This window comes from Rutidosis leptorrhynchoides, chromosome 1, assembly GCF_046630445.1.
Source record: "Rutidosis leptorrhynchoides isolate AG116_Rl617_1_P2 chromosome 1, CSIRO_AGI_Rlap_v1, whole genome shotgun sequence".
Taxonomy (NCBI): Eukaryota; Viridiplantae; Streptophyta; class Magnoliopsida; order Asterales; family Asteraceae; genus Rutidosis; species Rutidosis leptorrhynchoides.
In genome coordinates, this window is record NC_092333.1 from 517,428,752 (window position 1) to 517,572,930 (window position 144,179).

At 33.0% G+C, this 144,179-nt stretch overlaps 1 protein-coding gene across 1 annotated transcript; it reads left to right on the forward strand.

The window, feature by feature from the left end:
* Positions 1 to 112,698: 112,698 nt before the first annotated feature.
* Positions 112,699 to 115,231, forward strand: LOC139876755 (protein cornichon homolog 1-like). The gene is made up of 4 exons (XM_071864131.1): positions 112,699 to 112,896; positions 113,123 to 113,304; positions 113,851 to 113,973; positions 114,938 to 115,231. Exons 1-4 carry the CDS (start codon positions 112,822 to 112,824, stop codon positions 115,005 to 115,007), a joined length of 450 nt encoding a protein of 149 aa, XP_071720232.1. The 5' UTR covers positions 112,699 to 112,821; the 3' UTR covers positions 115,008 to 115,231.
* Positions 115,232 to 144,179: the final 28,948 nt, after the last annotated feature.

Sequence of the window (144,179 nt, forward strand, 5' to 3'; positions counted from 1 at the left end):
ATTAGATTTTAAAAGTGGGACTATAACTCACTTTCACAGATTTTTACTTCGTCGGGAAGTAAGACTTGGCCACTGTTGATTCACGAACCTATAACAATATATACATATATATTAAAGTATGTTCAAAATATATTTACAAGACTTTTAATATATTTTGATGTTTTAAGTTTATTAAGTCAGCTGTCCTCGTTAGTAACCTATAACTAGTTGTCCACAGTTAGATGTACAGAAATAAATCGATAAATATTATCTTGAATCAATCCACGACCCAGTGTATACGTATCTCAGTATTGATCACAACTCAAACTATATATATTTTGGAATCAACCTCAACCCTGTATAGCTAACTCCAACATTCACATATAGAGTGTCTATGGTTGTTCCGAAATATATATAGATGTGTCGACATGATAGGTCGAAACATTGTATACGTGTCTATGGTATCTCAAGATTACATAATATACAATACAAGTTGATTAAGTTATGGTTGGAATAGATTTGTTACCAATTTTCACGTAGCTAAAATGAGAAAAATTATCCAATTTTGTTTTACCCATAATTTCTTCATTTTAAATCCGTTTTGAGTGAATCAAATTGCTATGGTTTCATATTGAACTCTATTTTATGAATCTAAACAGAAAAAGTATAGGTTTATAGTCGGAAAAATAAGTTACAAGTCGTTTTTGTAAAGGTAGTCATTTCAGTCGAAAGAACGACGTCTAGATGACTATTTTAGAAAACATACTTCCACTTTGAGTTTAACCATAATTTTTGGATATAGTTTCATGTTCATAATAAAAATCATTTTCTCAGAATAACAACTTTTAAATCAAAGTTTATCATAGTTTTTAATTAACTAACCCAAAACAGCCCGCGGTGTTACTACGACGGCGTAAATCCGGTTTTACGGTGTTTTTCGTGTTTCCAGGTTTTAAATCATTAAGTTAGCATATCATATAGATATAGAACATGTGTTTAGTTGATTTTAAAAGTCAAGTTAGAAGGATTAACTTTTGTTTGCGAACAAGTTTAGAATTAACTAAACTATGTTCTAGTGATTACAAGTTTAAACCTTCGAATAAGATAGCTTTATATGTATGAATCGAATGATGTTATGAACATCATTACTACCTTAATTTCCTTGGATAAACCTACTGGAAAAGAGAAAAATGGATCTAGCTTCAATGGATCCTTGGATGGCTCGAAGTTCTTGAAGCAGAATCATGACACAAAAACAAGTTCAAGTAAGATCATCACTTGAAATAAGATTGTTATAGTTATAGAAATTGAACCAAAGTTTGAATATGATTATTACCTTGTATTAGAATGATAACCTACTGTAAGAAACAAAGATTTCTTGAGGTTGGATGATCACCTTACAAGATTGGAAGTGAGCTAGCAAACTTGAAAGTATTCTTGATTTTATGAAACTAGAACTTTTGGAATTTATTAAGAACACTTAGAACTTGAAGATAGAACTTGAGAGAGATCAATTAGATGAAGAAAATTGAAGAATGAAAGTGTTTGTAGGTGTTTTTGGTCGTTGGTGTATGGATTAGATATAAAGGATATGTAATTTTGTTTTCATGTAAATAAGTCATGAATGATTACTCATATTTTTGTAATTTTATGAGATATTTCATGCTAGTTGCCAAATGATGGTTCCCACATGTGTTAGGTGACTCACATGGGCTGCTAAGAGCTGATCATTGGAGTGTATATACCAATAGTACATACATCTAAAAGCTGTGTATTGTACGAGTACGAATACGGGTGCATACGAGTAGAATTGTTGATGAAACTGAACGAGGATGTAATTGTAAGCATTTTTGTTAAGTAGAAGTATTTTGATAAGTGTATTGAAGTCTTTCAAAAGTGTATAAATACATATTAAAACACTACATGTATATACATTTTAACTGAGTCGTTAAGTCATCGTTAGTCGTTACATGTAAGTGTTGTTTTGAAACCTTTAGGTTAACGATCTTGTTAAATGTTGTTAACCCAATGTTTATAATATCAAATGAGATTTTAAATTATTATATTATCATGATATTATCATGTATGAATATCTCTTAATATGATATATATACATTAAATGTCTTTACAACGATAATCGTTACATATATGTCTCGTTTAAAAATCATTAAGTTAGTAGTCTTGTTTTTACATATGTAGTTCATTGTTAATATACTTTATGATATGTTTTCTTATCATAGTATCATGTTAACTATATATATATATATCCATATATATGTCATCATATAGTTTTTACAAGTTTTAACGTTCGTGAATCACCGATCAACTTGGGTGGTCAATTGTCTATATGAAACATATTTCAATTAATCAAGTCTTAACAAGTTTGATTGCTTAACATGTTGGAAACATTTAATCATGTAAATATCAATCTCAATTAATATATATAAACATGGAAAAGTTCGGGTCACTACAGTAATCATATCACAATGTATCTGATAAATCAATCATTTGATATTATCTTCTAATTCCATCGATAAACATATTGAAACAAATACGTTCGTGTAAAGTATTATACGTTTAATACTTTATTAATATTCTCAAGTTATAATATATACATATATATACATATCTATTTATATATAACGGTTCGTGAATCGTCAGAATTTGGTCGAGGTTATAATGAATGTAAGAACACAGTTTAAAATTTTTGAGATTTAACTTAACAAAATTTGCTTATCGTGTCGGAATAATATAAAGATAAAGTTTAAATTTTGTTGGAAATTTCTGGGTTGTCACAGTACCTACCCGTTAAAGAAATTTCGTCCCGAAATTTGAATGGGATGGTCATGGCTGACAATAAGTATGTTTTCATGACGTATACGAGTTGAAAATTAGAGTTTTATTATCATCAAGTAATATAGATAAAACAATTTGATTTTTGTGAAGAGTACGAGTGAAGTTATCACAAAAGAGTGAAACGAGTAAGCGTAGATTCGTCATATCTTTTGACGTAGATGGGTTGATTTCCGAAGTTCAAGAGATTTGGAGAAAATCTTCGTAATAAGATTTGATTCTTCGGTAATTAAGGAAATTTAGGACCCGCTTTAAATGCGATCATCTGTTTTTATTGCTCTGTCGGATATTTTACTATAAATCCACCCTTTCCGTTTTCTTATTCTCACAGCTCACACCTTCTATTCTTCATTCCTCAATTCATATTTTAAAACATTCGTTAATATGCTCCATCCCGTTCTGATCCTTGATATACTCCTAATTTTCATATCTGTCATTCTTCTCTTTCATCTACCACCGGAGGATTTTATTTATTTTTACTGTTACCTTGGGGTTATAGTAATTTTAATTCTCCCGTGTCTTTACGTGGCGATACGTATTGATATGCACGGTTTGTAATTTTTGTGTTGTTGTCGAGCTATATATTTTCTTTTATATTCAAGAGTTCTATACTTTTGTCTCCTCTTCCCGACTTCAAGTCAAGCGAATAATGGTCCAGAATTTGTAGGTATGGATTTTAAAATGAACATAGTTAATGTTCTAAGAAGGGAATTGTAATGGCACGATCTTGATTTGTCAAATTACTAGAATACCTCGAAAAAGGCCGAATCATCAAGGAAAATATTTTCTTGATATATTTAGAGTTTAAGTAGAATACAAGAGTCATGTAACATGGCACATGATGATGTTATGATCTGTGAATCATCACGTTTCATTTAGAAACTCAGCATGACTTACTGTAATATAATCACGTTGATCAAGTGTCATTATATTATACTAACTCATGCTTCAGTTCCCAACACTACTTCAAAAACATTCATAATTTAAACTTGAAGGTTTACAGAATATAGAAACTAAACAGTTTCCTTTTTGATGTAATACAGATAGCGCAAAGAGATAAATGATTTCAGATAAGAATAGTTATGGAAATATCTTCAGAAATATGGAGGATATTTATAATGAAAGATTAGAATATCTAAGATCAGAGGATGATGAAGAATATTGTCCGCAAGAGTTTTAAAGTAAGGAGTAAGATATTCGCTAAAGACTTCAGTAGACGCTTAATCATTTGGATTCTTTGAAGGCAGGTTTAGTCTTTCTGATTTGTCCACAGCCTCCTTCATAGTTTGCTCAATCCGTTTTCCAGTTTCAAACCTTCTCTTTTTCTGAGCTTTTGCCAACACACTACTCTTTATCATCAACTTTTTACTGTTAAGGTCGTTTATAGTTTTTGCTGCTTCATCAGCATTTCGAGAACTAGTTCGCAGTTCAGGGTGTTTTTCAGAAACTTCACATTCGCAGTATGTAAGTCCAGGAGATAGACGTTATATGTATAACTGTTGGCGTCGGCATGCTGCGAGATTTTAAAATACTGATTGCTATTTCCCAATGATTCGTATGGCAATTCTCATTACAAGATGCAGATAGGTAAATGATGAGGTTTTGATAATTATAATGATTTTTCAGAAAATCAAAAATCATTGAAGTTGTTGGTAAGTTTATTGCTAATGTGATGGGACATAAATGGTTCCCCGGTAACGATGGCGAAAGGGCAACGTATATATCAAGGTTATAATAAGGTTGTTTCGACTAAAAAGTCGAAGTTGACTTGCTGGAGCTGTGACAAAACTGACTGCTTTGGAAAGGAATTGAAAAGTCATTTTAGCTAATAAATGCCAAAGGGTCTGACACGGATACGTGTTAAACTATGACTTTGGTTTTATTAGTTTTTCAGGTACATAACTGTGGGTAACATGTGGTTGAATCATCATCTCGATTGTTCATTATTTGAAGTGTCTTCAGGAATTTTGGAGGGTTTGAACACAGATTGTAATCGTTAATATACATATGATGTTGTAGCACAGTTTTGAAGTCAAAGTATAACTTGGAAAGATATAGGAATCTAAGAGTGATGATACTGGTTATATTTCGAATTGAATTCTGCGATTTCAAGATCAGCATATGTAATTGAATTTGAATGAGTATGGTTGTTTTGATTTTTATAAAAGAATGTGTATTGTTGAGAAAATAGTGTGTATAGTTATTGATTGCTGAATCAGATTTGAAGAATGTACCATATTAATTGTGAATTTATATATCTCTCGGGTATTACCTACCCGTTAAAAAAAATTTCACGATAAATATTTTGTACAAAAGAATTTTATTACAGTCTTTACGAAAATATATATGTGTATATTTTCTTTAGATGTAACATAGATTTAATGAGTTAATATTAAATTAAACTCATCTGATTTATGGTTGAAACTAGAATTGAGTAATCCCTAAAACTTTAGAAATTACATAAGTATTTCTTCAATAATATTATGAATCAATACTTCGTTATTTGTTGATACATGATGCTGGTTTTTGTGATATTCTTGTGAACTTCGCCAGGTACGAATGATGTAATTTGGAAAGTTTCGAGTACATCGATGATGAAAGTGTAAAATTAAACATATATTTAAATAATACACTTGGTTTATTATGAGTTGGAATTTATTGAATTGAGACAGAAATTGTAGCTAACGATGGTTAAGTTGCGGACGAAGGACGTACCTCATTGCATATTAGTAATATGAATTAACTGAGTAGTTAAGATTCACACATAATAGCTTAGTATGGAAAGATTTATTTTGATCTCAAAATTTATATATATATATATATAATATACATATAATTTCTTCAGAGGGAGTGAGTTAATACTTCATAACTCGTTGATACAATATACGCGTTATTGATTCGTAATGATGTCCACAGTGATTCTTGAACTGACGGAGTTTGTGATGTTATAGGTGCTGCTGATTCTGATGATACTGATGGCACTGACTGTAATGGTGATGCTACAGTACTGTTGATGATGTTGGTAAAACAAGTCTAGCTTATAAATCACACATCATTCTTGTTAGGGTTTCTACTCTTCCTTCTATCATTTCGATTCACTCGTCTGATTTATGGTTAGGGTTAGAATAGATAATCTCTAAGACTTTAGAGATTACATAATCGCCGCGGAGTGTTTCTCCAATGAAGTTATGAATCAACACTTCATCGTTTGTTATTGTTGGTATTCCTTGGTATCTACAGGGCTTATGACATTGGTGCTCGTAGGACAGATTGTAAATTTGAGGTTTACGACATGGTTGTGGTTGGGGATGGTAATGGTACTATTGGCGTTGATGATGGTAGTACTGGTTATGCTGCTGGTGCTGCTGGTGTTTGTAACATTTGCACCATATTCTCCAAAGCCACTACCCGAGCGCGAAACTCGTTGACTTCTTCTATTACACCGGGGTGATTATCGGTTCGGACGAGCGGATAAATAAAATCTAGAATTTGATGTAGTATATAATCGTGACGAGATACTCTGGAAATGAGAGAGAAAATGGTGTTTCGGACAGGTTCGCCGATAAGTGCTTCAGGTTCTTCGCCAAGAGGGCAATGTGGTGGATGGAAAGGATCGTCTTCTTCTTGTCTCCAATGATTGAGGAGGCTATGAACCCATCCCCAATTCATCCAAAATAGATGATGGCTGATTGGTTGATCCATTCCAGTCACACTGCTTTCAGAGCTTGAGTGGGATTCCATATCGGAATTCGAGGGACTTGAACTAATGACGAATTCCATTTCGTACAATTGAATAAAGGAATGTTCGATATGAAATGATTTCCGGCTATTGGGTGGTATTCTAATTATATAGAATATCTATATATATAGAACAAAAGATTTCGTAGATTACGGAGGAATCAAGGAATATATCAGGCAAAGCTTACAGTAACAGATACGCTAAGATATAAATTAGCAGATACGCGAAGATATGAATTTTGTCTATACACTATTCATGCAATCAATGCAGTAAGATGTGTCTAGACTAAGAATGATAAGCATATAATTTCCTAAGGATGATAAGCAGATGATTTCTGACTAGAAATGATAAGCAAAACTTTTGACATGCAGACACGGTCGAAGTCCAGACCCACTAATGCATCTAAACAACTATCAGTTAAACACACTAATGCAAGACCTGGTTCGCTAAGACCACCGCTCTGATACCAACTGAAAGGATGTGACGACCCGGAAATTTTTGACCAAATTTAAACCTAACCTTTATATGTTTCCAACACGATAAGCAGAATTTGTAATGTTGAATCTCAAAAAGTTTGGAACTACATTCATGTAATCAATTACTCTTTGACCGTGTTTGACGATTCACGAACAATTATGTGTATATAGATATGTATATATAATATATAATAACTGATAACATTAACAAAGTATTTGATATATATGATACTTTACATGAACGTATTTGTTTCGATATATTTATCGACAGAATTAAGAGATAATATCAAATGATTGAATTATCAGATATATTATAATATGATTACGGGCCAATGTTATGAGGTCCACTGTGATTTAAGAAATCTATTCTTTTTGACAATATTCGGAAAATGGTAAAGTGATCTATAAGTAAGAACGTGGAGTGTAAATAACTAAGATGTTGGATATCGACAAGTTAAGTAACTCGACATTTTTCATTAAGATGATTTCATACGTTTATTAAACCTTTGGACTTTATCCCATGCTTCACCAACAGACTGTAATTTAAAAACTTGAAACCTATTATGAATATATATAATTCTAGTTTTCTAAAATGTTTTATGATATAACGATTTAAATTAATATTAAATATATTTTTACGCGTATTATACGTACATAGTTTTATACTTTTACTATACTTTAACTTTACCTTTACTTTACTTTTACTTTACTTTTACTTTACTTTAACTTTAATAATTCACTTTAATAATTCACTTTAATAATTCACTTTAATAATTCACTTTAATAATTCATACTTTAATAATTCATACTTTAATAATTCACTTTAATAATTCAAAAATCTATTATAAATAGAATTCAATAGGTTTCATTATTTTATAGAAACTTGAAAATATATTTCTCTAAACTCTCTCAATCGAATTACATATATATATATTTACTTAGTATTATTTCAAGATATTATTAGTATATATAAAATACTACGATGGAGTTATATTCAGACGATTTCAAAATAAGTTTTCAAACGGGATAGAGCTAAGGAAATTATGGGTTATAGCTATGGAGGTTATGGGTATTGTTCGAGGGTATTGCTCGTGAGGTCAACCTAACGTCTATCATTTTCGTTGCGTCTACGTACTTTCCTGCAATATTGAATCACATTATTGATACGTGAGCATTCATACCTTATCTTTTATATATTAATAGTGTATCCCTGACTAGTGCTCGAGTATATATGATTATGCATGTTTGTATGCTTAGTTTCATCGTTAAATAGTTTATGATAAATCACGAATTTGATACATATGCTACTGAGATAAGGTATATGATATGCATGTCATTGAAAAGCTAAAGAAAAATTAATAACTTTTCATTTAGAAATCGTATGGGTTCAATGAACGGATTAAAATATATGGTCAACTGAATTATTATTAATTTTAATATTATTATTAAAATGATTATTATAATTGTTATCAGTTGATGTTATTACTAAAATTATCTTTATTACTAAAAATTAATATTTTTTATTGAAACTATCATTTTATTATTTTTATCATTATTATTATTATCAATATCATTTAATCAAATAAATATGCGTACAAAGATATTTTTACCACATGTAATATAATTACATTAATAATACATACTGATGATGTAGCGTGAGGGTACGAAATAGTATTATTTTTACTAGGAAATACTACAAAATATGACACAAGTTTTATTAATTTACGGATGGGATATACCTAAACCTTGCTACAACACTATAGGCAGTGTACCTAATCGTAGAGTAGTGTAGTTTTTAGTAAGTCCGGTTCGTTCCACAGGGAGCTGGTGATACTTACTATATTTTTAATAACTATATTTATACAAAATATATATAATTATATAAGTAGTAATATTATTATAAAAGGGGGGTTTTACCGTTTAATGACCGGTTTGTCGATTCTATATTTTAAGCGCAAAGATAAATGACGATAATTAAAGTGCGTAAAATAATGACAATAAATAAAATGACAGTAAATAAAATTGCGAGTAATAAAATGACAGTAAATAAAGATACGATGAGAAATACAATAAAAGAATTATGCTTATTTAAACTTCCGTAATCATGATGTTTGACGTGTTGATTTTAGTTTTATTCCCATGGGTTAATTGTCCTTTGTCCTGGATTATTTAATATGTCCGTCTGGTTTTTGTTCATAACAGTCCATCAGTCATAAATATAAAATGCGAGTGCCCTCGTCAAATTATTATTATACCCGAAGTTAAATATTCCAACTAATTGGGGATTCGAATTGTAACAAGGTTTTAATACTTTGTTTAATGAATACACCAGGTTATCGACTGCGTGTAAACCAAGGTTTTACTACTTTGTTAACAATTACACCAATTACCCTTGAATGTAATTTCACCCCTGTTTTAATTATTCTAGTGGCTATTAATCCATTCCCGTGTCCGGTTAAATGAACGATTATTCGTACATATAAATACCCCGCCCATCGTGTCCGATCGAGTGTATATGGTAATTTATAGGGACGCCCAATTGTAAATCTTTATATTAACATTAACAAACTATCATTTAGTTAAACAAATATAAAGCCCATTAATAGCTCATAGTATAATTTCCACAAGTGTCGTTCTTTTGTCCAAACCCCAATTATGATACAAAGCCCAATTACCCAATTTTAATATTTTTAGCCCAACATCATGATTACTTCGTCTTAAATAAGCATAATAATAACTTAAGTACGAGACATTAATTTAAAAAGAAGAACATAGCTTACATTGATTATTTATCGCGTAGTGTTACACGGACAGAGCTCCGACTTTAAAACCCGTAAAAATAACTTTTACATTACCCAATCTAATCTAATATACATCTAATCTATGCTATATATATATATATATATATATTTATTTATTTATTACAACGGAGTATTATATGTATATGTTTATTTTTGTGTGTTTAAAACTCGTCCAAAACACTGGCTTTTATAGAGACCTGACCACCTTTTTCTCTCCATGCAAGTTGCATGAGTTTTAGTGCATTTGCCATGCAACTTGCATGGCCTTGGATTCCAGCTCAAATTTTGGAAGTTTACATGTCGACATAGATATATAATATAAATATAAAATATAAAATATAAATAATTAATATAATTATTTATATATTATATTATATTCTTGTGCATAGCAGACTCGTAATTTTTGGTCCATTGCGTCGGGCGTTTCTTCTTGGCTCAGGTCCCGGTTCCGGATTTTCGATCGTCTTTTCGTACAATTTAATATCGTGTACTTTGCGTTCCGCAACTTGTACTCTTGTCATTTTTAGACGTTCTTCATCAATAAATTGAACCTTTTTAATTGTATCTTGTACATTTGAGCATTTTGGACCTTTCCGTCTTCAATTCGTCGTTTTCGCCTTTTGTCTTCGCACTTATTTAATATAAACGAATATTACTTGAAAATGGAACAATTGCAACTGAAAACTTGTCATATCGGAAGGATATTGATACTAAATATATGTTCATTTATAGCACTATCAAATATCCCCACACTTGAACGTTGCTTGTCCTCAAGCAATACAGTCTTGAAATAAAAACATACGAATCACTTCTTTATTCTTCACATTTTATACATCAGTGATTTTGATATGGCGGTATAAACAATGATAGTAACGATAGAACCATGGTTAAAGGTGGGTGTGTCATCCACAGTTGCCTCGGGTTTAGGTCAACGACACTTGCAATCAAATAGCCGATTTACTTTCGGTTTCTAAAGCAAAGTGCACATTTAAAAGGCGGTTTACAGTCCCACATGACTATAAAAATGTAGATCCTTAAGGAAATTGGATCTTTATGAAAACATTTGATCTATTGAAAATTCAAGCTAGATTTTATCCTAGACAAGTTTTCTGATTTAATCCATTCTTTGGTGTTGCAAAATATATTTGTGGATCAATATTTTGGCTTAAAACTTTTAGGTTCGTGTAATCCACTGCTATCCTGGTATCGGAAAGCACACATCCAGTTTACTTGTTCCGTATATTACCTTTCGGTAAACTACCGTCCGGTTGTAAAGGAAAGCGATGAACAAGAAACTGTTAAGGCAATGTCTAATGACATGCATTTGTTCATGGTCTAAAAACGTGTCGGATGCTAGAACTATCCTTGGTAGGAGCAATAGTAAAGATCATCCTATGATTTTTCGGTCTGGCACAAGGTCCTGTCTCTGACCATGCTATGCAACCACCGTTCTTACGGTTGACACCCGATTTGGTTCAGGTGACCTAATGAATTCCAGGTGAATTCCTAGGATTTTACGTTCAATGGTAATGAACGCATTGAAAATGGGTTTTTTAGAAAACAAATCGGTTTATAATTTTGATCAAAATATTTTCTCGTTCAAGCTCGAGTTTAGATATCATTGAATTCCATGAGTTTGAATTCTCAATCTTTAAGGTCAATCTCAAGGATTGAGTAATATCAGTCTTAAAAGCTGATTTTTAATCTTTAAGGAGATTATCCTTTCTGGGGATCTGATTCATTAGTCTTATCAAGCTAATTTGCACGGTGCCCCCCCATTGTACGAGATAAATCCTTCTCGTGGTTAGGATAAATCTGACCACTTGGCGACCCTGTTTGATGCTGAGGTCCGTGGATTTCATTCTGATTTTAGTGATGACTTTTCTAGATTTTTCGTCAACCTACAGCTGGTCTGGACGACAACTTCTTGACCTAAATCAAGAAGCGCGTGTCTTTTTCGGAAGACTTTACTTCCTTTTAATGATGGAATTGATTCATCGTGTAGATCCATCTTTCTTTAATAAATCGGGTAAAACAGTTAATTTAGTCCAAAACAAAAACACCTGCAATAACTTTACAGAAACATATGATAGATAGTTTTTAATAACTTGGTATATTCTCCCCACACTTAGTTTCTTTCTTTGCCTTGTTATTTTCCTTTATTCCATTTTAAATGAATTCAAGCGTTTTGGGTTGTTTCTCAATTTATGTCCTTTTCTAGGTAACGATAATTTCGGTATTAACACCTAGTTTTCATCGTTCATAAATATGTATAAACATGATTTTAAATTTATTTAGTTGAAAATTTTTCAAATTTTCACAAAATTTGGCAAATAAACCAAGTGTAAACCCGAGAGAATTTATAACCCTTCCCCACACTTGAGATCATGCAATGCCCTCATTTGCATGAAATTGGACTCTAATTATAAATTCATGAGGGTGATTAGTGTAGAAAAGTGATTAAGAATACCTAGTTTGTACTTACAAAGCTCGATGAATGATAGATGGCGCGCCTCATCGTTCATTCCTTCTTGTATTATCACACATGTTTTTCTTCAAAAATGGTTGCTTTTCTGAACTGTTTGCTAATTTTTTTTTTTTTTTTTGAAAATACATATTTTACCCTAACTTATCATGCATGGTTATTAACGAGTTATGCACTAACCCGAACCCCTATTTTAACGTTAAGTGGGGTTAGACTTCCCCACACTTAGCTGACGACATGTGAAATCGGTGGAATAAGTTCCACGAATTAAAATAGTGAGCCAGTTATTTACATCTCGAGTGGTATATAATATATCAACGGTTTTAAAGTTTAGAACCACCCAATCGCCACTACTTAATTCTTTTTTAATTGTAGCTTTTAGTAAATGGATATGTCTCTTTTCTGGTTCTTGGTCAAATGGATCGATATACACCGTCATACTTATATCTATAGGGTGGTCAATTCCAAAAGTGTCCTTCCGTTTATTCTCGGGATTAAAGTTTTCACCTCTATTACCCAATTGGGTGAAATCCGAGGTGTCATTATCTATTACAGCTCGTAGTTCATCTTCAGTAGATGACTCGTCTATTGAGAATATTGGGTTGGAAAGTTGTGGGATGGTAAAGTTCGGTTTGGCCTCGGGGGTAAAATTTTCAACGTTATCGTTTTCCCAAGAGTACCAATTTGTCACCCTTTCTTCTTCTTCATCCTCCATTGATGGATTGATTATTTCGTCGATAGAGGCTAATGTGTCGATATGTTGTGAATTTGGTAAGACTGAATAAAAAGTATCATCGGGATAGTTGGTGATTTCGGAGCTCCCGAATTCATCAAAATTCGATGATTTGAGATTTTCTTGCACACGACTCCTCAGATCAACAGGTGTGTAATCTGATAGAGTTTCAGCTTGCCGGTTTACAAACTCTCTCATTTGTTCCTTTTGAGCATCAAGTTCTTCGAGTTTGATTTTCATATTGTCTAAAGAATTTTCGGACACGTAATTTTCCTCGTCTTCTAGTTGTTGAGTTTGGATATATTCTTGGGAATAATCCCAGTTTGAATTGCGTTCTTCATAATCGTTCCATTCAGGTTCCGTGGGTGCGTAATTTTCCATAGGAACGTAATAGTAACATTCCCATGTTGAGTGATAATCTCCACAGATTTTACAACCAGTTATTGTTTCGTCGTTCGCGATCCAAGATTGACCGAATGAATTGTTATCAACACTCGTTTGAGGGTATTGATTTAATTGATTTTGGAGTTCAAAAAGAGTTTCCAAGGCCCTGTTTTCAAAATTTTCCATTTTATTGCGATGGCCAAATTTTAGCTACAATGTGGTGCATTCACGAATTATCCTATTAGTTATAAAAAAATAGAAAAACTTATCTAAGTTGTCCAATTAATAGACTTTTCTGATTTTTGCCCACGTTTCGAATAGCCAAAAGATGCAGCAGGTAGCCAGGACCCTTTAAATCGGAAGCCCACAACTAGCCACTAACAAATCCAACTATTACTACGAACCAGAAAAATGTCAACGTCCATTAATTTAACCACTTAAATAATTTTTCTTTCCGTTTGAGAATTAGATAAGAAGTAGAGAAAATTTCTAAGTCCTAGAAAACTAAAGCGTCGAGAAATAAGAAAGAAATAGATTGCGCGTCGAAAAGTGTCGAAAAAATAAAAAGGTAGAAAAATAGGCGTCGAAAAATAAAAATAAGAAAATAGCACGAAAAATGGCGTCGCAAAATTCTAAAGCACCTAATACTTAGTCTAAGGAATAAGCACTTAAGGGATTTTACGGCAAAGCCTAAAAATCTAAAAATAAAAATAACTACGGCAAAAATAAACTTAATACTAAAAGTTGCGACTATAGTCTAAAAAAAACTAAAGGTAATAAAACTTAAAATAATTTTTTTATAGACAAAATCTTAAAAATAAATAATTTTTTTTTTTTTTTTTTTTTTTTTTTTTTTTTTTTTAAAAAACGAATTTTTTTTTCTTAAAAAAACGTTTTTTTTTTTTTACAGAATTTTTTTTTTTTTTTACGTTTTTTTTTTTTTTTTTTTTTACAGATTTTTTTTTTTTTTTTTTTTTTTTTTTTTTTTTTTAAAAACGAATTTTTTTTTCCTTAAAAAAAACGTTTTTTTTTTTTAAAGAATTTTTTTTTTTTTTTTTTTTTTTTTTTTTTTTTTTTTTAAATATAAATTAAAAATATAGTGTTTCGCCGAGTCCCCGGCAGCGGCGCCAAAAACTTGATGATGTAGCGTGAGGGTACGAAATAGTATTATTTTTACTAGGAAATACTACAAAATATGACACAAGTTTTATTAATTTACGGATGGGATATACCTAAACCTTGCTACAACACTATAGGCAGTGTACCTAATCGTAGAGTAGTGTAGTTTTTAGTAAGTCCGGTTCGTTCCACAGGGAGCTGGTGATACTTACTATATTTTTAATAACTATATTTATACAAAATATATATAATTATATAAGTAGTAATATTATTATAAAAGGGGGGTTTTACCGTTTAATGACCGGTTTGTCGATTCTATATTTTAAGCGCAAAGATAAATGACGATAATTAAAGTGCGTAAAATAATGACAATAAATAAAATGACAGTAAATAAAATTGCGAGTAATAAAATGACAGTAAATAAAGATACGATGAGAAATACAATAAAAGAATTATGCTTATTTAAACTTCCGTAATCATGATGTTTGACGTGTTGATTTTAGTTTTATTCCCATGGGTTAATTGTCCTTTGTCCTGGATTATTTAATATGTCCGTCTGGTTTTTGTTCATAACAGTCCATCAGTCATAAATATAAAATGCGAGTGCCCTCGTCAAATTATTATTATACCCGAAGTTAAATATTCCAACTAATTGGGGATTCGAATTGTAACAAGGTTTTAATACTTTGTTTAATGAATACACCAGGTTATCGACTGCGTGTAAACCAAGGTTTTACTACTTTGTTAACAATTACACCAATTACCCTTGAATGTAATTTCACCCCTGTTTTAATTATTCTAGTGGCTATTAATCCATTCCCGTGTCCGGTTAAATGAACGATTATTCGTACATATAAATACCCCGCCCATCGTGTCCGATCGAGTGTATATGGTAATTTATAGGGACGCCCAATTGTAAATCTTTATATTAACATTAACAAACTATCATTTAGTTAAACAAATATAAAGCCCATTAATAGCTCATAGTATAATTTCCACAAGTGTCGTTCTTTTGTCCAAACCCCAATTATGATACAAAGCCCAATTACCCAATTTTAATATTTTTAGCCCAACATCATGATTACTTCGTCTTAAATAAGCATAATAATAACTTAAGTACGAGACATTAATTTAAAAAGAAGAACATAGCTTACATTGATTATTTATCGCGTAGTGTTACACGGACAGAGCTCCGACTTTAAAACCCGTAAAAATAACTTTTACATTACCCAATCTAATCTAATATACATCTAATCTATGCTATATATATATATATATATATATATTTATTTATTTATTACAACGGAGTATTATATGTATATGTTTATTTTTGTGTGTTTAAAACTCGTCCAAAACACTGGCTTTTATAGAGACCTGACCACCTTTTTCTCTCCATGCAAGTTGCATGAGTTTTAGTGCATTTGCCATGCAACTTGCATGGCCTTGGATTCCAGCTCAAATTTTGGAAGTTTACATGTCGACATAGATATATAATATAAATATAAAATATAAAATATAAATAATTAATATAATTATTTATATATTATATTATATTCTTGTGCATAGCAGACTCGTAATTTTTGGTCCATTGCGTCGGGCGTTTCTTCTTGGCTCAGGTCCCGGTTCCGGATTTTCGATCGTCTTTTCGTACAATTTAATATCGTGTACTTTGCGTTCCGCAACTTGTACTCTTGTCATTTTTAGACGTTCTTCATCAATAAATTGAACCTTTTTAATTGTATCTTGTACATTTGAGCATTTTGGACCTTTCCGTCTTCAATTCGTCGTTTTCGCCTTTTGTCTTCGCACTTATTTAATATAAACGAATATTACTTGAAAATGGAACAATTGCAACTGAAAACTTGTCATATCGGAAGGATATTGATACTAAATATATGTTCATTTATAGCACTATCACATACCACTATATTTTTATGATATTAAGTGAATTTTATAAATTTTATTACTTGAGATATATAAAAGTATATTTTTATCATATATAAATTTAAATATAAATTTTTATTTATTAATAAATGACTTGTATTATTTAGTATAATAAGATTTGACAAATATATTTAAATATATAAAACGACTATATATAAGTTATATAATAAACATGTATAGATTATGGAAGTCATTTTGGGTCAAGTTGACTTTTGTTGACTTTTGCATGTCGGTCTCGAGCATTAGGATTGTGATACACTACGACTTGACCTAAATTGTTAGACAGATATTGACAAACATATAAATATATATACTTAATATAGGTTCGTGAATCCGAGACAAACCCTGCACTTGTTCAGTTCCGTCATATACATAATTGCTACGAAATACAATATTGTGAGTTTCATTTGCTCCCTTTTTAATTGCTTTTGCAATATATATTTTTGGGCTGAGAATACATGCGTTGTTTTATAAATGTTTTACGAAATAGACACAAGTACTAAAACTAATTCTACGTGAGTTTAAACCAGAAATATACCCTTAGCTTGGTAACATTAAACTACTTGTCTATGTACGGTAGGCGCGAATCCTAAAGATAGATCTATTGGGCCTGACAAACCCCATCCTGACTATGGGATGCTTTAGTACTTTGAGGTTATATTAAACACACCTGATCTGGTGTACTTCAGAGATAAAACATGAACGTTAAGGCTTGTTACTGGGTGCCTACAACTTATAGAATACTTTTATACACTAGCGAGTGTACATATATTTATAAACAGAAATCTTGTGGTCTATTACTATTACGGAAATGATTGATTATGATAAACTAATGAACTCACCAACCTTTTGGTTGACACTTTAAAGCATGTTTATTCTCAGGTATTAAAGAAATCTTCCGCTGTGCATTAGCTCATTTTAAGGATATTACTTGGAGTCATTCATGACATACTTTGAAAGACGTTGCATTCGAGTCATTGAGTTCATCAAGATTAATATTAAGTCAATTATAGTTGGATGTAATATGAAATGGTACGCATGCCATCAATTTTAGATGTAAAGAAAGTTTGTCTTTTAAAAATGAATGCATTGTTTGTAAAACGTATCATATAGAGGTCAAATACCTCGTGATGTAATCAACTATTGTGAATCGTTTATAATGTATATGAACGGGTCCTTTCAGTTGGTATTAGAGCGGTGGTCTTAGCGAACCAGGTCTTGCATTAGTGTGTCTAACTGATAGTTATTAAGATGCATTAGTGAGTCTGGACTTCGACCGTGTCTGCATGTCAAAAGTTTTGCTTATCATTTTTAGTCGGAAATTATCTACTTACCATCCTTAGGAAATTACCTGCTTATCATTCTTAAGTCTAGACGCGTTTTCCTACATTTATTGCATAATAATGTATAGACGAAATCTTATCTTAGCATATCTGTTACTGTGAACTTTGATTGACATCTTTCAAAGATTCCTCTGTAATTTATGGGATTTTGGTATTATATATACATATGTAAATTATGTATTGAAGAATACCAAATCTAAATTCTACAATCTATTTCATACCAAAAATTCTTTCCCTGATCATACAAGATGGATCCCTCAACCAGTTCGAGTTCCTCGGATTCCGACAGCTATGCCGATATGGATTTCCACATGAGCTCCGAAAGCAGCGTGATCGGAATGGATCAACCAATTAGCCATCATCTATTTTGGATGAATTGGGGATGAGTTCATAATCTACTTAACCATTGGAGACAAGAAGAAGGTGATCCCTTTCATCCACCACATTGCCCTCTTGGCAATGAACCTGAAGCACTTACCGGCGAACCTGTCCGAAACACCATTTTCTCTCTCATTTCCAGAGTATCTCGTCATGATTATATACTACACCAAATTCTAGATCTTATCTATCCGCTCGTCCGAACCGACAATCACCCCGGTGTAATAGAAGAAGTCAACGAGCTTCGCGCTCGGGTAGTGGCTTTGAAGAATATGGTGCAAAGGTTACAAACACTAGCAGCAGCACCAGCAGCATAACTAGTACCACCATCAACAACATTAACAGTACCATTACCACCACCAACAACAACCTCATCGCAAACCTCAACTTCACAATCTGTCACATGAGCATCGACGTCATACGCCATGTAGATACCAAGGAATACCACAACGATGAAGTATTGATTCATAACTTCATTGGGGAAACATTCTACGACGATTATGTAATTTCTAAAGTTTAGAAATTATCTATCCTAGCCTTAACCATAAATCAAATTAGTTTAATTTAATATTAACTCATCAAATCTATATTACATCCGAAGAAATATACACATATATATTTCCATAAAGACTGTAATAAAATTCTTTTGTACAAAATATTAATTGTGAAATTTTTTTTAACGGGTAGGTAATACCCGAGAGATATATAAATTCACAATTAATATATTACATTCTTCGAATCTAATTCAGCAAATCATCCATTATACTCCCTACTTTCACAACAATATACATTTTTTTTTATAGAAATCAAAACAACTATACTCATTCAAAATCTAATTACATATTCTGATTTTGAAATCTCAGAATTCGATTCAAGATATAACCAAAATCATCACTCTTAGATTTCTACATCTTTCAAAACTATACTTTGACTTCAAAACTGTCATAGAACCTCATTTCTATTCATGGAATTCACAAAAATATTTGTATCATTCAAAATCTTAGAACATCATATGTATATTAACAATTACAATATGTGTTCAAACACTTCAAAATTCTTAAAGACTTTCGAGATGATGATCCAACCACACATTACCCACTGTCATGCACCTGAAAAGCTCTCGAAACCAAAGTTATAGTTTAACACGTATCCGTGTCAGATCCTTTGATATTTATTACCAAATATAATTTTTCAATCTCTTTCCAAAATAGACAGTTTTGTCATAGCTTCAACAAATCACCTTCATTTGTTTATACGAATAAACCTTATTATAACAATTACCCCTTCATCATTGTTACCGGAGAACCTTTCATATCTCGCCACATTAGCAGTAAACTTATCAACAACTTCATTAACCTTCGACTTAAGCCTCTCCGAAAAGCCACTATACTTATTCATTAAAACCCCATCATGTACTCACCTACATCCTGTAACAATAATTGTCACACCAACTACTGGGAATTAGCAATCAGTATTTTGAATTTCGCGACAATTTTACGTCAAAAGTTATATGTATACATGTAACGTCTATCTCCTAGACTTACATACTTCGAATGTGAATTTTCTGAAAAACATCCCAAACTATGAACTAGTTCTCCGAAATTGGAAAAATGCTGATGAAGCAGCAAAATCTGTAAACGACTTTAACAGTCAAAAGTTTGATGATAAAGAATAGTATGGTGGTAAAGCTGAGAAAAAGAGAAGGTTTGAAACTGGAAAACGGATTGAGCAAACCATGAAAGAGGCTGTGGACAAATCACAAAGACTAAACCTGCCTTCAAAGAATCCAAATGATTCAGTGTCTACTGAAATCGTTAGCAAATACCTTACTTCTTATTCTAAACCTTCACAGACAAATCTTCTTCATCATCCATCTATGTTAAGAATTCTAAGATATCATCGTATCTTTTATTATAAATATCTTCGATATTCCTGAAGATATTTTCACAACTATTCTTATCCGAAATCTTCTATCTATTCGCAATATCTGCGTTACAACATAAAAAGAAACTGTGTTAGTTTATAAATTCTGAAGAAAAAAAAATTCGAATTTAAAATAGGAATGTTTTTGAAGTAGTGTTGGGAACTGAAGCATGAGTTAGTATAATATAATGACACTTGATCAATGTGATTATATTACAGTAAGTCATACTGAGTTTCTAATGGAACGTGATGATTCACAGAACATACCGTCATCATGTACTATTTACACGACTCTTACATTCTACCCAATTTCCAAACATATTAAGAACATATCATCTTGATAGCTATATATTTTCGGATATTCTGGTAATTTGCCAAATCAAGATCGTGCCATTACGATTTTCTACTTGAAACATTAACTATGTTCATCCAAAAATTCATATCTACAAATTCTGGACCATTATCCGCTTGACTTAAGGTCGGGAAGAGAAAACGAAAGCATGAAGCTCCGAAATATAATGGAGAATATAAAGCCCGATAACAACCCCGAAATTACAAACCTTGTATATCAATGCGTATAGCAATATAAATATACGGGAGAATGAAAAACACAATAACCCCAAGGTAATGGTAGAAGAAAATAACTTCCTCCGGTGGTAGATGAAAAAGAAGAATGACAGATATGAAAGTTAAGAGTATATCAAGAATCAATACTGGATGAAGCATATTAACGAATGCTTTAAAGTATGAATTGGGGAGAAAGACTAGAAGGTGTGAGCTGTAGAAATAAAGAAACGAAGGGGGTGGATTTATAGTAAAATATCAGACAGAGAAATCGAGACAGATTATCGCATTTAATCAAATAAGATCCTGATTTCCTTAATCACCAAAGAACCAAATCTTATTGCAAAGATTTTCTTTAAATTCCATGAATTCCGGAAATCAATCATAACTACATCATCGATTAAAACGAATATACGTTTACTCATTTCACTCTCTTGCGATAGCTTCACTTATACTCTTCGCGTAGTCAAATTGTTTTATCTATATTACTCAATGATGATAAAACTCTATTTATCAACTCATATTCGTCATGAAAACATTTTTAAAGTTAGCCATGACGACCTCGATCAAATTTCGGAACGAAATTTCTTTAACGGGTAGGTACTGTGACGACCCGGAAATTTCCGACCAAATTTAAACCTAACCTTTATACGTTTCCGACACGATAAGCAGAATTTGTAATGTTGAATCTCAAAAAGTTTGGAACTACATTCATGTAATCAATTACCCTTTGACCGTGTTTGACGATTCACGAACAATTATGTGTATATAGATATGTATATATAATATATAATAACTGAAAACATTAACAAAGTATTTGATATATATGATACTTTACATGAACGTATTTGTTTCGATATATTTATCGACAGAATTAAGAGATAATATCAAATGATTGAATTATCAGATATATTATGATATGATTACGGGCCAATGTTATGAGGTCCACTGTGATTTAAGAAATCTATTCTTTTTGACAATATTCGGAAAATGGTAAAGTGATCTATAAGTAAGAACGTGGAGTGTAAATAACTTAGATGTTGGATATCGACAAGTTAAGTAACTCGACATTTTTCATTAAGATGATTTCATACGTTTATTAAACCTTTGGACTTTATCCCATGCTTCACCAACAGACTGTAATTTAAAAACTTGAAACCTATTATGAATATATATAATTCTACTTTTCTAAAATGTTTTATGATATAACGATTTAAATTAATATTAAAAATATATATATACGCGTATTATACGTACATATTTTTATACTTTTACTATACTTTAACTTTACCTTTACTTTACTTTTACTTTACTTTTACTTTACTTTAACTTTAATAATTCACTTTAATAATTCACTTTAATAATTCATACTTTAATAATTCACTTTAATAATTCATACTTTAATAATTCACTTTAATAATTCAAAAATCTATTATAAATAGAATTCAATAGGTTTCATTATTTTATAGAAACTTTAAAATATATTTCTCTAAACTCTCTCAATCGAATTAAATATATATATTTACTTAGTATTATTTCAAGATATTATTAGTATACATAAAATACTACGACGGAGTTATATTCAGACGATTTCAAAATAAGTTTTCAAATGGGATAGAGCTAAGGAAATTATGGGTTATAGCTATGGAGGTTATGGGTATTGTTCGAGGGTATTGCTCGTGAGGTCAACCTAACGTTTATCATTTTCCTTGCGTCTACGTACTTTCCTGCAATATTGAATCACAATATTGATACGTGAGCATTCATACCTTATCTTTTATATATTAATAGTGTATCCCTGACTAGTGCTCGAGTATATATGATTATGCATGTTTGTATGCTTAGTTTCGTCGTTAAATAGTTTATGATAAATCACGAATTTGATACATATGCTACTGAGATAAGGTATATGATATGCATGTCATTGAAAAGCTAAAGAAAAATTAATAACTTTTCATTTAGAAATCGTGTGGGTTCAATAAACGGATTAAAAGATATGGTCAACTGAATTATTATTAATTTTAATATTATTATTAAAACGATTATTATAATTGTTATCAGTTGATGTTATTACTAAAATTATCTTTATTACTAAAAATTAATATTTTTATTGAAACTATCATTTTATTATTTTTATCATTATTATTATTATCAATATATTTAATCAAATAAATATGCGTACAAAGATATTTTTACCACACGTAATATAATTACATTAATAATACATACCACTATATTTTTATGATATTAAGTGAATTTTATAAATTTTATTACTTGAGATATATAAAAGTATATTTTTATCATATATGAATTTAAATATAAATTTTTATTTATTAATAAATGACTTGTATTATTTAGTATAATAAGATCTGACAAATATATTTAAATATATAAAACGACTATATATAAGTTATATAATGAACATGTATAGATTATGGAAGTCATTTTGGGTCAAGTTGACTTTTGTTGACTTTTGCATGTCGGTCTCGAGCATTAGGATTGTGATACACTACGACTTGACCTAAATTGTTAGACAGATATTGACCAACATATAAATATATATACTTAATATAGGTTCGTGAATCCGAGACAAACCCTGCACTTGTTCAGTTCCGTCATATACATAATTGCTACGAAATACAGTATTGTGAGTTTCATTTGCTCCCTTTTTAATTGCTTTTGCAATATATATTTTTGGGCTGAGAATACATGCGTTGTTTTATAAATGTTTTACGAAATAGACCAAAGTACTAAAACTAATTCTACGTGGGTTTAAACCAGAAATATACCCTTAGCTTGGTAACATTAAACTACTTGTCTATGTACGGTAGGCGCGAATCCTAAAGATAGATCTATTGGGCCTGACAAACCCCATCCTGACTATGGGATGCTTTAGTACTTCGAGGTTATATTAAACACACCTGATCTGGTGTACTTCAGAGGGTAAAACATGAACGTTAAGGCTTGTTACCGGGTGCCTACAACTTATAGAATACTTTTATACACTTGCGAGTGTACATATATATTTATAAACAGAAATCTTGTGGTCTATTACTATTACGGAAATGATTGATTATGATAAACTAATGAACTCACCAACCTTTTGGTTGACACTTTAAAGCATGTTTATTCTCAGGTATTAAAGAAATCTTCCGCTGTGCATTAGCTCATTTTAAGGATATTACTTGGAGTCATTCATGACATACTTTGAAAGACGTTGCATTCGAGTCATTGAGTTCATCAAGATTAATATTAAGTTAATTATAGTTGAATGTAATATGAAATGGTATGCATGCTATCAATTTTAGATGTAAAGAAAGTTTGTCTTTTAAAAACGAATGCAATGTTTGTAAAACGTATCATATAGAGGTCAAATACCTCGCGATGTAATCAACTATTGTGAATCGTTTATAATGTATATGAACAGGTCCTTTCAAAGGACCCGTTCATATACATTATAAACAATTCACAATAGTTGATTACATCACGAGGTATTTGACCTCTATATGATACATTTTACAAACATTGCATTCGTTTTTAAAAGACAAACTCTCTTTACATCTAAAGTTGACGGCATGCATACCATTTCATAATACATCCAACTATAATTGGCTTAATAATAATCTTAATGAACTCAATGACTCGAATGCAACGTCTTTCGAAATATGCCATGAATGACTCCAAGTAATATCCTTAAAATGAGCTAATGCACAGCGGAAGATTTCTTTAATACCTGAGAACAAAGATGCTTTAAAGTGTCAACCAAAAGGTTGGTGAGTTCATTAGTTTATCATAATCCATCAATTCCATAATTTTAATAGACCACAAGATTTCATCTTTCATAAAAAATCTTACAATCGCAAGTGTATAAAAATCATTCCTATGATGAACACCTGGTAACCGAAATTAACATAATGCATATAGAATATTCCCCGCATACTCACAAGTATGCCATATATCGGCAATTGCAATCACCATTTAATCGAAGTACTAAAGCATTCCAAATTCCATAATGGGGTTTGTTAGACCCATAGATCTATCTTTAGGATTTGCGTCAATTAGGGTTCATTTCCTTAATTCTTAGGTTACCAGACTTGAAGGGGCAATATTCGGTATAGTAATCCAACCATAGAATGTAATTTTGATTACTTGTGTCTATTTCGTAAAACATTTATAAAAGCAGCGCATGTATTCTCAGTCCCAAAAATATATATAGCAAAAGCATTTAAAAAGGGAGCAAATGAAACTCACAATACTGTATTTTGTAGTAAAAATACATATGACGTCATTGAACAAGTGCAATGTTGGTCTTGCATTCACGAACCTATATTAATTATATATATTTATATGTTTGATCAATATCTGTCTAACAATTTAGGTCAAGTCGTAGTGTATCACAATCCTAATGCTCGAGACTAAATATGCAAAAGTCAACAAAAGTCATATTGACCAAAATGTCTTCCAAAATTTATACATGATTATTATATAGTTTAAATATAGTCATTTTATATATTTAAATATTTTTAACAGATTTTATTAAAGTAAATAATATAGTTCTTTTATTAATAAATAAAATTTTATATTAAAATTTATATAATAAACAAAATACTTTTATATATCTTAAGTAATAACATTTATAAAGTTCATTTAATATCATAAAAATAATATGATAGGTATTATTAATGTAATTATATTATTCGTAGTAAAATATCTTTGTATCACATATTTATTTGATAAAATAATATTGATAATAATAATAATAATAATAATAATAATAATAATAATAATAATAATAATAATAATAATAATAATAATAATAATAATAATAATAATAATAATAAGTAAAAGTTGTATTATTTTGTAATAATTATTATTATTCTACTAATAAAAATAACAATAATTATATTTTCTAAAAATGATAAAATGATAATTTTTATTAATAATAGTACTAAAATGATAATAATAATGATGTTTCATATTAGCAATGATATTTTTATTAAAAATAATAATTTTAGTAAAAATGATAGTTTTAATATTAATAATACTTTTAATAATAATAATAGTAAAATAATGAAAACGATATATTTCCTTTAAATCAATATCTTACAATATCTTAATTTCATCATAATACTCATACTCATTATTTCCTAATCGCTTCGTTTAATAGCTTTTAGTCGTCTTTTATATCGCGTTCATATTAATAATAATAATAATAGTAATCATAATAATTAGATGTTACTAATATTAGTTTTAATTATAATAATACTAATAATAATATATTAATGATAATACTAATAACTATTTGAATGATAATAATAATAATAATAATAATAATAATAATAATAATAATAATAATAATAATAATAATAATAATAATAATAATAATAATAATAATAATAATAATAATAATAATAATAATAATAATAATCTTAACGATAATAACGATAATAATAATAATAAAAATAACAATAATATCTTTTAATAATAATAATAATAATAATAATAATAATAATAATAATAATAATAATTAGATTATAACGACGATAATAACGACGATAATAATAATCATTTTTACAAAAATTCAATTGACTATAACTTCTAAACCGTTCATCGAAACCATTCGATATCTAAATGAAAAGTTCTCAATTTTTCGCAAGCTTTCCAACGACATGCATATCATATACCTTATCTTAATAGCATATGTATTTATTTCAAGATTCGACATAACCTATCTAACAACAATAACGAATGTATAAGCATGCATAATCCTATATACTCGAGCACTAGTCAGGGATACACTAATAATATATAAAAGTTAAGTTATGAGGGCTCACGTATCAATATTGAGATTCAATATTGAAGTAAAAGTACGTAGATGCAATGGGGATGATAAACACTAGTTTGATTCACGAACAATACTCCTGAACCATACCCATAACCTCCATAGCTATAACCCGTAATTTCCTTAGCTCTATCCAGCTCAAAAAACAATTTCGAAATCACTCGGACAGCACTCCGTCGTAATATTTTATGTATACTAATAATATCTTGAAATAATACGGAGTAAATATATATATGTAAATCGATTGAGAGAGTTTAGAGAAAAAATATTTTCAAGTTTCTATGAAATAATGAAACCTGTTGAATTATTAAGGTAAATTATTAAAGTATGAATTATTAAAGTGAATTGTTAAAGTATGAATTATTAAAGTGAATTATTAAAGTATGAATTATTAAAGTGAATTATTAAAGTTAAAGTAAAGTAAAAATAAAGTAAAGGTAAAGTTTAAGTATAGTAAAAGTATAAAACTATGTACGTATAATACGCGTATAAATATATATAATATTTATTTAAATCGTTATATATATTTAATAAAATAAAATATAAATATCGTTATCTTTATCATACTGGTTAAGTAATGAGTTGTCAAAAGTGGTTCTAGATATTTATAAAAGTTATATACGTTTTAATAATAAAGTTTTTTTTAAACTGAAAATGTTTTTGTACGTTTGATACTAAATCAAATAAATATGATAATTTTGTTTTCCAAAACTAAATATATTTAAGAATCATTTTGTTTAAAGGTTAAAATAATGGAAATCGTTATATCATAAAACGTTTTAGAAAAGTAGAATCATATATATTCATAATAGGTTTCAAGTTTTTAAATTACAGTCTGTTGGTGAAGCATGGGATAAAGTCCAAAGGTTAAATAAACGTATGAAATCATCTTAATGAAAAATGGCGAGTTACATAACTTGTCGATATCCAACATCTAAGTTATTTACACTCCACGTTCTTACTTATAAATCACTTTACCATTTTCCGAATGTTGTCAAAAAGAATAGATTTCTTAAATCACAGTGGACCCGTAATCATATCACAATGTATCTGATAAATCAATCATTTGATATTATCTTCTAATTCCATCGATAAACATATTGAAACAAATATGTTTGTGTAAAGTATTATACGTTTAATACTTTATTAATATTCTCAAGTTATAATATATATATACATATATACACATATCTATTTATATATAACGGTTCGTGAATCGTCAAAATTTGGTCGAGGTTATAATGAATGTAAGAACACAGTTTAAAATTCTTGAGATTTAACTTAACAAGCTTTGCTTATCGTGTCGGAATAATATAAAGATAAAGTTTAAATTTGGTTGGAAATTTCCGGGTTATCACAAGCGTTACCAGAATGAATCAACCAAATCAGCCATCCCCAATTCATCTGATGGGTTCGTAGCCTACTTAATCATTGGAGACAAGAAGAAGGTGATCCCTTCCATCCACCATATTGTCCTCTTGACGGTGAACCTGAAGCACTTACCGGCGAACCTATTCATAATACCATTTTCACTCTCATTTCCAGAGTATCTCGTCATGATTATATACTATCTGAAATTTTAAATCTTATTCATCCGCTCATCCGAACCGACGATCATCCCGGTATAATAGAATAAGTTAATGAGCTTCGTACTCAGGTAGTAGCATTGGAGAATATGGTGCAAAGGTTACAAGCATCAGCAGCACCAGCAGCATAACCAGTACCACTATCCACAACAACCACATCCGCATCGCAAACCTTGACATCACAATCTGTACCTCGAACATCAACGTCGTACGCACCATAGATACCAAGGAGTACCAACAACAATGAACGATGAAGTATTGATCCATAACTTCATTGAGAAATATTCTGCGAAGAATATGTGGTTTCTAAAAGTTTTAGAGATTACTTATTCTAGCTCAAACTGAAACGCAAATGTGATTAATATCATATTAACTCATTAAATCCATGATTTACATCTGAAGAAAATATATATGTATATATATTTTCATAAAGATTGTAATTAAAAGTTCTTTTGTACAAACTGTTAATGATGAAAATATTTAATATTTAAGATTTCACATTAATAAGTTACACTGTACATTCTTCGAATCTGATTTAACGGTCATTTACTATCCTACTTACATCCACAGATATACGTATCCGTTCACCACAGAATAACCATTTCCATTCAATTTCATATTTGGATTTTGATCTATCAGAATCCAACAAGTGGCATAATGAAGAAAACGTTGGACAAAATAAAATTTGTTAGAAATAAACAAATTAACTATGAGAAATTTTATCAAGAATCCACGCTAACGAAATCCTAGCTAACTGTTCTTAGCTAACTGATTACATTTTATTTATCGCAATTTATTTTATCACAATTTAATTCTCGCAATTTTATTTATTGTCATTTAATTTCTGTTATTTATTTTACGCACTTTAGTTATCGTCATTTAATTACTGTTATTTTACGCACTTCAAATATCGGGACACGTATATAAGGTTTTGACATATTATATCGATGCATCTATATATATTATTTGGAATAACCATAGACACTCTATATGCAGTAATGCTTAAGTTAGCTATACAGGGTTGAGGTTGATTATACAATAATGTATATACTTTGAGTTGTGATCGAGTCTGAGACATGTACACGGGTCATGATATGTATTAATTAATTCGAATATTTTATATTAAACTATATATGAATTATTGGACTGTTAACTGTGGACTATCGACTGTGGACTAATAACATTGGACAATTAAAATGAATTAAAATATTGATTATAACAAATGAAACTAAACAATTCTTCAAGTTTGCCACTTGATTTCATCTTAAACCTCATTTGTATCTTGACGATTACAATCTGCATTTAAACATTTCACGAATCTTGAAAACATCTCAATCGAGAGGATGATACAACCACACGTTATCTACGAAAGGGAGAACTTATGCATATAGTTATGCACTTGAAAACTCTCGGAACCTGAGTAAACGTTTAACACATATCTGTGCTAATCCCTTTAGTGTTATTATTACCCAAAATAACTTGGTAATTCCTTTCAAAGTAGCAAATTTTGTCACAGCTCCAGCAAGACAACTTCGACTTTTCATTCGAAACAACCTTATTATAACCTTGATGTATATGTGTACTCTTTTATTGTTACCGGGGAACCTTTTATATTCCACGACATTATCAGTAGATGTACCAGCAACTCCGTTGATCTTTGATTTTTCGAAAATCATTATATTCATTGAAACCCTATCATATACTCATCCGCATCTTGTAATGAGTATTGCCATACCAATTACCGGGAATCAGCAATCAGTATTTTGAATCTCGCTGCAATTCTACAACAACAGTTATATGTATATATATATAACATGTATCTCTTAAAATCATGATCTTCAACAACAGTTATACGAATTCTGGACTATTACTCGCGTTACTAGAGGTCGAGAGGAGAATAAAAAGGCAAAAAGCTCCAAAATATAAGAGAAAATATAAAGCCCAATAACAACACAAAGGTTACAAACCGTGGATATTAATACGAATAGCAATATAAAGACACGGTAGAATTAAGAATAGTATCACCCCAAGGTAATAGTAAAAGTAAACAGATTCTTCTGGTGGAAGATTGAAAGGAAGGATGACAGAAATGATAATTAGGAAAAACATCAAGGATTAGAACGAGATTAAGCATTTTCACAATGTTTTGGATGTATGAACTAAGAAAGAAAGTATAAGAATGGTGAGAATAATGGAACGGAAGAGTTTAATTTATAATGGGAATATCAGACAGAGTAATCGAGGTAGATCACCGTATTTAATTATAGAGATCTTAATTTCCTTACTCGCCGAAGAATCAAATCTTTTAGATTTCGAAGATTTTCTTTATATCCCTTGAATTCTAGAATTCAACCAAGACAACGTCAAAAGCTAATACGAATATCTATTTCTTCATTTCACTCTTTTGTGATAGCTCCATTTGTACTCTTCGAATAATCGAATTGTTTTATCCATATTACTCAGTGATGATAAAACTCCAATTATCATCTCGTATGTGTCATGAAAATATTTTTATTGTTAGCCATGACCACCTCACTCAAATTTCGAGACGAAATTTCTTTAACGGGTAGGTACTGTGACGACCCGAAAATTTTCGATCAAATTTAAACTTAATCTTATTTGATTTCGGCACGATAAGCAAAGTCTGTAATGTTGGGTCTCAAAAATTTTGAACTGTTTCATATATTCAATTGACCATCGACCAATCTCGACGATTCACGAACAACTATTTGTAAATAGGTACATATATATTTAAAATATATATATATAATAAATATTATATTATTTAGTTATTAGAATTAATTTTGTAAAGTAAAATAATATAAGATATAATAAAATTTATTGTTAAAATAAATATATGTATATATATGTAAAGTATATCGAATATTCATATATTGTTTCGAATTTATAATAACACACATCCATTATTTTGATTGGTATTGAATAAGTTGCGAGCTTGTGAGTGTAATAAAATAAATAATAGACGAGCCTACTCGATCATGTTTCGCACATTTTATGACTAAAATAATTACATGAACTTAATTTGAGATTTTTTTTCAAAATACTTTTATCCGCCACCGACTAACAACGAAGCATGAAACACTTCACATTTAAAAATTGTCGGTACTTAATTCCACTTGAATGATTGGTTACTATTCCTTTAACACGTTTTCATCTTTTCAATTATTATTATATCATTGAATTATTATTATTATTAATCATTTATTCATTTATATATATGTATGGTTATAATCGCCTAGACACCTATCACTTTTAGTCCCATGATTTATTCCACTATCTCATCTAAATCTCAATTCACATTTTTATATTTCTTGCGCTGATTGAGTGAAGAATTTTATTACTAAACGTTCTTTAAAATTTTAAGTTTATTAATTTATTATTGATTATTTTTACTATTAATTATTATTAATATTATAATTATAAGTAATATTTAAAAAAAAACCTGTCGATAATAAAATGCCAAATTCATGGCTGCTATGTTATTCATTATACTATTCGCTTTTTGATTTTTAATTCAGTAACCGAATCCATCTATTGATTCTTATCAACCTACATATATTATATTATATATATATTGATAGTTATGGATACGGCAATACACAAAAATCTATATTTTTCTTCTTCATACCACTTCTTTCATCATCACCAAACCATTTCTTTCGATCTCACCCATTTGAAGCCGGCCGATGAATCCATTTTGTTTTACTATTCCTTCATCTAGTTGTTTGAACACCCTTGCTCTCACAACCCATCATTGATCATCAACTTATTTATGATTTCTGACTATATCCTATTGAACCATAAGACCACCTCATAACCTCCACCACCGACGGACATTACAATCACAACCGTCACCCTTGACTTCTATTACCATCATTAAACACCAATTACCATCCCCCACTCCATCCACCCATCAAATATCAAAGCAACCACCACGTTTTTATTTATTTTATTCTGTTGGGATCATGAATCTTAACTAACCACCACCCGTCACCTTACAATCTCCCATCACTACCCTGGCCACCACCATCAAGTAAACCTATCTCACTGAAACTACGCCTCCAATATCGAACTAAACCTACTGCTACTCGCTGCTAGTTACTACTGCTACTTACCGTTTATATTTTCTTCAATCACCAACACCAAACTATGACCATCGAAATGTTTTGCTTCAGTTCAACCAAAAACCACCACAAAACTGGCATACCTGCTGCTCGATTTATCCTATTTCTGTTTATACTGTAGCTATTACTATATTCCGTTTAAATTCGAGGAAACTGCTACTACACCCGTCTTCTGTTGTGTTCAAAAAAGCTGCTATTATGCAAGCTTCTGCTTCAGTATTTGCTGTATCCATTGGGGTTTAAAATGCGAAGAATGAGAAGGTTATGTTTATGATTTGTGATTTTATGTGATAATGATGAAGATATAGTGATGTCGTGATTATAGAATGAGAATTAGGAAACATTAGAGTAATGATACATGAAATAATGGAGATTGATGATGATGATTAGATGAGCTGTAAAGATAAACGTATTAGGCCTATTAATTAGGATCATGACTTACAATCGGGACTACCAAACTAACAACTTTTGTGCTACAACAAATTTTTTTATTTCATCAAGCATCTCAATCAATTATCCCACTTGTCAATTATTCATTAGTAGGATTAGATGAGGTTAAGACAATAATGGAAAGTGCTAAAAACTTAAACAAATGCTAAAGTAAATGGGTCTAAATGCTTGACATCATTACCATACGCGTTATATATTTTTCTACGGTATTGAAAGTGATGATTGATGTAAGGTTATGACGTTATTAGTAATGTACCATGATGATGAGATGAGAGATTATACCGAATGATATTTCAATGATAATGAAGAAGATGATACTGATTAGTACGACGCGAGAACCGTAATGTTAGTAATGATGATGAGAAATAGCGATTCTGATAAGATGAAAAGATTAATTTTAGGAAGAAGAAGAAGAATGAAACAGAAACATATGAGTTATATAATTCGCAATATAAAACAGAAATAATAAGGCAGCGGAATGGTTTGTGGTGTTACTGGGATAGCGGGAGGTTACGGGTTCGAGCCCGGACTGGGGCATTTCTTTTTGGGAACTTGTTACTTTGAGGTAGTTATTACTAATACTCTTGAGATTATTATTAGTAAATCATTATTTTCAAAACTATCATTTTAACAAATAAATATTTTGCATATAAAAATATACTTATTACATATACTATAACTATATTAATATTACATATACATTATATGTTAAACCTAACAAACATTGTTTACATAAATATTTACATATAACAAATTTTTGATTTAACAATATAATACTAATTATATAGATATATATGTATTAGTATAACTATATGTATAAATATTAAAATACAAAGCAAAAATATATATATATATATATATATATATATATATATATATATATATATATATATATATATATATATATATATATATATATATATATATATATATATATATATATATATATATATATATATATAAAATCTTTGAAACGACAAATATATTACTAAATTAAATAAGTAATATACATAAACTAGTTTGATTATTACATGTTAGTTATATGTGTTAATATATATACTTGATATATGTTCGTGAATCCGAGTCAAACCCTGCATTGTTTAGCTGTTCAATGTCGTTATATGTATTTTTACTACAAAATACAGTATGGTGAATTTCATTTGCCTTTTTACCCTTTATATTTTTAGAATGAGAATACATGCGCAATTTTTATAAATGTTTTATGAAATAGACACAAGTAATTGAAACTACATTATATGGGTGAATGATCGAAGCCGAATATTCCCATTCTGTTTGGTAACCTAAGAATTAGTAAACCGATCTATTAATTGACGTGAATCCTAAAGATAGATCTATTGGGCCTAACGAACCCCATCCACGGTTGCGGATGCTTTAGTACTTCGATATTGTTTTATCATGTCCGAAGGATTTCCCGGAATGATGGGGGATATTCTTATATGCATCTTGTTAATGTCGATTACCAGGTGTTCACCATATGAATGATTTTTGTCTCTATGCATGGGACGTATATTTTTATGAGAACTGGAAATGAAATTCTTGTGGTCTATTAAAATGATGGAAATGATTATTTATGTTAAACTAATGAACTCACCAACCTTTTGGTTGACACTTTAAAGCATGTTTATTCTCAGGTATGAAAGAAAACTTCCGCTGTGCATTTGCTCATTTTAGAGATATTACTTGGAGTCATTCATGAAATATTTCGAAAGACGTTGCATTCGAGTCGTTGAGTTCATCAAGATTATTATTAAGTCAATTATAGTTGGATATATTATGAAATGGTATGCATGCCGTCAACATTCGATGTAATGAAAGTTTGTCTTTACAAAAAAAAACGAATGCAATGTTTGTAAAATGTATCATATAGAGGTCAAGATGTAACCAAATGTTATTGTATTCGTTCTTATGGATTAGGACGGGTCTTTACAAACAAACTCAAGCCCTCGATCAACCATCACCCTACCCCGGCCACCTTCCATGACTGCCATAATCCGCTAACATCAATCACCACCACAACTAAAACTTTCCACCATCTTCATCACCCTAGTGGAAACCACCTTTGATTCTTTACTAACCTACTCAATCACCATCTCAAACTCACTTGTGGCTACTGTGGACGTACGAAACCATCATCATTGTTTCATCACCTTTGAACACCTGCAAACCACCATGTGACTTTCTGTTTTCTGTTCCCATTTAAATCAAAAACCACCGGTTAACCCACCACTACGATCACCATAAATTACCATTTAAACTATCAGATTATTACTGCGTTCAATTTCTGTTTAAACATATAAACCGCCACCAAAACCATCGAAATTATCTTCTACTGCAAATCTGTTTCTATTACGAGATGATCACACCACCAACGATCACTCCTGTGCTGCTATTATCGCAGTAAAACATAACTAGAAACCACCACCATCCACTTGTTACAATCTTTGTTTTATTTATTTATTTTTTTCTCTTTCTTTTTCTATGATCTCCACACTCTACTGTTCGAGCAACAGTTGTTGCTGCTTACTATTCTGTTCGAAAATCATCACCCATGATCAATCTTGCTAGCTGCTGTTAACAGTGAACCATATGAGGAGGAAAGAAAAGAAAAAGTAACAAGGAAGATGATGGAGAAGATGATGAACAGTGAGATCTAACTCAATAATAATTATGGATAAAAGACAATGCTGATGGACGTGATTATATGTTGATAATGCAACGATGATGAAGATAAACCATGGTGATGATATTGTTAATTAATAGAGAAGATGATCGAATTGAAGAAGATGAATAGTAATGGGTTTTGGCTATATGTGACGACCCGGAGATTTCCGACCAAATTTAAACTTATTTCTTATTTAATGTTGACACGATAAGCAGAGTCTGTAATGTTGAGTCTCAAAAATTTTGAACTGTTTCATATATGCAATTGAATTTTGACTATTCCCGACGATTCAGGAACATTTAATTGTAAATAGAAATGTATATATAAATAGCAATACATGTAAATAATTATATATATTAATGAACTATTATGTGAATATGAGTGAAACTTAAACTTGTTATCTAAGACTGTTTATGTAGATATAGTGAGTGGATTGAATATACATAATTTGTCAATGTTAACAATATATTAAATATACTCTGAGATTATTTATTTCAGTATAGATAGTATATTTATCTACTTGATAATGAAAACATAATTATATATAGTAGTTTGAATATATATCATTTTGATACATAACTATTACTATATGTACATTGTTAAAATGTATAAATATTAAAAATATATAATGTATGTTATATAAATATGAAATATTACATAATTAAAATCTATATAATTACAAGTTAAAAATATAGTTTTTATATTATTATTATTATTATTATTATTATTATTATTATTATTATTAGTATTATTATTAATTATTATTAATAGAATTATAATTAAATAGATTTATATTTTCTTATTTATTAATATTAATTATATATATAACTTATAAAAATCAACTAATCATGTAAATTTGTGTAACATCAAAATCACACTGTGTTAAATTTTTGTTCATATCTGTTATTGTTATCTATCAACTTCATGGAGTATTATAGACAAACATTAATCACTCAATCTCACTATATAATTCACTGCTTCCTGCAAATTGTAAAACAAAATATATATATATATATATATATATATATATATATATATATATATATATATATATATATATATATATATATATATATATATATATATATATATATATATATATATATAAGGAAGTTAAAAATCGTCCCCTGTTCTTGATACATATATACCATAACTCAAATTCGAACGAATCCTCAAAATCCATTAATGTAGCAATGTTAGGAATCGTCCATTTAAACTATCTGTAAGTTTTAAATCCTCAATTCTTTCTATTAATCTCTAATTTGAGAGTCAAAGTTTTGGGTTTTAAAAGTCAACTAAGTTTTCTTGAATCAAATTCGAGGTTGTCTTGATGTTTCCAGTTAATTTGATGATCCATAAAGATTATAGGAATGATTTGTAACACAATTCATGTTGTAATCATAACCTATAACATTCTTAATCTCAAAACCAAATTTTGAACTCATGTGTTCTTGACAGTGAGATACACAAACTTGAATTCGAAACAAATTTCAAAAACTAAAAATGTAGAGTTGTTAGGAATCATTTACTTAAACTTTCTGTAAAATCTCAAGTTCTAATTCTTAATAACGAATTCGAATTTGCGAGTCAAAGTTATTTTGTCAAAAGTCAACTAATTTGTTCATCTAGAAATTAGAGCTTGTTTTGATGTTTTAAGTTCAATTGACGATTCCAATAGTTTTTAGGAATGATTTGAAACATATTTCATGTTGTAAAGATTGTCCAAAACGAACTCAAAATTGAAAACAATTTTTTTTTTAAGGAAGCTACGCGCTTCAGCAGTAGGTTGTTTTTCAATTTTTTTTGAATTTTCTTAATTACAAGAACACTTTTATTTTTTTGTTTCATGTTTGTTTAAAAGTCCTAAAACCATTTTGATGATTGACTATTAAGAATGAAGTTGTATGATCGTTTGAATTTTGGTGAAGAAGATGAAGTGGGTTGAAACATGTACTAGATAAATACTTTAGGTTGTATTATAAATCAGATAAACAAGACAGAGGGAATGTTTAAGGGTGTTTGCGGGTAAGCGAGAGGTCTCGGGTTCGAGCCCTGTTCGGGACATGTTTTTTTAGAAAAGCTTTGGAAGGTAGATTTCATTACCAAAATTATTATTATTATTATTATTATTATTGTTATTGTTACTAAAATTATAATTTTTATCATTATTATTATTACTAATATGTGTATTATTACTATTATTATGATTAGGATTATTATTATTATCAAAATAACACAAACTGTTATTATTATTATTCATATTAGTATTAGTATTAGTATCATTATGTACTTATTAGTATTATTAGAATTATTATTAACATATGTATATATTTTTAAATGGAATTTAATATAAATTATATAAACTACAAACACATAAATAATATATAATTAATAAAGGAAATTATGTGATTTCCATTATATGTTTTAATAGATATACAATTGATATAGGTTCGTGAATCTGAGGCCAACCCTGCATTGTTCAGTTTCGTCATATGTATTTTTACTACAAAATACAGTATTGTGAGTTTCATTTGCTCCCTTTTTAATTGCTTTTGCAATATATATTTTTGAGCTGAGAATACATGCACTACTTTTATAAATGCTTTACGAAATAGAGACAAGTGATTAAAAATGATATTCTGCGGATTGATGTGCTAGGTAATTTAGTTATATGTTATAAGAGCATATAAGCGCGAATTCTAAAGATAGATCTATCGAGCTTAACACCCCCATCCTGTAGGCTGCACTAGACATAAGAGCTAGTGGGCGGATGTTTAGTACTTCGAGGATTATTTATACACTTGCGAGTGTACATATCCATCTTTGCGAAGATGACTTATTATATTATTGTTAAAGTTGGTTACTGAGGCCTCAACATAAGCAGAACGGTTTTATACACTTACGAGTGTACATATATTTATAAACGGAAATCTGGTGGCCTATTAATATATTAAAATGATTGTTATGATAAACCTATAAACTCACCAACCTTTTGGTTGACACTTTTAAGCATGTTTATTCTCAGGTACGAATTAAGTCTTCCGCTGTGCATTTGCTTATTTTAAAGATATTACATGGAGTCGTTCAAGACATATAGAGGTATGTACCTCGCAATGGAACCAGTTGTTGAAGACTTCGTCCAGGTGGGTTAGGACAGGTCATCATAGGTGGTATCAGAGCGGTGGTCTTAGCGAACCAGGTCTTGCATTAGTGTGTCTAACTGATAGATGTTTAGATGCATTAGTGGGTCTGGACTTCGACCGTGTCTGCATGTCAAAAGTTTTGCTTATCATTTCGTGTCAAAAATTATTTGCTTATCATCCTTAAAGTCTAGACACATCTTACTGCATTGATTGCATGAATAGTGTATAGACAAAATTCATATCTTAGCGTATCTGTTATTGTTACCTTTGCCTGACAGCTTCCGTAGATTCCTCCGTAACTTATGAGATTTTAGTATTATATATGCATATGTAAATTATGTATTGCAGGGAACTAATCTACATCCCATAATCTATTTCTTATCGAAAATCCTTCATCTGATCGTACGAGATGAATCCCTCAACCAGTTCGAATTCCTCGAATTTCGACAGCTATTCCGATATGGAGTTTCACCTAAGCTCAGAAAGTAGTGTCACCAGAATGAATCAACCAATCATCCATCCCAATTCATCTGATGAGTTCGTAGTCGACTTAATCAATGGAGACGCGAAGAAGGCGATCCTTTCCACCAACTGAATTCACCTCTTGACGGAGAATCTGAAGCACTTACCGGTGAACCAGTCTGAAATATGTAACACCCCGTTTTCCCTTGCACGTCTAAAGGTACGTACTTAATTAATAGTATACTTATAACTTACTCGTTATGTGATTAAATGAACTAAAGTGTTAGTTAGGTGTAAGTGCATATATGTATATGTGTGTGTATATATATATGGGTATATGCAAATGCGTGCGTATACGTGTTTGTGTATGTGTCGCGAAGGTGTTGAGTCGTGTGAGACTTAAGGGCGAAGCTTAGACGTGGATAGGAATAGTGAACGAGGTGTGCTAGTTGTATGAACCTTCGTTTTATGATTTGTTGTCAAAGGGACCAGGAACAGGCCAATGCCACGCCGCGAGGATTGGGGCCGCGACGTGACAAACAAAGCAAATCCATATCAGAACTTGAGTTAAGAAGGTTCATTTTTCCTTCTTTATGTCGCGCCGCGACAAAGGAGCTGCGCCGCGACACCTCTGCAATTCTGACTCCGAATTCTATTCAAAATTAAATAGGGTTTAGGGGCAATTTGGTCTTTTTGCATATAGATCTGGTTGGAGCCTTTAATATCAACCACTTATCTTATTTTTCTTATTTCTTTTCCATTTTCTTTCACATTTTCCTCTCAAATCCTAAAACCCACTTAGATTAAACTCAAGATTTGAAGGTGAAGTTTTGTGAATCAATCGTAGAAGCAAGAATTAAAGTTGCTCTCCTTGTTATTAGCTACAAGTGGATAGTTTTGGTAAGTCTCAACTCTAAGTTTTGAGTTTTAATTAGTTTAAGCTAGGGTTGGTTCATATGTGAAAGGACCCGTCCTAATCTATCTGGACGAAGTCTATATCGATTATAAACGATTCACAACAGTTGATTACATCGCGAGGTTCTTGACCTCTATATGATACAGTTTACAAACATTGCATTCATTTTTGAAAAGACAATCTTTCGTTACATCGAAAGTTGACAACATGTATACCATTTCGTAATATATCTTACTATAATCGACTTAATAATAATCTTGATGAACTCAACGACTTGAATACAACGTTTTTTGAAATATGTCATGAATGATTCCAAGTAATATCTCTAAGATGAGAAAATGCATAGCGGAAGATTTCTTGCATACCTGAGAATAAACATGCTTTCAAGTGTCAACCAAAAGGTTGGTGAGTTCATTAGTTTAACATAAATAATCATTTCATAATTTTAATAGATTACAAGATTTCATAATTTCCATTTCTCATAAACATACGTCCCATGCATAGAGACAAAAATATCATTCGTATGGATTGAACACCTGGTAACCGACATTCACAATATGCATATAAGAATATCCCCATCATTCCGGGATCCTCCTTCGGACATGATATAAATTTCGAAGTACTAAAGCATCCGGTATTTTGGATGGGGCTTGTTGGGCCCGATAGATCTATCTTTAGTGTTCGCGTCAATTAGGGTTTCTGTTCCCTAATTCTTAGATTACCAGACTTAATAAAAAGGGGCATATTCGATTTTGATAATTCAACCATATAATGTAGTTTCAATTACTTGTGTCAATTTTTTAAAACAGTTATAAAAACAGCGCATGTATTCTCAGTCCCAAAAATATATATTGCGAAAGCATTTAAAAAGGGAATAATGAAACTCACGCATATAAATATTGTAAAACAGTTAATAAAGCATTTGCATGTATTCGCAGTTAAAATATATTTCAAAAGCATTTAAATAAGCAGTTGTAAGAACAGTGCATGTATTCTCAGTCCCAAAAATGTAAAGAGTAAAAGGGAATCAAATGAACTCACCTAATGTATTTTGTAGTAAAAATACATATGATGATATTGAACAACGTAGGGTTGACCTTGGATTCACGAACCTATATAATTTGTATGTATATATATTAAAACGTATAATCGTAATCGAACAATTTATTATATCTTAATTTATATATTATTTATTTAATTTGTGTTTATATCCAAAATGGTTAATATTTATATAATTATATTAATATATCCATACTTGTTTAAGGTTATATTTAAAAAATCGATCGCTTTTTATTTGTAAGTATTTATATAAATAATATTAGTAAGTTTGATATATATAGTTATGTGAAATTTTAATATAATTATAGTATACGTAATAAGTATATTTTATGTGCAAAATATTTATCTGCTTAAAAAGGTAGATTTTGAGATTAATAAAGATAATATTAATAATCATATTATTTAATAATAATACTTATTTAAAAAAAATATTAGTAATAACAATAATAATAATAATAATCATAATGGTAACTAGGGTTATGGTAATAATATTAATTGGTAGTTATACTTACATTAGTATTAATAACAGCAATAACTAATATTCGTAATACTTAATAATAATAATAATTCTTATACTTAATGATAATAATAATAATATCCTAATCATAATAATGCTTATATCAATGTTACTAATAATAATAATAATAATAATAATAATAATAATAATAATAATAATAATAATAATAATAATAATAATAATAATAATAATAATAATAATAATAATATTGAAAACTACCTTTAAAGCGTTTTCTAAAAAAATAAATGCATGTGCCCTGGCTCGAACCCGCGACCTCTCAATTAACACCAACACACCCAAACCATCTGAGCTATCATGTTTTTCTAGTATAATTTCGATTTCAATTCCTTTTATCACGTATCATTCCTGTTATTAAATCACCCGGCCCAAATAGAAGCCCAACTCCATGTTAAATTTTACGGCCCAACAGCCCGTGTTTTTAAGGCATCTTCTATTTAAGAAATAAAAAAATTGCAGTTGCCTAGTTTCAAACCCCAGACCTCTCGTTTAACAAACATCCCTCCAAACCACTTCTCCACTTATTACTTTATGATAATAATCATGTTTCTAATTATTTAATACATACGAAAACTTTATCATTCTCCTCATATTTTCATTCATCTTTTTCATCGTTGAAGTATCATTGCCAACATCTTCTTTATTACTTTCATCATCATTTATGGTTTCGTACAAAAAAAAAATATAAGCTCGGTGGGGTATTTGAGAACCGAAAACGGAAACAAGTAGGAGTAAAATCTAACACAATCCCGTCTCTCATAGACTTTTTTTTTTGAAGCAGTAGTATACATGATGTTGTTGATGATAGTTAAAACAAAAAAAAATAAGGGAACAAGATAGATAGTGAAGTGGTGGCCGTGGGTTTTGATGAAGGTGGTGAATGATTGGGACTCGATGGAAACAAAATTAAAGAAGTGGGTTTGTTAAAAATGGTGGTGGTGATGGTTTAAGGTAGTGTTCGGTTTTAATTGTGGTGATCAAATGGGTGGCGGTTTGATGGGTTCACGATGGTGGAGGTGATCTGTTCATGTTCATAACAAAAACGGAAGTTAGAAATACAAGGTGGTGTTAGATGAAAGTGGTGATTATGGTGCTTCGGTTGCAAGTATTAAGAGAAGGAGAGAGAATAAGATGGCGGTTTAAAGTGTAGTTCAAGGTGGTTCGAGGTGGTGCGATGGTGAAAGATGGTGCTCCGATGGTGGTGGTAAGCGTGTTCGTTGGATGAAGTTCAAATGTGATGGGTTTTAAATCTTAAAAATAATTATCATATGAGGATATGCATTGCGTATAAATGTATATATATTTATATATTTATATTCAGATAGTGGGAGACAAAACAAAAACATGTACAGTAATAAATAGTAATAATATACAATAATAATAAGTATAATTTAATATATTAATCAAACGTGCCATAAACTTAGCAGCCTGATTAATTGTATCTTTGTGCCGACGATTTTCCCACGCAGTGCTATATCATGTCCATTGCTAAACAGTTGTCGTATAAAAGTGTTCCTAAAAATCCCAAACTTTTAAATTAAATATGATTAATTATTTCACTCATTAACTGTTTGAAACCTGATCAAAAAGGTTTGATAATTATTTATTTTCTGTTCCAATTTATATGTACGGAGTACTAAAATTTAAACTAAAAAGATAAAAATATTTTTGACAAATCTACAATCTTCGTAATCGATTTACAGTTCAATTTTTATTTTAATCCCTCATAAACTCATGTTAAATCTTTATGAATACTAACGAAATGTCAACCAAGTATTACTGATGGTTACTATTTAAGCTCGAAATCATTTATTCCCTTTCTATATATAAATAGCAAGTTTAATTACTAAAACAAATATATTATATATTTTTGAACAAGTAGTTTTAATATAACTTTATATGTTTACAAGTAATATTTATATACATGTTTATTTATATCTATATATTCTTAAATATAGTTTTCATCACATCGCATTTTATTTTATTTATTTTACAATATAAATTCTAATAATTAAATTATATAATATTCAAAATTATATTTCAAATTATAAATACCTATTTAAATATATATGTTATCTATTTACAAATAGTTGTTCGTGAATCGTCGAGAACAGTCAAAGGGTAATTGATTACATAAACATAGTTCCAAAATTTACGAGACTCAACATTACAGACTTTGCTTATCGTGTCAAAGATATTAAATCGTATCGAGAGTTTGGTTTAAAATTAGTCGAAATTTTCCGGGTCATGACAATATGGAACTAGTGTGACCCATTTGAGGGTTAAATGGGTGGGTTTTTGGGTTGGATTGTTGAAAGGAAACCCTAAGTAGCTATTATCTAGGGTTTGATCTTGTGATTTGAGGTTGTAAGTGCTAAATGATGTTGTTAGTCATTAATGCACTTTTAAAAGGATGAAAGTGTTGTTATTGTGTAAGTTTGACTTGAATTGTGAGTCAAAGAGTCAAAAGAGCACTAGTTGACCTAATCGGGTGAAATGGTTATGAAATACACCAAGTTTATGCTAGTTGATATTATTAAACCCTAATCACTAGCTTTTAATGATTTATGACGAGGCATGGCCATTAATGGGCGGTTTTGGTGTAGTTGAGTCATTTAATGCAAACGGGTCATTAAATGCTCAAGGGTTAGTGTTTGGCATTTAATTCAACTAGATTGTATGTTAATAAATGCATAATGTAATAGGTACGTTACATTGAAGGGTTGCAAGCTCGGTTAGCTTTCACAAGGGACTTGAGGCGAGTGGAAAAATCTATATATGTATGTATATGATTTACGTGCCGTATTAATGGTATCACATAGCCATTTTGTGACCATAGTTGTGAGACATAGCCGTTTTGTCCACGTTTTATATTTATGCACATAGCCGTGTTTGTGCATATAGTGGCGAGTAATAGCCGTGTTTTACTCCCACGTTATTATCCGTGTTATTGTGCACATAGCCGTGTTTGTGAACATGATTGTGAGTAATAGCCGTATTTTACTCACATGTTGATCAAGTGATGCCATAGCCATTTTTGGAACACCTCGGGGGTTAGTATACCATAGCCGTGTTTGGGAGCTAACGGTTGTTATGAACATCGATGACTTGTTTCGCAAAGTCATTCCCCTTGCGAAGGATTTTGGTTAACCATGGTTTATAGTTGGTGATGCTAGCATTTGATTTATGTTCATGATATTTATGTTATCAATGTGGTTAGTTGTACGGTTTGACGATACTAGCTTATTTATCGAGATGTTTTACGATTGTGTGCGTTATATGATATCGTGGATGCGTATGGGTAAGTCTTATATGCATGTATATATTTATTCTACTCACTAAGCTTTGGTTACCCCTCTCGTTGTTTATCTTTTTAGATGCAGGCGCGGACAAGGGCAAGGGGGTCGTTGGGCACTAGGTGTCCCTTGTTGTTGTTATGTTGGAGCTTTTGGAAGTTGGCCTAGTTTTGGGTAGTTTAGTCCCAAACCATGCTCGGAACGTCGTTTGGTTTATAAACTATCATTTGTAAAGGGTCAAACTTGTACTAAGCTTTATTCGTGGCCCTCGTGCCTATTGTAAACAATTAATTGTTGTGCGTTTTAAATAGAACTCGTGAAATGGGTTACATATTTAATTGGCGTGTAATTGTGTTGTATAAAAAAAAAATTTATCGTAAGGATTACGAGTTGGGATGTTACAAGTGGTATCAGAGTATGGTCTAAGGGATTTAGGTGACTTGAGATAGGCGCCTAGACTTAGACTGTTGTGTTGTGGAATCATATGCGGGACTTGTAGGATTACGGGTCAGTGCGGGGTCTGATTAGTTTCTTTGATGCATAAGTGGACAACTATGCTATGTTATGATGTTACTAATCATGTGGTGTTGTTTTAAACATCGAGCAAGATGGTTGTGACACGTTTGAGCATGGCACGGCATGTGAGCGTAATAGTGAGTCGCGACCACTATTACGGTTGCAAGTCAAGTCAAGCAAGGATGTGCGACAAGTATCGAGCTAGATGTGGTGTGTGTGCGGTCATATGAATAGGTATATATATGTATTAAATTGTTGGTGATGTCTAATCCATTTTTAATCTTTAAAATGAAGACGAGAAAACTATGTTTCGGTTTTCTCACGAAGGGTTAAACAAAAATTCGAAGAGTCAGTTTCAGAACAAATTGCCGATATGATTCAAGAACGGATGACTAATGCCGTTAAAGAAGAAGTTTAAAGGAGGTTTCCTAGACCTCAAAATGTGGGCGAGTTGGAGTTTAGCTATAAGAACTTCTTGGCGACTAAGCCTCCTCACTTTCACGGGGATCTCGACCCCATGAAGAGTGCGGCTTGGATCTCCGATGTTGAAGGTTGTTTTTGCACGACCGAGTGCCCACCCGAGAAGAAACGAGGCTTGCTACTAGTTTGTTAAGGGGCCATGCTAAAGATTGGCTTGATGGCAAGATTGATATGGTGGGTGATGCAGCTTTTGTGTGGTTATCTTGGGCGGATTTCAAGAAGGAGTTTTTCCTTGAATATCGTACGCAAGCGGATCTTTCTAAATTGCGAAATGAGTTAAGGAACATGCGTCAAGGGTCTTTAGACCTAAACACTCTTAAAACCAACTTTCTCGCCAAGGCACGTTTTTGTCCCGAGTATGCGAAAAATGATCAAATGCTAATGGAAGACTTTCATGCAACACTTAGAGATGATTTAAAGGGTAAAATTAGTATCGGTCATGTTGAAACTTTCGCTAAGCTTTTGGCGGTGGCAAAAGGGTTTGAAGCACAAGCTCCGAGTCCGGTTCCGGTTATATATGGGTCGAGCAAAAGAAAATTTGGAGCGCCTAGTTACTCCAACAAGAAGAGCAAGGGTGTGTCCGAAAGCGTCGGAAGTATGAAGAAGGGTGGTTCGAATACTTTTACTCCCACTTGTTATAGTTGTGGGAAGCCGGGTCATTACGCTGGTGATTGTTTGATCAAGACGGTCACGTGCTTTAATTGTCAAAAGACGGGGCACCGGAAGGCGGAATGTCCCGAATTATCAAACGACCAAGTAAAGAGGCTAGAGAAGTCGGCGGGGTCGGCTAGGGGGCGTAACTACTTGATGACGAATGATGAAGCCAAACAATCCAACGAAGTCGTGTCAGGTACTTTCATGGTTAACTCTAATCCGGCAAGGATTCTATTTGATAGCGGTGCAAATTTATCGTTCGTGTCTCCAAAATTTGTGCTAAACTTAATAAACCGTTAGCTAAGTTAAGTCGTCCGGTAGAAGTCGAAATAGCGGATGGCAAGACGGTGCTAGTGGTTGATGTGTGTAAAAATTGTAACGTTGTGTTTGGTTCCGAGAACTTTAATATTGATCTCATTCCGATGACGTTGGGTGATTTTGATATCGTGGTTGGTATGGATTGGCTCGATCATAATAGAGCCGATATTGCATGCCATAAAAAATCTATTCGTGTGAAGACCCCAAGTGGGGGAGAGTTAATTATTCATGGTGATAAACGAAGGAGACCGGTGCCGATATGCACTTTTGCACGGGCACGTCGTCTCGTTGTTACTGGTGGCATGGCTTTCCTTGCTCACGTTGTTGATACTTGTAATGAGCCTCCACCCATTCGTGAAATTCCGGTGGTAAGTGAGTTTGATGATGTTTTTCCGGATGAGTTACCGGGTGTTCCGGCGGAAAGACAAGTCGAGTTTCGCATTGAGTTGGTTCCGGGAGCTACTCCCATTGCTAAAACTCCTTATCGTTTAGCACTGATGAAAATGCAAGAGTTGTTAAATCAAACCCAAGAGTTGCTTGAGAAGGGTTTTATTCGACCGAGTGCTTCGCCATGGGGCGCTTCGGTTTTATTCGTGAAAAAGAAGGATGGTAGTATGCGGATGTGCATCGATTATCGGGAGTTAAATAAGGTGACAATCAAAAATCGTTATCCATTGCCTCGGATTGATGATTTGTTTGACCAACTCCAAGGTGCGACATATTTCTGTAAGATTGACCTACGGTCCGGCTATCACCAAATGCGGGTCCGTGAGGAAGATATTGAGAAAACGGCCTTTCGAACGCGTTACGGGCATTTTGAATTTGTGGTTATGCCTTTTGGTCTTACGAATGCACCGACGGCATTCATGGATCTTATGAACTGAGTGTTCCAACCTATGTTGGACAATTCGGTAATTGTGTTCATTGACGATATTCTTGTCTATTCTAAGAGCATGACGGAACATGAACACCACTTGCGCGAAGTATTGAAGACATTGAGAAAATAGAAGTTGTATGCTAAATTCTCAAAATGTGAATTTTGGCTAAGGGAGGTTCAATTCCTTGGCCATATTGTGAACAAGGATGGTATTCAAGTAGATCCAGGGAAGATAGAAACGGTGAAGAGTTGGGGACAACCGACTACGCCTACGGAAATCCGAAGTTTTCTTGGATTGGCCGGTTACTATCGTCGGTTTATCCAAGACTTTTGTAAGATTGCTTCGCCATTAACTAAGTTGACAAGGAAGAATACGAGATTCAATTGGGAGAACGAGCAAGAAATCGCTTTTCAATTGTTGAAAGAGAAATTGTGCAAAGCTCCGGTCTTAGTATTGCCGGAAGGTGTAGTTGATATGACGGTCTATTGTGATGCTTTTTTAAATGGGCTCAGGTGTGTTCTAATGCAACGAGGTAAAGTCATCGCTTACGCCTCTCGCCAATTAAAGGAACATGAAAAGAGATACCTGACTCATGATCTCGAATTAGCGGCGGTGGTCCATGCTTTGAAAATTTGGCGCCATTACTTGTATGGTGTCAAGTGTACGATTTATTCGGATCACAAGAGTTTGAAACATCTTTTTGATCAACGGGATTTGAATTATCGTCAACGTAGATGGATGGATGTGGTGAAGGATTATGATTGTGAGATACTTTATCATCCGGGCAAGGCGAATGTGGTCGCGGATGCGTTAAGCCGAAAGAGTCACCACCTGGCGTTACGATTGGGATTGTTACGTATGATTATTACTAACGATTTTCTTGAAAAACTTGGTGTGATTCAAATAGAGGCTTACGTTCACAACAAGCATGCGGAACGAATTGTGGGGCAATCGGAATTCATTACGATGGGTTCGCGTGGTTTATTGTCTTTTCAAGAAAGAGTGTGGGTGCCTAAGATGGGTGATTTCTGAAAGGTGCTTCTTGATGAGGCGCACAAGTCTAGGTATTCCATACATCTGGGTGCGACAAATATGTACCATGATTTGAAGAAATATTATTGGTGGCCGGGCAGGAAACGCGACGTTGTTAAGTATGTTGAGCAATGCATCACGTGTTTGCAAGTTAAAGCCGAACACCAAAAGCTGTATGGTAAGCTGCAACCGCTAGAAATTCCGATGTGGAAGTGGGAGCATATTACCATGGATTTTATTACCAAGTTGCCGAAAATGGCAAGAACCCAATTTGACACTATTTGGGTGATTGTCGATAGATTGACGAAGAGTGCGTTGTTTCTTCCTATTAAAGAAGCAATTTCGTCAGAGGCACTCGCGAAGATGTTCATTAAAGAGGTGATATCGAGACATGGCGTTCCCGCGTCTATTGTTTCGGATCGGGACACGCGTTTTACTTCTCGATTTTGGAAGAAGTTTCATGAAGATATGGGTACGAGGGTAAATATGAGTACGTCGTACCATCCTCAAACGGACGGTCAAACCGAACGTACGAATCAAACATTGGAGGATATGTTACGTGCGTGTATCATTGACTTCGGTGGTAGTTGGGATGAACATTTACCTTTGGTGGAATTCTCGTACAATAATAGTTTTCACTCTAGTATTGGAATACCACCGTATGAGATGTTGTATGGTAGAAGGTGTGGAACCCCGATTTTTTGGGGCGAAGTGGGACAAAAGGAAGTCGGGAGCTCCGACTTGGTATTGGAGACAAATGATAAAATCAATATGATTCAGGATCATTTGAAAAAGGCGCAAGATAGGCAAAAGTCTTACGCCGATAAGCGTAGCCGCTTGATCGAATTCCAAGAAGGTGATATGGTGATGCTCAAGGTTTCACCATGGAAGGGTATCATTCGGTTTCGAAAACGGGGAAAGTTAGCTCCTCGGTTTATTGGGCCATTTAAGATTTTGGCTCGTGTTGGTGAAGTTGCTTATCGTTTGGAATTACCCGAAGAGCTTGCGGGTATCCATAATACATTTCATGTTTCCCATCTCCGTAAGTGTCTTGCGGATGATTCGTCGTGGATGCCACTAAATGATATCGAGTTAAACAACAAGTTGGAGTATGTCGAAGAGCCGATTGCTATACTTGATGAGAAAGTTAAAATGTTGCGTAACAAGGAGGTGAGGACCTTTAAGGTCCAATGGCGTCGTAGTAAACGTTCCGAGTTTACTTGGGAGCCCAAAGAATTTGTGTTGGTTTATCTTCCCTCATGTCATGTGGCTTGGATTGCGAGGACGCGCTCCGATTTAAGTGGGGGAGAGTTGTAACACCCCGTTTTCCCGTGCACATCTAAAGGTACGTACTTAATCAATAGTACGCTTATAACTTACTCGTTATGTGATTAAATGAACTAAAGTGTTAGTTAGGTGTAAGTGCATATATGTATATGTGTGTGTGTATATATATGGGTATATGCGAATGCGTGCGTATACGTGTTTGTGTATGTGTCGCGAAGGTGTTGAGTCATGTGAGACTTAAGGGCGAATCTTAGACGTGGATAGGAATAGTGAACGAGGTGTGCTAGTTGTATGAACCTTCTTTTTATGATTTGTTGTCAAAGGGACCAGGAACAGGCCAATAACGCGCCGCGAGGATTGGGGCCGCAAAGCGACAAACAAAGCAAATCCAGATCAGAACTTGAGTTAAGAAGGGTCATTTTTCCTTCTTTATGTCGCGCCGCAAAAAAGGAGCCGCGCCGCAACACCTCTGCAATTCTGACTCCGAATTCTATTCAAAATTAAATAGGGTTTAGGGGCAATTTGGTCTTTTTGAGTATAGATCTGGTTGGAGCCTTTAATATCAACCACTTATCTTATTTTTCTTATTTCTTTTCCATTTTCTTTCACATTTTCCTCTCAAATCCTAAAACCCACTTAGATTAAACTCAAGATTTGAAGGTGAAGTTTTGTGAATCAATCCTAGAAGCAAGAATTAAAGTTGATCTCCTTGTTATTAGCTACAAGCGGATAGTTTTGGTGAGTCTCAACTCTAAGTTTTGAGTTTTAATTAGTTTAAGCTAGGGTTAGTTCATATGGAACTAGTGTAACCCATTTGAGGGTTAAATGGGTGGGTTTTTGGGTTGGATTGTTGAAAGGAAACCCTAAGTAGCTATTATCTAGGGTTTGATCTTGTGATTTGAGGTTGTAAGTGCTAAATGATGTTGTTAGTCATTAATGCACTTTTAAAAGGATGAAAGTGTTGTTATTGTGTAAGTTTGACTTGAATTGTGAGCCAAAGAGTCAAAAGAGCACTAGTTGACCTAATCGGGTGAAATGGTTATGAAATACACCAAGTTTATGCTAGTTGATGTTATTAAACCCTAGTCACTAGCTTTTAGTGATTTATGACGAGGCATGGCCATTAATGGGCGGTTTTGGTGTAGTTGAGTCATTTGATGCAAACGGGTCATTAAATGCTCAAGGGTTAGTGTTTGGCATTTAATTCAACTAGATTGTATGTTAATAAATGCATAATGTAATAGGTACGTTACATTGAAGGGTTGCAAGCTCGGTTAGCTTTCACAAGGGACTTGAGGTGAGTGGAAAATCTATATATGTATGTATATGATTTACGTGCCGTATTAATGGTGTCACATAGCCGTTTTGTGACCATAGTTGTGAGACATAGCCGTTTTTTCCACGTTTTATATTTATGTACATAGCCGTGTTTGTGCATATAGTGGCGAGTAATAGCCGTGTTTTACTCCCATGTTATTATCCGTGTTATTGTGCACATAGCCGTGTTTGTGTACATGATTGTGAGTAATAGCCGTGTTTTACTCACATGTTGATCAAGTGATGCCATAGCCATTTTTGGGAACACTTGGGGGTGATGCCCTAGCCGTTTTTAGAACACCTCGGGGGTTAGTATACCATAGCCGTGTTTTGGGAGCTAACGGTTGTTATGAACATCGATGACTTATTTCGCAAAGTCATTCCCCTTGCGAAGGATTTTGGTTAACCATGGTTTATAGTTGGTGATGCTAGCATTTGATTTATGATTATGATATTTATGTTATCAATGTGGTTAGTTGTACGGTTTGACGATACTAGCTTATTTATCGAGATGTTATGCGATTGTGTGCGTTATATTGATATCGTGGATGCGTGTGGGTAAGTCTTATATGCATGTATATATTTATTCTACTCACTAAGCTTTGCTTACCCCTCTCGTTGTTTATCTTTTTAGATGCAGGCGCGGACAAGGGCAAGGGGGTCGTTGGGCACTAGGTGTCCCTTGTTGTTGTTATGTTGGAGCTTTTGGAAGTTGGCCTAGTTTTGGGTAGTTTAGTCCCAAACCATGCTCGGAACGTCGTTTGGTTTATAAACTATCATTTGTAAAGGGTCAAACTTGTACTAAACTTTATTCGTGGCCCTCGTGCCATTTGTAAACAATTAATTGTTGTGTTTTTTAAATAGAACTCGTGAAATGGGTTACATATTTAATTGACGTGTAATTGTGTTGTATAAAAAAATTATCGTAAGGATTACGAGTTGGGATGTTACAAAACACCATTTTCACCCTCATTTCCCGAATACCACGCCACGATTATATTCTATCTAAAATTCTAAACCTTATTCATTCGCTCGTTCTTACCGACAATCATCCCGGAGTAATCGAAGAAGTCATCGAGCTTCGCGCTCGAGTAATCAATTTAGAGAATATGGTGCAAAATTTACCAGCTTCAACAACATCAATGGCACCAACAGTACCATCAGTAACATCACCAGTACCATCAACAATCCATGTCTCAACATCTCATTCTGTACCTCGAGCATAATCATCGTTCTACATGACGTTCTACATTATTTATCTTCGTTCGGCATGGGAATTATGTAATCTCTAATATTTTAGAGATTATATATTCTTGTTCTAACGGTAAATCAAATGAGTTTAATATCATATTAACTCATTAAATCCATGATTATATCTGAAGAAAATATATATGTAAGTATATTTTCATAAAGATTGTAATTAAAAATTCTTTTGTACAAACTGTTAATGGTGAAAATATTTTAACGGGTAGGTAATACCCGAGGAAATATTTAACTTTCATATTAACGTGTTATACTGTACATTCTTCGAATCTGATTCAACAGTCATTTTGTGACGACCCGGAAATTTCCGACCAAATTTAAACATAACCTTTATATGTTTCCGACACGATAAGAAGAATTTGTAATGTTGAATCTCAAAAAGTTTGGAACTACATTCATGTAATCAATTACCCTTTGACCGTGTTCGATGATTCACGAACAATTATGAGTATATAGATATGTATATATAATATATAATATTAACTGAAAACATTAACAAAGTATTAGATATATGATACTTTACATGAACGTATTTGTTTCGATATATTTATCAACAGAATTAAGAGATAATATCAAATGATTGAATTATCAGATACATTATGATATGATTACGGGCCTATGTTATGAGGTCCACTGTGATTTAAGAAATCTATTCTTTTTGACAACATTCGGAAAATGGTAAATTGATTTATAAATAAGAACAAATATGTCAATTAACGAGAACTAGACAAGGGTTAGTGGAAATTCCTGTTTAATTTTCGAGGCATGTTTTATAATATTTTCCTCGTGACCTTGATAAGATAACTATGTTAACTTTCATTTTATTTAATATGAAAATAAGAACGTGGAGTGTAAATAACTTAGATGTTGGATATCGACAAGTTAAGTAACTCGACATTTTTCATTAAGATGATTTCATACGTTTATTTAACCTTTGGACTTTATCCCATGCTTCACCAACAGACTGTAATTTAAAAACTTGAAACTTATTATGAATATATATAATTCTACTTTTCTAAAATGTTTTATGATATAACGATTTCCATTATTTTAACCTTTTAACAAAATGATTCTTAAATATATTTAGTTTTGAAAAACAAAATTATCATATTTATTTGATTTAGTTTCAAAAGTACAAAAAAAAACGTTTTCAGTTTAAAAAGAACTTTATTATTAAAACGTATATATCTTTTATAAATATCTAGAACCACTTTTGACAACTCATTACTTAACCAGTATGATAAAGATAACGATATTTATATTTTATTTTATTATATATATATAACGATTTAAATTAATATTATATATATTTATACGCGTATTATACGTATACAGTTTTATACTTTTACTATACTTTAACTTTACCTTTACTTTACTTTTACTTTACTTTACTTTTACTTTACTTTAACTTTAATAATTCACTTTAATAATTCATACTTTAATAATTCACTTTAATAATTCACTTTAATAATTTATACTTTAATAATTCACTTTAATAATTCATACTTTAATAATTCACTTTAATAATTCATACTTTAATAATTCACTTTAATAATTCATACTTTAATAATTCACTTTAATAATTCAAAAATCTATTATAAATAGAATTCAATAGATTTCATTATTTCATAGAAACTTGAAAATATTTTTCTCTAAACTCTCTCAATCGATTTACATATATATATTTACTCCGTATTGTTTCAAGATATTATTAGTATACATAAAATATTGCGACGGAGTGATGTCCGAGTGATTTCAAAATTGTTTTTCGAGCGGGATAGAGCTAAGGAAATTATGGGTTATAGCTATGAAGGTTATGGGTATGGTTCGGGAGTATTGCTCGTGAGTCAAACTAGTGTTTATCATCTCCGTTGCATCTACAATATTGAATCTCAATATTGATACGTTCGTGAATCCGAGGCCAACCTTGCACTTGTTAAATGACGTTATATGTATTTTTACTACGAAATACAGTATGGTGAGTTTCATTCGCTCCCTTTTATATATATTTTTGGGACTGAGAATACATGCGCTGTTTTTATAAATGTTTTACGAAATAGGCACAAGTACTAAAACTAATTCTAGGTGGGTTTAAACCAGAAATATACCCTTAGCTTGGTAACATTAAACTACTTGTCTATGTACGCTAGGCGCGAATCCTAAAGATAGATCTATTGGGCCTGACAAACCCCATCCTGACTATGGGATGCTTTAGTACTTCGAGGTTATTTTAAACACACCTGATCTGGTGTACTTCATAGGGTAAAACATGAACGTTAAGGCTTGTTACCGGGTGCCTACAACTTATAGAATACTTTTAAACACTTGCGAGTGTACGGATATTTATGGAAACTGAAATCTTGTGGTCTATTACTATTACGGAAATGATTAATTATGATAAACTAATGAACTCACTAACCTTTTGGTTGACACTTTAAAGCATGTTTATTCTCAGGTATTAAAGAAATCTTCTGCTGTGCATTAGCTCATTTTAAGGATATTACCTGGAGTCATTCATGACATACTTTGAAAGACGTTGCATTCGAGTCGTTGAGTTCATCAAGATTAATATTAAGTCAATTATAGTTGGATGTAATATGAAATGGTATGCATGCCATCAATTTTTGATGTAAAGAAAGTTTGTCTTTTAAAAACGAATGCAATGTTTGTAAAACGTATCATATAGAGGTCAAATACCTCGCGATGTAATCAACTATTATGAATCGTTTATAATGTATATGAACGGGTCCTTTCAGTTGGTATCAGAGCGGTGGTCTTAGCGAACCAGGTCTGCATTAGTGTGTCTAACTGATAGTCGTTAGGATGCATTAGTGAGTCTGGACTTCGACCGTGTCTGCATGTCAAAAGTTTTGCTCATCATTTTTGTCGGAAATTACCTGCTTATCATTCTTAGTCTAGATACATCTTGCTACATTGATTGCATGAATAGTGTATAGACAAAATTCATATCTTAGCGTATCTGCTAAATCATATCTTATCGTATCTATTACCGTAAACTTTGCCTAACATATTTCGTAAATTCCTCCGTAATCTATGAAATCTTTTGATCTATATATAGATAATCTATGTAGTTAGAATACCACCCGATAGCCAGAAAATCATTTCGTATCGAAAAATCCTTTATCAAATTGTACGAAATGGAATTCGTCATCAGTTCAAGTTCCTCGGATTCCGAAATGGAATCCCACTCAAGCTCCGAAAGTAGTGTGACTGGAATGGATCAACCAATCAGCCATCATCTATTCTGGATGAATTGGAGATGGGTTCGTAGCCTCCTTAATCATTGGAGACAAGAAGAAGGCGATCCTTTCCATCCACCACATTGCCCTCTTGGCAATGAACCTGAAGCACTTACCGGCGAACCTGTCCGGAACACCATTTTCTCTCTCATTTCCAGAGTATCTCGTCATGATTATATACTACACCAAATTCTAGATCTTACTTATCCGCTCGTCCGAACTGACAATCACCCCGGTGTAATAGAAGAAGTCAACGAGCTTCGCGCTCGGGTAGTGGCTTTGGAGAATATGGTGCAAAGGTTACAAACACCAGCAGCAGCACCAGCAACATAACCAGTACCACCATCAACAACATCAACAGTACCATTACCACCACCAACAACAACCGCATCACAAACCTTAACTTCACAATCTGTCCCATGAGCATCGACGTCATACGCCCTGTAGATACTAAGGAATACTACAATGATGAAGTATTGATTCATAACTTCATTGGGAAAACATTCTACGACGATTATGTAATTTCTAAAGTTTAGAAATTATCTATCCTAGCCTTAACCATAAATCAAGTGAGTTTAATTTAATATTAACTCATTAAATCTATATTACATCTGAAGAAATATACACATATATTTCCATAAAGACTGTAATAAAATTCTTTTGTACAAAATATTAATTGTGACATTTTTTTAACGGGTAGGTAATACCCGAGAGATATATAAATTCACAATTAATATGTTACATTCTTCGAATCTGATTCAGCAAATTATCCATTATACTCCCTACTTTTACAACAATATACATTCTTTTATAGAAATCAAAACAACCATACTCATTCAAAAATCTAATTACATATTCTGATTTTGAAATCGCCGAATTCAATTCAAGTTATAACCGGTATCATCACTCTTAGATTCTTACATCTTTCAAAGCTATACTTTAACTTCAAAACTGTGTTAGAACATCGTATGCATATTAACGATTATAATCTGTGTTCAAGCCCTTCGAAATACCTGAAGACACTTCAAATAATGAACAATCGAGATAATGATCCAACCACATGTTATCCACAGTTACGTACCTGAAAAACTCTTGAAACCAAAGTCATAATTTAACATGTATCCATGTCAGACCTTTTGGCATTTATTAGCTAAAATAACTTTTCAATCCCTTCTAAAAATAGACGGTTTTGTTACAGCTCCAGCAAACCAACTTCAATTGTTCATTTGAAATAAGCCTTATTATAATGATTACCCCTTCATCATTATTACCGGGGAACCTTTCATATCTCGCCACATTAGCAGTAAACTTATTAACAACTTCATTGATCTTTTGACTTTCCGAAAAATCTTTATATTTATCAAAACCCCATCATTTACTCATCTGCATCTTGTAACGAGAATTGCCATACGAATCATCGGAAATTAGCAATCAGTATTTTGAAATCTCGCAGCATGTTTACGCCAACAATTATATGTGTCTATCTTCTGGACTTATATACTTTGAATGTGAAGTTTCTGAAAAACACCCTAAACTGCGAACTAGTTCTCGAAATACTGATGAAGCAGCAAAAACTATAAACGACCTTAACAGTAAAAAGTTTGATGATAAAGAGTAGTGTGTTGGCAAAGCTCAGAAAAAGAGAAGATTTGGTACTGAAAAATACGGATTGAGCAAACCATGAAGAAGGCTGTGGATAAATCACAAGGATGAAATCTACCTTCAAAGAATCCAAATGATTCCGTGTCTGCTGAAGTCATTATCGAATACCTTGCTCCTGACTCTAAACCCTTACGGACAATAGTCTTCATCATCCTCTGATATTAGAAATTTTAAGATATCATCGTATCTTTCATTATAAATATCCTCCATATTTCTGAAGATATTTTCATAATTATTCTTATCTGAAATCATTTACCTCTTCGTGCTGTCTGTATTACATCATAAAAGAAACTATTTTAGTTTCTAAATTCTGAAACTTTCGAATTAAAATAGGAATATTTTTGAAGTAGTGTTGGGAACTGAAGCATGAACTAGTATAATATAATGACACTTGATCAACGTGATTATATTACAGTAAGTCATGCTGAGTTTCTAAATGGAACGTGATGATTCACAGATCATAACGTCATCATGTGCTATGTTACACGACTCTTGTATTCTCTTTAACCTCTAAAATATCAAGAAAATATTTCTTGATGATTTGGCCTTTTTTGAGGTATTCTAGTAATTTGACAAGTCAAGATCGTGCCATTACAATTTCCTTCTTAGAACATTAACATTGTTCATTCCGAAATTCATATATTTGAATTCTGGACCATTACAAGCGGTGCTTAATCGCAAGAAGAAGAAACTAAAGGACAAAACTCCGAAATAGAAATTGGGGTATAAATCGCAGTAAATAAAAGAGAGCATTAATTGGAGATGACAATGATTATAGAAGACATAAGCAGGGACATCGAAATATAAGGGAAGATATAAAACCTAACAATAACTTGATTAATTGAAATATGTTTATATATATTAATTGAGATTGATATTTACATGATTAAATGTTTCCAACATGTTAAGCAATCAAACTTGTTAAGACTTGATTAATTGAAATATGTTTCATATAGACAATTGACCACCCAAGTTGACCGGTGATTCACGAACGTTAAAACTTGTAAAAACTATATGATTACATATATATGGATATATATATAGTTAACATGATACTATGATAAGTAAACATATCATTAAGTATATTAACAATGAACTACATATGTAAAAACAAGACTACTAACTTACTGATTTTTAAACGAGACATATATGTAACGATTATCGTTGTAAAGACATTTAATGTATATATATCATATTAAGAGATATTCATACATGATAATATCATGATAATATAATAATTTAAAATCTCATTTGATATTATAAACATTGGGTTAACAACATTTAACAAGATCGTTAACCTAAAGGTTTCAAAACAACACTTACATGTAACGACTAACGATGACTTAACGACTCAGTTAAAATGTATATACATGTAGTGTTTTAATATGTATTTATACACTTTTGAAAGACTTCAATACAATTATCAAAATACTTCTACTTAATAAAAATGCTTACAATTACATCCTCGTTCAGTTTCATCAACAATTCTACTCGTATGCACCCGTATTCGTACTCGTACAATACACAACTTTTAGATGTATGTACTATTGGTATATACACTCCAATTATCAGCTCTTAGCAGCCCATTTGAGTCACCTAACACATGTGGGAACCATCATTTGGCAACTAGCATGAAATATCTCATAAAATTACAAAAATATGAGTAATCATTCATGACTTATTTACATGAAAACAAAATTACATATCCTTTATATCTAATCCATACACCAACGACCAAAAACACCTACAAACACTTTAATTCTTCAATTTTCTTCATCTAATTGATCTCTCTCAAGTTCTATCTTCAAGTTCTAAGTGTTCTTCATAAATTCTACAGGTTCTAGTTACATAAAATCAAGAATACTTTCAAGTTTGCTAGCTCACTTCCAATCTTGTAAGGTGATCATCCAACCTCAAGAAATCTTTGTTTCTTACAGTAGGTTATCATTCTAATACAAGGTAATAATCATATTCAAATTTGGTTCAATTTCTATAACTATAACAATCTTATTTCAAGTGATGATCTTACTTGAACTTGTTTTCGTGTCATGATTCTGCTTCAAGAACTTCGAGCCATCCAAGGATCCGTTGAAGCTAGATCCATTTTTCTCTTTTCCAGTAGGTTTATCCAAGGAACTTAAGGTAGTAATGATGTTCATAACATCATTCGATTCATACATATAAAGCTATCTTATTCGAAGGTTTAAACTTGTAATCACTAGAACATAGTTTAGTTAATTCTAAACTTGTTCGCAAACAAAAGTTAATCCTTCTAACTTGACTTTTAAAATCAACTAAACACATGTTCTATATCTATATGATATGCTAACTTAATGATTTAAAACCTGGAAACACGAAAAACACCGTAAAACCGGATTTACGACGTCGTAGTAACACCGCGGGCTGTTTTGGGTTAGTTAATTAAAAACTATGATAAACTTTGATTTAAAAGTTGTTATTCTGAGAAAATGATTTTTATTATGAACATGAAACTATATCCAAAAATTATGGTTAAACTCAAAGTGGAAGTATGTTTTCTAAAATGGTCATCTAGACGTCGTTCTTTCGACTGAAATTACTACCTTTACAAAAATGACTTGTAACTTATTTTTCTGACTATAAACCTATACTTTTTCTATTTAGATTCATAAAATAGAGTTCAATATGAAACCATAGCAATTTGATTCACTCAAAACGGATTTAAAATGAAGAAGTTATGGGTAAAACAAGATTGGATAATTTTTCTCATTTTAGCTACGTGAAAATTGGTAACAAATTTATTCCAACCATAACTTAATCAACTTGTATTGTATATTATGTAATCTTGAGATACCATAGACACGTATACAATGTTTAGACCTATCATGTCGACACATCTATATATATTTTGGAACAACCATAGACACTCTATATGTGAATGTTGGAGTTAGCTATACAGGGTTGAGGTTGATTTCAAAATATATATAGTTTGAGTTGTGATCAATACTGAGATACGTATACACTGGGTTGTGGATTGATTCAAGATAATATTTATCGATTTATTTCTGTACATCTAACTGTGGACAACTAGTTGCAGGTTACTAACGAGGACAGCTGACTTAATAAACTTAAAACATCAAAATATATTAAAAGTGTTGTAAATATATTTTGAACATACTTTGATATATATGTATATATTGTTATAGGTTCGTGAATCAACCAGTGGCCAAGTCTTACTTCCCGACGAAGTAAAAATCTGTGAAAGTGAGTTATAGTCCCACTTTTAAAATCTAATATTTTTGGGATGAGAATACATGCAGGCTTTATAAATGATTTACAAAATAGACACAAGTACGTGAAACTACATTCTATGGTTGAATTATCGAAATCGAATATGCCCCTTTTTATTAAGTCTGGTAATCTAAGAATTAGGGAACAGACACCCTAATTGACGCGAATCCTAAAGATAGATCTATTGGGCCTAACAAACCCCATCCAAAGTACTGGATGCTTTAGTACTTCGAAATTTATATCATATCCGAAGGGTGTCCCGGAATGATGGGGATATTCTTATATATGCATCTTGTTAATGTCGGTTACCAGGTGTTCACCATATGAATGATTTTTATCTCTATGTATGGGATGTGTATTGAAATATGAAATCTTGTGGTCTATTATTATGATTTGATATATATAGGTTAAACCTATAACTCACCAACATTTTTGTTGACGTTTTAAGCATGTTTATTCTCAGGTGATTATTAAGAGCTTCCGCTGTCGCATACTTAAATAAGGACGAGATTTGGAGTCCATGCTTGTATGATATTGTGTAAAAACTGCATTCAAGAAACTTATTTTGTTGTAACATATTTGTATTGTAAACCATTATGTAATGGTCGTGTGTAAACAGGATATTTTAGATTATCATTATTTGATAATCACGTAAAGCTTTTTAAACCTTTATTGATGAAATAAAGGTTATGGTTTGTTTTAAAATGAATGCAGTCTTTGAAAAACGTCTCATATAGAGGTCAAAACCTCGCAACGAAATCAATTAATATGGAACGTTTTTAATCAATAAGAACGGGACATTTCAGTTGGTATCCGAGCGTTGGTCTTAGAGAACCAGAATTTTGCATTAGTGTGTCTTATCGAGTTTGTTAGGATGCATTAGTGAGTCTGGACTTCGACCGTGTTTACTTGAAAAATGATTGCTTAACAAATTTTGTTGGAAACTATATATTTTTAACATGTGAATATTATGTGATATATTAATCTCTTAACGCGTTTGATATTATGTGATAGATGTCTACCTCTAGAACAAGTCCCATTAACTCACCTAATAATAATGAAGAGTCAAATGTAAATTGGAATGATTCGTGGACTGATTCACAAGTTCCCGAAGAGGAACCGGAAGAAGAGTCGGAACCGAAAGAAGAATCGGAACCGGAAGAAGAATCGGAACCGGATGAAGAAATAGAACCGGCGGGGGAAATAATAAAACGGTTAAGTAAAAGAAAATCCTCAACCAACCAACCAAGGTTAATTATGGTCAATGTTGTTTCCGCCAAGGAAGCAAAATATTGGGAGGATTACCAATTCTCCGATGAATCGGATTCCGACAAGAATTCCGATGATGTTATAGAAATTACCCCAACTGAATTTAAAAAGGCAAAAGAAAATAATAAGGGAAAGGGCATAAAAATAGAGAAATCTAATTCCAACCCCGATGAACTTTATATGTATCATCAACCCCCGAAGTCCTTAAGTTGTAACAATGACCCGGGAACCTCTAAACCACCAGGTTTTTCTAAACCAATGTGGAAAACGACGGCTCGTATTAGGGGAACATCATATATCCCTAGAAACTTGGCAAAACGAACCAAAACCGAAGAAGAAGAAACAAACGAGTCGGAATAAGATAGTTGTATTCGTGTGGTGTAATATATGTAATATAGTGTGCTTATGCTTTATTAATCTAACTCTTGTCTATTTTACAGTATAAAAACACAAAATGGATAGACAACCCAATATTTTAAGAGACCTACCCGGAGACATGATTGATGAAATCTTGTCTAGAGTCGGTCAGAATTCTTCGGCACAACTATTTAAGGCGAGATCAGTTTGTAAGACATTCGAAGAACGTTTCAAGAATGCCTTGGTTTATAAAAGGCTTTCGTTCGAAAGATGGGGGATATCACATTGGGAAATCCATAAGTTACGATGTGTTTACTTTGACGCATATATTGCGGGGAACCCAAATGCTATTTTACGCAATGGGTTAAGAAATTATTTTGACTCAATATATCCGAATATTGGACTTCGTGATTTAGAAAAAGGAGCTAACATGCAACATAAAGAAGCATGTTATGCTTACGGATTAGTAATGTTCGCTTCTCACCAAAGTGAGAACAAGAACATCGGGCTACAACTATTAAACAAAACGTTCCCACAAGTGACGGAGTCGGTAATTGGGGTAAGAAATGAGGTTTTTAGATTGTTACGGGACTGTTGGACATTACGTAACCCTCATCCCTTTGACGATGTTACAACACGCTGTCTTATCAACGGCTATAACGGTTATGTTCCACAAGACCAAGGATGGGAAGTAATCCTAGTAAAACCAGAATGCATGACTTGTTTCTGGACGTATGAATTACGTGTCTTTATTGCCTTTGTTGAACGACTTGTGTACTAGCTAGAATTATCTTCACAACCATCTTGTATCAAATTTATTGTGTGCTATATTTCATGCTATATGTAAAATAAGCGGTATTGTAAGTTTGTAAAATATTGTGTAAAAGTTTGAAAATGAAATATTATTATAATCAGTTTTTCATATAGAATTGTAGTAGTTGAATTGTATATTAGCTACTAAGTATGAACTTAACGGGTAGGTACTACCCGAATTTAAACTTATAAAATGCAAATATGAAGAAAAAGCTTTTATAAATGAGTTCATATTATGCTACGAAATACTATTAACTACTCTTAATATTCTGTATGATCAACTTGTTCCATTTAACTCTTTTGAAGGAAATGGCACCGACTACTCGACACACTGTGAATATGAATGAAGAGGAATTTTGTACTTTTCTAGCTTCAAACATAGCCGCAGTACAGGCTGCGCTACATACCAACAATAACCTTGGATCCAGAAGTACAGGAAATCGTGTAGGATGCACCTACAAATAATTCACTGCCTGCAAACCTTTGGAATTTGATGGAACCGAAGGACCGATCGGATTGAAACGGTGGACCGAGAAGGTCGAATCGGTGTTTGCCATAAGTAAGTGTACTGAAGAGGACAAAGTGAAGTACGCTACGCATACCTTCACAGGTTCTGCGTTAACATGGTGGAATACCTATCTAGAGCAAGTGGGACAAGACGATGCGTACGCACTACCGTGGTCAGCATTCAAGCACTTGATGAACGAGAAGTACCATCCCAGAACCGATGTCAATAAGCTCAAGACAGAACTTAGAGGGTTACGAACTCAAGGATTTGATATTACCACGTACGAAAGACGATTCACAGAATTGTGCCTATTGTGTCCGGGAGCATTGGAAGATGAGGAAGAGAAGATCGACGCGTTTGTGAAAGGATTACCGGAAAGAATCCAAGAAGATATAAGTTCACACGAGCCCGCCTCCATACAATAGGCATGTAGAATGGCTCACAAACTAGTGAACTAGATTGAAGAAAGAATTAAAGAACAGACTGCTGAAGAGGCCAATGTAAAGCAAGTCAAAAGAAAGTGGGAGGAAAACGGTGATAAGAATCACCAATATAACAACAACAGCAATTACAACAATAATCGCAACAATTATCCCAACAATCGCAACATCAATCGCAACTACAACAAACTGCCCAACAACAACAACAACAACAACAACAACAACAGCAGCAGCAACTACAACAATCATCCCAACAACAATAATAACCACAACAACAATAACAACAACAACAATCAGAAGCAGCTATGCCAAAGGTGTGAAAAGTATCACTCGGGGTTCTGCACCAAATTTTGCAACAAGTGTAAAAGAAATGGTCATAGCGCGGCGAAGTGTGAGGTCTACGGACCAGGGGTTAATAGAACGAAAGGAACAAATGGTGTCGGAACGAGTAATGGCGGAGCAAGTAGTGTCGGAGCAAGTTATGCCAATGTAGTTTGTTATAAATGTGGAAAACCGGGCCACATTATTAGAAATTGTCCGAACCAGGAGAACACGAATGGACAAGGCCGCGGAAGAGTTTTCAATATTAATGCGGCAGAGGCACAGGAAGACCCGGAGCTTGTTACGGGTACGTTTCTTATTGACAATAAATCTGCTTACGTTTTATTTGATTCGGGTGCGGATAGAAGCTATATGAGTAGAGATTTTTGTGCTAAATTAAGTTGTCCATTGACGCCTTTGGATAGTAAATTTTTACTCGAATTAGCAAATGGTAAATTAATTTCAGCAGATAATATATGTCGGAATCGAGAAATTAAACTAGTTAGCGAAACATTTAAGATTGATTTGATACCAGTAGAGTTAGGGAGTTTGATGTGATAATCGGTATAGACTGGTTGAAAGAAGTGAAAGCAGAGATCGTTTGTTACAAAAATGCAATTCGCATTATACGAGAAAAAGGAAAACCCTTAATGGTGTACGGAGAAAAGGGCAACACGAAGCTACATCTTATTAGTAATTTAAAGGCACAAAAACTAATAAGAAAAGGTTGCTATGCTGTTCTAGCACACGTCGAGAAAGTACAAACTGAAGAAAAGAGCATCAATGATGTTCCCATTGCAAAAGAATTTCCCGATGTATTTTCGAAAGAATTACCGGGATTACCCCCACATCGATCCGTTGAATTTCAAATAGATCTTGTACCAGGAGCTGCACCAATAGCTCGTGCTCTTTACAGACTCGCACCCAGCGAGATGAAAGAACTGCAAAGCCAATTACAAGAACTTTTAAAGCGTGGTTTCATTCGACCAAGCACATCACCGTGGGGAGCTCCTGTTTTGTTTGTCAAGAAGAAAGATGGTACATTCAGGTTGTGTATCGACTACCGAGAGTTGAACAAACTTACCATCAAGAACCGCTACCCACTACCGAGAATCGACGACTTATTTGATCAACTACAAGGCTCGTCTGTTTATTCAAAGATTGACTTACGTTCCGGGTATCATCAAATGCGGGTGAAAGAAGATGATATTCCAAAGACTGCTTTCAGAACACGTTACGGTCATTACGAGTTTATGGTCATGCCGTTTGGTTTAACTAATGCACCAGCTGTGTTCATGGACCTTATGAACCGAGTGTGTGGACCATACCTTGACAAGTTTGTCATTGTTTTCATTGATGACATACTTATTTACTCAAAGAATGACCAAGAACACGGTGAACATTTGAGAAAGGTGTTAGAAGTATTGAGGAAGGAAGAATTGTACGCTAAGTTTTCAAAGTGTGCATTTTGGTTGGAAGAAGTTCAATTCCTGGGTCACATAGTGAACAAAGAAGGTATTAAGGTGGATCCGGCAAAGATAGAAACTGTTGAAAAGTGGGAAACCCCAAAAACTCCGAAACACATACGCCAGTTTTTAGGACTAGCTGGTTACTACAGAAGGTTCATCCAAGACTTTTCGAGAATAGCAAAACCCTTGACTGCATTAACGCATAAAGGGAAGAAATTTGAATGGAATGATGAACAAGAGAAAGCGTTTCAGTTATTGAAGAAAAAGCTAACTACGGCACCTATATTGTCATTGCCTGAAGGGAATGATGATTTTGTGATTTATTGTGACGCATCAAAGCAAGGTCTCGGTTGTGTATTAATGCAACGAACGAAGGTGATTGCTTATGCGTCTAGACAATTGAAGATTCACGAACAAAATTATACGACGCATGATTTGGAATTAGGCGCGGTTGTTTTTGCATTAAAGACTTGGAGGCACTACTTATATGGGGTCAAAAGTATTATATATACCGACCACAAAAGTCTTCAACACATATTTAATCAGAAACAACTGAATATGAGGCAGCGTAGGTGGATTGAATTGTTGAATGATTACGACTTTGAGATTCGTTACCACCCGGGGAACGCAAATGTGGTAGCCGATGCCTTGAGCAGGAAGGACAGAGAACCCATTCAAGTAAAATCTATGAATATAATGATTCATAATAACCTTACTACTCAAATAAAGGAGGCGCAACAAGGAGTTTTAAAAGAGGGAAATTTAAAGGATGAAATACCCAAAGGATCGGAGAAGTATCTTAATATTCGGGAAGACGAAACCCGGTATAGGGCTAAAAGGATTTGGGTACCAAAATTTGGAGATATGAGAGAAATGGTACTTAGAGAAGCTCATAAAACCAGATACTCAATACATCCTGGAACGGGGAAGATGTACAAGGATCTCAAGAAACATTTTTGGTGGCCGGGTATGAAAGCCGATGTTGCTAAATACGTAGGAGAATGTTTGACATGTTCTAAGGTCAAAGCTGAGCATCAGAAACCATCAGGTCTACTTCAACAACCCGAAATCCCGGAATGGAAATGGGAAAACATTACCATGGATTTCATCACTAAATTACCAAGGACTGCAAGTGGTTTTGATACTATTTGGGTAATAGTTGATCGTCTCACTAAATCAGCACACTTCCTGCCAATAAGAGAAGATGACAAGATGGAGAAGTTAGCACGACTGTATTTGAAGGAAGTCGTCTCCAGACATGGAATACCAATCTCTATTATCTCTGATAGGGATGGCAGATTTATTTCAAGATTCTGGCAGACATTACAGCAAGCATTAGGAACTCGTCTAGACATGAGTACTGCCTATCATCCACAAACTAATGGGCAGAGCGAAAGGACAATACAAACGCTTGAAGACATGCTACGAGCGTGTATTATTGATTACGGAAACAGTTGGGATCGACATCTACCGTTAGCAGAATTTTCCTACAACAACAGCTACCATTCAAGCATTGAGATGGCACCGTTTGAAGCACTTTATGGTAGAAAGTGCAGGTCTCCGATTTGTTGGAGTGAAGTGGGGGATAGACAGATTACGGGTCCGGAGATTATACAAGAAACTACCGAGAAGATCATCCAAATTCAACAACGGTTGAAAACCGCCCAAAGTCGACAAAAGAGCTACGCTGACATTAAAAGAAAAGATATAGAATTTGAAATTGGAGAGATGGTCATGCTTAAAGTTGCACCTTGGAAAGGCGTTTTATAATTATATCTAGGGTAGTACCTACCCGTTAATGTCCATACTTAATAGCTTAGTACAGAACTAATTACTACCATCTAAATAATACTTAACCATGGAAAATTATTGCATTTCATACTTCACTATTTTACATATGCTTATCTTACATCGAACATTAAGCAAACCACACTAATAATATTATACAAAACATTATATGATCCCATGGTTTAATACGGCAGCGCATCGTTTGGTCTATTTTCTAGGACGTTTAGGTTCAAAGAATCGCTTAACGCTTATCCTGGCCGTCTGCCTATATTTTGGCTGTGGGGCTGAAGAACTGGATGCCGGGATAGAACGAATAGGAATAGCGGGAATAGGGGTGGTAGTTTCTAGTGGAGTTGGTGCCACATCTGTAGAGACCCGTCCTAATCCATCCGGACGAAGTCCATATCGATTACAAACGATTCACAACAGTTGATTACATCGCGAGGTAATTGACCTCTATATGATAAATTTTACAAACATTGCATTCGTTTTTAAAAGACAAACTTTCGTTACATCGACAGTTGACAGGCATGTAAAGCATTTCATAATATATCCAAATATAATTGACTTAATAATAATCTTGATGAACTCAACGACTCGAATGCAACATCTTTTGAAATATGTCATGAATGACTTCAAGTAATATCTCTAATATGAGCAAATGCACAGCGGAAGATTTCTTTAGTACCTGAGAATAAACATGCTTTAAAGTGTCAACCAAAAGGTTGGTGAGTTCATTAGTTTATCATAAAGAATCATTTCATAATTTTAATAGACCACAAGATTTCATACTTCCATTTCTCATAATCATACGTCCCATGCATAGAGACAAAAATATCATTCATATGGATTGAACACCTGGTAACCGACATTCACAATATGCAAATAAGAATATCCCCATCATTCCGGGATCCTCCTTCGGACATGATATAAATTTCGAAGTACTAAAGCATCCGGTACTTTGGATGGGGCTTGTTGGGCCCGATAGATCTATCTTTAGAGTTCGCGTCAATTAGGGTGTCTGTTCCCTAATTCTTAGATTACCAGACTTAATAAAAAGGGGCATATTCAGTTTCGATCATTCAACCATAGAACGTAATTTCGATTACTTGTGTCTATTTCGTAAAACAGTTATAAAAGTTGCGCATGTATTCTCAGCCCAAAAATATAAAGGGTAAAAAGGCAAATGAAACTCACGCATATATTTATTGTAAAACAGTTAAATAAGCATTTGCATGTATTCTCAGTCCCAAAAATATATATTGCAAAAGCATTTAAAAAGGGAATAATGAAACTCACGCATATAATTATTGTAAAACAGTTAATAAAGCATTTGCATGTATTCTCAGTCCCAAAAATGTAAAGAGTAATAGGGAATCAAATGAAACTCACCATACTGTATTTTGTAGTAAAAATACATATAACATCATTGAACAAGTGTAAGGTTGGCCTTGTATTCACGAACCTATAGTAATTATATATATATATGTGACGGTCAATATTTGTCTAATAATTTAGGCCAAGTCATAGTGTACCACATTCCTAATGCTCGAGTCTGACTCAACAGTATAGTAACATGTTATATTACCCATGGTCAGTTAAATTTCTAGTAAAAGGTGACGTGTGAAACAACGTAACACAAATGGTTTCATAATCATAAAATAGTATATTAGTATTTAGAGAAAGTCAACACAAAAAAAAATTAACTGAAAAGTTAACGGGAAAAGTCAAAGTTCAAGGTAAGAAGTCAAAGGTTAAAGTAAAAACGAGGTCGCATGCAAAAATACAATAACTTATACAAAAATGATTTTTTTAGTCAAACATGACTAAACGGCCACTTCAGCGATTTTTAGAAAAATTATCGTAACTCCGATTGATAAACGGCCAAATATAACAGTTACACATTACCAAAAAAAATTTAAGCATAAATTTTACAGAAGTAAACTAAACCTAGACAACTCGTAGTTGCCAACGCGGTTTCGGCGTTCCAAAGTTAATTTTTCAGCTTTAATAAATTTACAAAAGTGACCGAGTAGCCTACTTTGGAGATTTTTAGAAAATTCCTCGAAACTCGGATTGACAAACGGTCAAAGCCTTCAAATTCTCGTTACCACAAAGATATAACATGATTTTTGGCAAAAGTAAACACACATCAGGCCGACCATGACAACTGATACAAAACTGATATTTTTAATAAAAAAGTTTCAGCTCTTTTTAGAATTTTAAAATGTGACCAAACAGTCAACTTTGACGATTTTTAGAAAAATCGTCGAGACTCGAATTGACAAACGGCCAGAGTCGTTTGTTAGACCTTACAGCAAAGAATTCAGTGGTATTTTTGTTTTAATCTGAAACAACGCAGATCAGCGATAATTTCAGTTTCCGTATCGACGTTTCGTCAAAATTTACAAAACTTCTTTTATCCATAACTTGACAACCGTTCAACGAAACGAGACGTGCTTTATATGAAAATTCATCTACTCGACGAGTAGAATCCAAATACCCACTTTTTATAACCCAGAAAATTAGTTCACTAATTAAAATCAGCAATTTTAATTACGAAATTAATTATACAATTCGTTTATTTCATAACTTTCTAACCGTTCATCGAATCCATTTGATATCTAAATGAAAAGTTCTTAATTTTTCGCTAGCTTTCCAAAGACATGCATATTTTATACCTTATTTCATCCCTAGTATAACAACCTTTAAGATTCAACATAACTTATCTAAGGGCAATATCAAATATACAAGCATGCACAATCCTATATTCTCGAGCACTAGTCAGGGATACACTATTAGTAAATAAAAGTTAAGTTATGAGTACTCACGTATCAATATTGAGGTTCAATATTGTAGGAAAGGTACGTAGACACGACGGAGATGATAAACACTAGATTGACCTCATGAGCATACCCATGAACATTACCCATCACCTCCATAGCTATAACCCATAATTTCCTTAGCCCTATCCTACTTGAAAACCAGTTTTTGAAATAACTCGCTCATGACCTCGTCGTAGTATTTTATGTATAATACTAATAATATCACTACGTAATAGTACTAATATCAATAATAATAAAATTAATATTAATAATCTTGATAATAATATTATAGTTATAGATATATATGTATATGATGAGAGCTCGTAAGATGAAATGAATTATGTGCTTGAACGAACCAGTAATTGATCAATTTAAAGGATTTTGAGCCATCAACCTGAAATGTCCCGTTCTTATTGATTAAAAACGTTCCATATTAATTGATTTCGTTGCGAGATTTTGACCTCTATATGAGACGTTTTTCAAAGACTGCATTCATTTTTAAAACAAACCATAACCTTTATTTCATAGATAAAGATTTTAAAAAGCTTTACGTAGATTATCAAATAATGATAATCTAAAATATCCTGTTTACACACGACCATTACATAATGGTTTACAATACAAATATGTTACAACAAAATAAGTTTCTTGAATGCAGTTTTTACACAATATCATACAAGCATGGACTCCAAATCTCGTCCTTATTTAAGCATGCTACAGCGGAAGCTCTTAATAATCACCTGAGAATAAACATGCTTAAAATGTCAACAAAAATGTTGGTGAGTTATAGGTTTAACCTATATATATCAAATCATAATAATAGACCACAAGATTTCATATTTCAATACACATCCCATACATAGAGATAAAAATCATTCATATGGTGAACACCTGGTAACCGACATTAACAAGATGCATATATAAGAATATCCCCATCATTCCGGGACACCCTTCGAATATGATATAAATTTCGAAGAACTAAAGCATCCGGTACTTTGGATGGGGTTTGTTAAGCCCAATAGATCTATCTTTAGGATTCGCGTCAATTAGGGTGTCTGTTCCCTAATTCTTAGATTACCAGACTTAATAAAAAGGGGCATATTCGATTTCGATAATTCAACCATAGAATGTAGTTTCACGTACTTGTGTCTATTTTGTAAATCATTTATAAAACTTGCATGTATTCTCATCCCAAAAATATTAGATTTTAAAAGTGGGACTATAACTCACTTTTACAGATTTTTACTTCGTCGGGAAGTAAGACTTGGCCACTGGTTGATTCACGAACCTATAACAATATATACATATATATCAAAGTATGTTCAAGATATATTTAAATATATTTACAACACTTTTAATATATTTTGATGTTTTAAGTTTATTAAGTCAGCTGTCCTCGTTAGTAACCTACAACTAGTTGTCCACAGTTAGATGTACAGAAATAAATCGATAAATATTATCTTGAATCAATCCACGACCCAGTGTATACGTATCTCAGTATTGATCACAACTCAAACTATATATATTTTGGAATCAACCTCAACCCTGTATAGCTAACTCCAACATTCACATATAGAGTGTCTATGGTTGTTCCGAAATATATATAGATGTGTCGACATGATAGGTCGAAACATTGTATACGTGTCTATGGTATCTCAAGATTACATAATATACAATACAAGTTGATTAAGTTATGGTTGGAATAGATTTGTTACCAATTTTCACGTAGCTAAAATGAGAAAAATTATCCAATCTTGTTTTACCCATAACTTCTTCATTTTAAATCCGTTTTGAGTGAATCAAATTGCTATGGTTTCATATTGAACTTTATTTTATGAATCTAAACAGAAAAAGTATAGGTTTATAGTCAGAAAAATAAGTTACAAGTCGTTTTTGTAAAGGTAGTCATTTCAGTCGAAAGAACGACGTTTAGATGACCATTTTAGAAAACATACTTCCACTTTGATTTTAACCATAATTTTTGGATATAGTTTCATGTTCATAATAAAAATCATTTTCTCAGAATAACAACTTTTAAATCAAAGTTTATCATAGTTTTTAATTAACTAACCCAAAACAGCCCGCGGTGTTACTACGACGGCGTAAATCCGGTTTTACGGTGTTTTTCGTGTTTCCAGGTTTTAAATCATTAAGTTAGCATATCATATAGATATAGAACATGTGTTTAGTTGATTTTAAAATTCAAGTTAGAAGGATTAACTTTTGTTTGCGAACAAGTTTAGAATTAACTAAACTATGTTCTAGTGATTACAAGTTTAAACCTTCGAATAAGATAGCTTTATATGTATGAATCGAATGATGTTATGAACATCATTACTACCTTAAGTTCCTTGGATAAACCTACTGGAAAAGATAAAAATGGATCTAGCTTCAACGGATCCTTGGATGGCTCGAAGTTCTTGAAGCAGAATCATGACACGAAAACAAGTTCAAGTAAGATCATCACTTGAAATAAGATTGTTATAGTTATAGAAATTGAACCAAAGTTTGAATATGATTATTACCTTGTATTAGAATGATAACCTACTGTAAGAAACAAAGATTTCTTGAGGTTGGATGATCACCTTACAAGATTGGAAGTGAGCTAGCAAACTTGAAAGTATTCTTGATTTTATGTAACTAGAACTTGTAAAATATATGAAGAACACTTAGAACTTGAAGATAGAACTTGAGAGAGATCAATTAGATGAATAAAATTGAAGAATGAAAGTGTTTGTAGGTGTTTTTGGTCGTTGGTGTATGGATTAGATATAAAGGATATGTAATTTTGTTTTCATGTAAATAAGTCATGAATGATTACTCATATTTTTGTAATTTTATGAGATATTTCATGCTAGTTGCCAAATGATGGTTCCCACATGTGTTAGGTGACTCACATGGGCTGCTAAGAGCTGATCATTGAAGTGTATATACCAATAGTACATACATCTAAAAGCTGTGTATTGTACGAGTACGAATACGGGTGCATACGAGTAGAATTGTTGATGAAACTGAACGAGGATGTAATTGTAAGCATTTTTGTTAAGTAGAAGTATTTTGATAAGTGTCTTGAAGTCTTTCAAAAGTGTATGAATACATATTAAAACACTACATGTATATACATTTTAACTGAGTCGTTAAGTCATCGTTAGTCGTTACATGTAAATGTTGTTTTGAAACCTTTAGGTTAATGATCTTGTTGAATGTTGTTAACCCATTGTTTATTATAACAAATGAGATGTTAAATTGTTATATTATCATGATATTATGATATATAATATACCTCAGTATGATGTATATACAGTTAAATGTCGTTACAACGATAATCGTTACATATATCGTTTTCGAGTTTCTTAATTTAATAGTCTCATTTTTATGTATATAACTCATTGTTAAAATACCTAATGAGATACATACTTATAATAAAAACATGTTAACTATATATATAACCATATATATGTCATCGTATAGTTTTTACAAGTTTTAACGTTCGTGAATCACCGGTCAACTTGGGTGGTCAATTGTCTATATGAAACATATTTCAATTAATCAAGTCTTAACAAGTTTGATTGCTTAACATGTTGGAAACATTTAATCATGTAAATATCAATCTCAATTAATATATATAAACATGAAAAAGTTCGGGTCACTACAGTACCTACCCGTTAAATAAATTTCGTCCCGAAATTTTAAGCTGTTGAAGGTGTTGACGAATCTTCTGGAAATAGATGCGGGTATTTCTTCTTCATCTGATCTTCACGCTCCCAGGTGAACTCGGGTCCTCTACGAGCATTCCATCAAACCTTAACAATTGGTATCTTGTTTTGCTTAAGTCTTTTAACCTCACGATCCATTATTTCGACGGGTTCTTCGATGAATTGAAGTTTTTCGTTGATTTGGATTTCATCTAACGGAATAGTGAGATCTTCTTTAGCAAAACATTTCTTCAAATTCGAGACGTGGAAAGTGTTATGTACAGCCGCGAGTTGTTGAGGTAACTCAAGTCGGTAAGCTACTGGTCCGACACGATCAATAATCTTGAATGGTCCAATATACCTTGGATTTAATTTCCCTCGTTTACCAAATCGAACAACGCCTTTCCAAGGTGCAACTTTAAGCATGACCATCTCTCCAATTTCAAATTCTATATCTTTTCTTTTAATGTCAGCGTAGCTCTTTTGTCGACTTTGGGCGGTTTTCAACCGTTGTTGAATTTGGATGATCTTCTCGGTAGTTTCTTGTATAATCTCCGGACCCGTAATCTGTCTATCCCCCACTTCACTCCAACAAATCGGAGACCTGCACTTTCTACCATAAAGTGCTTCAAACGGCGCCATCTCAATGCTTGAATGGTAGCTGTTGTTGTAGGAAAATTCTGCTAACGGTAGATGTCGATCCCAACTGTTTCCGAAATCAATAACACATGCTCGTAGCATGTCTTCAAGCGTTTGTATCGTCCTTTCGCTCTGCCCATCAGTTTGTGGATGATAGGCAGTACTCATGTCTAGACGAGTTCCTAATGCTTGCTGTAATGTCTGCCAGAATCTTGAAATAAATCTGCCATCCCTATCAGAGATAATAGAGATGGGTATTCCATGTTTGGAGACGACTTCCTTCAAATACAGTCGTGCTAACTTCTCCATCTTGTCATCTTCTCTTATTGGCAGGAAGTGTGCTGATTTGGTGAGACGATCAACTATTACCCAAATAGTATCAAAACCACTTGCAGTCCTTGGCAATTTAGTGATGAAATCCATGGTAATGTTTTCCCATTTCCATTCTGGGATTTCGGGTTGTTGAAGTAGACCTGATGGTTTCTGATGCTCAGCTTTGACCTTAGAACACGTCAAACATTCTCCTACGTATTTAGCAACATCGGCTTTCATACCCGGCCACCAAAAATGTTTCTTGAGATCCTTGTACATCTTCCCCGTTCCAGGATGTATTGAGTATCTGATTTTATGAGCTTCTCTAAGTACCATTTCTCTCATATCTCCAAATTTTGGTACCCAAATCCTTTCAGCCCTATACCGGGTTCCGTCTTCCCGAATATTAAGATGCTTCTCCGATCCTTTGGGTATTTCATCCTTTAAATTTTCCTCTTTTAAAACTCCTTGTTGCGCCTCCTTTATTTGAGTAGTAAGGTTATTATGAATCATTATATTCATAGATTTTACTCGAATGGGTTCTCTGTCCTTCCTGCTCAAGGCATCGGCTACCACATTTGCCTTCCCCGGGTGGTAACGAATCTCAAAGTCGTAATCATTCAACAATTCAATCCACCTACGCTGCCTCATATTCAGTTGTTTCTGATTAAATATGTGTTGAAGACTTTTGTGGTCGGTATATATAATACTTTTGACCCCATATAGGTAGTGCCTCCAAGTCTTTAATGCAAAAACAACCGCGCCTAATTCCAAATCATGCGTCTTATAATTTTGCTCGTGAATCTTCAATTGTCTAGAGGCATAAGCAATCACCTTCGTTCGTTGCATTAATACACAACCGAGACCTTGCTTTGATGCGTCACAATAAATCACAAAATCATCATTCCCTTCAGGCAATGACAATATAGGTGCCGTAGTTAGCTTTTTCTTCAATAACTGAAACGCTTTCTCTTGTTCATCCTTCCATTCAAATTTCTTCCCTTTATGCGTTAATGTAGTCAAGGGTTTTGCTATTCTGGAAAAGTCTTGGATGAACCTTCTGTAGTAACCAGCTAGTCCTAAAAACTGGCGTATGTGTTTCGGAGTTTTCGGGGTTTCCCACTTTTCAACAGTTTCTATCTTTGCCGGATCCACCTTAATACCTTCTTTGTTCACTATGTGACCGAGGAATTGAACTTCTTCCAACCAAAATGCACACTTTGAAAACTTAGCGTACAGTTTTTCTTTCCTCAATACTTCTAGCACTTTTCTCAAATGTTCTTCGTGCTCTTGATCATTCTTTGAGTAAATAAGTATGTCATCAATGAAAACAATGACAAACTTGTCAAGGTATGGTCCACACACTCGGTTCATTAGGTCCATGAACACAGCTGGTGCATTATTTAAACCAAACGGCATGACCATAAACTCGTAATGACCGTAACATGTTCTGAAAGCAGTCTTTGGAATATCATCATCTTTCACCCGCATTTGATGGTACCCGGAACGTAAGTCAATCTTTGAATAAACAGACGAGCCTTGTAGTTGATCAAATAAGTCGTCGATTCTCGGTAGTGGGTAGCGGTTCTTGATGGTAAGTTTGTTCAACTCTCGGTAGTCGATACACAACCTGAATGTACCATCTTTCTTCTTGACAAACAAAACAGGAGCTCCCCACGGTGATGTGCTTGGTCGAATGAAACCACGCTCTAAAAGTTCTTGTAATTGGCTTTGCAGTTCTTTCATCTCACTGGGTGCGAGTCTGTAAGGAGCACGAGCTATTGGTGCAGCTCCTGGTACAAGATCTATTTGAAATTCAACGGATCGATGTGGGGGTAATCCCGGTAATTCTTTCGGAAATACATCGGGAAATTCTTTTGCAATGGGAACATCATTGATGCTCTTTTCTTCAGTTTGTACTTTCTCGACGTGTGCTAGAACAGCATAGCAACCTTTTCTTATTAGTTTTTGTGCCTTCAAATTACTAATAAGATGTAGCTTCGTGTTGCCCTTTTCTCCGTACACCATTAAGGGTTTTCCTTTTTCTCGTATAATGCGAATTGCATTTTTGTAACAGACGATCTCTGCTTTCACTTCTTTCAACCAGTCCATACCGATTATCACATCAAAACTCCCTAACTCTACTGGTATCAAATCAATCTTAAATGTTTCGCTAACCAGTTTAATTTCTCGATTCCGACATATATTATCTGCTGAAATTAATTTACCATTTGCTAATTCGAGTAAAAATTTACTATCCAAAGGCGTCACTGGACAACTTAATTTAGCACAAAAATCTCTACTCATATAGCTTCTATCCGCACCCGAATCAAATAAAACGTAAGCAGATTTATTGTCAATAAGAAACGTACCCGTAACAAGCTCCGGGTCTTCCTGTGCCTCTGCCGCATTAATATTGAAAACTCTTCCGCGGCCTTGTCCATTCGTGTTCTCCTGGTTCGGGCAATTTCTAATAATGTGGCCCGGTTTTCCACATTTATAACAAACTACATTGGCATAACTTGCTCCGACACTACTTGCTCCGCCATTACTCGTCCCGACACCATTTGTTCCTTTCGTTCTATTAACCCCTGGTCCGTAGACCTCACACTTCGCCGCGCTATGACCATTTCTTTTACACTTGTTGCAAAATTTGGTGCAGAACCCCGAGTGATACTTTTCACACCTTTGGCATAGCTGCTTCTGATTGTTGTTGTTGTTGCGGTTATTATTGTTGTTGGGATGATTGTTGTAGTTGTTGTTGTTGTTGTTGTTGTTGTTGTTGTTGTTGTTGTTGGGCCGTTTGTTGTAGTTGCGATTGATGTTGAGATTGTTGGGATAATTGTTGCGATTATTGTTGTAATTGCTGTTGTTGTTGTATTGGTGATTCTTATCACCGTTTTCCTCCCACTTTCTTTTGACTTGCTTCACATTGGCCTCTTCAGCAGTCTGTTCTTTAATTCTTTCTTCAATCTGGTTCACTAGTTTGTGAGCCATTCTACATGCTTGTTGTATGGAGGCGGGCTCGTGTGAACTTATATCTTCTTGGATTCTTTCCGGTAATCCTTTCACAAACGCGTCGATCTTCTCTTCCTCATCTTCGAATGCTCCCGGACACAATAGGCACAATTCTGTGAATCGTCTTTCGTACGTGGTAATATCAAATCCTTGGGTTCGTAACCCTCTAAGTTCTGTCTTGAGCTTATTGACCTCGGTTCTGGGACGGTACTTCTCGTTCATCAAGTGCTTGAATGCTGACCACGGTAGTGCGTACGCATCATCTTGTCCCACTTGCTCTAGATAGGTATTCCACCATGTTAACGCAGAACCTGTGAAGGTATGCGTAGCGTACTTCACTTTGTCCTCTTCAGTACACTTACTTATGGCAAACACCGATTCGACCTTCTCGGTCCACCGTTTCAATCCGATCGGTCCTTCGGTTCCATCAAATTCCAAAGGTTTGCAGGCAGTGAATTCTTTGTAGGTGCATCCTACACGATTTCCTATACTGCCAGATCCAAGGTTATTGTTGGTATGTAGCGCAGCCTGTACTGCGGCTATGTTTGAAGCTAGAAAAGTACGGAATTCCTCTTCATTCATATTTACGGTGTGTCGAGTAGTCGGTGCCATTTCCTTCAAAATAGTCAAATGGAACAAGTTAATCATATAGAATATTAAGAGTAGTTAATAGTATTTCGTAGCATAATATGAACTCATTTATAAAAGCTTTTTCTTCATATTAGCATTTTATAAGTTTAAATTCGGGTAGTACCTACCCGTTAAGTTCATACTTAGTAGCTAATATACAATTCAACTACTACAATTCTATATGAAAAACTGATTATAATAATATTTCGCGTTCAAACTTTTATACAATATTTTACAAACTTACAATACCGCTTATTTTACATAAAGCATGAAATATAGCACACAATAACTTTGATACAAGATAGTTGTGAAGATAATTCTAGCTAGTACACAAGTCGTTCAGCAAAGGCAATAAAGACACGTAATTCATACGTCCAGAAACAAGTCATGCATTCTGGTTTTACTAGGACTACTTCCCATCCTTGGTCTTGTGGAACATAACCGTTATGGCCGTTGATAAGACAGCGTGTTGTAACGTCGTCAAAGGGACGAGGGTTACGTAATGTCCAACAGTTCCGTAATAATCTAAAAACCTCATTTCTTACCCCAATTACCGACTCCGTCACTTGTGGAAACATTTTGTTTAATAGTTGTAGCCCGATGTTCTTGTTCTCACTTTGGTGAGAAGCTAACATTACTAATCTGTAAGCATAACATGCTTCTTTATGTTGCATGTTAGCCGCTTTTTCTAAATCACGAAGTCCAATATTCGGATATATTGAGTCAAAATAATTTCTTAACCCGTTGCGTAAAATAGCATTTGGGTTCCCCGCAATATATGCGTCAAAGTAAACACATCGTAACTTATGGGTTTCCCAATGTGATATCCCCCATCTTTCAAACTAAAGTCTCTTATAAACCAAGACATTCTTGGAACGTTCTTCGAATGTCTTACAAACTGATCTTGCCTTAAATAGTTGTGCCGAGGAATTCTGGCCGACTCTAGACAAGATTTCATCAATCATGTCTCCGGGTAGGTCTCTTAAAATATTGAATTGTCTATCCATTTTGTGTTTTTAAACTGTAAAATAGACAAGAGTTAGATTCATAAAAAAAATGCTTATTAATACAAGCAATTTTTACATATATCATAAAGCATAAGAACACTATATTACATATATTACACCACACGAATACAACTATCTTATTCCGACTCGCTCGTTTCTTCTTCTTCAGTTTTGGTTCGTTTTGCCAAGTTTCTAGGGATATATGATGTTCCCCTAATACTAACTGTCGTTTTCCACAACGGTTTAGAAAAACCTGGTAGTTTAGAGGTTCCCGGGTCATTGTTACAACTTAAGGACTTCGGGGGTTGACGATACATATAAAGTTCATCGTGGTTGGAATTAGATTTCTCTATTTTTATGCCCTTTCCCTTATTATTTTCTTTTGCCTTTTTAAATTCAGTTGGGGTAATTTCTATAACATCATCGGAATTCTCGTCGGAATCCGATTCATCGGAGAATTGGTAATCCTCCCAATATTTTTCTTCCTTAGCGGAAACACCATTGACCATAATTAACCTTGGTCGGTTGGTTAAGAATTTTCTTTTACTTAACCGTTTTATTATTTCCCCCACCGGTTCTACTTCTTCATCCGGTTCCGATTCTTCTTCCGGTTCCGATTCTTCTTCCGGTTCCGACTCTTCTTTCGGTTCCTCTTCGGGAACTTGTGAATCAGTCCACGAATCATTCCAATTTACATTTGACTCTTCATTATTATTAGGTGAGTCAATGGGACTTGTTCTAGAGGTAGACATCTATAACATAATATCAAACGCGTTAAGAGATTAATATATCACATAATATTCACATGTTAAAAATATATAGTTTCCAACAAAATTTGTTAAGCAATCATTTTTCAAGAAAACACGGTCGAAGTCCAGACTCACTAATGCATCCTAACAAACTCGATAAGACACACTAATGCAAAATTCTGGTTCTCTAAGACCACGCTCGGATACCAACTGAAATGTCCCGTTCTTATTGATTAAAAACGTTCCATATTAATTGATTTCGTTGCGAGATTTTGACCTCTATATGAGACGTTTTTCAAAGACTGCATTCATTTTTAAAACAAACCATAACCTTTATTTCATAGATAAAGATTTTAAAAAGCTTTACGTAGATTATCAAATAATGATAATCTAAAATATCATGTTTACACACGACCATTACATAATGGTTTACAATACAAATATGTTACAACAAAATAAGTTTCTTGAATGCAGTTTTTACACAATATCATACAAGCATGGACTCCAAATCTCGTCCTTATTTAAGCATGCTACAGCGGAATATCTTAATAATCACCTGAGAATAAACATGCTTAAAACGTCAACAAAAATGTTGGTGAGTTATAGGTTTAACCTATATATATCAAATCATAATAATAGACCACAAGATTTCATATTTCAATACACATCCCATACATAGAGATAAAAATCATTCATATGGTGAACACCTAGTAACCGACATTAACAAGATGCATATATAAGAATATCCCCATCATTCCGGGACACCCTTCGGATATGATATAAATTTCGAAGTACTAAAGCATCCGGTACTTTGGATGGGGTTTGTTAAGCCCAATAGATCTATCTTTAGGATTCGCGTCAATTAGGGTGTCTGTTCCCTAATTCTTAGATTACCAGACTTAATAAAAAGGGGCATATTCGATTTCAATAATTTAACCATAGAATGTAGTTTCACGTACTTGTGTCTATTTTGTAAATCATTTATAAAACTTGCATGTATTCTCATCCCAAAAATATTAGATTTTAAAAGTGGGACTATAACTCACTTTTACAGATTTTTACTTCGTCGGGAAGTAAGACTTGGCCACTGGTTGATTCACGAACCTATAACAATATATACATATATATCAAAGTATGTTCAAGATATATTTAAATATATTTACAACACTTTTAATATATTTTGATGTTTTAAGTTTATTAAGTCAGCTGTCCTCGTTAGTAACCTACAACTAGTTGTCCACAGTTAGATGTACAGAAATAAATCGATAAATATTATCTTGAATCAATCCACGACCCAGTGTATACGTATCTCAGTATTGATCACAACTCAAACTATATATATTTTGGAATCAACCTCAACCCTGTATAGCTAACTCCAACATTCACATATAGAGTGTCTATGGTTGTTCCGAAATATATATAGATGTGTCGACATGATAGGTCGAAACATTGTATACATGTCTATGGTATCTCAAGATTACATAATATACAATACAAGTTGATTAAGTTATGGTTGGAATAGATTTGTTACCAATTTTCACGTAGCTAAAATGAGAAAAATTATCCAATCTTGTTTTACCCATAACTTCTTCATTTTAAATCCGTTTTGAGTGAATCAAATTGCTATGGTTTCATATTGAACTATATTTTATGAATCTAAACAGAAAAAGTATAGGTTTATAGTCGGAAAAATAAGTTACAAGTCGTTTTTGTAAAGGTAGTCATTTCAGTCGAAAGAACGACGTCTAGATGACCATTTTAGAAAACATACTTCCACTTTGAGTTTAACCATAATTTTGTGGATATAGTTTCATGTTCATAATAAAAATCATTTTCTCAGAATAACAACTTTTAAATCAAAGTTTATCATAGTTTTTAATTAACTAACCCAAAACAGCCCGCGGTGTTACTACGACGGCGTAAATCCGGTTTTACGGTGTTTTTCGTGTTTCCAGGTTTTAAATCATTAAGTTAGCATATCATATAGATATAGAACATGTGTTTAGTTGATTTTAAAATTCAAGTTAGAAGGATTAACTTTTGTTTGCGAACAAGTTTAGAATTAACTAAACTATGTTCTAGTGATTACAAGTTTAAACCTTCGAATAAGATAGCTTTATATGTATGAATCGAATGATGTTATGAACATCATTACTACCTTAAGTTCCTTGGGTAAACCTACTGGAAAAGTGAAAAATGGATCTAGCTTCAACGGATCCTTGGATGGCTCGAAGTTCTTGAAGCAGAATCATGACACGAAAACAAGTTCAAGTAAGATCATCACTTGAAATAAGATTGTTATAGTTATAGAAATTGAACCAAAGTTTTAATATGATTATTACCTTGTATTAGAATGATAAACTACTGTAATAAACAAAGATTTCTTGAGGTTGGATGATCACCTTACAAGATTGGAAGTGAGCTAGCAAACTTGAAAGTATTCTTGATTTTATGTAACTAGAACTTGTAAAATATATGAAGAACACTTAGAACTTGAAGATAGAACTTGAGAGAGATCAATTAGATGAATAAAATTGAAGAATGAAAGTGTTTGTAGATGTTTTTGGTCTTTGGTGTATGGATTAGATATAAAGGATATGTAATTTTGTTTTCATGTAAATAAGTCATGAATGATTACTCATATTTTTGTAATTTTATGAGATATTTCATGCTAGTTGCCAAATGATGGTTCCCACATGTGTTAGGTGACTCACATGGGCTGCTAAGAGCTGATCATTGAAGTGTATATACCAATAGTACATACATCTAAAAGCTGTGTATTGTACGAGTACGAATACGGGTGCATACGAGTAGAATTGTTGATGAAACTGAACGAGGATGTAATTGTAAGCATTTTTGTTAAGTAGAAGTATTTTGATAAGTGTCTTGAAGTCTTTCAAAAGTGTATGAATACATATTAAAACACTACATGTATATACATTTTAACTGAGTCGTTAAGTCATCGTTAGTCGTTACATGTAAATGTTGTTTTGAAACCTTTAGGTTAATGATCTTGTTGAATGTTGTTAACCCATTGTTTATTATAACAAATGAGATGTTAAATTGTTATATTATCATGATATTATGATATATAATATATCTCAGTATGATGTATATACAGTTAAATGTCGTTACAACGATAATCGTTACATATATCGTTTTCGAGTTTCTTAAATTAATAGTCTCATTTTTATGTATATAACTCATTGTTAAAATACCTAATGAGATACATACTTATAATAAAAACATGTTAACTATATATATAACCATATATATGTCATCGTATAGTTTTTACAAGTTTTAACGTTCGTGAATCACCGGTCAACTTGGGTGGTCAATTGTCTATATGAAACATATTTCAATTAATCAAGTCTTAACAAGTTTGATTGCTTAACATGTTGGAAACATTTAATCATGTAAATATCAATCTCAATTAATATATATAAACATGGAAAAGTTCGGGTCACTACACAACCCACCAACCCCCATCATACAGCTCAAACGCATTTGGTTTTCTTTTTAACATATGTGATGTATATATTTATAATATATTAAATCTTTAGAATTAATTAAATATTATATTATATTTACGCTCATGGTAAAAATATAATTTTTACAAAAATGACACGGTCGTGGTCTCACGACTCATGTACCACTTTCGGTTTTTCGGGCGCACTTTCGTACGTTTAGAAAACTAGCCTTTTACGTTACATGACGTGTACCTTTAATAATAATTTGACTTATTTATCAAAGATTTACTTTATGAAAAATGTAACTTATAAAATTGAGCGTTGTGGTCATTTCCTTCTATAAATCAAAGTCTCGTTGTTTGTCAAAATATTTTATTTTAAAATAAACGTTTTGTGACATGTACCTTTATTAATAACGAGACTTAAATTAATTAAAAACTAACCCACTCAAAGTTTAACTTAATCTTTTGAGTGTTTTGGTCATTTCCTTTTATAAATCGACGTCTCGTTATATAACAAAATATATATTTAATCTTATTAGTTTGAATCAAAACGTTTTATGACTAAAATAAAATATATGTACATTTAAAATTTATAAACTTATACATAATACATATGTTTGAAATATTTATCTAATAATATAATATTTCACTTTTCAAAATTAATTATATTTCAAAGACCAATATATATATAACATTAAAATCATGTGAATACAAGATATTGTTATATCACCTAACGGTTATGCTCGAAAACTTAATCTGATATAACTTATTTATGCGCCAACCTTTACTTTAATTTCTCAAAGGCTCTAGTTAAAATATCTAATTATAAATCGAATCAATGAACAAGGGTTACTATATTTTACCTAACTAATATATCTAATATACATAATCACGTTCTATATACGTTGCAAGTTATCAACCAAGTGTTATGAAATTCAACCCTCCACCAACCTTTGACTAATCCTCGATAAGAACACTGTCGTTCTTGCATGCGTATCATTTCACTAAATTTCCGAATACCGTTAAAAATGTAATAGTCTCTTACATCATAGTGGACCTTACGACGGAGACTCGTGATCATAATTCAATGTATCTGATAATTCAATCATTTGATATTATCTTTTAATCTCATCGATAAACTTACATCGAACAAATACGTTCGTATAAAGTATTATTCATTCAATACCTTGATAATATTTCCAACCTCATTAAATAGATCTCATAACTTTTATTCATATTAACTAATCCGTTCAATTAATATTTCTTAATTTAAAATCACATATATGTATATGTATATATATTTATTTACACATAAATTGTTCGTGAATCATCGGGCATGGTCAAAGAGTATTTGATTACATGAATATAGTTTCAAAACTTTCGAGACTCAACATTACAGGCTTTGCTTATTGTGTTGGAACATATAAAGATTAAGTTTTAATTTTGTCGGAAATTTCCGGGTCGTCACAACATCATCCTCACTAAACTCGGGATTTGAATTTTCTAATTCATTAGCCTTTCATTTCTTTCCTAGTTCGAACTTGTCTTTTGTAATTTCCTGTATTTCTTCCTCGGGTTCACTTTCCTCCTCGGGTTCACTTTCCTCCTCGGGTTCACTTTCCTCCTCGGGTTCACTTTCCGGGTTCTCTATAGTCGGTTCATCCGGAATTTGTGAGTCTTCCCCAAAGATATTATTTTCGTCATCGGATAGGTTAATGACTGGAACACCATCTGAAGATTCTGGTTCGGAGTCGCTGAATGTGATAACAAGTTTTGAGCCCGACATCTATCACACAACAACTAACCCATTAGTACTACATAATATTTACATATAAATTTTAACCAACAATGATAAGCAATGGTTTTTAAATTAGACCCGGTCAAAGTCCAGACTTACTAATGTATCCTAACGACTTATCAGTTAGACACACTAATGCAAACCTGGTTCGCTAAGACCACCGCTCTGATACCACATGTCATAACCCGTCCTTAACCATAAGAACGAGTTAGATAATGTATGATTTCATTGCGAGGTATTGACCTCTATATGCGACATTTTTAAAAGAACAACTGCATTTATTTTACATTACAAACCATAACTTTTATTTTAATACAAGCTTTAGACAATAAAAAGATGATTATCGTTTAGCGATAATCTTAGACTTACAAACTTTACATGTGATGATAACAATACGATTTCTAGCATATTTTACATTACAATTCCTCGAATATGCAGTTTTATTTTTGACACAAATATGCATACTCAAGATCTTGCTTAAATTCAACATGTTGCAGCGGAAGCTTTTAGTTATCACCTGAGAATAAACATGCTTAAAACGTCAACATAAAGTTGGTGAAATATAGGTTTAATGCCGGCAGCAATATATATATATAGACCACAAGATTTCATATATAAACATTTTAATAAAAATATTCTAAGTAGTTGAGCACTTGGTAACCATACTTAACATTTAATCACGTATCATATTCCCTTTATTATGAAATCTTACTACACCGTACCAAGTGTAGTCACGAAACGAAGTACTGTGCAACCGTTGAATACTGGTCGTCCAGTCCGGTTGGGGTTGTCAGGCCCGATAGATCTATCAACAGGATTCGCGTTTACAATACCGCTGTAAATAGTAGTTACCAAGCTACAGGGAAGTATGCTAGTGGTACAACTCAACGTAGAATATATTTTTCAGTTACTTGTGTCCATATCGTAAAACATAAAATACATGTATTCTCATCCCGAAATATTTAGAGTTTAAAAGTGGGACTATATACTCACTTTTGCCTTGAAGATATATATATTTTGACTTGGTCTCCGGTTGATATCACGAACCTATCCATATATAATATATCAATATATTTTCATTTTAAACAATCGTCACGTATATATACTTATAATACTTTTAATGTCTTCTTAGTCCGTAGTTAGCAATTCAATTTTAATGGTTCATATTTAGGTGTTCAATAAATAAATAAAACCCCCATCGAAATAAATAAAACCCCCATCGTATTTGTATTGGTCGGGATTAATCTTGACCCATGGTACCTATATTGTCAAGAAGACGTATTGCTTACAATCATGGAATCTTATGATTAATCTTCTCGTATAGTTTATGGGTGATCCTGAAATATATAAAATTAAATTATGAGTACATATATATAAAATATCATGTTATTTTAGAAAGATGTGATTTATTTAATTTTTCTCCAATTATTTTCGTGGCTAAACTAGTTTTGGATATCCGATCTTGTTTTAGTCATAGTTTCTTCGTTACAACTCCGTTTTCGTTGGTTCAACTTGCCACTTCCTTGGATCGAGTCCTTCTTTAAGAATATGAACTGTAAATACCTTAGTTTGTATTCGAAATCACAGGTCATAGGTCAAACTTTGGTGAAACTTATGAAGTTGATCATTTTTCATCATGTAAACAACCTTAAATGATTATTTTTCTAAAAATATTTATACTTTGAGTTAAATCATGAAATTTTTATGTGTTAACATATTCATAGTAAATATCAATTTTCCAGAAAATAAGCCTCCAATTCAAAGTTCAAGATGGTTTTTAATTATCCAACCCAAAACAGTCCCCGGTTGTACTCCGACGACGTAAATTCAGTTTTTAAGGTGTTCTTTGAAAAACCAAGTTTTACCTTGTTAAGTTAGCATATCCTTATGATATATTACAGGTCTTGAAGTATTTTAAAAGTTAAGTTAGAAGGATCTATTTAGTTTGCAAACAAGTTTGAAAACATTTAAACTATGTTCTTGTTGTTAAAATTTTATACCATAAAATAAGATAACTATATATATATGAATCGAATAAGGTTATGAACAAAGTTACTACCTCAAGTTACTTGGACAAGGTTGCTGTAAAAGAGGAGTAAAAACCTAGAACCAAAAGAGTGATGGAGTTGGATGAAAGATTGGAAGCAACTTAAGACATAAACTTGAAATGAAAGTTGTATTTTTGTAGTGTTTTTGTTTGATCTTGTTATGGTGGTGTTTAAGGTGATTCTTGAGAGGATTTTTGCTGGAGTTCTTAGAGAGACATGAGGCTAGTAAGTGTGTGTGTTTAGCTAGAGAAATGATGATAGAAGTTGAACCAAAATGAGGTGAGAATACCCCCATTAAAAACGTGAATGGGGGGGGACATGGACAAATTTCCAAGCTTGTAATCTTGTGTAATTAGTCATACTATCTTACAAAAGTAATTACCTCTACCTTAGGGCAGTAACAAGGGCTAGTTAGGTGGTGATTTGATGTGTATATACCAATAGTAAATACGTATAGAAGTTAGGTTTGATACGAGTACATATACTCTAGATATACGTATAGAAATCTTGTGAAAACGGAACGAGGATTCAAATATAGTTATCTTTTGTGAATATACTTATATTGTTTTATGTATTTAAGTCCTTAAAAAGTGATTAAATACATTACATATACGATATATGTATAAACATTATAGGTTATAAGTATTTATATCAAAAAAAACGTTACTTAAAGTTATCGTTTTGAAAACTTAAGTTAGTAGTTTCAAAATATACTTATAACTTATTGTTATTAATACAAAATGAGATATTAAAACATCCTTAGATCATGTTAAATATGTATATATACATATATATACACAAACGTATAATTATCATATGTTATATAGTTCGTGATATCATCGGTCAAACTAGACGGTCAAACGTTGTGTAAATCTCTTTTCAAAAACATAAGTCTCAACAATTTGGGTTGCTTATCATGTTGGTAAGGTTTAATTTATGTAAATATTAATCTTATAAGTATAGATCGATCGAAAAAGTCCGGGTCATTACAGTACCTACCCGTTAAATAAATTTCGTCCCGAAATTTTAAAATCGTACCTATTTTGCGTCATCGGGAAACAACTGCGGGTATTTTTGTTTCATTTGATCCTCTCGCTCCCAAGTAAACTCGGGACCTCTTCGTGCATTCCAACGAACTTTAACGATTGGTATGTTGCTCTGCTTGAGCCGTTTAACTTCACGGTCCATGATCTCGATTGGTTCTTCTATGAATTGTAGTTTCTCGTCAACTTGAATTTCTTCAAGGGGAATGGTGAGGTCTTCCTTTGCAAGACACTTTTTAAGGTTCGAGACGTGAAATGTATTATGTACTCCGGCGAGTTGTTGCGGTAACTCGAGTCGATAAGCTACCGGTCCGATGCGTTCGATAATTTTGAACGGGCCTACATACCTTGGGTTTAGTTTACCCCTTTTTCCAAAATGTCTTACACCTTTCCAAGGTGACACCTTTAACATAACCATGTCACCGATCTGAAACTCTAATGGTTTCCTTCGAACATCGGCGTAGCTCTTTTGGCGACTACGGGCTGTTTTCAATTTCTCCTTGATTTGCACTATCTTCTCAGTAGTTTCATGGATGATCTCGGGTCCAGTTAATTGTCGATCTCCTACTTCGTTCCAACAGATAGGGGATCTACACTTCCTTCCATATAGTGCTTCGAATGGTGCAGCTTTAATGCTTGCATGATAACTATTATTATACGAGAATTCTGCTAATGGTAGATATTTATCCCATCCGTTTCCAAAATCGATCACACATGCCCTAAGCATGTCTTCAAGAGTCTGAATTGTTCTTTCACTCTGCCCGTCAGTTTGCGGATGATATGCGGTACTCATATCCAAACGAGTTCCTAGTGCCTCCTGTAGTGATTGCCAGAACTTTGAGGTAAATCTACTATCACGATCAGATATAATGGAAATAGGTATTCCATGCCTTGAAACTATTTCCTTTATATATAATCGTAATAATTTCTCCATTCTATCCGTTTCCTTTATAGGCAAGAAATGTGCAGATTTGGTAAGATGATCAACAATTACCCAAATGGTGTCGTATCCCCAGGCAGTCTTTGGTAACTTCGTGATGAAATCCATGGTAATACCATCCCATTTCCATTCTGGGATTTCTGGTTGTTGAAGTAACCCTGGCGGCTTTTGGTGTTCTGCTTTGACTTTGGAACAAGTTAAACATTCCCCAACATATGTTGCAACGTCTGTCTTCAAATTAGGCCACCAATAATGCGTCTTAAGATCTTGATACATCTTTCTAACTCCAGGATGTATCGAGTATCTTGTCTTATGTGCCTCATTCAATATTAACTTCCTTAATCCATCCAACTTTGGTACCCAAATACGGTTTGCAAAATATCGAATTCCATCTTCCCGCATAATGAGTTGTTTCCCATACTTCTTCATTATTTCATTTCCTATGTTTTCTTTAGTAAGAGCTTCTCGTTGAGCCTCTTTGATTTGTGAGTTGAGATTCATGCGAATTTTTATGTTCATTGCTCGTACTCGAATTGGTTCTCGTTCCTTTATGCTTAAAGCGTCGGCCACTACATTTGCTTTCCCGGGATGATAGCGAATCTCACAATCGTAGTCGTTTATCAGCTCGACCCACCTACGTTGCCTCATGTTCAGCTGTTTCTGATCGAAAATATGTTGAAGACTTTTATGATCAGTAAACACAGTGCATCTAACCCCATATAAGTAGTGTCTCTATAACTTCAACGCAAACACGACTGCTCCCAGTTCTAGATCATGCGTCGTATAATTCTGCTCGTGAATCTTCAATTGTCGGGATGCGTATGCAATAACTTTCTTTCGTTGCATAAGAACACAACCAAAACCTTGTCGCGAAGCGTCACAATATATTTCAAAATCATCGTTCCCTTCAGGTAACGATAAAATAGGCGCCGTAGTTAACTTCTTCTTCAGTAATTGAAATGCGTTCTCCTGCTCCGAGGTCCATTCGTATTTCTTCCCTTTTTGCGTTAATGCTGTCAACGGCTTAGCTATTCGGGAAAAATCTTGAATAAACCTTCTATAATAACCGGCTAAACCCAAAAATTGGCATATCTGCATTGGTGTTTTAGGAGTCTCCCATTTTTCAATGGCCTCAATTTTAGCTGGATCAACCTGAATTCCTTTGCTACTAACAACGTGTCCAAGAAATTGCACTTCTTTCAACCAGAAAGCACACTTAGAAAATTTAGCGTATAGCTGTTCTTTTCTCAACAACTCTAATATTAACCTTAAATGCTGCTCATGCTCTTGCTCACTCTTGGAATAGATAAGAATGTCATCAATGAAAACAATAACAAATTTATCTAAATATGGACTACAAACTCGATTCATGAGGTCCATGAATACAGCTGGCACATTCGTCAATCCAAACGGCATGACCAAAAATTCATAATGACCGTAACGTGTCCGAAAAGCAGTTTTCGGCATATCTTCTTCTTTGACGCGTAATTGATGATAGCCCGATCTTAGGTCGATTTTCGAATAAACACATGATCCTTGCAGTTGATCAAATAAGTCATCAATTCTCGGTAGTGGATACTGATTCTTGATAGTTAACTTATTTAATTCACGATAATCTATACACATCCTAAAAGATCCATCTTTCTTCTTAACAAACAAAATTGGAGCTCCCCACGGTGAAGTGCTTGGTCGTATGAATCCACGGTCCAGTAATTCTTTTAACTGACTTTGAAGTTCTTTTAACTCGGACGGTGCAAGTCTATATGGAGCACGAGCCACTGGTGCAGCTCCTGGTACTAAATCTATTTGAAATTCTACAGATCTAAATGGAGGTAATCCCGGCAACTCTTCCGGAAAAACTTCAGGAAAATCTCTTGCCACAGGCACGTCGTTGATGCACTTCTCTTTTTCTTTCTTTTCAACTTTATTAACATGTGCTAGAATAGCATAACATCCCTTTTCTAAACACTTCTTGGCTTTCAAACAGCTAATAAGTTTTAGCTTTGAATTACCCTTCTCTCCATAAATCATCACCGGCATTTTATCCTTACCAGGAATGCGAATTGCCTTCTTGGCACACACAACTTCAGCTCCTACTTTGGACATCCAGTCCATGCCGACTATTACATCAAAACTTCCTAATTCTACGGGTATTAAGTCAATTTTAAACGTTTCTCCGGCTAAATTTATTTTACAATCACGACAAATTTTATCGGCTTTAATTAGTTTACCATTAGCTAACTCAATCATGTACTTAACATCTAGAGGTAATGATGAACAATTCAATTTAGTGTAAAAATTTCTACACACGTAACTTCTATCAGCACCAGTATCAAATATAATAGATGCTGATAAGTTATTAATGGTAAACGTACCCGTAACAAGCTCCGGGTCTTCACATGCCTCTCTAGCATTAATAATAAATGCTCTCCCACGTGAAGGTCCGATATTCTTCTCTGGATTCGGGCACTGGCTCTTATAGTGACCTTGTTTTCCACACCCAAAACAAGTAACGGTAGCCAAAGCAGTTCTATTTGCATTGGTGGCAGGAGTCTTGGTACCATTTGTATTTGTAACGAGAGCCCTACAATCTTCAGCAAGATGACCCTTTCGATTACATTTGTTGCATACCACATTACAGTAACCAAAGTGATGTTTGTGGCATCGGTTGCATAAAGGATTTTGTCCTTTGTAACCAAAGCTTGAACCACTACCCGCACCTTGCGTGGTTTCTTGTTTCTTAAAAGATTGTTGTTGGTTACCTCGACCATAATTTCCATTCCACTTTCTTTTGTTACCTGATTCCTTCATATCAGTATTGGATACTTTCTTATCCATGATGACCTGATCCATTAGCTCGTTTGCCATGGTTATAGCTTCATGAATTGTCTTAGGTTTCGATGCTATAACATTTGCCTTGACCTTTTTGGGCAAACCATCTTTGTACATTTCAATCTTCCGTTCTTCGATTGGAACCAATTCAGGACATAGCAAAACTAATTCCATGAATCGCTGATTGTAGTTGGTGATTTCAGTACCAACAACCTTCAGGCTTCGTAATTCATCTTCCAACTTCCTAACCTCGTTCCTTGGACAATACTCGTTGATTAACATTATTTTGAATTCTTCCCATGGAGTATCATAAGCTACATCTCCTCCTACAGCCTTCACATAATTTTTCCACCACGTGAGTGCACTATCTTGTAAAGTGCACGATGCATACTTGGTCATGTCCTTTTCAACACAACCACTGATTTTAAACACAGTCTCCATCTTTTCTATCCACCGGGTTAAACCGATCGGTCCTTCTGTTCTACTGAATGATGAGGGCTTGCAAGCTTGAAAAGTTTTGTAGGTGCATCCTACACGAGGATTTGGGTTAACTGCAGCAGCTCTTGCAGCCTCGACCCATAACATTCTGTCGTTCACTCGCTGGTTGATGAATTCCTCGACTTCTTGTTCCGTCATTCGATTCAATCGCGCCATATTCTTCTATAAGAATGAAAACAAAATAATTATTCACACGGAATATTATAGATGTAGTGTATATTTACAGTACATTATAGCTTATTAATAATATGAACCAGGTATTATTATAAAAGCCTTTTCTTCTTATTAGCGTTTTATAATTATATCTAGGGTAGTACCTACCCGTTAATGTCCATACTTAATAGCTTAGTACAGAACTAATTACTACCATCTAAATAATACTTAACCATGGAAAATTATTGCATTTCATACTTCACTATTTTACATATGCTTATCTTACATCGAACATTAGCAAACCACACTAATAATATTATACAAAACATTATATGATCCCATGGTTTAATACGGCAGCGCATCGTTTGGTCTATTTTCTAGGACGTTTAGGTACAAAGAATCGCTTAACGCTTATCCTGGCTGTCTGCCTATATTTTGGCTGTGGGGCTGAAGAACTGGATGTCGGGATAGAACGAATAGGAATAGCGGGAATAGGGGTGGTAGTGTCTAGTGGAGTTGGTGCCACATCATCCTCACTAAACTCGGGATTTGAATTTTCTAATTCATTAGCCTTTCGTTTCTTTCCTAGTTCGAACTTGTCTTTTGTAATTTCCTGTATTTCTTCCTCGGGTTCACTTTCCTCCTCGGGTTCACTTTCCTCCTCGGGTTCACTTTCCTCCTCGGGTTCACTTTCCGGGTTCTCTATAGTCGGTTCATCCGGAATTTGTGAGTCTTCCCCAAAGATATTATTTTCGTCATCGGATAGGTTAATGACTGGAACACCATCTGAAGATTCTGGTTCGGAGTCGCTGAATGTGATAACAAGTTTTGAGCCCGACATCTATCACACAACAACTAACCCATTAGTACTACATAATATTTACATATAAATTTTAACCAACAATGATAAGCAATGGTTTTTAAATCAGACCCGGTCAAAGTCCAGACTTACTAATGTATCCTAACGACTTATCAGTTAGACACACTAATGCAAACCTGGTTCGCTAAGACCACCGCTCTGATACCACATGTCATAACCCGTCCTTAACCATAAGAACGAGTTAGATAACGTATGATTTCATTGCGAGGTATTGACCTCTATATGCGACATTTTTAAAAGAACAACTGCATTTATTTTACATTACAAACCATAACTTTTATTTTAATACAAGCTTTAGACAATAAAAAGATGATTATCGTTTAGCGATAATCTTAGACTTACAAACTTTACATGTGATGATAACAATACGATTTCTAGCATATTTTACATTACAATTCCTCGGATATGCAGTTTTATTTTTGACACAAATATGCATACTCAAGATCTTGCTTAAATTCAACATGTTGCAGCGGAAGCTTTTAGTTATCACCTGAGAATAAACATGCTTAAAACGTCAACATAAAGTTGGTGAAATATACGTTTAATGCCGGCAGCAATATATATATATCTAGACCACAAGATTTCATATATAAACATTTTAATAAAAATATTCTAAGTAGTTGAGCACTTGGTAACCATACTTAACATTTAATCACGTCGCATATTCCCTTTATTATGAAATCTTACTACACCGTACCAAGTGTAGTCACGAAACGAAGTACTGTGCAACCATTGAATACTGGTCGTCCAGTCCGGTTGGGGTTGTCAGGCCCGATAGATCTATCAACAGGATTCGCGTTTACAATACCGCTGTAAATAGTAGTTACCAAGCTACAGAGAAGTATGCCAGTGGTACAACTCAACGTAGAATATATTTTTCAGTTACTTGTGTCCATATCGTAAAACATAAAATACATGTATTCTCATCCCGAAATATTTAGAGTTTAAAAGTGGGACTATATACTCACTTTTGCCTTGAAGATATATATATTTTGACTTGGTCTCCGGTTGATATCACGAACCTATCCATATATAATATATCAATATATTTTCATTTTAAACAATCGTCACGTATATATACTTATAATACTTTTAATGTCTTCTTAGTCCGTAGTTAGCAATTCAAATTTAATGGTTCATATTTAGGTGTTCAATAAATAAATATAACCCCCATCGAAATAAATAAAACCCCCATCGTATTTGTATTGGTCGTGATTAATCTTGACCCATGGTACCTATATTGTCAAGAAGACGTATTGCGTACAATCATGGAATCTTATGATTAATCTTCTCGTATAGTTTATGGGTGATCCTGAAATATATAAAATTAAATTATGAGTACATATATATAAAATATCATGTTATTTTAGAAAGATGTCATTTTTTTAATTTTTCTCCAATTATTTTCGTGGCTAAACTAGTTTTGGATATCCGATCTTGTTTTAGTCATAGTTTCTTCGTTACAACTCCGTTTTCGTTGGTTCAACTTGCCACTTCCTTGGATCGAGTCCTTCTTTAAGAATATGAACTGTAAATACCTTAGTTTGTATTCGAAATCACAGGTCATAGGTCAAACTTTGGTGAAACTTATGAAGTTGATCATTTTCCATCATGTAAACAACCTTAAATGATTATTTTTCTAAAAATATTTATACTTTGAGTTAAATCATGAAATTTTTATGTGTTAACATATTCATAGTAAATATCAATTTTCCAGAAAATAAGCCTCCAATTCAAAGTTCAAGATGGTTTTTAATTATCCAACCCAAAACAGTCCCCGGTTGTACTCCGACGACGTAAATTCAGTTTTTAAGGTGTTCTTTGAAAAACCAAGTTTTACCTTGTTAAGTTAGCATATCCTTATGATATATTACAGGTCTTGAAGTATTTTAAAAGTTAAGTTAGAAGGATCTATTTAGTTTGCAAACAAGTTTGAAAACATTCAAACTATGTTCTTGTTGTTAAAATTTTATACCATAAAATAAGATAACTATATATATATGAATCGAATAAGGTTATGAACAAAGTTACTACCTCAAGTTACTTGGACAAGGTTGCTGTAAAATAGGAGTAAAAACCTAGAACCAAAAGAGTGATGGAGTTGGATGAAAGATTGGAAGCAACTTAAGACATAAACTTGAAATGAAAGTTGTATTTTTGTAGTGTTTTTGTTTGATCTTGTTATCGTGGTGTTTAAGGTGATTCTTGAGAGGATTTTTGCTGGAGTTCTTAGAGAGACATGAGGCTAGTAAGTGTGTGTGTTTAGCTAGAGAAATGATGATAGAAGTTGAACCAAAATGAGGTGAGAATACCCCCATTAAAAACGTGAATGGGGGGGGGACATGGACAAATTTCCAAGCTTGTAATCTTGTGTAATTAGTCATACTATCTTACAAAAGTAATTACCTCTACCTTAGGGCAGTAACAAGGGCTAGTTAGGTGGTGATTTGATGTGTATATACCAATAGTAAATACGTATAGAAGTTAGGTATGATACGAGTACATATACTCTAGATATACGTATAGAAATCTTGTGAAAACGGAACGAGGATTCAAATATAGTTATCTTTTGTGAATATACTTATATTGTTTTATGTATTTAAGTCCTTAAAAAGTGATTAAATACATTACATATACGATATATGTATAAACATTATAGGTTATAAGTATTTATATCAAAAAAAACGTTACTTAAAGTTATCGTTTTGAAAACTTAAGTTAGTAGTTTCAAAATATACTTATAACTTATTGTTATTAATACAAAATGAGATATTAAAACATACTTAGATCATGTTAAATATGTATATATACATATATATACACAAACGTATAATTATCATATGTTATATAGTTCGTGATATCATCGGTCAAACTAGACGGTCAAACGTTGTGTAAATCTCTTTTCAAAAACATAAGTCTCAACAATTTGGGTTGCTTATCATGTTGGTAAGGTTTAATTTATGTAAATATTAATCTTATAAGTATAGATCGATCGAAAAAGTCCGGGTCATTATAAGATACCAATTGTTAAGGTTCAATGGAATGCTCGTAGAGGACCCGAGTTCACCTGGGAGCATGAAGATCAGATGAAGAAGAAATACCCGCATCTATTTCCAGAAGATTCGTCAACACCTTCAACAGCTTAAAATTTCGGGACGAAATTTATTTAACGGGTGGGTACTGTAGTGACCCGAACTTTTCCATGTTTATATATATTAATTGAGATTGATATTTACATGATTAAATGTTTCCAACATGTTAAGCAATCAAACTTGTTAAGACTTGATTAATTGAAAAATGTTTCATATAGACAATTGACCACCCAAGTTGACCGGTGATTCACGAACGTTAAAACTTGTAAAAACTATATGATGACATATATATGGATATATATATATAGTTAACATGATACTATGATAAGTAAACATATCATTAAGTATATTAACAATGAACTACATATGTAAAAACAAGACTACTAACTTAATGATTTTTAAACGAGACATATATGTAACGATTATCGTTGTAAAGACATTTAATGTATATATATATCATATTAAGAGATATTCATACATGATAATATCATGATAATATAATAATTTAAAATCTCATTTGATATTATAAACATTGGGTTAACAACATTTAACAAGATCGTTAACCTAAAGGTTTCAAAACAACACTTACATGTAACGACTAACGATGACTTAACGACTCAGTTAAAATGTATATACATGTAGTGTTTTAATATGTATTTATACACTTTTGAAAGACTTCAATACACTTATCAAAATACTTCTACTTAATAAAAATGCTTACAATTACATCCTCGTTCAGTTTCATCAACAATTCTACTCGTATGCACCCGTATTCGTACTTGTACAATACACAGCTTTTAGATGTATGTACTATTGGTATATACACTCCAATGATCAGCTCTTAGCAGCCCATGTGAGTCACCTAACACATGTGGGAACCATCATTTGACAACTAGCATGAAATATCTCATAAAATTACAAAAATATGAGTAATCATTCATGACTTATTTACATGAAAACAAAATTGCATATCCTTTATATCTAATCCATACACCAACGACCAAAAACACCTACAAACACTTTCATTCTTCAATTTTCTTCATCTAATTGATCTCTCTCAAGTTCTATCTTCAAGTTCTAAGTGTTCTTCATAAATTCTACAAGTTCTAGTTACATAAAATCAAGAATACTTTCAAGTTTGCTAGCTCACTTCCAATCTTGTAAGGTGATCATCCAACCTCAAGAAATCTTTGTTTCTTACAGTAGGTTATCATTCTAATACAAGGTAATAATCATATTCAAACTTTGGTTCAATTTCTATAACTATAACAATCTTATTTCAAGTGATGATCTTACTTGAACTTGTTTTCGTGTCATGATTCTGCTTCAAGAACTTCGAGCCATCCAAGGATCCGTTGAAGCTAGATCCATTTTTCTCTTTTCCAGTAGGTTTATTCAAGGAACTTAAGGTAGTAATGATGTTCATAACATCATTCAATTCATACATATAAAGCTATCTTATTCGAAGGTTTAAACTTGTAATCACTAGAACATAGTTTAGTTAATTCTAAACTTGTTCGCAAACAAAAGTTAATCCTTCTAACTTGACATTTAAAATCAACTAAACACATGTTCTATATCTATATGATATGCTAACTTAATGATTTAAAACCTGGAAACACGAAAAATACCGTAAAACCGGATTTACGACGTGGTAGTAACACTGCGGGCTGTTTTGGGTTAGTTAATTAAAAACTATGATAAACTTTGATTTAAAAGTTGTTATTCTGAGAAAATGATTTTTATTATGAACGTGAAACTATATCCAAAAATTATGGTTAAACTCAAAGTGGAAGTATGTTTTCTAAAATGGTCATCTAGACGTCGTTCTTTCGACTGAAATGACTACCTTTACAAAAATGACTTGTAACTTATTTTTACGACTATAAACCTATACTTTTTCTATTTAGATTCATAAAATAGAGTTCAATATGAAACCATAGCAATTTGATTCACTCAAAACGGATTTAAAATGAAGAAGTTATGGGTAAAACAAGATTGGATAATTTTTCTCATTTTAGCTACGTGAAAATTGGTAACAAATCTATTCCAACCATAACTTAATCAACTTGTATTATATATTATGTAATCTTGAGATACCATAGACACGTATACAATGTTTTGACCTATCATTTCGACACATCTATATATATTTCGGAACAACCATAGACACTCTATATGTGAATGTTGGAGTTAGCTATACAGGGTTGAGGTTGATTCCAAAATATATATAGTTTGAGTTGTGATCAATACTGAGATACGTATACACTGGGTCGTGGATTGATTCAAGATAATATTTATCAATTTATTTCTGTACATCTAACTGTGGACAACTAGTTGCAGGTTACTAACGAGGACAGCTGACTTAATAAACTTAAAACATCAAAATATATTAAAAGTGTTGTAAATATATTTTGAACATACTTTGATATATATGTATATATTGTTATAGGTTCGTGAATCAACCAGTGGCCAAGTCTTACTTCCCGACGAAGTAAAAATCTGTGAAAGTGAGTTATAGTCCCACTTTTAAAATCTAATATTTTTGGGATGAGAATACATGCAGGTTTTATAAATGATTTACAAAATAGACACAAGTACGTGAAACTACATTCTATGTTTGAATTTTCGAAATCCAATATGCCCCTTTTTATTAAGTCTGGTAATCTAAGAATTAGGGAACAGACACCTTAATTGACGCGAATCCTAAAGATAGATCTATTGGGCCTAACAAACCCCATCCAAAGTACCAGATGCTTTAGTACTTCGAAATTTATATCATATCCAAAGGGTGTCCCGGAATGATGGGGATATTCTTATATATGCATCTTGTTAATGTCGGTTACCACGTGTTCACCATATGAATGATTTTTATCTCTATGTATGGGATGTGTATTGAAATATGAAATCTTGTGGTCTATTATTATGATTTGATATATATAGGTTTAACCTATAACTCACCAACATTTTTGTTGATGTTTTAAGCATGTTTATTCTCAGGTGATTATTAAGAGCTTCCGCTGTCGCATACTTAAATAAGGACGAGATTTGGAGTCCATGCTTGTATGATATTGTGTAAAAACTGCATTCAAGAAACTTATTTTGTTGTAACATATTTGTATTGTAAACCATTATGTAATGGTCGTGTATAAACAGGATATTTTAGATTATCATTATTTGATAATCTACGTAAAGCTTTTTAAACCTTTATTGATGAAATAAAGGTTATGGTTTGTTTTAAAATGAATGCAGTCTTTGAAAAACGTCTCATATAGAGGTCAAAACCTCGCAACGAAATCAATTAATATGGAACGTTTTTAATCAATAAGAACGGGACATTTCATAAAACATGAACGTTAAGGCTTGTTACCGGGTGCCTACAACTTATAGAATACTTTTAAACACTTGCGAGTGTACGGATATTTATGGAAACTGAAATCTTGTGGTCTATTACTATTACGGAAATGATTGATTATGATAAACTAATGAACTCACCAACCTTTTGGTTGACACTTTAAAGCATGTTTATTCTCAGGTATTAAAGAAATCTTCCACTGTGCATTAGCTCATTTTAAGGATATTACCTGGAGTCATTCATGACATACTTTGAAAGACGTTGCATTCGAGTCGTTGAGTTCATCAAGATTAATATTAAGTCAATTATAGTTGGATGTAATATGAAATGGTATGCATGCCGTCAATTTTTGATGTAAAGAAAGTTTGTATTTTAAAAACGAATGCAATGTTTGTAAAACGTATCATATAGAGGTCAAATACCTCACGATGTAATCAACTATTGTGAATTGTTTATAATGTATATGAATGGGTCCTTTCACATTTACTATCCTACTTACATCCACAGATATACGTATCTGTTTACAACAGAATAACCATTTTTCTTCAATTTCATATTTGGATTTTGACCTATCAGAATCCAACAAGTGGCATAATGAAGAAAACATTGGACAAAATAAAATTTGTTAGAAACAAACAATTTAACTATGAAAAGAATTTTGTTAAGAATCCACGCTAACTGTTCCTAGCTAACTGTTCTTAGCTAACCGGTTACATTTTAATTATCACAATTTATTTATCGCAATTTATTATCGCAATTTCTATTCTCGCAATTTTATTTATCATTATTTAATTTCTGTTATTTATTTTACGCGCTTTAAATATCGGGACACGTATACAAGGTTTTGACATATCATATCGACGCATCTATATATATTATTTGGAATAACCATAGACACTCTATATGCAGTAATGCTGGAGTTAGCTATACAGTGTTGAGGTTGATTCTACAATAATATATATAGTTTGAGTTGTGATCGAGTCTGAGACATGTACACCGGTTACGATACATATTAATTAATTCGAATATTATATATAAAACTATATATAAATTATTGGACTGTTAACCGTGGACTATCGACTATGGACTGCCAACATTGGACAATTAAAATGAATTAAAATATTGATTATAACATCTGAAACTAAACAATTCTTCAAGTTTGCCACTTGATTTCATCTTAAACCTCATTTGTATCTTGATGATTACAATCCACGTTTAAACCTTTCATGATTCTTGAAAGTACCTCAATCGAGAAAATGAACCAACCGCACTTCATCTACGAAATAAAATATTGATGCATATAGTTATGCACCTGAAAATACTTGGAACCTGAGTAAACGTTCAACACGTATCTGTGATAGCTCCTTTGGCGTTGTTATTACCGAAATAACTTTGCATTCCCTTTCAAAGTAGCAAATTTTGTCACAGCTCCAACAAGTCAACTTCGACTTTTCGTTCGAAACAACCTTATTATAACCTTGATATATATGCGTGCTCTTTTATTGTTACCAGGGAACCTTTTAAATTCCACTAAATTACCAGCAGACGTACCAGTAACCTCGTTGCTCATTGGCTTAAATCTCTACGACAAATCAATATATTTATCTATTGAAGTCTTATCATGAACTCATCGGTATCTCGTAACGATAATTATCATACCAAGTACCGGAAGGCATCAATCGATAATCTTGAAATTCTCAGCGATTCTACGACAACAATTATTATATATATAAATAAATAAATAAATAAATATATATATATATATATATATATATATATATATATATATATATATATATATATATATATATATATATATATATATATATATATATAACTTCTATCTCCTGGATTTACGAATTTCAATTCTGAATGTCAGAAAAGCGCTTTAGCTTATGAATCGGTTTCCTGAGTTTTGAAAAAGCTGATGAAGCAGTGAAAACTGAAGACTGCCTTAACAGTCAAGAGTTTGATGATAAAGAATGGAGTGTGGGAAAAGCTCAAAGATTTTGATACTGAAAAATGAATTGAGCAAATCATGAAAGAGACTCTGAACAAGGACTAAACTTGTACATAAAAGAATCCTGATGATTCTGTTTTTGATGAAATCTTTAACGAATACCTTGCTCCTTAATCGCTCTAAATCATTGTGAATGAATTTTTTCATCACAATTTGATTCAAAAATTCTAAGATATTATCGTATCTTTCATTATTAATATCCTCAGTATTTCTGAAGATATCTTCATAAATATTCTCGTCCGATATCAATTATCTCTCCGCGCTATCTGTGTTATATCATAAAAGGAAACTGTTTTAGTTTCTATATTCTATAAACCTTCGAGTTTAAAATAAGAATGCTTTTGAAGTAGTGTTGGAAACTGATGCATGAGTTAGTATAATATAATGACACTTGATCAACGTGATTATATTACAGTAAGTCATGCTGAGTTTCTAATGGAACGTGATGATTCACATATCATAACGTCATCATGTGCCATGTTACATGACTCTTATATTCTATCTAACAAATAAACATATCAAGAACGTAATTTCTTGATAGTTCTATCTTTTCTCTTGAATTCTGGTAATTTAGCCAATCAAGATCGTGCTATTACAATTTCTCTCTTATAACATTTGTCATGTTCATTTGAACTTCATATTTACGAAATTCTGAACCATTATTCGCTTGACTTAAAGTTGGGAAGAGAAAATAAGAGAATGGAACTCCAAAATATAAAGAAAACAAAGAGGGTGGTTTTATAGTGAGATATTAGACAGAGCAATCGAGACAGATCATCGCATTTAACCAAAGAGGATCCAAATTTCCTTAATTACCGAAGAACCAAATCTTATCACGAAGATTTTCTTTAAACCCCTTGAATTCCGGAATTCAACCCTGGCTCCGTCAAAAGTTAAGACGAATCTTTACTTTTCCTATTTCAATCTTTTGTGATAGCTTCATTCATACTCTTCGAATAATCGAATTGTTTTATCCATATTACTCGATGATAATAAAACTCTATTTATCAACTCATATTCGTCATGAAAAACAATTGTATTGTTAGCCATGACCACCTCATTCAAATTTCGGGACGAAATTTCTTTAACGGGTAGGTACTGTGACGACCCGGAGATTTTTGACCAAATTTAAACTTATTTCTTATTTAATGTTGACACGATAAGCAGAGTCTGTAATGTTGAGTCTCAAAAATTTTGAACTGTTTCATATATGCAATTGACTTTTGACTATTCCCGACGATTCACGAACATTTAATTGTAAATAGAAATGTATATATAAATAGCAATACATGTAAATAATTATATATATTAATGAACTATTATGTGAATATGAGTGAAACTTGAACTTGTTATCTAAGACTGTTTATGTAGATATAGTGAGTGGATTGAATATACATAATTTGTCAATGTTAACAATGTATTAAATATACTCTGAGATTATTTATTTCGGTATAGATAGTATATTTATCTACTTGATAATGAAAACATAATTATATATAGTAGTTTGAATATATATGATTTCGATACATAACTATTACTATATGTACATTGTTAAAATGTATAAATATTAAAAATATATAATGTATGTTATATAAATATGAAATATTACATAATTAAAATCTATATAATTACAAGTTAAAAATATAATTTTTATAATAATAATATTATTATTATTATTATTATCAGTATTATTATTAATTATTATTAATAGAATTATAATTAAATAGATTTATATTTTCTTATTTATTAATATTAATTATATATATAACTTATAAAAATCAACTAATCATATCAATTTGTGTAACATCAAAATCACACTGTGTTAAATTTTTGTTCATATCTGTTATTGTTATCTGTCGACTTCATGGAGTATTACAGACAAACATTAATCACTCAATCTCACTATATAATTCACTCCTTGCTGCAAATTGTAAAACAAAATATATATATATATATATATATATATATATATATATATATATATATATATATATATATATATATATATATATATATATATATATATATATATATATATATATATATATATATAAGGAAGTTAAAAACCGTCCCCTGTTCTTGATACATTTATACCATAACTCAAATTCGAACGAATCCTCCAAATCCATTAATGTAGCAATGTTAGGAATCGTCCATTTAAACTATCTATAAGTTTTAAATCCTCAATTCTTTCTATTAATCTCTAATTTGAGAGTCAAAGTTTTGGGTTTTAAAAGTCAACTAAGTGTTCTTGAATCAAATTCATGGTTGTCTTGATGTTTCCAGTTAATTTGATGATCCATAAAGATTATAGGAATGATTTGCAACACAATTCATGTTGTAATCATAACCTATAACATTCTTAATCTCAAAACCAAATTTTGAACTCATGTGTTCTTGACAGTGAGATACACAAACTTGAATTCGAAACAAATTTCAAAAACTAAAAATGTAGAGTTGTTAGGAATCATTTACTTAAACTTTCTGTAAAATCTCAAGTTCTAATTCTTAATAACGAATTCGAATTTGCGAGTCAAAGTTATTTTGTCAAAAGTCAACTAATTTGTTCATCGAGAAATTAGAGCTAGTTTTGATGTTTTAAGTTCAATTAACGATTCCAATAGTTTTTAGGAATGATTTGAAACATATTTCATGTTGTAAAGATTGTCCAAAACGAACTCAAAATTGAAAACAAATTTTTTTTTTTTAAGGAAGCTACGAGCTTCAGCAGTAGGTTGTTTTTCAATTTTTTTTGAATTTTCTTAATTACAAGAACACTTTTATTTTTTTTGTTTCATGTTTGTTTAAAAGTCCTAAAACCATTTTGATGATTGACTATTAAGAATGAAGTTGTATGATCGTTTGAATTTTGGTGAAGAAGATGAAGTGGGTTGAAACATGTACTAGATAAATACTTTGGGTTGTATTATAAATCAGATAAACAAGACAGAGGGAATGGTTAAGGGTGTTTGCGGGTGAGCGAGAGGTCTCGGGTTCGAGCCCTGTTCGGGATATGTTTTTTTTAGAAAAGCTTTGGAAGGTAGATTTCATTACCAAAATTATTATTATTATTATTATTATTATTATTATTATTATTATTATTATTATTATTATTATTATTATTATTATTATTATTATTATTATTATTATTATTATTGTTATTGTTATTGTTATTGTTACTAAAATTATAATTTTTATCATTATTATTATTACTAATATGTGTATTATTACTATTATTATGATTAGGATTATTATTATTATTTCATATTAGTATTAGTATCATTATGTACTTATTAGTATTATTAGAATTATTATTAACATATGTATATATTTTTAAATGGAATTTAATATAAATTATATAAACTACAAACACATAAATAATATATAATTAATAAAGGAAATTATGTGATTTCCATTATATGTTTTAATAGATATACAATTGATATAGGTTCGTGAATCCGAGGCCAACCCTGCATTGTTCAGTTTCATCATATGTATTTTTACTACAAAATACATTATTGTGAGTTTCAATTGCTCCCTTTTTAATTGCTTTTGCAGTATATATTTTTGGGCTGAGAATACATGCACTGCTTTTATAAATGCTTTACGAAATAGAGACAAGTGATTAAAAATGATATTCTGCGGATTGATGTGCTAGGTAATTTAGTTATATGTTATAAGAGCATATAAGCGCGAATCCTAAAGATAGATCTATCGGGCTTAACACCCCCATCCTGTAGGCTGCACTAGACATAAGAGATAGTGGGCGGATGTTTAGTACTTCGAGGATTATTTATACACTTGCGAGTGTACATATCCATCTTTGCGAAGATGACTTATTATATTATTGTTAAGGTTGGTTACTGAGGCCTCAACATAAGCAGAACGGTTTTATACACTTACGAGTGTACATATATTTATAAACGGAAATCTTGTGGTCTATTAATATATTAAAATGATTGTTATGATAAACCTATGAACTCACCAACCTTTTGGTTGACACTTTTAAACATGTTTATTCTCAGGTACGAATTAAGTCTTCCGCTGTGCATTTGCTCATTTTAAAGATATTACATGGAGTCGTTCAAGACATATAGAGGTCTGTACCTCGCAATGGAACCAGTTGTTGAAGACTTCGTCCAGGTGGATTAGGACAGGTCATCACACTATAATACACTAATGATGATGGTATAACGATCATTCTTCGTGTTTCCTGTTTCTGATCGAAATGAAATAAAGATGATGAGATGACGATGAAGATTTGGAGGTGATGAAGAAGAAAAAGAACAGATAGATAAAGGGGTTATATAGTTTTTAATCCGGGATAATTTCAGAATAATATGATAGCTCAGATGGTTTAGGTGCTTGTTAGGGGAACGAGAGGTCATGGGTTCGAACCCGGGCTATGGCGCATTTGTTATCTTTTTAAGGTAGTATTATTTTTATTATTATTATTATTATTATTATTATTATTATTATTATTATTATTATTATTATTATTATTATTATTATTATTATTATTATTATTATTATATCATTATGGTTAAAAACATTATTATTATTATTATCATAATTATAAGTATTATTATTAATATTATTATCATTATTATGAAAATAAGTATTATTATCATTATGATTGTTAAAATTATCATTTTTATTAAATTTATCAATTTTATTATTTAAAACTATCATTATTATTATTATTAGAATTATCATTATTTTTATCAGTATTATTTTTATTATTATCATTATTATTATTATTATTATTATTACTAGATCATAACAAATAAATATTTTGTAAATATATGTAACATCTAACCTAAGATATAATATATAAATAAAATATATTCGGATATAGTAAAAGTCTATATAAACTACAAACACTAAATATATAAAAATTATATAATTAATAAGTTTGATTTCAATTATATGTGTTAATATATATACAAATGGTATAGGTTCGTGAATCTAGGGCAAACCCTACACTTGTTCATTGACGTCATATGTATTTTTACTACAAAATACAGTATAAGTGAGTTCATTTGCTCCTTTATACTCTTTACATTTTTGGGACTGAGAATACATGCGATGTTTTCATAACTGCTTTATTAAATGCTTTTGAAATATATTTTGAACTGAGAATACATGAAATGCTTTTATAAATGTTTGACGAGATAGACACAAGCAAAACATTCCTCGAATGAATTATTATGCAGACAGAGGTTCTGTGGATTATTATTGAATTAGTTGGACGTTATAATTGCCACTAATTATTGTGAATATTTTCCCCTGATTATTATTGCTTGGTAACCTAAGAATTAGAAACGGATATGGCCCTAATTCACGCAAATCCTAAAGGTAGCTACCGGGTTTAACACCCTCACCCAGAATGTTCACTAGACGGAAGAGCTAGTGGGCGTGGTGTTTAGTACTTCGAAGTTTATATATTATACAGACGAGATGTTCTGTTTTGGGGATATTATTGATGCGCATTATATGTTAAGGTCGGTTACCATGTTGAGCAATGAAATCAAATTGAATGTTATGTATCGAGAGAATGATTTTTATACACAGGTTATGTGTATTAGTTTTGTGCACGAGATATGTGTACGGTGATTTAAAAAAATCGCGAGGCAACCTACGGGGGAGAAAAGGATACGAACCTACTCTGCTAAGCATTATAAAAAATGGTTTTGTACACGAGATATGTGTACTGTATTTAAATCTTGTGGTCTATCAAAATAATGAATTTTATTGATTATGATAAACCTATGAACTCACCAACCTTTTGGGACACTTGAAAGCATGTTTATTCTCAGGTATGAAAGAAATCTTCCGCTGTGCATTTGCTCATTTTAGAGATATTACTTGGAGTCATTCATGACATATTTCAAAAGACGTTGCATTCGAGTCGTTGAGTTCATCAAGATTATTATTAAGTCAATTATAGTTGGATATATTATGAAATGGTATGCATGCCGTCAACTTTCGATGAAATGAAAGTTTGTCTTTTAAAAACGAATACAATGTTTGTAAAATATATCATATAGAGGTCAAGTACCTCGCGATGTAACTAAATGTAATGTATTCGTCCAGATGGATTAGGACGGGTCGTTAAATTATATTCCATCAATGATACCACTTAAACGACTCATAACCGACATTTGAAAATCGACCATAAATTTTTTTAAACAGAAACATGTGCATTGCATATGAGATATGTGTGGCGCTTCTTAAAGCATCTGACCTGCAATTCATCCACTTTTAAACTCATTTTGACCCATTTCATGCTAACCCATTTCAATTCTGTTTTTTCATAAAATCTGCACACTTAACTACCTGTTTAAATTTCATAAATACAACAACCACTTTTAAAAGACCACAATTTCCGTTTGTGCACTCATCACCACATTAGTCGACATAAAGAGTCGACATTACAACACGATTCATTTTACAATCCAAATGACTCAGAAAATCGAGAGCATGGTGTCGGAGTTATATAGTTAGGAAAAGTAATTAAATGAGAGGGAGATAGCTTTTTCTTAGTACAAAAGTAATTAAATGAGAGTTAGGGCTTAATTCTTAGTTTATATAGTTAGGAAAACAAATAATGGGGCTTGGGTTTGGGGCCTAGGGCCGATCGGTTTTTGGGAAGAGAATGGGACATCAAAGTTTTTAAATTTACAAAAGTGCACTAACTCATGAAGTCTAATTTTCTAGCTTTAACGATTAGCCGTTGTTCCTAATTTTTAACTATACTTTAATACGTACAATTTAACACGTATATTAAATACATATAATTATATTTAATACCAAAAATTATTATTTAAAAATGTCGGGAAATTAATCGAATAACACGTTGGCATTTAATTTCAAATAAACGAAAATAGTAACGATAGTTAAATATTTAACGGAAAACTTAACGAAAAAGGTGGGTTGTTACATTAGCCGAATCAATCGCTTAATATACCAACATTAACCAAATTAACGTAATTAAATAATATGTTATTAACCGAACCGAATCAAACAATTAATTTTTTTATCGTGCGAAGACCCGTTTCTTTAATGCTTGATAGGGGGCATCCATTCACTAGCGTAGACTAAAATAATCGAAGTTTTACTTATGTGGATGTTTTTCATCTCTAGTTGCTCTCGACCGTTCCATGCACACCCCGTCTAGTTGATATAAATATTTAAGTAGGTTGCATGCATGTTGTTGCATTTATTTAATTTTAATTAATTTATAGTTAAAGGCGTCTTCGGTACATGTGTAGATGTGCAACCGAACATGACCCGAAGTTTTATAGGCACCCAAAATTTTAAAAAATAATAATGTATATTTTTATAATTTAGCGGAATATTATTGAAACAAAAAATTTTATTTTAGTTAGCTAGTTTACAAAGTACGAGTTTTCTCCTGAGCACACAGTTAGGAAACGGGTATAACAACTTCGGGAGATGATCGCGTGAGTGTTTAAGTCCCCCTGTGATCGCAACTAACTGCTTAACTACTGTCCAAAAAAATGCTACTATGTAGAGTAAACAAACATTACTCGTACATTACATGATATATTTTATCCGCTAAAACTATTTGATCTCGATAATTCCTCACGTTTCCTTTATTTAACCCACTAATATTCTCAAATAAACAATTTTGTTTCGATTGCAGACCTCTTTTATTGTCCTTGTTGTGTAGTTTTTTTTTTATTTTCTTTCGTTTGTTTAGTTGTGTGGTATATCGTTTGGTTTGTTTTGTTAGAGTTTAGTTTATTTTGGTTTGGGTTGTGCCCGTGTCTGTGCCGGATTTTGTTCCTTCGCCGTTTGGTAATTAATTGTATGTATTTGGACCTTCATCGGGTTGATGAGGTGTTTCCCTAGCTTGTTAGAGGCTGTTTGGCTTTGCGATTGAAACTTGATTTTCTGATTATCACGTTTGTAAATCGCGAATAATCTCTTTTTGGTGTTTGGAAAATAAATAATAAAAAGTGATTTTTTTCGTTTTTAAGACTCCAAAACGCAGTCTTCCTGCAGTGAGCTAGGGGTTACTGTTTGGAAAATGCAATTCGCAATAAAAACTTCCGTCATTTAACATTACTATTATACCCTTGTAAAGAAACGTTTTTATCATCAACCTTACCTTTATTCTTCAAGCTACTGTAGGTTACTCTTAGATTTACCTCTTTTTAACAATAAAATATGAAGTGCCCATGTTAACATATCTTCTCTTGGCTCCTGTTTGCTCTGACATGTAGCTACGTCTTACAAAAAGTATTCTTCGTTTACTACTCCTATGAAAGATAACATACATGGAAGATATTAACCCGCTAGATCATATTTCTGAATGGATAGATCCAAGAAATCTACAAACCATCCGACCGCCGTTGGTTAGAAAACGAAAATCAGGTCGACCGAAGAGTACTGCTCGTATACCGTCCCAAGGAGAAGACAAAGACAATTTCAAATCTAAAAGAAAATGCAGTCGTTACTTGGAATGTGGACACACTAGATCAACTTGCACCGCACATTATGATCTATCTGATCGAACAAAAAAGTCAAAGTCTAAGTAAAAAATGAAGGCAATGCCGAACGGGACAGGAAAGGGGAAGGGGAAGGAAAACATGAAGAGTCATACTCAACACAATTTGACTCGACTTACAATTTGAGTGATGATTAACTTCTTCTTTGTGTTTAATTTTGCTTAACTGTCATGGATGTTAGATATGTCTGTTTGTATGTTGTTTGTTTAACTTGTCATGTATTTAAGTCTGTGTGGTTTATTAATAAGTTATGTATGTTATATGTTTGTAATTTGTGTTATTTCTGTTGTAATAAATTTAGTATGAGATAATATCTAATATTTATTGTTCAAATTAGATTCTATTTCACTAAATTAGATGGCAGAGTACATGGAAATTACATAACTCGTCGGAAAACACAACACATAATGGTAACACAGAAAACATAAATAAAAACTACTCAAAAATAGGATTATGTTGTCTAACAAAATCCCAAACATAGAAATATTCAAACATTTCTCCATATTCAAATTGATACTCTCTTTCAACTAGACCCCTAAATTCATGTGCACCTTCGAGTCTGTTAGCCTTACGACTTAATCTTTGCCATATTGCATTCCACTTACGACAAGGTTGCATAAATGAGCACCATTTTGACATTAGTTGGTCCATCGTTTGATTTACGCTTGGACCTCTTTGTTTATAACTAGTCGTAACCAACAACCAAAGCTCAACACGATTGGACCTCTTTGGATGTTTGGAAAAGTTAATCCAACAACAACATAATAGTAGATCATCCCTTACAACAGAGGCAGATAAACTAGACATTTTGTGAGTAGACAATGTAAGATTAGAAGAAAAGTTTTGTAGGAATTAAGTAAAATGGGGAGAATTTATAGTCTTGAAACAATATCAAAAACCTTATCCAAAATTCAAATAATCTTATCCAATATCAATAAAATCTTACATGATATATCTTATCCAATAAAATTGTGTTTTTATTGTTAGTCGACCCACTTCATGGTCGACTACAATGCACATATGGTCGACTAATGAGTTAACCAGGTTTAACATGCTAGTTGACCGAGTTTTTCTTGTTAAGTTGGTCGACCATCTTATAAATGCAGTCGACCAACAATATGCAAAAATGTTGGTCGACCACCTTGAAAATTCTCTAGGTCGACCAGGTGAAGGGGAGGTCGACCAAATTGTTGGTCGACCTAATGGTGTAAAAAGACAAAAAAAATTAAAAAAGTGTATTTTAGACGAAAACTTTAAAAAAAAATTTGTATTTTGGCGAATTTTCTCTAATTTAATTACATGCTAAATGGGCCCGCTAAGAGTGTTTGCATATAGCCTTTTAACCTTTTTTTTCCTTCAAGAAAAGAAAATGAAAATTTCAGGCTTGTGTCTATTCTGTCAGTTTTCCACTCTTTTACTTTACTCTCTTCTCCAACCCTACGAAAAAAATTCTTTACCCAAATTACACTTTAAATTAATTGTTTATTCAACCTTAATTTAATTTAATTATTATTATTTCCGGTGACCAGCCGGCGTAAATGGCATGGGCAGTAATTCTGTGGGTCATATTCTTTACAATCAATGTCTCCCTCATCGCCTCTAATCTATACCAGGTACTTGTTTTTAGGGTTTTGCATTTTCCCTTTTCTGGGTTTATTAATTATTAGGGTTTTTCACATTTGCTAATACTAACATTTTTGTCACTGATAAATGCATATGATAAATACAAATACTTGTGTTCTGGTTGATTCAATTCAATTCAATACTGTTAGGGCACATGTTTGCAAAAGCCTTGTGAATAAGTTATAAATATCTAATGATGCTGAAATGAACTTGTAGATTGTATGCTTAACAGATTTAGAAGCTGATTACCTTAATCCGTATGAATCGTCTGCTCGAATTAATAAGGTTATAATTCCTGAAATGGTGGTCCATGGTGTATGGTGTGCTCTTTTCCTTATCACAGGCCATTGGTTCATGTTCTTGATTACGCTTCCCATTACGATATATAATTCTATGTTGTAAGTTCATTTTTCATCATCTATGGCTTTCATATATTTTCTATCTTTTGTATAGCGGTGATGGTTGTTCAGTACTCGTAAATGTAACCGCATAGTTTGAACCTGCAAGTTTCTTAATGTTATAGGGTATTTGTGGAATTTGTGTTAATATTTATTTGCCTCAATTGGATTGTACCGAAATATTATGCGGGATGTCCTGTATTATTCGACATCATGGAAAAGTTTTAAGCTTTAGTTACCTGTTTGACCCATTGTCAAGATGGCATTTTTGTTCCGTTGAAATCTGATCTTTAAGATTTACTGACATCTAGAAATTGATGAAAAAATGAAAAATAACGGAAGTTTTAATACTTTTGGTGATGGAAGGGTAATTTAGACATTTGGCTGGTAGCTAAAGTTTTTATGAAGGAAAAAAAACAGAAATATGTGATATCTATGGGAAAAAAGATTGATGGATGTCATCATTTGTCACGCGCGGTGGAACTTTTTTGGCCTGTCTGACAAATCCCTGTTATGTTGATCTTGTTGTATTTGTGTTTGTTTTAGATACTCTAAACGACGACATCTTATTGATGTAACTGAAGTATTCAGATCGATAGATGCTGAAAAGAAGTATCGGATTGTTAAGCTCTCCTTTTATTTGTTTCTCTTCGTTCTAGTCATTATCAGGTCAGAAGTTATCTATTGCTTATATATAGTTCCTGCATATTTATTTTCTGAAACTCGACTTATGTTTTAACTTCTGTTATCAAACAACTCCTTTAAAAGTCATTTCTATTTGGAAGTAACTGAAAACAAATTTATAGTGTCACGTAAACAAAATTGCCAGGGTAAAGTAATTTTAATCTTTAAATTAATAATTTCAATAAGGTACTTTGTACATGTACTTTCACCTTTGTTCCAATGTGCCTATGGTAATTGGTAAGTGTAGTGATTTTCTTTCAGTATCATTATTGTCTTAACGAAGGTTCAACAACGTTCCATTATGGTAACCATGTCCAATGGAGACCGCATTAAATCGGTTAAAATTGATTTTTAGGAATTTTGGTTACGTTTAAACGTTTCAATATAGTCATTAAAGTTATAAACGACGTCAGGTGTTGCACATCTTTGAAACTATAATGAATATGTTACTAATTAATATTGAAAAAAGTACACATGTATGTACAGATATAGTATTTTTAGAACAAAAGTGAAGATATGTTGCTACCTGAATATTTTTACATGTTACTCTGTAATGTTAATCATATTTATAGAATTATACAGTTACAAAGTTTTGATAATTTGCGTAGCTTGTTGGGAAAACTGAGGTTATCTTTAATACTTTTTTTACATATTTATACATATATGATATTTTTGGTGCCTGTTTTATGCTATAAACTTTCTTAAAGTCTTAAACATTATTATTATTATTGTTCTTATTAAATAAAAATTAATCAAAGACGAGTTTTTTGCTAACCTCAATTAAGAGTTCACTTAAGAATTGAAATCGACTTCAAGTTTTCTATTCCTTTTGTATCAATCATAACAGAATTTGATTTATCAGTCGGACTTCACCTTTTACATGCGTATTATATGTTTTTTGTGGATCGGAGACCATTATTAGGTGTTGATGGATACTCTAATCATGCAGGATGGTTATAGCTGTCGTTAACAATTTAATAGATGACGGCGAAGAAGGCTTGCATCTCTTTGGATTGTAGTTAATATCGATTAAATTCTTGGGTTTGTAATCATTCTGGGGCAGAATATTCTTCCAAGAAACAGCCCTAAATGAAACTTAGTTCAGGTCTTTTAAAATCTTGTAATGTTTGTTGTTTAGGATTTTGTTTCGAGTTCCTAGTAAACCTTGATGAAGATGATATGTCTATTTGTGGGGCGTCTGAGATTTGTTCGGAGGCCCGTTAGTCAACTAACTTATGTTTTTCCTCGTGCTTGTATTAAGTTATGACTTTTTTTTTTAAAGCTCGCCCAGGGGGACTAAACCACTCACGCGTTCATCTCCCGCAGTTGCATATCCCACCCCCAACTGCTGCCCAGGAGAAAACTCGGCCCAATCCGAGGGCATGAGCGGTAAAACCCCCTTCCCTACTGCCCCACAACGCGATGTGCGGAAGGGCATCCTTGAGTGGAATTCAAGCGTTAAGGGGCAACCTTGTGTGCAATGTTGCACCACACGGGAGTCGAACTCTTGACTAGCGAGAGACCGCCGTCACATCAAAAGAAGCTAGTTAGTTGCTGAAACGTGCAACTTAGGCACTTTAAAATCATCTGGTTTCTTAGTTCTTGTTCACATATATCGCAATTATCATCACTGTTGAGCATAAGGGCGTCGGTGGTGTTAGAAGAAGGTTCAGGAATGATCTCGTTTGTGAAAAATGACTCGCCTTTGAAACCTCGATCTTTACAGAACAAAGATCAAGTTGCTTTCATTAATTACTTTCGCATCTGAGTAACCTTTTACCTTTGTCAGCTCATACTGAAGAACATGACCAAGTTGTTGAAACTAATTGTTACTGTTCGTTTGAAAATGGACGATTTGGTTAATACATCTACTATTAATGACCCAAGTTAATGAATAATGAAAATGACCCATAAAGTAACCGTTTATATGCAAGTAATGCAACATAGAATCAACGTAATCACAAAATCAATTACATATAGCTTGAATCATCTAAACTATTTTTTTCATGATTGTACACATCAAAAAGTGTACTTTTTTTCTTTACAATTTTATGTGTGAAAATATGATGAAATCCTACACTTATAAATGTAATACATGTACACACATTTATAAGTGAAAAGAATGACTGTACAAACATTTAACACTTTTTTAAGAATTTTTAGTAATGTGTTATAATATGTGTAAATAAAAGATCATTTTGTTGTAGTGTAGTCACTATTTGATGCTTATAATTTTTAATCGTGTAAATAACCTTTAGTATATTTTTTTAAATATAATGGAAAAAGTGACAATTGATATATATTTGAGGGGTTTTTTTTTTTTTTTTTTTTTTTTTTTGCGAAAAAATGAATATATATTCATATAGAAACGAGTCCGTTTTTCAAAAAAAAAAAAAAAAAAAAACGTTCTCAAAAGGAAATACAAAAGGAGAGGGCAATTATTATGAGACGATAACGTAACATTAATTTGTCATAATATATAAATAATAAATAAATAATAATATAAATAAATAGGAGTATATAAATAGCAAAGTAATGTACGGAGTATTATTCTTTTTTTAGCACGGCAACGTATTATTGTAAAACACTTCATCTATAGTAAGTTTGCAACCCATGATAATGTACTACGAGTACTATAAATACAAGGTTTGTCTCTGATGTCTTTCATCGTATCATCTTCATTTGTTAAAAGAATTAACAATGGCGAAGCTCGTTGGATCACAAACGCTAATTTTTTGTCTAACCTTTATCTTATTGCTTGCTCGTTACGAGTGTAAGTTTCTACTTCATTCATATATTTTTACAAATAGTTTTTCTAATAAAGAGTTTTGTGACAATTTCAAATGCGGTTTTGTGATTCGTTTTAGGTAGCAGAAGTGAAGTTAGCAAAATTAATGAAGCGGTTGAGCCTAAGGACGAGTGTACTCCTCGTTGTTACGAGATGAATATTGGTGGGAAAAGGCGGTATTGTTGTTGTAAAGAGACAAATATGTGCCATGAAGCTCTTGCAATTTGTGAAATCAAGTGTATTTTTCGGCAAGGTTGTCCCGGTTGTGTAAACTAAAATTGTATAATTTAATATATAGGGATAGGGATATTATGAAATAAAGTTATGTATAAAATTTACATTCACCTTCATAGTATTTTCTTGAACAACAATATCTTTAATAACAAGCAACTAGTTAGATAATATGATAAACTATAAAGAATGACTCGGTTTGGAACTTTTCAATAACAAATGATTTAATAAAAGGGATTATCCGATTTACTTACATCATCACTAAGGGCCCATTTACTAGTAACTTAATGGACTTAATTGACTACGTTGCTTATACGGTCACTAATTAGAGGACTTAGATTTTAGTATGTGACATTAAAATTTTTTTAACAAGAGTTTGGAATCACTGAAAGGGAACTACTAAACTACTCATGTGATCATCTCCCGCAGTTGCATAACTCGTCTCCAACTGCTGCCTTCGAGAAATTTCGGACCAATCCGAAGGGAATGACCGGTAAAACCCCCCTTCCAGCTGCCTCCGCAACGCAATGTGTGAAAGGCGACCTCAGGTGGATCTCAAAATCAGGGGATAACCTTGTGTGCAATGTTGTAGTTCTCGGAAGTCGAACTCCCGACCTCTAACAAAGAGTGCGAGAGCACTACCACTTCTAAGTTTGAAGATCTAGTTTGTAGCATCAAAGTGGATAAAAGTTAATCAAAATTTTTTCCAATGATTCATTAATATAAAATATCTATTATTCTTAAAAGTTGATGAATTATACTTTTAGTTTTGTCAAATTAGAAAATTAATACTCAAGTTATTTAGTATAGGGGGTATGAAAGTCATTTATATCATTTGGCCTATTTATTCAGCACACTTAGTAAACAAGATTATTCATTTCAAGATTACTCTATATCTAAAAAAGATTTTCTCCCGTGACAGTTCGTTCATCGATTAGTCTATGTCCCTTTCCTATAAAGCGAACGTAAAAATTAGTCATTCTATATCCATTCTGCCATCTTATTTATATGACTTAATGATATAATAGGTAAACAACCCCTAAATTTGCATTTAAGTTTGAGATATGTATCATGTATTATATGTATTATAGAAGATTTATAGTAACAAAAGTAAGTGAAAATTTTAGAAAGTTGGTCGGTTGGAATAAAGGAAAAGATAACCAATATGTTCGTTTAAAATAGAAAAAAAAGTAATGGTGATAATGACATCAGATTGTTCTATTCATGCTTTTTGTTATGTTTTTTTTGAAACGCAAACTCACACACCCACCTAAATCTAACTCGAATATATACACCACGAATTGTTCTAAAAAGGACTCGAACCCTCAACCTCAAAGTTGTAAGGGTGACCTCAATACCGCCAAGCCATTGACTCTTTGATTTTTTGTTATGTATTAACTAGAACTAGAAATATCATTCCCCTTATCTGAAAGGCAGCGATATTTCTACTTAATAATTTGATAGTTCCACTCAAATTCATGCATTAATACAAGTGAATATATCAAAAATACAAGTGAATTTATCATCACCTTTAGATAAGGGTATATAATATACAAATGTGGTTGAAAATAGTAAATAAGTTTACTCCGTATTTTTTTCTATAAACTACAAAGAAATAGCAAATTAAATATAGCAAAACTTTGTCTGAAAATAGAACAACTTTAAATCCGGAAATAGAAAATATTTATGTTAGCTCAAACATATGATGTTGAAATAGAAAATATTTATTAGATCTAGGACCAAATATCATCATCTTGCTTATAGGGGTGTGTTTGGACGAAAGTAGCTGGAGCTGGAGCTTATTTTTGAAGGTGATAGCTGGAGCTTATTGATGTGCGCAGAGGTGTATACGAAATAGTTATATTTTTATTGCGAAATACTATTAAATACGATACAATTTTACACAAGTTATTTATTTATTTATTGAATGGAATATACCTAAACCTTGCTACAACACTTATAGGCAGTGTACCTAATCGTACAGTAGTGTAGTTTTTAGTAAGTCCGGTTCGTTCCACAGGGAGCTAGCCAAGTTTAACGCCATATTTTTAAAGCTATTTTGTGTGTGTGTGTGTGTATATATATATATATATATATATATATATATATATATATATATATATATATATATATATATATATAAGTAGTATTATTATTATTATAAAAAGGGGTTTTTATCGTTTAATGACCGGTTTGTCGATTTTATGTCTTAAGTCGCAGTTAAAACCTAATGTAAAATATTAAAAATAAATTTAACTTTAATTTAAAGCGTAAAGTAAATGACGATAATAAAATTGCGATAATTAAAAGTGCGATAAATAAAATGACTAGTAAATAAATGTGATGACCCGGAAATTTCTGACCAAATTTAAACTTAATCTTTGTATGATTAACATTTCCGACACGATAAGCAAAGTCTGTAAAACTGAATCTCAAAATTTTTGAACTACTTTTATATATTTAAATACTCTTCGGTTGTTTTCGACGATTCGCGAACAATTATATGTAAATAGATACATATATACTATAACTTGAAAAGGTAACAATGTATTAATTGTTTGATACCGTACATTAAACTTATTGGTTTAAATATCTATTTGAATATATATGATAAGTTGAAATATTTATTATTAAAATTTATTTATAAATAACTTCCAATGTGTATTTAAAAACTGATTTATGTATATTAAAAAGATATATACATATATATAATTTCAAGTTATTTGAGTAAATGATAGTAACATTCGTTTATTGATTCGATTGATATTTAGATAACTTAACTAAAGCGTTTAAGATGAACCAGTAAAACACTAATTTGCTACAGTATTTTCAAATTGCTACAATACCCAAAATGCTACAGTGTTTTCGAAAATCACTATTTGCTACAGTGAAATTGACTTTGCTACAATGAATTGCTACAGTAAAAATTGAAAACACTATTTCAAAATGAAAATGTATTATATATATATATATATATATATATATATATATATATATATATATATATATATATTAACAAATAGCGAGACGATGATTTATAGAAGTAAATGACCAAAACACTCAAATGTATAAGTTATACCTCGAGTGGTATAGTTTATGGATGATTTAAGACTATATTTTGACAAATGTACGATTCACGAAACGTAAAGTACAAGTTTTCTCAGTATACGATAGGACGTTCGAAAAACCGGAACCGGGACATAAGTCGAGTGACGACGTAAGACTTATCGGAACAAAAATTACAAATCAACTGTGCACATGAATTTAATATAATATATAATTAATTATATAAATTAATTATATTATATATATATTTAAATAATATGTCGACGAACAAAGAAACAAAAATATGTGAGCTGGATTCCTTAGCCATGCGATCGCATGGCCAGGAAGGCTGAACCCCATGCGATCGCATGGGGTACTTTTTCAGGCCAAGTCTATAAATTGAACTTGTTTTCTGTTTCTGATCCATTTTATTTATCCATCTATCCCAACTTCTCTCTCTATATATTTATTATTTATTTTATTATTATTATTATTATTATTATTATTATTATTATTATTATTATTATTATTATTATTATTATTATTATTATTAAGATTATTATTATTAATCTTATTATTAATAGTATTAGTATTATTATTTTTACGATACAAAAATAATAATATACATAAAATATTACGACGGAGTGATGTCCAAATGATTTCAAAATATGTTTTCGAGCGGGAAAGAGCTAAGGAAATTATGGGTTATTGCCAAGGAGGTTATGGGTAATGTTCGGGGATATATTTGTGAATCAAACCTAGTGTTTATCATCTCCGTTACGTCTTTCCTACAATATTGAATCTCAATATTGATACGTAAGCACTCATATTTTATCTTTTATATATTAATTGTGTATCCATGTCTAGTGCTCGAGTATATATATTTATACATGCTTGTATGCTAAATTTCCTCGTTAAATAGTTTATGATGTACCACGAATTAAATACATATATTACTGGTAAAAGGTATATGATATACATGTTTTTGGAAAGCTGACGAAAAATCAATAACTTTTCATTTAGATATCGAATACTTTCGATGAACGGATTAAAAGATATGAGCAACTGAATTATGATTGAAGTTAATTGAAATTGCTTTTGAGTCTACAATTAAGATTTAAACAACTTGTTTACAAGATTAATAAATTGGATTTTTGAATATTACCAACCGAGTAAATGAATCCTTATATAAGGTACGTCTCGTTTTGTTAAATTATTGTCAAAATTGACTTTTTGAAACAACATTGGATAACTTTTGTATGTCGATATCGAGCATTAGGATTGTGATACACTATGACCTGACCCAGCTTGATAGACATTTATTGACCAACATATGTTCTCTAGGTTGAGATCTACGGTTATTTGGTAATCCGTGTTTCGATCACATTTTGGTGAACGACTTTATATGCTGCTAAGGTGAGTTTCATTTGCTCCCTTTTTAATTGCTTTTGCAATATATATTTTTGGGCTGAGAATACATGCACTTTATTTTAAACGTAATGGATACAAGTACATACTAAATTCTATACTGAGTTTGAACAGAAAATCCCTTAGCTTTGGTAACTATTAACTCCCGGTTATAAGAACTGGTGGGCGTGAGTAGTAGTATATGGATCCATATGGCTTGATATCCCCGTCCTAGCTAGAGCGCTAGCCTTTTAACGAACATATACTATTTGAGAAGCGTACACGTTGGTTTGCGTGTATTATTAAGATGATTATACAAAGGGTATAAATTATATATACGTTAAGTTTAGTTACCAGGGTGCTCAATTACGTAGAATATTTTGATAAACGTTTCTGGATGAAACAACTGAAATCTTGTGATCCACCTTTATATACAGATTATACGAAATATTAAAACTATGAACTCACCAACCTTTGTGTTGACACTTGTTAGCATGTTTATTCTCAGGTTTCCTAGAAGTCTTCCGCTGTTTGCTTAGATGTTAGACAAGCTATGTGCATGGAGTCTTACATGACATATTTTTCAAGGAAACGTTGCATTCACCAAATCATCACCATGTATCTTATTTTGACTTCATTGTCAACGGAACTACTGTTGTAAACTATTATTTATGGTGATTGTCTATATGTAGAAATCATCAGATGTCGAAAACCTTTGATTTAAATATTCATTTATGGTGTGCCTTTTCAAAAGAATGCAATGTTTACAAAATGTATCATATAGAGGTCAAATACCTCGCAATGAAATCAATGAATGACGTGTTCGTCCATATGGATTTGGAGCGATCGTCACAATAAAAGTTGCAATAATTAAAAAGTACGATAATTAAAAGTGCGTTAAATAAAATGACAGTAAATAAAAGTGCGATGAGATATAAAATAAAGGAATTATGCTTATTTAAACTTCTGTAATCATGATGTTCGACGTGTTGATTTTAGTTTATTACCATGGGTTAATTGTCCTTTGTCCTGGATTACTCGATATGTCCATCTGGTTTTTGTCCATAACAGTCCATCAGTCATAAATATAAAGTGCGAGTGTCCTCGTCAAATTATCCTTATATCCGAAGTCAAATATTCCAACTAATTGGGGACTTAAACTATAACAAGGTCTTAATACGTTGTTTAATAATTACACCAGGATATCGACTGCATGTAACCCAAGGTTTTAATACTTTGTTAACAATTACGCCAAGTGTCCTTGTACATAATTCACCCCTGTTTTAATGAGTCTATTGACTATTAATCCATTCCCGTGTCCGGTTAAATGAACGATTATTAGTACTTATAAATATCCCGCCCATCGTGTCCGATCGAGTGTATGTGGTTATTTATAGGTACGTCCAATTGTAAATCTCTATATTAAATTAACGAATTATCATTCAGTTAAACAAATATAAATCCCATTAATAGTCCATAGTCTAATTTCCACAAGTGTCGTTCTTTTGTCCAAACCCCAATTATGGTACAAAGCCCAATAACCCCGTCTTTAATATTTAGTCTAACATCACGATTACTTCGATTTAAATAAGCATAATAATAACTTAGCTACGAGACGTTAATTTAAAAAGATTGAACATAACTTACAATGAGTATTAATAGCGTAGCATTACACGGGCAGAATTTCGACTTACACACTTACAACATTCGCCACTATAACCTTATTATTATTAATTTAAAATTAAAATTAAAATTACACACTTACACACTTACAAGAAGCGCGTTTCTTTTCGTCTCGGAAGACTTTACTTCCTTTTAAATTCCATTTATATTACAATAAACTGGATAAAACTGATTAATATTGTTCAAAGCAAAAGTATCTTCAATTATTTGTACAAAAATATGTAATATATGTTTTAAATAACTTGGTAAATTTTTCCCACACTTGGCTTTTATTTTCCTTTCTTTGCCTTTTTATTTTCCTCTATTCTATTTTAAATGAATTCTAACATTTTGGGCTGTTTCTCAATTTATGTCCTTTCTGAGGTAACAATAATTTCGGTGTTAACACCTAGTTTTATCGTTCATAAATATGTATAAACATAATTTTGAATTCATTTATTTGAAATTTTTTTAAATTTTTTTACTAGAATTGGGTAGTAGTATATAAGACTAGGGCTGTTCTTTATTATCAGAGAGCACTAGATTATAATACAACTACTGCGTTACTAGTATTTTTAATGGTAACCAAGTGTTTAAATTTAAAATTTTAAAAAATCCAAAAGAATTTAACCCCTTCCCACACTTAAGATCTTGCAATGCCCTCATTTGCAAGAAATCAATAACAATTTAAATTATTGAGAGTGATTAGCGTAGAAAAATGATTAAATTTTACCAAAGTTTCCAAACATATTGGCGTTTGTTTGTTGAATGATAAATGGTTTACATCATTTGTTCATTCCGTCTTGTTGTTACATCACATTTGTTTTTCGTTTTGTAGTCAAAATTAGTAACTTTTGCTGAACTTAATGCTAGTCTTTGAAAGTTCGCTGTTTTACCCCGTTGTGTACAATTGACAATATACATACATATAAATAATAAAACTGCATGGTAATTTGAAATGGGACTTAACATCCCACTTTCAAATTATAAATACGAAATATTAGTAACAAAATAAAAAAAATGTTAAAAATTACATAAAAGTATCACAATATTATATGTTTTAAACATAAGTAAATAAAAATAATAAAAGATAAAAATCACCAACGGGAACTGTATCAATCTGGATAGGGGTTCCAATTCATGTCGTCGGTCGGGTTCCACGGTTGGTTATAGGTGTACTGATAGGCCTGGTTAGGGTCGTAAAGAGTAAATGGTGGTCGCATATCGGGCTGGTGTGGTGGATAGTAAGCAGGTCGGGTCGGTACGTAGTTATTTGGTACCTGAGGTGATAGCTGGCTCATGATCTGATGCTGATGATAGTGCCATCTATCATGCTGTTGTTTCCTGGAATGCTGGTACACATTCACGGCGTGCCACTGCTCAAACTGTCTATGTCTATCCTCGTTTGTCATTTCTACCTCATCTATACGCTGGTAAACGTCAGTAACAGCCTCCCTAATGACATCCCTAATGTCATCCGGTTCCTCCATTTCCTCATCTGAACCTCTCTCTACCTGTGGATGACGGCCCTCATATGGTACTGCCTGATTGCGTCTGCTCTTTAATACCTTTGCACCCTGATAGACTCGCAATCCTAAAGTCTCAACCTATTCCCTACACACCATCAGTGGACCCCCTTGATCCCTATCTACACCCAAATACTCTCCAATAAGAGTAACAAAAATACCCCCTCCTATTATTCCCTCGTCATGTATTCCTTCCACAATTTTGGACAGATAAAAACCAACACAGTTGGGAATATTAACAAAGCTTCTAGTGTTTCGAATACACTTAAAGGTAAAATAAATCGTGTTGAGTCACTTTCTTCTTGTTGTTACCTCTTTGTATAATCGAATTAGCTAAAAATCTATGTATAATACGAAGCTCGGCTTTGTTAATATCTAAATAGGAGTGTCTTCCTCCCCGCGTAAAAACATTATAATTTGACATATGCCTCCAGACGGCGTCCGCGTCAAAATTCCTATCTACCCTTTCACCATGATAAATCAAATTTGTACAATTAAGTAGCAGTAATTCAGAAGGAGTGTAAATCTGTAAAGCCCTGGCCATGTCCAGCATGAACATTCTGTACATCCTACAACCAAGTAAAAATCTAAGAAAATTCCTATCGTCTAACCTAACTACATCCGTATCAAGTGATATAGTACTCATAAGCTCAACACACCATTCCTTATATACAGGCCTACGAATGGTGAATAAACGTTCCCAATCGGGAAAAGAAGAGTTCCCATACCTTTGGATCAGATGCTGCCTAACTGAGTTAGCTAGTTGGACCCTTTACAAAGGATCCCAATCAATTACCCTCGGTACTTCTACATTTTTTGTTACCAGTTTAAATTTGTTACTTTGGTACGTCGGGTAATCTCTCCAACTTCGATCAAATCTCAAATTAGAATGCAACTGTTCTTCATGAATCGTTGGGTGTTCTATTATCGGATGAATCAGAAATTGTACGTAGGCATTAACATATTCTTGTTGTGGATCATAATATGGTATGTGTTTATCATTATGATATTGTTGTTCTTGTTGTTGTTCCTGTTCATGTTCTGGTTCATATTGTGGCTCATATTGCATTTCTGGTTGTGGTTCCGGAGCAGGTTGCCTAGATGATGATGATGCACCATCAGTATTGGTATTTCTCTGCAAAACACATTAAACACAAAGTTTATGCATCCAAATATGCATTAGTGTTAGTAAAATAACAACTTGAAACAATTACAATAACATGTTTAATCCATATTAAACTCATGCTCTTTTTCATATTTTTATCAATTCTACACTTTTTCAAATAAGCACATATGAAAATGTTTACAAAGTTCATAAGCATTCTACTCAAATAACATGTTAAAATAATCATTACTAGCAATTTAACAAGTTTCAAATGGCATTTATATCAAATTAATCAAGTTCATGAATTTTAGACTTAAAAAGTCCACTTTAATTCTCAAAAATCATGTTTATGATCAAAGTTTAGATCATTTAGCTACCTAAACATGTTACACTACTTAATTTAGCAATAATTCATGATAAAATCGGCCATAACCTGTTTATATCAAAAAGCCCCAAATTGCTCAAGAACACATACACTAGATTTCTAAAAATTTTGAAGTTTTTGGCTTCAAATCATGTTAAATAGCATCAATCTAGGTTATACATGCATAATATACTAACAATTTAACTCTAATTACACTAGAAATCATCGAAATTAAATTAGGTAAAAATTAGCTCAAGAACACTAAAATTCAAATTTAAAGAGTTTTAGGGGTGAAATCTTTACCTTCTTGCTTCCCCATCTGAAGAAAGACATGATTATAGCGAGAAATTTGATGAATTTTGGTGAAAATGGTGAATTTTTTAGTGTTTGGGAGTATTTTCGGGTTTATGTGTATGTTTTTGTGTTGAAGAAAGACAGCTCGCTGGGACTTTGTTCCTGACCAGTATTTTGGTCCCATACGACCACATGGATTTCCAGCATAAACCCCATGCGATCGCATGGGGTTATTTTTTTTTATTTTTTTTATATAAAAACCTTTAACTAATAAAACATAAATTAATAAATTTTAAAAATTTGTTTCTTTTAAGAATGAGGCCGTTTCGGATCATTGTCCTAGTCCGTCTCTCGACAAAATTTTAAAATTTGTCACTTTTAAGCGTCGTTTTTAAAAGCAAAGATTTTTTGGTTTTTTCAAATGTTTTTGGCATACTTTAAATCAAATAAGATTAAAAATAATGATAATAAAATTTCTCGTCCCGCCCTCGGGTAAAGCAATTTCGGTTCAACGACCTAGTCTTCAACTCACGACGAATTTTAAATATCAAATTTTTAACTTAATGAAATAGAGTAAATTTTTGTTTTAAAATTCACACCAAACTTAAATTTAAAATGCATAAAATTAAAAATTATTTAATATTAATTTTACAAACTTATATTAAAAATATTAATTTTTAAAATATTTAAAAACTTAAATATATTGATTTTAAAATTTTACATTAATAATTTAATATTTATATATTAATTTTAAAAACAAGGTAAAAATTAAAATGAAAAATCTTTTTGGTCTTTTATCCCACTTTAATTAATCAAATATTAATAAAAATATACGCCCCTCTTTTCGGTAAAATAATTTCGGTTCCATAACCTAGTTTTACTCCTGACGAATTTTTGAAATATTTTGGGTTGATTGATCAAAGATATTTATACCTTAAGAATAAACGGTAAATTTCGCAGTGATGTAATAAATTTTTGTATGATATCAATAATTTCGGTTTCGCATACCTAATTTTATTGAATATCAATTTAATACTTGTGATGCCCCGTACAAAACCATCGTGTACGAATCATCAATAACAGGATCATTACAAGGTCAAATACTATATGCTGTTTCAAAATAAGTTTGCATTCATGAATATAGGTGACGTCTTAACCAACGTCAAGTGTTTTACAACAAAAGTATGCTTCAATGAACAGAAGCAATTAGTAATTGTACGTGACCCAATGGTCGTTACAAATCATTGTTTCAAAAGGTAACATAGTTTGAATGCAAATAAAATGTTTCATGCGGTGACAACTCTAACAAGCGCAGCGGGTGTCTACAAAGCATGACTAGAACATCGGAAGCAAGCAAACCTTAAGCACCTGCGAAAAACATGCTTAAAAACGTTAACACAAAGGTTGGTGAGCTATAGTTTAAGTATAACAGTAATGTAAGGTAGGCCACGAGATTTCTGTGCTTTAATAGCGTTTCAAAACAGTATGAAAAGTATATGTATAACCGTGGGCACTTGGTAACTAACTTAACGTTTATCACCCCCTAAAAGTACACTTGGCGAGTGCGTATGTTTACGAAGTATTAAACACCCGTTAAATGCTAGCGCTACTAGCCCGAGTGGGGATGTCAAACTCTATGGATCCATATCTAAGATTCGCGTTCACCGGTTCAAGGACCAATGACTAAACGTTACCGAGCTAAGGGGAAAGTTTATGCCGTTGTATAACCTACACATATATAAAGTTTAAGTACTCATGCCTAGTATGTAAAACGTAAAATGCGCATGTATTCTCAGTTCCCAAAATAGTTAAAGTAAAAAGGGATGCTATAACTCACAGTGAAAAGTAGTAGTAAAGTTGATTCGGGAAAAGTAAGCAAGTATGTTTGTCCGGAAAGGTCCTCAACCTAAGTCAAAAGTTACTAAGTCAGTAAATCGTTCCCAAAGGTTTAAAAGTATGTAAATTAGGTCTTAAGTATCATCATCATTCATCATCAAACAAAAAGTATAAAGTACGTTTCATTCAAGAAAAGAGTTTGAAACAAAGGCTGGTTTCGATCAGTCGCCACGGCCTTTATACAAATTGAATTGAGGTGAGACCAGTGGCCATGACTCCGTTTATGAGTCCTTTAGTTGCTGTAAAAATTCCAGAACTAAACTCGTCTTTGTTTGACCGTGGCGACGGTTTAAGTGCGAGTAGGTCAGAATTTTCAGCAAAACGTTAAAAGGACATAGTGACATTCGGAGGGCCATAGATCCTAAACCGTTACTCGAATTAAGACGAGTCTTAAATGAAAAGTCATCTAAACGAACTGAGAAAACTGAAAATCAACTTTACAGTAGCCCAGGTAGTCTGATCAGTTCCATAAACAGTAGCTAAAGGTGTTCCGGTGGGTTCTTGGTGCTTGATGCTCATCACGGTTCTCATCCTTGATGCTTGTAGCTTCAAGTGTACAACTCGTTGATGGGTTTGCATCATCTTTACCAATTTTTGACCATCATAACACTTGTGTAAGTCTAAGATAAGTAGCACAACTCATTTAAGTGTTGCAAGTAGTTTGATGAACCAAAGTTACATCAAGATCTTAGATTTGACACATACATGAGTTCTAATTAGTAATATAAAGCTATAACTTGAAAGTAAACTAAATAAACAAGATCTTAAATTGTAGAACATAGTTCTTAGTTAGATCTTGAAGATCATAGACCCAAAAGTCTATATCCAAAGTTCTTAAGTTAGATCCTAAGTAATAACACTTGAATCTTTACTTTAATGAAACCATAAGTTATGAAACTTATATTTTCATCTTGTAAAGTGTATATAAGCTTACAAGCTTTTGTTTACAACATAATAAGTAGACCATAAGCTATAGAGACTTAGATCTTTCATAAGTGTGTGAAGTTATAACTAAAAAGTTATACTTCCATGTTCTTGAACTTACAAAGTTAACTTTAGTTCAAGAAAAATGAGATCAAGATTAACTAGTAACACTTGACCAACAAAACCAAAATCACGAATTGAACAAGTACAAGAAATGAAGAAATAAACTAATCTACAAGTTAATAAGTTCGTGGTTGTTCATACTTTTAAAGCTTTAAGCCAAGGCTTTGGTCTTTAAGGAAGTAAACCTTAAGTTTACAACATGAACTCAAGTATGATTATAAACTCATGAACTTTAAATCTTTTAAAACATTAAGTGTAGAACCATAACTAGGAAGTTTAGGTTCTTGTATGTTCTTGTATGAACACGATGATATGAAGAATAAACTAGATAGTTTGATTCTTATAACTAGTAAAGAAACAACAACAACTACAAGTAATTAAATAACAACAAGGAACAAGTAAAAGAATGATGATGATATGGATGCTTATGTTTCGGTTTCAAAGAGAAAAAGAAGGGAGAAGTGAAGCTTGTAACTTACAAAGTTAGAGAGAAAATGAGAGAAAATGAAAGTATGAAATGAAGTGTGTGAGAAATGGGATGAGATGCTAGTAAATAAGTCACCAAAATTTGAAAACAAAACCTCCCTATTACCCATTGAAGGCCGACGGTTTTCCAAGGCTCAAAGGGGAAAGTCACAAGATAATCTTTCAAACATGGGGAGGTGGTGATAGCTCAAATTGGTATTAAAGTAAATTGGCATGAGAACAAGGTGTAAATGTGTAAGTAACTAGATTCCTTCACTAATCTAATTAATCTAGTTGTATCTTAATGTAATACTAGCATATATCATGGAATAACAAGTCCATTAAGAGTGTAGGGTGGGCTTTCAAGTCCATGTTCAAATAATAAAAGTCCAAGTCTAAGTAAGTATGCAATTAATCAAATAAAGCCCAAGTAATTAACTAGTAAACTTAATTAATTAAAATGACTAATAATAATTAATCATGAATGTAAATCATATTCGAAAATATTATTCGTGAAGAGTACGTGCGTCACAAAGACAAGTCGGGCCATGAAAAGTTAAATACGGTAACAAGTAACACGTATAAGAACACGTTTATTAAAATGCAAGCATTAATAATGAATTATTAATAAATAAACGTTGGAAAAATCCAGGGTCGTTACAATACTTTATAGCGAATGATTCAGCGTTTATTATCAAAAGGTTAAAAGCAAATAAAAATAAAAACAAATAAAAACTGTACATACTTACCTGTGAGATAGAATTCTCAGAGACCTGCTTTAGCCGACTCATAGGAGAGTCGTGTGATTTGGTTTTCCATAGCTACATAAGCGTAACCTCAATTCTTCAATAACTTTTCTTCTAAATATATAAACGGTCCTTCTCTGCATAGAGTAACAAATTCGGTATTTGAATATGTTTGATTGTTCGAACATTTACCTTCGTGTGACCATTTTCTGCATTTATGACATCTTTCAAGGTGTCGTGCTCTTCTTTTTGTTGCGGATTTTGATTTTCCTTTACCAAAATGTGTTTTATGATGATCTTTCCTGAGTTCTTTCCTCACTTCGTCCATTTTTCCATCGTATCCGTTTCCTTCATGGCTAAAAAGTGTGCAGATTTGGTAAGACGATCAACGATAACCCAGATGGTATCGTATCCGCCCACCGTCTTTGGTAACTTCGTAATGAAGTCCATCGTTATCCTTTCCCACTTCCATTGCGGGATTTCCGGTTGCTGAAGTAATCCAGAGGGCCTCTGATGTTCGGCCTTAAGTTTCGAGCAAGTCAAACACTTACCAACATAAGTTGCAATGTCCTTCTTAAGATTAGGCCACCAATATTGTTCCTTAAGATCGTGGTACATTTTACCCGCTCCGGGGTGAATCGAATATCTCGACTTGTGGGCTTCATCTAATATAATGTTCCGTAGATCTCCATAACGAGGTACCCAAATTCTTCCGGCATAGCATCGGAGTCCAGTTTCCTTAACCTCGAATCGAGAGACGAGAATGTTCAAGTATTCATGAGATATATTCTCCTCCTTGAGAGCCTCATCTTGGGCTGCTGAGATCTGGCTGTTGAGGTTCGAATGAATGGTGATGTTGAGTGCCCGAAAACGAAGAGGTGCCATCCTCTCCTTTCGGCTCAAAGCGTCAGCTACAACATTGGCCTTGCAGGATGATAACGAAGTTCACAATCATAGTCATTTAGCGTCTCGATCCATCGACGCTATCTCATATTCAGTTGCTTCTGATCAAAGATGTGTTGGAGGCTTTTATGATCAGTGAAAATAGTGCTCTTAGTTCCATAAAGATAGTGTCTCCACAGCTTTAATGCAAAGACAACGGCTCCAAGTTCGAGATCGTGAGTAGTGTAATTTCGCTCGTGAATCTTCAGTTGTCGAGAGGCGTAAGCGATAACCTTTGTTCGTTGCATCAGTACACAACCAACACCACTTTTCGAAGCATCGCAATAAACGACAAAATCGTCACTGCCTTCAGGAAGTGATAAGATAGGTGCGGTGGTTAACTTCTTTTTCAAAGTTTGAAATGCAGATTCGTGTTTGGGTTCTCAAATGAACTTCTTCCCTTTGTGAGTCAGCGCGGTCAAAGGACGCGCAATCAGAGAGAAACCTTCAATAAATCTTCGGTAGTAACCGGCGAGGCCTAAAAATTGGCGGATATGAGTCAGAGTAGTGGGGGTCTCCCACTTGCTGATAGCTTCAATATTCGCGGGATCGACTTTGATACCTTGATCACTCACAACGTGACCCAGAAATTGGATTTCCTTTAACCAAAACTCACACTTGAAAATTTTTGCATAAAGTTGCTCTTGTCTCAAGAGTTCCAACACTAGACGAAGATGTTGTTCATATTCTTCTTCACTTATGGAGTAGATGAGGATATCATCTATGAAGACGATAACGAACTTATCCAGGTATGGCTTGCAGACACGATTCATGAGGTCCATAAACACGGCAGGTGTGTTGGTTAAACCGAAAGGCATCACGAGAAACTCATAATGACCATAACGAGTTCTGAATGCAGTCTTCATCACGTTGCTCTCTTTCACCCTCAACTGGTGATAACCGGATCGCAAATCGATCTTAGAGTAAACGCTTGATCCTTGTAGCTGATCGAAAAGATCGTCAATTCGGGGAAGAGGATACCGATTCTTGATCGTCAATTTGTTGAGTTCACGGTAGTCGATACACATGCGGAATGATCCGTCCTTCTTCTTCACAAATAAAACAGGTGCGCCCCAAGGCGAGAAACTTGGTTGGATAAATCCACGGTCTAGCAGTTCTTGTAATTGGCTCTGCAACTCTTGCATTTCAGAAGGTGCGAGTCGATAAGGTGCGCGAGCTACAGGTGCAGCTCCTGGCGCTAAATCGATCTGAAACTCTACTGCTCTCGGTGGCAGTAATCCAGGCAATTCTTTCGGAAAGACATCGGAAAATTCGTTCACAATTCGTACGTCATCCACGCTCTTCACTTTGGTTTCTAGCGTTTTCACATGTGCCAAAATAGCAAGACGTCCTTTCTTCATGATCTTTTGCGCCTTCATGCAACTAATGAGATTCAGTTTCGAGCTATATCTCTCTCCGTAAATAATTAGTGGCTCACCGTCTCCGTGTGGTATACGAAGAGCTTTATCTCCATAGATAATGTCGGCCCTTATCTTGGTCAACCTGTCCATACCGACAATAACATAAAGCTTCCCAACTTAATAGGTATCAAGTCAATCTCGAAATCCACACCAGCTATGTTGATAATAGCTCCTCGGCTAACTTGGTCAACTTTCTCAAGTTTTTCATTGGCTACCTCTACAAGCATACTCTCCTTTAAAGGAACTAACGAACAATTTATCTTAGAGCAAAAATTTCTACATACATAACTTCTATCGGCACCAGTATCAAATAGAACAGAAGCTAATAGATTGTTGATAGTGAATATACCTGCGACCAAGTCGGGGTTCTCACGGGCATCCCTTGCGTTTACATTGAATGCTCTTCCACGCAGTGGTCCACCATCCTTTCGCTTGTTGGGACACTCATTTCTGAAGTGGCCCATTTGTCCGCATTCATAACACTTTCTCAGTCCAGTAGGGTTCGGATTCCCAGTTATGGTGGTGATCTTGCAGTCTCTGCCAATATGCCCGGTCCTTTTGCACTTTTCACAGACAACATTACAATACCCGGTATGGTGCTTGTAGCACCTCTTGCACTGTGGCAGGCTGCCTTTGTAGTTGGGGTTCGAGTTGGTGTTCGGATTGGGGTTCCTCCCATCGTTGTGCTTCTTAGCTGGGGTTTGATCATAGGCTCTCCCCTTGTTGTTGTCCCACTTACGCTTATCACTACTACCCTCTTCGGATTTTGCCTTTTCCGGTTCATCGATGATGATTTGGTTCATTAAGGTATGCGCCATGCGCATTGCTTCCGGGACATTGGTGGCTTAGACGAGGTGACATTTCTCTTAATGGACTTAGGAAGTCCCCACAAATACCTTTCCATACGCTTAAACTCCGGGGTAACCATGGTATGACACATCAGGGCTAATTCCAGATACCTACGGTTGTAACCATCGATATCGTTTCCCACAACCTTCAACTGCATAAACTCAAACTCCATCTTCTGGATCTCTATCCTAGGGCAATATTCCTCAATCAAGGCCCCTTTGAATTCTTCCCATAGCGTAGCATATGCCTCATCAATACCCTTTGCTTGAGCTAGTGTATTCCACTAAGTTAGGGCGCTGTCAGACAGTGTACATGAGGCATACTTGGTTTTGTCCGTCTCTGAGCAGTTACTAACTCGAAACACAGATTCTAATTTCTCAAACCACCTAGTGAGACCAACCGGCCCCTCAGTTCCACTAAAGTTGTGGGGCTTGCAGCTTTGAAACTCTTTGTATGTGCACCCATTACGAATGGGCTGGTTAACTAGTGGAGCTTGGGGATTCCTTTCCGCTAAAGCTGCGGCCACAAGTTCAGCGATCATCTCCTCGATTTGGGCCACGGTTGGCGTTGATCTTCCGTTTGCCATTGATGTTCTAAACAAAAATTTTGACTCAAGTCAAAATCTAGTATTCAAATAGTAATAATACAGTATATGGTAACCGGCATGAAATCAACACAACACATGCTAATTAAGTAATGCAAATAGATTCAGATACCACAAAGTCATCACACAGTAACGTAAATAGAACACTGTGCAAGAATTAAACAACACAAAGTTCCATTCATTGATAAAAGTTGCATACATTCGCATAAGTTCGTACAATACATAAATAAAACATAAAACTACAAATGTGATTACATAATGAAATCTAATACAAATGTCCTACGGTGATGGTGGGTGTAGGATGTCCATTACGTGGGAGATCTGTTCCTCGAGCTCAGTGACCCGAGCACGGAGGATCTCCACTTCCCTCGTCAATTCCTCGACTAAGGGAGATGGTGGGGCAGGTGGTACAGTCGGTACAAGTGGTGCTAGTGGTGCAGATGGTCCGGCTCTAGAAGTTGATGGTGCACAGCGGTAAGGCTTACGGATGAAGGGATCAGCAGGATACGGCACAAGCCACTTACGGACGATGACTCTAGTCCTCAGTCCATGTGCGTTAACGGATGATCTCCCTCCGTTAACCCCAGGAATAACAGTACCGTCGAAACGATACTGAAATGTCCCGTTCTTATTGATTAAAAACGTTCCATATTAATTGATTTCGTTGCGAGGTTTTGACCTCTATATGAGACGTTTTTCAAAGACTGCATTCATTTTTAAAACAAACCATAACCTTTATTTCATAAATAAAGGTTTAAAAAGCTTTACGTAGATTATCAAATAATGATAATCTAAAATATCCTGCTTACACACGACCATTACATAGTGGTTTATAATACAAATATGTTACATCGAAATCAGTTTCTTGAATGCAGTTTTTACACAATATCATACAAACATGGACTCCAAATCTTGTCCTTATTTTAGTATGCAACAGCGGAAGCTCTTAATATTCACCTGAGAATAAACATGCTTTAAACGTCAACAAAAATGTTGGTGAGTTATAGGTTTAACCTATATATATCAAATCGTAACAATAGACCACAAGATTTCATATTTCAATACACATCCCATACATAGAGATAAAAATCATTCATATGGTGAACACCTGGTAACCGACAATAACAAGATGCATATATAAGAATATCCCCATCATTCCGGGACACCCTTCGGATATGATATAAATTTCGAAGTACTAAAGCATCCGGTACTTTGGATGGGGTTTGTTAGGCCCAATAGATCTATCTTTAGGATTCGCGTCAATTAGGGTGTCTGTTCCCTAATTCTTAGATTACCAGACTTAATAAAAAAGGGGCATATTCGATTTCGATAATTCAACCATAGAATGTAGTTTCACGTACTTGTGTCTATTTTGTAAATCATTTATAAAACCTGCATGTATTCTCATCCCAAAAATATTAGATTTTAAAAGTGGGACTATAACTCACTTTCACAGATTTTTACTTCGTCGGGAAGTAAGACTTGGCCACTGGTTGATTCACGAACCTATAACAATATATACATATATATCAAAGTATGTTCAAAATATATTTACAACACTTTTAATATATTTTGATGTTTTAAGTTTATTAAGTCAGCTGTCCTCGTTAGTAACCTACAACTAGTTGTCCACAGTTAGATGTACAGAAATAAATCGATAAATATTATCTTGAATCAATCCACGACCCAGTGTATACGTATCTCAGTATTGATCACAACTCAAACTATATATATTTTGGAATCAACCTCAACCCTGTATAGCTAACTCCAACATTCACATATAGAGTGTCTATGGTTGTTCCGAAATATATATAGATGTGTCGACATGATAGGTCGAAACATTGTATACGTGTCTATGGTATCTCAAGATTACATAATATATAATACAAGTTGATTAAGTTATGGTTGGAATAGATTTGTTACCAATTTTCACGTAGCTAAAATGAGAAAAATTATCCAATCTTGTTTTACCCATAACTTCTTCATTTTAAATCCGTTTTGAGTGAATCAAATTGCTATGGTTTCATATTGAACTCTATTTTATGAATCTAAACAAAAAAAGTATAGGTTTCTAGTCGGAAAAATAAGTTACAAGTCGTTTTTGTAAAGGTAGTCATTTCAGTCGAAAGAACGACGTCTAGATGACCATTTTAGAAAACATACTTCCACTTTGAGTTTAACCATAATTTTTGGATATAGTTTCATGTTCATAATAAAAATCATTTTCTCAGAATAACAACTTTTAAATCAAAGTTTATCATAGTTTTTAATTAACTAACCCAAAACAGCCCGCGGTGTTACTACGACGGCGTAAATCCGGTTTTACGGTGTTTTTCGTGTTTCCAGGTTTTAAATCATTAAGTTAGCATATCATATAGATATAGAACATGTGTTTAGTTGATTTTAAAAGTCAAGTTAGAAGGATTAACTTTTGTTTGCGAACAAGTTTAGAATTAACTAAACTATGTTCTAGTGATTACAAGTTTAAACCTTCGAATAAGATAGCTTTATATGTATGAATCGAATGATGTTATGAACATCATTACTACCTTAAGTTCCTTGGATGAACCTACTGGAAAAGAGAAAAAAATGGATCTAGCTTCAATGGATCCTTGGATGGCTCAAAGTTCTTGAAGCAAAATCATGACACGAAAACAAGTTCAAGTAAGATCATCACTTGAAATAAGATTGTTATAGTTATAGAAATTGAACCAAAGTTTGAATATGATTATTACCTTGTATTAGAATGATAACCTACTGTAAGAAACAAAGATTTCTTGAGGTTGGATGATCACCTTACAAGATTGGAAGTGAGCTAGCAAACTTGAAAGTATTCTTGATTTTATGAAACTAGAACTTTTGGAATTTATGAAGAACACTTAGAACTTGAAGATAGAACTTGAGATAGTTCAATTAGATGAAGAAAATTGAAGAATGAAAGTGTTTGTAGGTGTTTTTGGTCGTTGGTGTATGGATTAGATATAAAGGATATGTAATTTTGTTTTCATGTAAATAAGTCATGAATGATTACTCATATTTTTGTAATCTTATGAGATATTTCATGCTAGTTGCCAAATGATGGTTCCCACATGTGTTAGGTGACTCACATGGGCTGCTAAGAGCTGATCATTGGAGTGTATATACCAATAGTACATACATCTAAAAGCTGTGTATTGTACGAGTACGAATACGGGTGCATACGAGTAGAATTGTTGATGAAACTGAACGAGAATGTAATTGTAAGCATTTTTGTTAAGTAGAAGTATTTTGATAAGTGTATTGAAGTCTTTCAAAAGTGTATAAATACATATTAAAACACTACATGTATATACATTTTAACTGAGTCGTTAAGTCATCGTTAGTCGTTACATGTAAGTGTTGTTTTGAAACCTTTAGGTTAACGATCTTGTTAAATGTTGTTAACCCAATGTTTATAATATCAAAAGAGATTTTAAATTATTATATTATCATGATATTATGATGTACGAATATCTCTTAATATGATATATATACATTAAATGTCGTTACAACGATAAACGTTACATATATGTCTCGTTTCAAAATCATTAAGTTAGTAGTCTTGTTTTTACATATGTAGTTCATTGTTAATATAATTAATGATATGTTTACTTATCATAATATCATGTTAACTATATATATAACCATATATATGTCATCATATAGTTTTTTTACAAGTTTTAACGTTCGTGAATCACCGGTCAACTTGGGTGGTCAATTGTCTATATGAAACCTATTTCAATTAATCAAGTCTTAACAAGTTTGATTGCTTAACATGTTGGAAACATTTAATCATGTAAACATCAATCTCAATTAATATATATAAACATGGAAAAGTTCGGGTCACTACAGTACCTACCCGTTAAATAAATTTCGTCCCGAAATTTTAAGCTGTTGAAGGTGTTGACGAATCTTCTGGAAATAGATGCGGGTATTTCTTCTTCATCTGATCTTCATGCTCCCAGGTGAACTCGGGTCCTCTACGAGCATTCCATCGAACCTTAACAATTGGTATCTTGTTTTGCTTAAGTCTTTTAACCTCACGATCCATTATTTCGACGGGTTCTTCGATGAATTGGAGTTTTTCGTTGATTTGGATTTCATCTAACGGAATAGTGAGATCTTCTTTAGCAAAACATTTCTTCAAATTCGAGACGTGGAAAGTGTTATGTACAGCCGCGAGTTGTTGAGGTAACTCAAGTCGGTAAGCTACTGGTCCGACACGATCAATAATCTTGAATGGTCCAATATACCTTGGATTTAATTTCCCTCGTTTACCAAATCGAACAACGCCTTTCCAAGGTGAAACTTTAAGCATGACCATCTCTCCAATTTCAAATTCTATATCTTTTCTTTTAATGTCAGCGTAGCTCTTTTGTCGACTTTGGGCGGTTTTCAACCGTTGTTGAATTTGGATGATCTTCTCGGTAGTTTCTTGTATAATCTCCGGACCCGTAATCTGTCTATCCCCCACTTCACTCCAACAAATCGGAGACCTGCACTTTCTACCATAAAGTGCTTCAAACGGCGCCATCTCAATGCTTGAATGGTAGCTGTTGTTGTAGGAAAATTCTGCTAACGGTAGATGTCGATCCCAACTGTTTCCGAAATCAATAACACATGCTCGTAGCATGTCTTCAAGCGTTTGTATCGTCCTTTCACTCTGCCCATCAGTTTGTGGATGATAGGCAGTACTCATGTCTAGACGAGTTCCTAATGCTTGCTGTAATGTCTGCCAGAATCTTGAAATAAATCTGCCATCCCTATCAGAGATAATAGAGATTGGTATTCCATGTCTGGAGACGACTTCCTTCAAATACAGTCGTGCTAACTTCTCCATCTTGTCATCTTCTCTTATTGGTAGGAAGTGTGCTGATTTGGTGAGACGATCAACTATTACCCAAATAGTATCAAAACCACTTGCAGTCCTTGGCAATTTAGTGATGAAATCCATGGTAATGTTTTCCCATTTCCATTTCGGGATTTCGGGTTGTTGAAGTAGACCTGATGGTTTCTGATGCTCAGCTTTGACCTTAGAACACGTCAAACATTCTCCTACGTATTTAGCAACATCGGCTTTCATACCCGGCCACCAAAAATGTTTCTTGAGATCCTTGTACATCTTCCCCGTTCCAGGATGTATTGAGTATCTGGTTTTATGAGCTTCTCTAAGTACCATTTCTCTCATATCTCCAAATTTTGGTACCCAAATCCTTTCAGCCCTATACCGGGTTCCGTCTTCCCGAATATTAAGATGCTTCTCCGATCCTTTGGGTATTTCATCCTTTAAATTTCCCTCTTTTAAAACTCCTTGTTGCGCCTCCTTTATTTGAGTAGTAATGTTATTATGAATCATTATATTCATAGATTTTACTCGAATGGGTTCTCTATCCTTCCTGCTCAAGGCATCGGCTACCACATTTGCCTTCCCCGGGTGGTAACGAATCTCAAAATCGTAATCATTCAATAATTCAATCCACCTACGCTGCCTCATATTCAGTTGTTTCTGATTAAATATGTGTTGAAGACTTTTGTGGTCGGTATATATAATACTTTTGACCCCATATAAGTAGTGCCTCCAAGTCTTTAATGCAAAAACAACCGCGCCTAATTCCAAATCATGCGTCGTATAATTTTGTTCGTGAATCTTCAATTGTCTAGACGCATAAGCAATCACCTTCGTTCGTTGCATTAATAAACAACCGAGACCTTGCTTTGATGCGTCACAATAAATCACAAAATCATCATTCCCTTTAGGCAATGACAATATAGGTGCCGTAGTTAGCTTTTTCTTCAATAACTGAAACGCTTTCTCTTGTTCATCATTCCATTCAAATTTCTTCCCTTTATGCGTTAATGCAGTCAAGGGTTTTGCTATTCTGGAAAAGTCTTGGATGAACCTTCTGTAGTAACCAGCTAGTCCTAAAAACTGGCGTATGTGTTTCGGAGTTTTCGGGGTTTCCCACTTTTCAACAGTTTCTATCTTTGCCGGATCCACCTTAATACCTTCTTTGTTCACTATGTGACCGAGGAATTGAACTTCTTCCAACCAAAATGCACACTTTGAAAACTTAGCGTACAATTCTTCCTTCCTCAATACTTCTAACACCTTTCTCAAATGTTCACCGTGTTCTTGGTCATTCTTTGAGTAAATAAGTATGTCATCAATGAAAACAATGACAAACTTGTCAAGGTATGGTCCACACACTCGGTTCATAAGGTCCATGAACACAGCTGGTGCATTAGTTAAACCAAACGGCATGACCATAAACTCGTAATGACCGTAACGTGTTCTGAAAGCAGTCTTTGGAATATCATCTTCTTTCACCCGCATTTGATGATACCCGGAACGTAAGTCAATCTTTGAATAAACAGACGAGCCTTGTAGTTGATCAAATAAGTCGTCGATTCTCGGTAGTGGGTAGCGGTTCTTGATGGTAAGTTTGTTCAACTCTCGGTAGTCGATACACAACCTGAATGTACCATCTTTCTTCTTGACAAACAAAACAGGAGCTCCCCACGGTGATGTGCTTGGTCGAATGAAACCACGCTCTAAAAGTTCTTGTAATTGGCTTTGCAGTTCTTTCATCTCGCTGGGTGCGAGTCTGTAAGGAGCACGAGCTATTGGTGCAGCTCCTGGTACAAGATCTATTTGAAATTCAACGGATCGATGTGGGGGTAATCCCGGTAATTCTTTCGGAAATACATCGGGAAATTCTTTTGCAATGGGAACATCATTGATGCTCTTTTCTTCAGTTTGTACTTTCTCGACGTGTGCTAGAACAGCATAGCAACCTTTTCTTATTAGTTTTTGTGCCTTCAAATTACTAATAAGATGTAGCTTCGTGTTGCCCTTTTCTCCGTACACCATTAAGGGTTTTCCTTTTTCTCGTATAATGCGAATTGCATTTTTGTAACAAACGATCTCCGCTTTCACTTCTTTCAACCAGTCCATACCGATTATCACATCAAAACTCCCTAACTCTACTGGTATCAAATCAATCTTAAATGTTTCGCTAACCAGTTTAATTTCTCGATTCCGACATATATTATCTGCTGAAATTAATTTACCATTTGCTAATTCGAGTAAAAATTTACTATCCAAAGGCGTCAATGGACAACTTAATTTAGCACACAAATCTCTACTCATATAGCTTCTATCCGCACCCGAATCAAATAAAACGTAAGCAGATTTATTGTCAATAAGAAACGTACCCGTAACAAGCTCCGGGTCTTCCTGTACCTCTACCGCATTAATATTGAAAACTCTTCCACGGCCTTGTCCATTCGTGTTCTCCTGGTTCGGGCAATTTCTAATAATGTGGCCTGGTTTTCCACATTTATAACAAACTACATTGGCATAACTTGCTCCGACACTACTTGCTCCGCCATTACTCGTTCCGACACCATTTGTTCCTTTCATTCTATTAACCCCTGGTCCGTAGACCTCACACTTCGCCGCGCTATGACCATTTCTTTTACACTTGTTGCAAAATTTGGTGCAGAACCCCGAGTGATTCTTTTCACACCTTTGGCATAGCTGCTTCTGATTGTTGTTGTTGTTGCGGTTATTATTGTTGTTGGGATGATTGTTGTAGTTGCTGTTGTTGTTGTTGTTGTTGTTGTTGTTGTTGTTGTTGTTGGGCCGTTTGTTGTAGTTGCGATTGATGTTGCGATTGTTGGGATAATTGTTGCGATTATTGTTGTAATTGCTGTTGTTGTTGTATTGGTGATTCTTATCACCGTTTTCCTCCCACTTTCTTTTGACTTGCTTCACATTGGCCTCTTCAGCAGTCTGTTCTTTAATTCTTTCTTCAATCTGGTTCACTAGTTTGTGAGCCATTCTACATGCCTGTTGTATGGAGGCGGGCTCGTGTGAACTTATATCTTCTTGGATTCTTTCCGGTAATCCTTTCACAAACGCGTCGATCTTCTCTTCCTCATCTTCGAATGCTCCCGGACACAATAGGCACAATTCTGTGAATCGTCTTTTGTACGTGGTAATATCAAATCCTTGGGTTCGTAACCCTCTAAGTTCTATCTTGAGCTTATTGACCTCGGTTCTGGGACGGTACTTCTCGTTCATCAAGTGCTTGAATGCTGACCACGGTAGTGCGTACGCATCATCTTGTCCCACTTGCTCTAGATAGGTATTCCACCATGTTAACGCAGAACCTGTGAAGGTATGCGTAGCGTACTTCACTTTGTCCTCTTCAGTACACTTACTTATGGCAAACACCGATTCAACCTTCTCGGTCCACCGTTTCAATCCGATCGGTCCTTCGGTTCCATCAAATTCCAAAGGTTTGCAGGCAGTGAATTCTTTGTAGGTGCATCCTACACGATTTCCTGTACTGCTAGATCCAAGGTTATTGTTGGTATGTAGCGCAGCCTGTACTGCGGCTATGTTTGAAGCTAGAAAAGTACGGAATTCCTCTTCATTCATATTCACGGTGTGTCGAGTAGTCGGTGCCATTTCCTTCAAAATAGTTAAATGGAACAAGTTAATCATACAGAATATTAAGAGTAGTTAATAGTATTTCGTAGCATAATATGAACTCATTTATAAAAGCTTTTTCTTCATATTAGCGTTTTATAAGTTTAAATTCGGGTAGTACCTACCCGTTAAGTTCATACTTAGTAGCTAATATACAATTCAACTACTACAATTCTATATGAAAAACTGATTGTAATAATATTTCGCGTTCAAACTTTTATACAATATTTTACAAACTTACAATACCGCTTATTTTAAATAAAGCATGAAATATAGCACACAATAACTTTGATACAAGATAGTTGTGAAGACAATTCTAGCTAGTACACAAGCCGTTCGGCAAAGGCAATAAAGACACGTAATTCATACGTCCAGAAACAAGTCATGCATTCTGGTTTTACTAGGACTACTTCCCATCCTTGGTCTTGTGCAACATAACCGTTATGGCCGTTGATAAGACAGCGTTTTGTAACGTCATCAAAGGGACGAGGGTTACGTAATGTCCAACAGTCCCGTAATAATCTAAAAACCTCATTTCTTACCCCAATTACCGACTCCGTCACTTGTGGAAACGTTTTGTTTAATAGTTGTAGCCCGATGTTCTTGTTCTCACTTTGGTGAGAAGCGAACATTACTAATCCGTAAGCATAACATGCTTCTTTATGTTGCATGTTAGCCGCTTTTTCTAAATCACGAAGTCCAATATTCGGATATATTGAGTCAAAATAATTTCTTAACCCGTTGCGTAAAATAGCATTTGGGTTCCCCGCAATATATGCGTCAAAGTAAACACATCGTAACTTATGGGTTTCCCAATGTGATATCCCCCATCTTTCAAACGAAAGTCTCTTATAAACCAAGACATTCTTGGAACGTTCTTCGAATGTCTTACAAACTGATCTCGCCTTAAATAGTTGTGCCGAAGAATTCTGGCCGACTCTAGACAAGATTTCATCAATCATGTCTCCGGGTAGGTCTCTTAAAATATTGGGTTGTCTATCCATTTTGTGTTTTTAAACTGTAAAATAGACAAGAGTTAGATTCATAAAAAAAATACTTATTAATACAAGCAATTTTTACATATATCATAAAGCATAAGAACACTATATTCCATATATTACACCACACGAATACAACTATCTTATTCCGACTCGCTCGTTTCTTCTTCTTCGGTTTTGGTTCGTTTTGCCAAGTTTCTAGGGATATATGATGTTCCCCTAATACGAGCCGTCGTTGTCCACATTGGTTTAGAAAAACCTGGTGGTTTAGAGGTTCCCGGGTCAT

Excerpts from the sequence above, each read along its gene's own strand:
- LOC139876755 (XM_071864131.1), top strand. The coding sequence starts at position 112,822 with ATGGCATGGGCAGTAATTCTGTGGGTCATATTCTTTACAATCAATGTC. Across the intron at positions 113,305-113,850 it reads ACGATATATAATTCTATGTT|ATACTCTAAACGACGACATC; the intron begins GTAAGTTCATTT and ends TGTTTGTTTTAG. Across the intron at positions 113,974-114,937 it reads TTCGTTCTAGTCATTATCAG|GATGGTTATAGCTGTCGTTA; the intron begins GTCAGAAGTTAT and ends CTAATCATGCAG.